The sequence below is a fragment of the Salvelinus sp. IW2-2015 genome, linkage group LG33, assembly GCF_002910315.2.
Source record: "Salvelinus sp. IW2-2015 linkage group LG33, ASM291031v2, whole genome shotgun sequence".
NCBI lineage: Eukaryota > Metazoa > Chordata > Actinopteri > Salmoniformes > Salmonidae > Salvelinus > Salvelinus sp. IW2-2015.
Window position 1 is genome coordinate 8,845,575 of NC_036872.1, and position 124,260 is coordinate 8,969,834.

The 124,260-nt window shown below is 42.8% G+C and overlaps 1 protein-coding gene across 1 annotated transcript; it reads left to right on the top strand.

Annotated features, from left to right (window-relative positions):
- Window positions 1-2,906: 2,906 nt before the first annotated feature.
- LOC111958102 (BDNF/NT-3 growth factors receptor) lies at window positions 2,907-96,022 on the top strand. Its single transcript, XM_070437099.1, has 19 exons — window positions 2,907-3,703; window positions 13,492-13,566; window positions 13,672-13,743; window positions 14,186-14,254; window positions 14,576-14,724; window positions 16,397-16,533; window positions 17,862-17,994; window positions 18,295-18,597; window positions 19,757-19,783; window positions 20,023-20,034; window positions 20,373-20,410; window positions 20,741-20,840; window positions 43,838-44,023; window positions 49,714-49,844; window positions 49,947-49,986; window positions 52,899-53,070; window positions 59,842-60,082; window positions 92,465-92,623; window positions 93,003-96,022. The coding sequence occupies exons 1-19, from the start codon at window positions 3,504-3,506 to the stop codon at window positions 93,186-93,188; spliced, it is 2,430 nt and encodes an 809-aa protein (XP_070293200.1). The 5' UTR covers window positions 2,907-3,503; the 3' UTR covers window positions 93,189-96,022.
- The last annotated feature ends 28,238 nt before the right edge of the window (window positions 96,023-124,260 follow it).

Here is a 124,260-nt window from a genome sequence, read left to right on the forward strand (position 1 = left end):
CATTTCTTGATTTCTTGTTTAATTTTTTTTTTTTTATTGTGTACTGTTTGGCATGTAATGCATTGTTAGGAGCTAGTAACACAAGCATGTCACTGCACCCGCTCCAACATCTGCTAAACTGTGTATGTGACCAATCAACTTGGATTTGATTTGATATGCACACCGTACTATGCTCAACCTCAATTTGGAGACACCCCCATAGACTTGTAGAGACAGATTCACCTCGGTAATTAGGCATATGCTCCTCAATGCAGACATAGACTACATGCTGTGCGTCAGTGCCCACGTCACATCCTATCCTCACATGGGGAGGACGCGCGACTGAGAACTGGTGTGTGTGTGTGTGTGTGCGTGCGTGCGTGCGTGTGTGTGTGTGATGTGGCAACCCACTAAGCACGGACAGACACTGATGTCTTTTGGACGTCTTTTTTTTGTCTATGTTTGGTTCAGATTTTGTCCCGTCCTGTACTGAACTATACTGTACTCGACTGTATTCTACTTAACTGAATTAAACTACTGTGTAGCACTGTACTATAATGTACTCTACTCTACTGAATAAAACTCTACCTTCCTGTAACATACCATCAGTGCATTCAACTAATGTATTGAAACAACAACTTATCACAGTCATTGCAAGAAAAACATATTTAAGTAACCGTTACTGAGAATGTTATTGTAGTTGAAGTGGTCTGTTAGTTTATTCTGTAGGTTGGACCACTTTGAACATCATCACTGACAGTTTTAAAGCTTTTAAAAAAGCTTACATAAGTGCATGTGACAGATGGGAGCAATAATAAATATGCTATGTTGCAATCTTCATTTGGCTCCTCTTTCCTATATTAAATAGATTTAACAATAATTATTTTGATATAATGATTACTTAATTCAAAATGTACAGTGCCTTCAGAAAGCATTCACACCCCTTGACTTTTTCCAAATTTTGCTGTGTTACAGCCTGAATTTAAAATGGATTAAATTGCATATTTTTTTGGTCACTGGCCTACACATAATACCCCATAATGTCAGTGGAACTTTGTTTCTTGAAATTTTTATAAATTAATAGAAAATTAAAAGCTGAAATGTCTTGAGTCATTAAGTTCAACCCCTTTGTTAAGGAAAGCCTAAATAAGTTCAGGAGTACACATTTCCTTAGTCACATAATAAGTTGCATGGACTCACTCTGTGTGCAATAATAGTGTTTAACATGATTTTTGAATGACTACCTCATCTCTGTACCCCACACATACAATTATCTGTAATGTCCCTCAGTCGAGCAGTGAATTTCAAACACAGATTCAACCAAAAATACCAGGGATGTTTTCAATTGCCTCGTAAAGAAGGGCACCCAGATGGGTAAAAATAAATAAAATCAAACATTGAATAACTAATTAACACAGTGAAAATAAAGAATCCTGTACAGAATAAATGTATTCCAAAACATGGATCCTGTTTGCAACAAGGCACTAAAGTAATACTGCAAAAGAAATTGCAAAGCTTTTCACTTTTTGTCCTGAATACAAAGTGTTTTTTGGGTGGCAAATCCAATACAACACATTACTGAGTACCACTCTCCATATTTTCAAACATATTGGTGGCTGCATCAGGTTATGGGTATGCTTGTAATCGTTAAGGACTGGGGAGTTTTCAGGATAAAAATAAATGGAATGGAGCTAAGCACAGGCAAACTCCTAGAGGAAAACGTGGTTCAGTCTGCTTTCCACCAGACACTGGGAGATTAATTCACCTTTCAGCAGGATAATAACCGAAAACACAAGGCCAAATCTACACTGGAGTTGCTTACCAAGAAGACAGTGAATGGCTGAGTTACAATTTGACTTAAATCTAATTGAAAATCTATGGCAAATCCTGAAAATTGTTGTCTAGCAATGGTCAACAACCAATTTGACAGAGCTTGATGAATTTTGAAAAGAATAATAGAAAAATGTTGCACAATCCAGGTGTGGAAAGCTCTTAGAGACTTACCCAGAAAGATTCACAGTTGTAATTGCTGCCAAGAGTGCTTCTACAAAGTGTTGAATCAGGGGTGTGAATACGTATGTAAATGTGATATTTCTGTATTTCATTTTCAATACATTTGCAAAATTTCTAAAATCATGTTTTCACTTCGTCATTATGGGTATTGTGTGTAGATTAGAGAAATAAATATGTAATCCATTTTGAATTCAGGGTGTAACACAACAAAATGTGAACAAAGTCAAGGGGTGAATACTTTCTGAAGGCACTGTGTGTATAGTTGAAATTTGACCATACAGTCAATTACCAAAAATTACATATTTTCAACATCTGTAGGCTAAATGACCTCTTTTCAATTTCATTCAAAGCCGAAAATTAACCAGATTTAAACATCTGGAAAATATGTGTTTTCAACCTCGTTTTCAACGTTTAATTTAGAACCTTAAATTAACTTCTCTTTTAGATGTCTTTTCAATGTCCCTCCACTACAGATGACATGTTATTGATTCACTACATGCCGGCTGAAATATTTATGGTTATGAAATGGAGCATAATGATTTAATAAGGTGATGGAGGCTGGTACACCGCGGCTAAAGAGGGAATGATTGGTGACTGAGAGTAGTGCCCTTATGCCCCGCTGTGCCAGTGGGATAAGTCAAATGTCATTGAAGCAGATGCACACCTGCGCTGTCATTTTGTTTTTTAATTAACACATGATTTTCTATTCGAATACACTCTGGCTGTAAACCAAGCCCCATATTTATCATGCCCGATGTTATGCTATTTGTCCATTATAGCCTACAAGGACACCAACGCATCTCGTCTGACCGAGACACTGCTAAACACAAGACCGCTAGTGAATGACGGGGAGGAGAGCCCTTTAACGCATGGCCATCTGGAACAATCAGCGTGGAATCGGAACTAAAACAATGTCTGGAGGGCGTATTCTTGACGGCGATCTATAACATACTGTATGTTTTGTTGTTGGTTGGCCTACCCGCGCCGCCTCCTCCTCAGTGCACTGCTTGAACAACGCAACAATAAACGGTGCGCGCTTTCGGCTCCGTCGTCTCTGTTCATTATTTATTCATCCACGGCTCTGCCTCTGGCAGACCTGCACAGGACATAGGGTTTTGTGTGGAATTATAAGTGCCAGTGTCATCTGACTGAGAGGAGAGAGAGAAAGAGAGAGAGASAGAGAGAGAGAGAGAGAGAGAGAGAGAGAGRGAKAGAGAGAGAGAGAGAGAGAGAGAGAGAGAGAGAGAGAGAGAGAGAGAGAGAGAGAGAGAGAGAGAGGGAAGGAAGGAATCCTTGGCATACACACACGTCGGTGTCTCAATGTGAATTTGAGTGACTGGCTGGATTCTTGTGGAGACGAACGCAACGGATAAACCCATTTTCAGCATCTCACCCATTTGCGCGGAGAGCGGCTGGTGCCTGCTCGTCTGGGTTGAGCATTTTACAGCGTCTCTTTCTGCTGGAGCTTGGCTGATCCGAGCTGTCCTGGGTCGGGCGTGGAGGGAGCCGAGATGAGCGCCTTTCGGAGGGGTACTGGGGTGTTTCTGTTCGGGTTGTGTTGCGTACTAATGGGACTGTGGCGGCTCGGGGCCGCCTGCCCCGCGTCCTGCTCCTGCAGCGGGACCAGGATCGCCTGTGTGGACCAGGAGCGGGGTATCATGGCTTTTCCAGTGTTGCAGTCGGAGCTGGAGATGGACAACATTACCGACATGTGAGTCACTGTCCATGATCCATCACCGGACCCAACATACAGGCCTCGGCCTATGACAGATGTGTCTTCCATGAAATGAGTGCCTTTTGAGTCACTTTGATATTTCAAGTAGCAATTGTGCACCAATATTGAATTGTAAAAGCCTATCATATTAATTAAATTGGCCTTTAATATAGACCACATGAGAATTCAATACATCTGAATTGTGACATGTCCTTCCATGCACTCTCTATGACTTCTAGCAAGATTTGTATCCACATAACCCCAACATTTCTAAAACATGTCATCATCATTGTAAAGCTCTAGTTATGTTGTTGCTTTGACAGTAATTTCTGAAGGTGATTATTTATTTCATGTGATTAGTGATTCATTTACACATGTAAAATGAGGTAAGGTAAGGTAAACCATATTAAATGAACTGAACTCTCATTTTAATGTCGTGAAACTATTCCTTTCTTACATCCAAGAGTCAAACCATAGTGTAAAAGCAGTGAGCTAGTTCTACTCTTTTTTGCCCATGTTCTGGTGTTTTGTGAACATGTGCTTTTTATGACGGAATGTTAAAATGAGGTGAAATCTTACGTTTAAAAAAAAAACAAGTTACACTACTCAAAAGGCACACAATTGGTGGAATGACCAGACATAACCTTCCTAATCGGCACACAATAAAGAGGTGAAAAAAGCCTATGCGTTTTAGGCTATCAAGGAGCAGAATTGAAGGTTCAATCGAATGGCCAATTCTCAGTCAAAAGTTGGGCTATTTGAATTGGCTAATAAAACTTATTTTATAGTTTTGCAGCAGTGATGTTAGGAAAATAAGTCTGTGTGTGTGTGTGTGTGTGTGTGTGTACACGCGCTCGCGTGTTTATGTCAGTGTGAGAGAGATGGGGACACCTGAACGGTGAGAGACTGTTGTGGTGCTATCGGTACCGATCGACGCTCCACGGTGGCTCGGGGAAGAGGTGTAGTCTTACTCGCGCAAATATTTGCAAGGACAATGGGCCCGAAAGCCTACAATTATATATTCAGATTTGTTTTGCATCTATTTTGAAAAAAAAATGAATTGGCCTAGACTAAATTAATTTCCACACACGTTTCAGAGCTGAAGACAAACAGAGAATCAAAAGTACAGCATTTAGAATGCGGAGGACATGATGTGAGCATCTCTTTGTCAAGACCATAGCAGACCCTTCGATGCATAGCCTCTATTTCAAAAAGTTTTATATTTTAACTTTATTTAACTAGGCAAGTCAGTTAAGAACAAAGTTTTATTTACAATGACGGCCTACCGGGGAACAGTGTGTTATATGGCTTGTTCAGGGGCAGAAAGACAGATTTTTACCTTGTCAGCTCAACCTTTCGGTTACTGGCCCAACTGTCTAACCACTAGGCTACCCCCCGCTCTATTGTAAGGTTACAGTGTAAACATATACAAAAAACATATATACACTTTAAAAAAATGTTTTGTTGATAAAATATTGAATACATCTATTTGTATGGAATAGTCGACTGTTAAAAATTACAAGAAGTTGACGACTGGAGTTAGGGCCTATCCTATATGTTGACAATCATCAGTCTATTTGTGAAATTTGTATTTTCAAACGACCTTGACAAAAGTCTTCAACAAAAACTCCCATCACGGAAAAACACCTAAACATTCACTGCTTGAAAGGGGCCTTACAGATAATTACATGTGTGGTGGGTGGGGTACAGAGATGAGGTAGTCATTCAAAAAAACTCTAAAAGTCTAAGCTTTTAGGGGTGGTTGGGGGGTGTCTACTAACCTGACATATGGAATTGTTTTAAGATGGTCATACCATGGATCATTTAGCTATTTGATTTGGAATTTTAGGACCCCTGTAGGTGAGAAACAAAAGAAGAAACCCGCACACTGCTCTTGCTAGTATCACTGTTCTTTAATAAGCTTTACAATCGGCCGTTACCCCTATAGGTAAAAAAAATAATCAGAAGGAATAAGGTTTTGAAGTGTCTGTCCTACATCTAGGAGATATAACAAAGATCAGGAAATATATATATTTTTTGGACATACAGTGCATTCGGAAAGTATTCAGACCCCTTGACCTTTTCCACATTTTCTTACATTACAGCCTAATTCTAAAATGAATTAAATATTTTTTTCCCCTCATCAATCTAATGACAAAGCATAAACAGTTTTTTAGAAATTTTGCAAATGTTTTAAACATTTAGAACTGAAATATCACATTTACATAAGTATTCAGACCCTTTATTTAGTACTTAGCGATTACAGCCTCGAGGCTTCTTGGGTATGACGCTACAAGCTTGGCACACATGTATTTGGCAAGTTTCTCCCATTCTTCTCTGCAGATCCTCTCAAGCTCAGTCAGGTTGGATGGGGAAAGTTGCTGCACAGATATTTTCAGGTCTCCAGAGATGTTAGATCGGGTTCAAATCCGAGTGGCTGATTATTTATTTAATCAGTTTTAGAATGAGGCTGTAACGTAAAAAAAACATGCTATCGTACACATCAATCCAGAGCATCCCACACATGCTCAATGGGTGACGTGTCTGGTTAGTATGCAAGCCAAGAACTGGGACATTTTCAGATTCCAGGAATTGTGTACAGATCCATGTGACACGCGGCCAGTGCATTATCATGCTGAAACATGAGGTGATGGCGGCGGATGAATGGCACAACAATGGGACTCAGGATTTCATCACGGCATCTCTGTCCATTCAAATTGCCATTGATAAAATGTAATTTTGTTGGTTGTCTGTAGCTTATGCCTGCCCATACCATAACCCCATTGCCACCATGTGGCACTCTGTTCACAACTTTGACATCAGCAAACCCCAGTTAAAACCGGGATTCATCCATGAAGAGCACACTTCTCCAGCGTGTCACTGGCCATTGAAGGTGAGCATTTGAAGTCGGTTACGACCCCGAACTGCAGTCAGGTCAAGACCCTGGTGAGGATGACGAGCATGCAGATGAGCTTCCCTGAGACAGTTTCTGACAGTTTATGTAGAAATTCTTTGGTTGTGCAAAACCACAGTTGTCCGGGTGGCTAGTCTCAGAGGATCCCGCAGGTGAATAAGCCGGGTGTCCTGGGCTAGCATGGTTACACATGGTCTGCGGTTGTGAGGCCGGTTGGACGTACTGCCCAAAAGACATTGGAGGCGGCTTATGGTAGAGAAATGAACATTACATTTTCTGTCAACAGCTCTGGTGGACATTCCTGCAGTCAGCATGGCAATTTCACACTCCCTCACAACTTGAGACATGTGTTGCATTGTGTTGTGTGAAAAATCTGCACATTTTAGCATGGTCTTTTGATGTCCCCAGCACAAGTTTCACCTGTTCAATCATCATGCTGTTTAATCAGCTTCTTGATATGCCACACCTGTTAAGTGGATGGATTGTCTTGACAAGGAGAAATGCCACTAACAAGGATGTAAACAAATTTGTGCAAAAAATCTGAGAGAAATAAGCTTTTTGTGCATATGGAACATTTCTGGGATCTTTTATTTTTATTAACCTTTACATGTTACGTTTATATTTACATTTAATGTATATACAGTACCAGTCAATAGTTTGGACACACCTACTCATTCCATGATTTTTCTTAATTTTTACTATATTCTACTGTACATTGTAGAATAATAGCCAATACATCAAAACTAGGAATTAACACATATGGAATAATGTATTTAAAAAAGTGTTATACAAGTCAAAATATATTTCATATTTGAGATTCTTCAAAGTAGCCACCCTTTGCCTTGATGACAGCTTTGCACACTCTTGGCATTCTCTCAAACAGCTTCATGATGTAGTCATCTGGAATGCATTTCAATTAATAGGTGTGCCTTGTTAAACGTTCATCTGTGGAATTTCTTTCCTTCTTAATGCGTTTGAGCCAATCAGTTGTGTTGTGACAAGGTAGGGGTGCTAAACAGAAGATAGCCCTATTTGGTAAAAGACCAAGTCCATATTATGGCAAGAACTGCTCAAATAAGCAAAGAGAAACAACAGTCCACCATTACTTTAAGTCATGAAGGTCAGTCAATGCGGATAATGTGTGCAGTCGCAACAACTATCAAGCGCTATGATGAAACTGGCTCTCATGAGGACTGCCACGGGAAAGGAAGACCCAGAGTTACCTCTGCTGCAGAGGATAAGTTCATTAGAGTTAACTGCACCTCAGATTGCAGCCCAAATAAATGCTTCACAAAGTTCAAGTAACAGACACATCTCAACATCAACTATTCAGAGGAGACTGCATGAATCAGGCCTTCGTGGGCAAATTGCTCCAAAGAAACCACTAATAAAGGACACTAATAAGAAGAAGAGACTTGCTTGGGCCAAGAAACACAAGCAATGAACATTAGACCGGTGGAAATCTGTCCTTTGGTCTGATGAGTCCAAATTTGAGATTTTTGGTTTCCAACTGCTGTGTCTTTGTGAGACGCATAGTAGGTGAATGGATGATTTCTGCATGTGTGGTTCCCACCGTGAAGCATTGAGGAGCAGGTGTGATGGTGTGGGTGTGCTTTTCTGGTGACACTGTCGGTGACTTATTTAGAATTCAAGGGACACTTAACCAGCATGGCTACCCCAGCATTCTGCAGCGATCCGCCATCCCATCTGGTTTGTGCTTAGTGGGACTATCATTTGTTTGACCAAGAAGCAGAGTGATGGAGCGCTGCATCAGATGACCTGGCCCCACAATCACCCGACCTCAACCCAATTGAGATGGTTTGGGATGAGTTGGATGACAGAGTGAAGGAAAAGCAGCCAAAAAGTGCTCAGCATATGTGGGACCTCCTTCAAGACTGTTAGAAAAGCATTCCAGGTGAAGCTGGTTGAGATAATCTCAAGAGTGTGCAAAGCTGTCACCAAGGCAAAGGGTGGCTACTTTGAAGAATCTAAAATCTAAAATCTGTTTTGATTTGTTTAACACTTTTTTGTTACTACATGATCCCATATGTGTTATTTCATCAATCAATCAATCAATCAATCAATCAAATGTATTTATAAAGCCATTTTTTCATCAGCAGAATTCCAGCCTAAAACCCCAAACAGCAAGCAATGCAGATGTAGAATCACAGCGGATAGGAAAAACTCCTTAGAAAGGCAGGAACCTAGGAAGAAACCTAGGGAGGAACCACACTCTGACGAGTGGCCAGTCCTCTTCTGGCTGTGCCGGGTGGAGATTATAAGAGTACATGGCCATTTAAAGCCAGATTGTTCTTCAAGATTTTCAAACGTTCATAGATGACCAGCATGGTCAAATAATAATCACAGTGGTTGTAGAGCGTGCAACAGGTCATTACCTCAAGAGTAAATATCAGTTGGTTTTTCATAGACGAGCATTCAGAGGTCGAGACAGCAGGTGCGGTAGAGAGAGGGAGAGAGAGTCGAAAACAGCAGGTCCGGGACAAGGTAATGTAGCACGGCAGAACAGGAGCAGCAGCACGACCAGGTGGACTGGGGACAGCCAGGAGTCATCAGGCCAGGTAGTCCTGAGGGATGATCCTAGGGCTCATGTCCTCCGGGAGGGAGAGAGGGAGAGAGAGAGAATTAGAGGGAGCCTACTTAAATTCACACAGGACACCAGATAAGACAGGAGAATTACACCAGATATAACAGACTGACCCTAGCCCCCGGCACATAGACTATTGCAGCATAGATACTGGAGACTGGAGACTGAGACGGGTGGGTCGGGGAACACTGTGGTCCCGACCGACAATACCCCCGGACAGGGCCAACCAGGCAGGATATAACCCCATCCACTCTGCCAAAGCACCAACTTACTACCCTGAGACAACTTACTACCCACAAAGATCTCCTCCACCGCACGTGCCCGAGGGGGGCGCAAAACCGGACAGCAAGATCACGTCTGTGACTCAACCCACTCAAGTGACGCACCCCTACTAGGGACGGCATGGACGAGCACTAGTAAGCCAGTGACTCAGCCCCCGTAATAGGGTCAGAGGCAGAGAATCCCAGTGGAGAGAGGGGAGCCGGCCAGTCAGAGACAGCAAGGGCAGTTCGTCGCTCCAGTGCCTTGCAGTTCACCTTCCCACCCCTGGGCCAGACTACACTCAATCATAGGACCTACTGAAGAGATGAGTCTTCAGTAATGACTTCAAGGTCGAGACCAAGTCTGCGTCTCTCACAGGGATAGGCAGACCATTCCATAAAAACGGAGCTCTATAAGAGAAAGCCCTGCCTCCAACTGTTTGCTTAGAAATTCTAGGGACAATAAGGAGGCCTGTGTCTTGTGACCGTAGCGTACATGTAGGTATGTACGGCAGGACCAAATCGGAGAGATAGGTAGGAGCATGCCCATTTAATGCTTTGTAGGTTAGCAGTAAAACCTAGAAATCAGCCCTACCCTTAACAGGAAGACAATGTAGAGAGGCTAGCATTGGAGTAATATAATCAACTTTATTGGTTCCAGTCAGGATTCTAGCAGCCGTGTTTAGCACTAACTGAAGTTTATTTAGTACTTTATCCAGGTAGAGAGTAGAGCATTGCAGTAGTCTAAAGGTGCGTACTCCGGCCGCAAAACCTGACTCTAAAGGGGAGAGTCCGGGTGGACCTCCTTTACGGCGGCGGCTCTGGTGCGGTACGTAGACCCCCCTCCGCCTCTGGCTCCCCCCACTTTGGTGGCGCCTCTGGTGCGGGGACCCTCGCCGCCGGCCCCGGACTGGGGACCCTTGTAGCGGGCCCCGGACTGGGCACCCTCGTTGCGGGCCCCGGACTGGGCACCCTCGTTGCGGGCCCCGGACTGGGCACCCTCGCTGGAGACTCCGGACTGGAGACCGTCGTTGCTGGAGGCTCCTGACTAGAGACCGTCGCTGGAGGCTCCGGACTGGAGAACGTCGCTGGAGGCTCCGGCCTGGAGAACGTCGCTGGAGGCTCCGGACTGGAGGACGTCGCTGGAGGCTCCGGGCTGGAGGACGTCGCTGGAGGCTCCGGACTGGAGACCGTCGCTGGAGGCTCCGGACTGGAGACCGTCGCTGGAGGCTCCGGACTGGAGGCCTTCGTTGGAGGCTTCGTGCCATGTCTCACCACTGGAGGCTTCTTGCCATGTATCATAACTGGAGGCTTCTTGCCATGGATCATCACTGGAGGCTTCGTGCCATGGATCATCACTGGAGGCTTCGTGCCATGGATCATCACTGGAGGATTTTTGCCCTGGATCATCACTGGAGGGAGGAGACGTATGGGCAGTCTGGTACGTTGAGCTGCCACAGGGCTCACCAGGCTGGGGAGACATACGGAAGAGTTAGTTCTAGGCACAGGCACAGGACTCACCAGGCTGGAGAGACATACAAGAGGCCCTGTACTAGGCAGAGGCACCGGATACACTGGGCCGTGGAGGCGCACTGGGGGTCTCGAGCTAGGAGCCTGCACAACCCGTCCTGGCTGGATGGTGACTATGGCCCGGCACGTGCGGGCGCAGGCACAGGACGCACTGGGCTGTGCAGACGCACTGGAGACACAGTGCGCAGAGCCGGCGCAGGATATCCTGGGCCGTAGAGACGTCCTGGAGGTCTGGAGAGCAGGGCTGGCACACTCCGTCCTGGCTGGATGCTCACCCTAGCCCGGCAGATGCGGGGAGCTGGGATGTAGCGCACCGGGCTAAGAACGCGTGCTGGAGACACCGTGCGCTCCACCGCATAACACGGTGCCTGACCAGTACGACGCCCACCATGGTAAGCACGGGGAGTTGGCTCAGGTCTCCAATCTGACTCTGCCACACTCCCCGTGTTCCTCCCCCAAAACATTTGGGGCTGCCTCTCGGGCTTCCTTGCCAGCCGTGTTCGTCTCGCCGACTCCATCCTCCGGTATCCCTCTTCGCACTGCTCCATAGAATCCCAGGCAGGTTCTGGCACTCTCCCTGGGTCGACCGACCTCCTCTCTACCTCCTCCCAGGTTGTCTCATACCCCTGGCCACGCTGCTCCTCCTTACCACGCTGCTCCTCCTTACCACGCTGCTTGGTCCTTTGGTGATGGGAAGTTCTGTCACGGCTGTTGAAAGAAGAGGACCAAGGTGCAGCGTGGTGAGCGTACATTTTCTTTTATTAAATCAAAATGACGCCGAACAAAAACAATAAACACTACAAAAACAAACCGTGACGCTCAAAGGCAAAGTGCCCTAAACAAAGTCAACTTCCCACACCCACAGGTGGAAAAAAGAGCTACCTAAGTATGGTTCTCAATCAGAGACAACGATAGACAGCTGCCTCTGATTGACAACCACACCCGGCCAAACACAAAGAAAACGAAAACATAGAAATAAAGAAACTAGAATGCCCACCCAGGGCATGACAAATCTAGAAGTGACAAGCATGGATTAGCTTTTCTGCATAATTTTTGGGCAAAAAGTTTCAGATTTTTGCAATGTTACGAAGATGTAAAAAAGCCGTCCTTGAAATATTATTGAAATGTTTGTCAAAAGAGAAATCAGGGTCCAGAGTAACGCCAAGGTCCTTCGCAATTTTATTTGAGACAACTGTGCAACCATCAAGATTACTTGTCAGATCCAACAGCAGATCTCTTTGTTTCTTGGGACCTAGAACTAGCATCTCTGTTTTGTCCGAGTTTAAAAGTAAAACATTTGCCAAAATCCACTTCCTTATGTCTGAAACACAGGCTTCCAGAGTAGGCAATTTTGGGGCTTCACCATGTTTCATCGAAATGTACAGCTGTTTGTCGTCCGCATAGCTGTGAAAGTTGACATTGTGTTTCTGAATGACATCACCAAGAGGTAGAATATATAGTGAAATCAATAGTGGTCCAAAAACGGGACCTTGAGGAACGCCGAAACTTACAATTGATTTGTCAGAGGACAAACCATCCACAGTGACTTACTGATATCTTTCCGACGGATAAGATCTAAACCAGGCAAGAACTAGTCCGTGTAAACCAATTAGGGTTTCTAATCTCTCCAAAAGAACGTGGTGATCGATGGTGTCAAAAGCAGCACTAAGGTCTAGGAGCATGAGGACAGATGCAGAGCCTTGGTTTGACACCATTAAAAGGTTATTTACCACCTTCACGAGTGCAGTCTCAGAAATAGGATGGAGTCTAAACCCAGACTGAAGCATTTTGTATACATTATTTGTCTTCAGGAAGAGACAGTGAGTTCATAGTGTTGATGTCTTCACTATTATTCTACAATGTAGAAAATAGTAAAAATAAAGAAAAACCCTTGAATGAGTAGGTGTGTCCAAACGTTTGACTGCTACTGTATATTTTATTTCACCCCGTTTCTGGGCTCACAAACCTACTTCCATACTTCCATAACATTTTGAAACTGGTACCGGGTTACCTTCAGAGAGACCTGTGACACTTGTGGCGGTCATAGAACAATACGAGTCTCCCCTTTCCATAGTCGGGTCATATTATTTTGTTGCCCAAACTGTTCGGATGCTGCAGACAGATGTTGGCACATTGACAGTACTGACTTCAGACGAGTCCTGTGGGGCTTGTGGGGGTCGTATTAGTTTGTAGGCCAAACCGTTTCGGACGCTACAGTGTAGCTCTGCCACTTTCCACAGTAGATGTGGAAGGCTGACATAGGCTGATGCAGTGGATTGAGATGCAACCCATACGAACCCCCCCCCCCCCCCCCCCCCCTGATATCTCTAGTTTTTTAAATGATGTTAATTACGTTGGCGCACGGGCGCGTCAATCGACTCTTAAGGATGAATATCTGTTGAAATGTGTACCGGTTGTTCAGTGGGCCTGCTACTTCTGTTAACTAACCTATTTTTCCCAATTTCATTTTTGACAGATATATTGCAAACCAAAGTAGCTTCTCTTCCATCAATGACAAAGACCTGCATTATTACCGGAACCTCACGAATCTGTGAGTCTTTTATGTTATGTGATATCTTATACTTGTGGTCATGGTGGGGCCCAGATTGTCAACTAGTGCAGTATGATCATGTTTTTGTGTGTATTTGCTTTGCAGAACTGTGACTAACAGCCGGCTTACCTATGTGTCTCGACTGGCCTTCCAGAACAACCTCAAGCTTCAGTATCTGTGAGTGGCTTCCATAGGCCTAAGGCAACATTTATCTCAATGTGAAGGCCAAATTAGAGTTCTTACAAAAATAATTGTTTACTGTAAGACAGACAACCCATTGGGCAAAAACTGGTTGAATCAACATCGTTTCCATGTCATTTCAATTAAAAAATTACATGTGATAACATTGAATCAACGTGGAAAACTGATTGGGTTTGAAAAAAGTCATGAAAGTAAGGGAGTTTCATGTTTTTTTCACCCAACTTTGAACCTAAATCCAATGACATGGTGACATGTTTGGTTGATTTCACGTTGAATTCACGTTGAACCAAATGCAAATCAAAACTAGATGTTGAACTGACATCTGTGCCCCGAGGCAGTTGTTGGAATGGTTGTACAGGTTAGCATTTCTTTTGGATATTTTTTTTGCATTGTCAATAATGTTAATTCTGATTGACAGGAATTTGAAAGACAACAACCTGTCATCTCTGTCTTGGAGGATATTTCGACATTTAAACATATCAAATCTGTGAGTTGCTTTTCAAATCAACTGTATTCTGTCTTATACTCGTCTGTCTCTCTGTCTCTGTCTCTGTCTTTCTCTCTCTTTCTCTCTCTCTCTCCCTACCTCTCTCTCCCTTTTTAACTTTCCCCCTCTTTCAGCAGTGTTTTATGTACCCCCGATTGACAATGTGTCATCATGGATCCCAAAAAACATTAGAGTGTGTGTGCGCGTATGTGCTCATCTGTTTGTGCTTATACATGCGTTTATGTGTGCATGTGTGTGCGTGTTTGTGTCAGTGTCCGTGTGTGTGAATCGACACTCAACGCTGTGTTTCTGTCTGTGTAGGATTCTTTCTGGGAACCCGCTGCACTGTTCCTGTGAGAACATATGGATGAAGCTATGGCTGGGAGAGGAGGTCGATGCTCAGGACCTCCAATGTACAGCGGAGGGTGGTGGGAGGAAACCCCTGACCAGGCTCAAACTCCCTCACTGCAGTAATGGCCCCACTTGATTTATTTTTATTGAAAATGTATCCTTCCCATCCTGATAATGCCCCCCCCCCCCCCTCTCATCCCCCTCCCGTCCCCCTCTTATGTCAGAGCGGGCTTACTGTCAGAGACAGAGAGATAATGGTCATAATGGAGAGTGAGCAACGCTGGACTTGGGAGATCCAGTTTCAGCAGAGAGAACTTATGTCACGGACAGTCATTCTTTAAAGTGGCTCGTTTTTTCAACAACATGCCCTCGTTATTCATACCCAGAGAGTCAACTCCCTTCCAACTCAATAGTTTTCGGGCATTGTTTATTTTACAGGCTTTCCGTAGAGCTCATATTAAAATTCTAAGACGTAACTCGTCTTGAGGTAAGAAAACAGTTAAGGTTGGGGGAAAATGTCAGAAAACTATCCCTTTACTGGCTTTGCGGAATAAAGGAAACTGTCCTTAGATTCACATGCTGTGTCCTAATGTGAAATTTGCACATTATGAGTACCCACAAACCAAAGCTGGTCTAGGATCAGTTTCCCCCTTCCACTCAGTAACACTCACCAGTGTGTATTAACACAGAGGAACCTGGGCCTGTACTAGTGTGCTCTGGGGTACAGAGGAGGCTATATAGTGACATTGATAACACTTATTGATCCGGCTGTCCAGCCTCCACTCCATTAGGATGCTATTTTCACCTTCGCCACGGTTACGTGCGGGCCCCTGGAAAGACGGCAGGGGGACCCCGTGTATGAAGACGACGCACGGGAGAGGCCCCACATGTGTACGATGCCCCATGGCTGCCAGCCAGCCAGAAACACTGAGTACCCTGCAGCCCCCCTTTCTCTCAGTCATTCTCTCTGTCGTTCCCTCTCACTCTCTCTGACCATCTCTCTTCCAGGGAATCTCTCTGTCGTTTTCAGTGAATCTCTCTGTTCATCTCTCCCTCTCTCTCTCTCTCTCTCTATCATCCTGCACTTTATGAGCTCCACTGTTCAGTGCTGTAGTTTTCATGTGTTGGATGCAGAGGTTATCTGAGGCCAAGATATAGTCTTCACTGCTGCCTGTCAGTATTTATATTGGAGATGTTGATGCTGAAAGCTTTACTGGTGTCTAAAACTGGTTTCAACCAGTATACAACCATTGCAACCAGTTTAGCCCACGGGGTGTGTTGTTAAAGATGGACACATTGTAAAGGTATACTGTGCCAGCTGGCAGTGCTTGTAAGAGAGTTGTAAGAGAGATGGTAAGGGCTGATATTGCGCTCTGAGTGCTGAAATTAATAGTTTTCTGGGTTTTAGAATGATTGAGAGGGTTGCCATGCTGTTAAGAGTCTTGGCGACGTCCCTGAGTGGAGATAAGAGATCTGTCCATTTCATCAGCCAGGACTTTCGACAGACATTGGCCCTTCTTCGCCAGACGCTCCCATGCCATTGACCACGGCTAAGAGGCAGCCAAGCTTCTGATTGGACACATAGTCAGGTCACAGTCAGGTCACAGTCCCCTCCCCACCAACGTCTGTTGTGTTGTTGTCTCCCTTTAGAGAGGCTCCAGACAGTGTCCAATCGATTTTATTGGAGTTGCGAGACACATGGAGTTGTAATCTGTGTGTAACCACTGCCGTGTGTGTGCAGTGATTTTTAACTAAGATGGCATTGAATCTCTCCTTCGTTGTCGTTGGCAGTGGTTCCCATGGCGACTCTGAGCCCGTCCAAGGTGATGGTGCAGGAGGGTGCTGATGTGGTGCTGACATGCAACACCTCCGGAGAGCCCTCTCCTGAGCTCATCTGGAAAATGACCCCACTCATCTCCTACTATGAGGTCAGTCACCACGCCGCCCCCCCCACCAGAAAGCCCATGGCCCCGGCTCAAATTGGTCTCGGGTCAAAATTTGTGCGCTATATAGGGAATAGGGTACCATTTTAGACACGGCCATGAGTAGGGCCAGGAGTTTTACTGACCACACAGATTTGTTCATGGTCAAGTAAAACTCCTGGCCCTACCCATCAGCAGGTGCAAAAATAAGTGTTTCGTGGTCAAGTAAAACTTCTGGCCCCACCCATCAGCAGGTGCAAAAATAAGTGTTTCGTGGGCAAGTAAAACTCCTGGCCCCACCCATCAGCAGGTGCAAAAATAAGTGTTTCGTGGTCAAGTAAAACTCCTGGCCCCACCCATCAGCAGGTGCAAANACTCCTGGCCCCACCCATCAGCAGGTGCAAAAATAAGTGTTTCGTGGTCAAGTAAAACTCCTGGCCCCACCCATCAGCAGGTGCAAAAATAAGTGGCATTTATTTCAAGCTGGAATCTTTAATGGTAAACTGCCACGTCTGTTTACGACATTACAACAAAAAATAAGTTACTGCAAACAATGAACACTGTTGTTTACCCTCTGACATCATTGCAAACGCGTTAGAACAACAGAAATGTACTGCCATTTTTTTTTACCACGTTGTGCAACGCTCCTCACCTCCGCTTCATCAACAAAAGAGAAACAACAACGGCAGTGGTGCTGCTTGCCCTACTGCAGATTCCATCTTTAACAGTAAAGTTGATGAGAAGACTGGATCCAAAATATACAAATGCAGAAAAATGCAGAAAATGTTTTCACAAAAATAATTAACTTGAAAAACACACTTACTTGGCCAATAGCAAAATTACCTCAAGTTGAGGAGGACTAAGGCAAAACGTCTCAAACTCAGGGCAAAACGGCTATAAACTCACACGTGAGTATATGGCAGAGCTATAGCAACAGCGTGTTACCTAGACAAGCAGCTGAATGAGGTGAACAGGGATCCTAAAAGGACCAACCTCATCTGGCATATTGCAGATCTTTTAACACCAAGGATTATATCACCAATTATTCACTAGTATTGGTCTATAATGGTACTTGCTAATCTAGTTGTGTAACACCATTTGTTTAGCATAGGTTATCATACAGAAGAGACAGCACGATGTCAAAGAATCAACAACTACTAGGGAAGGATATCTGTTTAGAAATGGTAAAGCATGATCTTATAATATCACTAACAACCAGCAACAGGTATTGTGTTTGCAAAAGATTTTCAAAATAACTGTTGATGTGTTAAAGCATTGGTCATGTGGATGAGATGGGTACCTGACTCACTGTGTCTCTGTGTGTTCTTCTGCAGATTGAGACCTCAGGCCAAGTGTCTGAGCTCCATCTCTATAACCTCTCCTCCCTGGACAACAACTGTAAGATCACCTGCAGTGCTGGGAACATTGTGGGCGAGAATGAGTCCACAGTCCTCCTCAACATCCTCTGTGAGTTCCAAACATGACTCACATCTCTAGACAAAAGGGGGAAAGAATGAGAATAACACCTGCCTTAACTCGTTCCCCCTTCTTTTCTCCCCTCTATGGCTTCTCCTTCTATCTGTCTCACTCATTCACTCACCTGCTCACTCACTCCCTCACCCGCTAACTCACTGGCCCGTTCACTCCCTCCCTCTCTCCCTCCCTCTCTCTCTGTCTCTCTCTCTCTTCTCTCTCTTCTCTCTCTCATCTCGTCTCTCTTCTCTCTCTCTCTCTCTCTCGCTCTCTCTCTCTCTCTCTCTCTCTCAGTTCCCCCTAACATCAGTAAGCTGAGTGATGCCTACCAGGACCACCACTGGTGCATCCCATTCAGTATTTCTGGGAACCCAAAGCCCGAGCTCCGCTGGCTGTTAAACGGGGAGCCGGTCATTGAGGGACCCTACATCATGACCATGATCCATGACTTCTCTGAGAGGGAGTACCACGGCTGCCTGCAGCTGGATAGCCCCACACACATCAACAACGGACCGTACACCCTGCTGGCCAGCAACAAGTACGGACAGGACCGCAAGACAGTCGATGCCCACTTCATGCGCAACCCCTTTGAGGGAGGTATGTGTTGTGTAGTGTAACCACTCTCTGAATCTCAATTAAACCCCTATCCCACTTGTTTTATTCTGAGAGGATTGGATAGTCTGCAATATGGCAACAACTCCACCTGGCCTATCAAATGGTAAGATGGAGCTACAGTATTACCATATCGTTTACATCTATCTCCAATCCTCTCAGATCTACTCAAGTTATTAGGGGGAGGGGCTAGGGGTCAAATTGCACATAGGACGGGTGTCAAACTGAATTCCTAGAGAGCCGTGTGTCTGCACATTTTTTAAACTGTAATTATATCTTAAAAATGTAAACGCAACAAAATAAAAGATCCCAGAAATGTAACATATGCACAAAAAGCATATTTCTCTCAAATGTTGTGCACAAATTTGTTTATATCCATGTCAGTGAACATTTCTTCGCCAAGATAATCCATCAAGCTGACATGTGTGGCATATCAAGAAGCTGATTAAACAGCATAATAATTACACAGGTGCACCTTGTGCTAGGGACAATAAAAGGCCACTCTAAAATGTGCAGTTTTGTCACACAACAGAGTGCCACAGATGTCTCAAGTTTGAAGGCGTGTTCAATTGGCATGCTGATTGAAGGAAAGTCCACCAGAGCTGTTGCCAGAGAATGTAATGTTCATTTCTCTACCATAAGCCGCCTCCAACGTCGTTGTAGATCATTTTGCAGTATGCCCAACCGGCCTCACAACCGCAGACCATGTGTAACCATGCCAGCCCAGGACCTCCACATCTGGCTTCTTCACCTGCGGGATCGTCTGAGACCAGCCAACTGGACAGCTGATGAAACTGAGGAGTATTTCGTCTGTAATAAAGCCCTTTTGTGGTGAAAAACGAATTCTGATTGGCTGGGCCTGGCTCCCGAGTGTGTGGGCCTATGCCTTCCCAGGCCCACCCATGGCTGCGACCCTGCCCAGCCACGTGAAATCCATAGATTAGGGCCCAAGGAATTTATTTCATTTGACTGATTTCCTTATATGATCTGTAACTCAGTACAATCGTTGAAATTGTTGCATGTTGCGTTTATATTTTTGTTCAGTGTATTTTCAATTGGTGTCCAATTAAGACCTACAGTAGACAAGCAGGTGAGCGGAGTTCTTATCTCATCTATTACCTTATTACCGTATTTTACCCAACAGGAACAGTGACAGAACCTCTTTACTATGGTGAGTTGCTGTTCAAATATTTACATGGAACATTGACTGTCTAAATTACTGATTGAACTGTTTAGCAATAAACAATGTGCTTTCCTTTTGTGAATAAAAGATGTCCTGACACCTGAGGATTGTTGACTTGTGAAATGCTTTGGAAACTGATTCCTGAGCTTTGCTTTTTGTCTCATAAAGTGTTAGTACTTTCTTTTCTCTTTCCTCTCCTCGTGTCACACCGTCTCTGGGCACCACAGACCCAACTACAGGTATGGTCACTGTCCCTTCACGTTACCTATTCACACAGCGGAGCTTTCAAAGCACATAGGCCCATGTCACTCTGACACACTCAATAGAGGGAACACTTTACTTGAAAGGGTACCTTCATAAGGACTTCATAACCCAAACCATATATACTGCATTCGTGAACAGCAATGTTTATGCCAACAACCGCAAGATATAATACAAATATTCTTATTAAGTCCTTATGTAGGCACCCCTTCAACTAACGTGTTACCCACACGGACAGACATATTTGATCAACTACATTTGAAATGCGGGATACTTTAGCATCTGCTGTCTTCTCTTCTCTTCTCTTTGAAAACAGACGACACACCTCTAGATCCACCGGAAGACAGAGTTGCTGTAAGTCACACTCTAAGACACCTCCTTGTGCACTTGTTTTGTGTTTGTGTGAGCCTTAAACTGTTCTGGGAGCAGTCCTGTTGTGGGAGCGAAACGTTTGTGTTTATATTCTATGGTTTAATGTAGTATGTTTTACCAGGACTATTATTATTAATAGTACTATATAGTGTGTTTATAGTTGACAGTATGTTTAAGTTTTATACATTTATATGTCATGTTTTTATATGGTTGGTGTCATGTGTCTTGGTGGTAGTAGGCTACACGCTGCGACACAATGTGTTTCAGAGTGGTAGTGGTGGTCCTAGCTCAACAGCTATGTCATTCTCTCAGGTGTACGTGGTCGTAGGGATTGCAGCAGTAGCCTTCACAGGTTTCCTCTTGATGCTGGTCATCCTAAAATTCGGGGGAAACTCAAAGTTTGGAATCAAAGGTACAGTAAGTCCCTTTACACAGTAAACTACCGTAACCTATGTCAATCGTTAGCATAGCAAGACAGGGGCTTTCTCTCAAATCTGAAATGGCACCCTATTCCCTGAATAGTGCACTTCTTTTGGCACTGCATAGGATGTAGGGTGCCATTTGGGATAAAAGTGTAGAGTGGGGTCTGAATGGTGGTAAAGAGGTACTCAGATGTTGCTGGTGAATAACATGCATGTGGATCTCAGTGATCCGTCTCAATGTCTCATTGTGTCTTGTTCCACACTAATCATCCCGCAGACCTTTATTGTGCATCCCAATACAAAGATAACCGTGCACTGTAGCCCATCTCTGTCTTTACTGATGCTGTTGTCGTCTAACACAAGTTGTTGTCTAACTTACTGAAGAGGATTTCGATACTAACCGACATGAGCAGAAACTGTGGAGGGGTCAACTCACTCTCACTCAAATCTCTTAGTTTGTACTAATTCTGAACCACACTGGAAAATGATATGTGACTGTGGCTTCTAAAAGCACTTTTGAAAGCGCTATCCTGAAATCCTCTCTCTGCAATGGATTGAATCCTGACCTGAGTGTGTATGAGTGTGTGTATTTCTGATAAGATTGTCTATGTAGGAGTCTGGGAAGACCACAGCTGCCTCAGTATAGCCTGTTATTTTGATACTGATTGGTTTATTGCCCCTCTGAGGGTGACAGGTGTGAAAGGAAGCGGTAGAGGGGGAGTAGTGGTGTCTCCTTTCTTCTGCGGAAGTGGAGGATGAGGTTCCACTGGAGGCGTCGATTGCTCTCCTCCCTCTCAGCGCCTTCCCTCGCAGTGCATACGTGTACAATATGTGTGCGTAAATGTCTGTGTGCGCGCATGCGCGTCTTAGTGGGAAGTTAGCTGGAGTTTCAGCATTGCCCACACAAATATTCACCTCGAGTCTCTCGCTCCTCGACATGGAAGTGACACTACTGTCACTCAAACGCACGATCCCCACTAAAAGCAAACACTTTCACTTTTAGACACACACACACACACACACAGGACAGTATGGATGTACAAGTGTGTGCGATACAAAAGGTTTGAAGAGAACGTAGTGAGCCCTGTTCTTTAGACTCCTCAGTACACACACACACACACACCACAACACACACACACACACACACACACACACACACACACACACACACACACACACACACCACACACACACACACACACACACACACACACACACACACACACACACACCACACACACACACACACACACACACACACACACACACACAAAGGTGTACAATGTTGCATGCATCTTTCATATCATCCTGCAACTGCTCTTCTGTTATAAATAAGACATGGCGTACAGTAAGGATCAGAGATACTGTCTCTTACTCTATACTGTCTATGTGTGTGTAGATTTAGGTTGTCATTGTCTTTTACAGTTTGTGAGAGTCAATATGAATGTGTGCGTGTCCAGAGTGTTAAGGAGTAAGATTTCTGTGTTACCAACTCAGAAAATGTTGTCTGTAAAGATGTAAAAATCTGTGACGTCAGAGAAAAGCGATTGTCAGGTATTGGTCAAATATCCTTTCTAAATCTGTTTGTTTGCCAAAATACATATTAAATTAGAATATCTGTCTGAACACTTGGAATTGGTCTTTACAAATATGTCGTTTCATGACAAAACAGACCTAAACCTGTTTGAACATCCTCTGGAATGGAAAAAAAGAGAGAAGAGCAGCGGAGAAAGACAGACAGAGAGCGAGATATCAGGGACGAGAGAGTGAGAGAGGGAGAGAGCACTTCTGTATACTTATCAATGATTCAGGAGGGCAGGTATCAGTTTTCTCTGTGTTTTGGAAGAGTGCCGGACAATCAATAGGAACAGTGCCGGACGATCAGTACATTTCTCTCAAGGTCAGAAGTATCTCTGATCGGACTCCATAGAGCATGCTCACTCTATGTGTTCTCCTCCTCACGTAGAGCACACTTGGGCCCCGTCCAATTATCAAACGCCTGCCCTCATGGGCCTCCCTCACACCTTGCACTACCCCTGTGGGGAATTGGATTTGTACAGAATGGGGCCCATTCTGGGTTCCAGATGTCTTCAGAGGACCACAAGCACATGTAGTGGAGGAACTTCACAGGCACAACGGCAATGAGTAACCTTGCCAAAGACCAGAAGCTTTAGCTTAATGGGCAATCAATCTTGATGACCCAGATGACCTGGGTATTTGGTATTTTATTAGAATCCCCATTAGCTGTTGCGAAAGCAGCAGCTACTCTTCCAGTGGTCCACACAAGTTGTGAAACATGATATAATAAAGAACATTAATAGACAAGAACAGCTCAAGGACAGAACTACATCAATTTAAAAATGGCACACATAGCCTACATATCAATGCATACACACAAACTATCTAGGTCAAATAGGGGAGAGGCGTTGTGCCGTGAGGTGTTGCTTAATCTGTTTTTTGAAACCAGGTTTGCTGTTTATTTGAGCAATATGAGATGGAAGGGAGTTCCATACAATAATGGCTCGATACCTGGTAGGATGCAAGCATAATGCAGGCACACACACGCACGCACGCACGCACACACACAACACACACACACACACACCACACACACACACACACACACACACACACACACACACACCCACACACACACACACACACCACACACACACACACACACACACACACACACACACACACCACACACGCACGCTGCAGACACATCACAACTGCTGATACCATACTCTTATTATATTGTTAAACACTGCGCAATTTAAACACTTGGCACCCAATCTCCCTTCCCCAAAACACTTGTAAATATTGTACTATGAATTGTGCCTTCCGTATTATGCTTATATGTTTATTCTATTTTATTGAGCCATTTACTTTATGTTCATATCCTTGTCTTTTATTGTTTCTTATTGTTGTTGCATTGTCGAGAAGGAACCTGCAAGTCAGCATTTCCTTAGACGGTGTATACCATGTGTATCCCGTACATACGACTAATGAAACTTGAAAACTTGAATATTGATAAATTGGAATCAGCACTATACCAGATAGAGATTATTGATCGACCTGATCGCAGGCCTGTCTGTCGCAAGCAGATTCCTCTCTCATGCCTATCGAATCTTATCCCTTTCCATCACACTGTTTCGCTAAGGTCAGCAGACTTGTTCAGGCGCTCAGTGTGGTGTGTATGTGTGTGTGTCTGTGTGTGTTGTGTGTGTGTCGTGTGTGTGTGTCTGTGTGTGTTGTGTGTTGTTGTGTGTGTGTGTGTGTGTGTGTGTGTGTGTGTGTGTTGTGTGGTGTGTGTGTGTGTTGTGTGTGTGTGTGTGTGTCTGTGTGTGTCTGTATGTGTGTGTGTGTATGTGTGTGTGGTGTGTGTGTGTGTGTGTGTGTGTGTGTGTGTGTGTGTGTGTGTGGTGTGTGTGGTGTGTGGTGTTGGTGTGGTGTGTGTGTGTGTGTGTGTGTGTGTGTGTGTGTGTGTGTGTGTGTGCGTGCGTGCGTGCGTGTCACACATGCTCCTGAGTTACAGGGCTCAGCAGATCATTGCTCCTCTATGTGCAGGAGGCCTAAAGCAGGACTGCGGGGAATGGCTGACTATTGAGTTTTCAGTAGCGGGGAGAGATCAGCTGCAGTTAGTAGCATTTAGGGAAGGTAGTGCTGAATATTAAGTAGTAGACCTGGGACAGATGTCTATCAATTGAGTGTACTAAAATACACTACATGACCAAAAGTATGTGGACATGCTCGTCGAACATCTCATTCCAAAACCATGGGCATTGATATGGAGTTGGTCTCCCCTTTGCTGCTATAACATCCTCCACTTTTCTGGGAAGGCTTCCCACTAGATGTTGGAACATTGCTGCGGGGACTTGCTTCCATTCAGTCACAAGAGCATAAGTGAGGTCGGGCACTGATGTTGGGCGATTAGGCCTGGCTCTCAGTCGGCATTCCAATTCATCCCAAAGGTGTTCAATGGGGTTGAGGTCAGAGGTCTGTGCAGGCCAGTCAAGTTCTTCCACACTGATCTCGACACACCATTTCTGTATGGGCATAACTTTGTGCACGGGGGCATTGTCATGCTGAAACAGGAAAAGGCTTTCCCCAAACCGTTGCCACAAAGTTGGAAGCACAGCATCGTCTAGAATGTCATTGTATGCTGTAGCGTTAAGATTTCCCTTCACTGGACCTAAGGGGCCAAGCTCGAACCATGAAAAACAGCCCCAGACAAATATTCCTCCTCCACCTTTACATCTGACACTATGCATTGGGGCAGGTAGCATTCTCCTGGCATACACCAAACCCAGATTTGTCCGTCGGACTGCCAGATGGTGAAACGTGATTCATCACTCCAGAGAACGCGTTTCCACTGCTCCAGAGTCCAATAGCGGTGAGCTTTACAACACTCCAGCTGATGCTCGGCATTGCGCATGGTGATCTTAGGCTTGTGTGCGGCTGCTTGGCCATGGAAACCCATTTCATGAAGCTTCCGACTAATAATTATTGTGCTGACGTTGCTTCCAGAGGCAGTTTGGAACTCGGTAGTGAGTGTTGCAGATGATTTTTACGCGCTATGCGCTTCAGCACTCGGCCGTCCTGTTCTGTGCGTTTGTGTGGCCTACCACTTCGCGGCTGAGCCGTTGTTGCTCCTAAATGTTTCCACATCACAACAAGAGCACTTACAGTTGACCGGGGCAGCTCTAGCAAGGTAGAAAATTGATAAACTGACTTGTTGGAAAGTATGACTGTGCCACATTAAAAGTCACTGAGCTCTTCAGTAAGGACATTCTACTGCCAATGTTTGTCTCTGGAGATTGTATGGCTGTGTGCTCAATTTTATACACCTGTCAGCAACGGGTGTGGCTGAAATAGCTGAATCCACTAATTTGAAGGGTTGTCCACATAGTTTTGTATATGTAGTGTTCTAATCTTTGTTGCGTGAGTATCACAGTATTCAGTGTCGTTGTGCTGATCAGGGTCTGGTGTTTCTAAATTGTGTGGCAGGGGTACAGTAGTGTTGAGTTCTATTGAATGTAGTGAGTGGTGTTGAACAGTGTTGAGTGGGATTGTAGTTTTCAGGTGGACTGCAATAAGACACAGAGGGGGGTGGCCCCAGAAGCTCACTGCATGCTGTTGCCACGGATACGCATGGCATAACCAGCCCTGCTCCAAATATGAATCATTATCGCCGGCCAAGCTCAAAGAGTGAATCACCATCACACACACACACTCGCACTCACCCGCCGGACTATCTGCATTGACCCTCTTAGTTTGCACTAACTCCTTTAACTCCTTTCCAACTCCTTTCATACGCTGCTGCTATTGATTATTTATATTTTGGGGTAAAACTTTTGTCATTCTATTGCTTATGAGCTTTGTTATTATTTTCTTGTCACAATTTATTAAACTTACGGGTCGGTAATCAGCTGGGGACTCTCCAGATTGTATTGGTTTTAATATAACTGAAATGACTGTTTGATACATGGAACTAGGAAGCACTGAATTTAGAGTCAAAGAAGGCTGTCGGATCAGACCCGCTGTTGTTTAATTCACATTCATATCGATTTTCATCGTAGCTTTTAAAATTGCCATTAATCGCATTGTTTCTAATTCATGTGAAAATTATAATTGGTTTGGCGTGTATTTGCTTTTTGAGGGCTGAAATATTTTTACCAGGTTTATTTGCCATTAAGTTGTGTGCTTTATTTGAGTTTAACCTGTAGTTGTTGTCTCTCTTGAAAGTAAAAGATCATATTCCTGCTTAAGTAAAAATATATTTTTTCTTCTTTACCTTGTAATGATTTTTATTGGCTTTTTCCAAGAGACTGATTCATTTTTCTTTACTTTTAATTTCTAACTCAGATAGAATTTTTGCCATGTATGAGATTATCATTCCCCTAATGTACGCCTTAAAAGCATCCCAAATTATATCTGGTGTTGGCTTTTCTCTGTCCCCTATGTCTACATTTATAATGTTAAAGGTTTAAAAAAAAATCCATTTACGTATTTAATAAATTTGGGGTCTTGAAGATGCGCTCTTTTCATTCTCTATATTCTGTCACATGACATAGTGAATTTTCTGTTGGTGTAATTAAGCATGATACCGGAGAATGATTCGATGTCACTACGTCATAGATTTTTAAACCCAGTAAATTGTTGTGTGCATTTAAAAATAGTAATCTCCAGGTGTCCTGTAAATTATTTGTAAATTTGACATTTTTCATCATCTTTGGAGGCTCCTTGAGACGACTTTTTAATTGCTTCTTCTGACAATCTTATCGAATATATGATTTAGGTCTTCTGCTAAAATAATAGTTATTGTCTGGATTTGATCTAATATAGCTTGAATTCTATCTAAAAACACCAGATTTGCCCCTGTGGGATACACAGTGCATTCGGAAAGTATTCAGACCCATTGACTTTCCCCACATTTTGTTACGTTACAGCCTTAATCTGAAATGGATGAAATATATATATTTTTCTCATCAATACCCCATAATGACAAAGCGAAAACAGGTTTTTAGAATCTGCTTGCAAATTTATAATAAAAAATATTTAAAAATACCTGTTCAGAGCCTTTGCTATGAGAAATTGAGCTCAGGTGCATCCTGTTTCCATTGATCATCCTTGAGATGTTTCTACAACTTTATTGGAGTTCACATGTGGTAAATTCAATTGATTGGACATGATTTGGAAAGGCACACAACTGTCTATATAAGGTCCCACAGTTGACAGTGCATGTCCGATCAAAAACCAAGCCATGAGGTCAAGGGAATTCTACGTAGAGCTCCAAGACAGGATTGTGTCGAGGTACAGATCTGGGGAAGGGTACCAAAACAATTCTGCAGCATTGAAGGTTCCCAAAAACACAGTAGCCTCCATCATTCATAAATGGAAGAAGTTTGGAACCACCAAGACTCTTCCTAAAGCTGGTTGCCCGGCTAAACTGAGCAATCGGGGGAGAAGGGCCTTGGTCAGGGAGGTGACCAAGAACCCGATGTTCACTCTGACAGAGCTCCAGAGTCTGTGGAGATGGGGGGAACCTTCCAGAAGGATAACCATCTCTGCAACACTCCACCAATCAGGCCTTTATTGTAGAGTGGCCAGACAAAATCCACTCCTCTGTAAAGGGCACATGACAGCCCGCTGGGAGTTTGCCAAAAGGCACCTAAAGACTCTCAGATCATGAGAAACAAGATTCTCTTGTCTGATGAAACAAAGATTGAATTCTTTGGCCTGAATGCCAAGCGTCACGTCTGGAGGAAACCTGGCACCATTCCTACGGTGAAGCATGGTGGTGGCAGCATCATGCTGTGGGGATGCATTTCAGCGACAGGGACTGGGAGATTAGCCAGGATCGAGGGAAAGATTAACAGAGAAAAGTGTGAGACAAGTGTGCCAAGCTTGTAGCATCATACCCAAGAAGACTCAAGGCTGTAACCACTGCCAAAGGTGCTTCAACAAAGTACTGAGTAAAGGGTCTGAATTTCTAAAAAGCTGTGGTTGTTTTGTCATTATGAGGTATTGTGTGTCGTTTGATGACGGGGGAAAAAATGATTTAACAAATTTTTGAGTAATTGTAACGTAACAAAATGTGGAAAAAGTCAAGGGGTCTGAATACTTTCCGAATGCACTGTACAATTATATCAATGTGTATTTTTTAACATGTCAGGTACAATTCAACATTATAAAATGGGAGATTCATAGTATGAACACATAGTTATTGTATACATTACGTATATAGAGCGTGTGAGCATGTGGGCTGAGTGGACATTTAACAGAGAACACACAAAAAAACATAAAGCAAAGTACTTCTTTGTACTTTGAGGAACTGTGTGCCTTTTTAGGGCTTTTAAGCTTCTACTCCTCTCCTATTGTACCAACAGTCTGTGGATTATGTCATTGGAGAAATTGCCACTTAAGTACTGTGGTCCGTTTGTATTACCTTGTAAATTAAAAGGGAGAGTGGGTCCACCAAGAGACTGACATGAGATGAGTGGAGGCCCCACACATACTTCTGAGAAGTGTCTGATGCCCTCCCAGTCACCCTGTCCCAATCCCTCGGATAGAGCCCCTCTCCACTCTCACCAATAATGCCATTGAATCTTAGCTATAATGACAAACAGAATAATAATGACTCAACATCCTCTCCTAATCTGTCCAGAACACTTATTCATTTTAAAGTAGGTTTTGCAAGTCAGATGACATTGTAGTATAGTTAAATCCGTCTCTCTCTCTCTCCCAAGCCAAACCCATCCCTCTCCACCTCACCCTCCCAGATTGCACCCCCTTTACACCACCCAAGCCAAATTTGCCCCAACCTCCCATCCTTACCCACCCATACCCATCCAAGCCAAGCTTGTAGCTTGGCTTGGGACAATCCTCTGCGCTCCCCTCCACACCCACAGCACTGCCGGGAAGCTGAGGTGAGACTTGATCCTCTTTTCCTCCACTGACTGTCTAATCGGAATGTAGCAGACAGGTCCTAGACTAATTGAATGGACCGGCCGTCCTTCCTCCCTGTCCCTCAGAAAGTTTATTTTGGTCTGATAGTTCCACATCTCTCCTCCTAGAAACTTTTCCCTTCGCTTGTGGACTTCAGTGCACAACACATCAGCTATCTGTGACCAGGCTAAAAAACCTTTTCAAGCCAAACCTTCACATCATAACCGCTAACCGCTACACACAGCCTACATCGTTAATGTCACCAAATTAGCTTACGTCATAGCTAGCAACATAGCTACTAGAACTAACACGTAAGTAAACCCGCTACAATCATGCAGTACAGTGTACAGTCAGCAGGCAGTTTAGCAGTAACACCGGCTCTAGTACTTCATTTTTAAAGAAATTAATTATTTGTTCAAAACTGTTCAACTGTTGTCTTTCTCTTTGAGCCAACTACTCACCACATTCTATACACTGCAGTGCTAGCTAGCTGTAGCTTATTCTTTCAGTACTAGATTCATTCTCTGATCCTTTGATAGGGTGGACGAAATGTCAATTCATGCTGCAAGAACACTGATAGGTTGGAGGATGTCCTCCAGGAGGTTGTTATAATTACTGTGTAAGTCTATGGAAGGGGTTGAGAACCATGAGCCTCCTAGGTTTTGTATTGAAGTCAATGTACCCGGAAGAGGACGGAAACTAGCTGTCCTCCGGCTACACCATGGTGCTACCCTACAAAGTGCTGTTGAGGCTACTGTAGATCTTTATTGCAAAACAGTGTGTTTTAATCAATTATTTAGTGGCGTGAATATATTTAGTATAGTTTTATCCAAAAAGGATAACTTTTTTAATGTTTCACATTTATTTAAAAATATAATTCACTGAGGATGGTCCTCCCCTTCCAACTCTGAGGAACCTCCACTGTCGTGTATATAGCCAAGTTATCATTACTCATTGTGTATTTATTCCTCTTGTTATTCTTTTTTCTATCTTTTTCTCTTTGCAATGTTGGGAAGGAACCAAGTAAGCATTTCACTGTTAATCTACACCTGTTGTTTACAAAGCATGTGGCATATCAAATTTGATTTGACGCAAACTATCGTGCACGCACACACACACCTCCGTGTTCCCACTCACACCACACATTCATACGCGCATACAATCACATGCAAACACACATATGATCAGTGGAGTTAGATACAGGTGAGGCAAGTTGGCAAGGAAGGGCCATGGCTAGAAAAGGAATACCAGGATATGTGATTTAGACACCTAGGTTGTGTAACATCTTTGTGTGAGGTGTGGAGCAGCTGCTGTTCTCTCCCATGGCGTGTCTGTCCAAGACAGTTCATGGTTTCAACACCAGGAACAAAACACATTCCGATCCCTCCTTACTGTTCCAGTTATCAACCTGATGGCGATTAGCGTATTGTTTTTGTCTCGATACTCGCCCTCCACTCCGCCACTCCTCCATTCCCAGGCAGATGGAACATTCTAATAACAATCTGTGTCAGCTCCTGTTCTGCCACTCTGATTCATTTCCAATAACAAACCAGAGGACAACTGTTGTGTGACTCCCATAAAAGTCTGAGATGATAAAACTTTTTTTTAGGGGTTGTGATGACACACTGTCTCTTTATCTATTGTGGTTAAAGGAAAATTCCACTCAAAAACTATCTTTTGGTATTTGTTCCAGTAGTCCATTGTTGATATAGTCCTAAAATGTGTTGCACGTCAGCAATCAAGTTTTAAAGATGTATAACTTTCAAAATATTGAAATATTTTGCATCGTATGATGCTCCCTCTTGGTGAGAGGGAAAACGGTTAAAGTTGAATTTGGAAGTTGAAATGAATTCGTTTTTGTTACTTGCACCATGCTAGTAGTATTGTTTAGCCTGTCGCTGTTAAATAGGATGAATCTTTTAACAAACTCATCCATTCACATCCTAACTGTACAGTCGTGGCCAAAAGTTTTGAGAATGACACAAATATTAATTTCCACAAAGTTTGCTGCTTCAGTGTCTTTAGATATTTTTGTCAGATGTTACTATGGAATACTGAAGTATAATTACAAGCATTTCATACGTGTCAAAGGCTTCTATTTACAATTACATGAAGTTGATGCAAAGAGTCAACATTTGCAGTGTTGACCCTTCTTTTTCAAGACCTCTGCAATCCCCCCTGCCATGCTGTCAATTAACTTCTGGGCCACATCCTGACTGATGGCAGCCCATTCTTGCATAATCAATGCTTGGAGTTTGTCAGAATTTGTGGGGTTTTGTTTGTCTCTTGAGGATTGACCACAAGTTCTCAATGGGATTAAGGTCTGGGGAGTTTCCTTGCCATGGACCCAAAATATCGATGTTTTGTTCCCCGAGCCACTTAGTTATCACTTTTGCCTTATGGCAATTTCCAGCTCCATCATGCTGGAAAAGGCATTGTTCGTCACCAAACTGTTCCTGGATGGTTGGGAGAAGTTGCTCTCGGAGGATGTGTTGGTACCATTCTTTATTCATGGCTGTGTTCTTAGGCAAAATTGTGAGTGAGCCCACTCCCTTGGCTGAGATGCAACCCCACACATGAATGGTCTCAGGATGCTTTACTGTTGGCATGACACAGGACTGATGGTAGCGCTCACCTTGTTTTCTCCGGACAAGGTTTTCTCCGGATGCCCCAAACAATCGGAAAGGGGATTCATCAGAGAAAATGACTTTACCCCAGTCCTCAGCAGTCCAATCCCTGTACCTTTTGCAGAATATCAGTCTGTCCCTGATGTTTTTCCTGGAGAGAAGTGGCTTCTTTGCTGCCCTTCTTGACTCCAGGCCATCGTCCAAAAGTCTTCGCCTCACTGTGCGTACAGATGCACTCACACCTGCCTGCTGCCATTCCTGACCAGGCTTTGTACTGGTGGTGCCCCGATTCCCGCAGCTGAATCAACTTTAGGAGACGGGTCCTGGTGCTTGCTGGACTTTCTTGGGCGCCCTGAAGCCTTCTTCACAACAATTGAACCGCTCTCCTTGAAGTTCTTGATGATCCGATAAATGGTTGATTTAGGTGCAATCTTACTTGCAGCAATATCCTTGCCTGTGAAGCCCTTTTTGTGCAAATCAATGATGACGGCACGTGTTTCCTTGCAGGTAACCACGGTTGACAGAGGAAGAACACCCTCCACCCTCCTTTTGAAGCTTCCAGTCTGTTATTCGAACTCAATCAGCATGACAGAGCGATCTCCAGCCTTGTCCTCGTCAACACTCACACCTGTGTTAACGAGAGAATCACTGACATGATGTCAGCTGGTCCTTTTGTGGCAGGGCTGAAATGCAGTGGAAATGTTTTTGGGGGATTCAGTTAATTTGCATGGCAAAGAGGGACTTTGCAATTAATTGCAACTCATCTGATCACTCTTCATAACATTCTGGAGTATATGCAAATTGCCATCATACAAACTGAGGCAGCAGACGGTGAAAATTAATATTTGTGTCATTCTCAAAACTTTTGGCCACGACAGTATATACACTGAGTGTATATACACTGACTGTACAAAACATTAAGACCACCTTCCTAATATTGCGTTGCACCCCCTCCCCTTTTGCCCTCAGAACAGCCTCAATTCGTCAGGGCATGTAGTCTACAAGGTGTCGAAAGCGTTCCACAGGGATGCTGGCCCATGTTGACTCCAATGCTTCCCAGAGTTGTGTCAAGTTGGCTGGATGTGCTTTGGGTGGTGGACCATTCTTGGTACACATGGGAAACTGTTGAGCCTGAAAAAACCCAGCAGCGTTGCAGTTCTTGACACAAACTGGTGCGCCTGACACCTACTACCACACCCCTTTCAAAGGCACTTAAATATTTTGTCTTGCCCATTCACCCTCTGAATGGCACACATGCACATCCATGTCTCCAATTGTCTCAGGGCTTAAAATCCTTCTTTAATCTGTCTCCTCCCCTTCATCTACATTGATTGAAGGGGATATAGCTTTTACCTGGATTCACCTGGTCAGTCTATGTCATGGGAAAGAGCTGGTGTTAATGTTTTGTACACCTGCCCTTGCACTGTAGGACTAATTCACTAATCAACCTTAACCTGCCACTTAATGCTGTTGATCCCACTAACTATGCTAAGCACCACTGTCTTACCAGCAACTGGGACCTACTTTCTACTTTTGGGGGATGTTTTACATGTAGATATGATTTGAATATATCATTTCTAATCATATATGCTTTATATATCATTTGTTTTATTCTGATTTCACCATTGTCCTTTATGTTGCTGCTCATTTTATTTATTTGATCTGTGTTTTTCTTCAGGCTTTGTGTTATTTCATAATGTTCCAGTGGAGGTGGTTGGGCGCTAGGAGAGACGGACTCACAAACACAGACAGACAATCAGACAGACAAAAACAACAAGTGGAACAGACAACTAGCAGGATGGTGTCATGTAAATACAGTGTGGTGGTTGAGGTGTACACTGCACAGTGAAGGTGAGCTATAGGCCCAGTAGAGGAGCCGGCCATCCAATCAGCAGGAGGTCTGGTGGTGAGACCCTGAAAGCCTCTCTGTAGATGAATAATGCAGAGCAGAGGGGCCGAGATAAGACGGCCATTAACCTACATCTGCCCCCCGCCCCACACACACACATGCACAAACGAACAAACACACACACGCACAATTAATCCAGAACACTGTCCACCCCCAACACACACACCAACAAATCCAGACTCTATACTAGATAACACTAGGCTCTCTCCTCCAGCACCACTTTCATCACCATCTACAGAGGAGTCTGTCCAAGGAATTTAGAGTGGGTTACTGGAGTAGGTGTTCAGGTAAGGCCATAGTGAGGTATATGTTAGTGCCCAGACACACTCAACCTAACTCTGTCTCAGCACTCTGCGCTGAGATCTCATGTATTAAACACACACCTCTGGAAGGCTGTGTTAAATTAATCATCACAGTGTAATTCCCCCAGCACTCCAACTCTGCGTCAGACAGACATATACACACAACACACACATACATACACACACATACTTTGTACATGCAGATACTACTTAACACATTTACAAACATAGAAAAAATGCACAATCACACATGCATCTCCACATGCTAACACGTGAACTTACACAATACTTTCAATTTACACAAATAGGTCAAATGCACGCAATACACACACAAACACACGCACGCGCGCACACACACACACACACACTCATTAAAGCGGCAGTTCAAATGTAGGTCAGGTTTGATGTATTCAATTGATGATCTTACACAGGGTCACTGTTGAGACACATTTATCAGACAGCTTCCATGAGATACAGATACACACGGTTACACTTCCATAGGAAAATAAAACACAGGTTTTCATAAACCATTAGCCTTCTGTTACCAGGACATATAGTATATCAACATGTTTTGCACATATTTGTACTTATTTCAGTGCTATATATTTTTTAAGAGGAAATAAATACTGTATTAACATTTATTAAACTGGAAGTGCATCTTAAAGGTCTAATGCAGATGTTTTTATCTCGATATCTCGATTTTGGGTAACAATTAAGTACCTTACTATGATTGTTTTCAATTAAAATGTTCAAAAATGTTCAAAAATATCTTTCTCAAGCAAGAATTTTGCTAGGACTGTCTGGGGGTGATCTGAGTGGGGAGGGGAAAACTGAAAACTAGCTGTTTGTCACGATTGTCTTGCGGTGAGAGAGAGGACCAAAACGCAGCGTGTGAAAAATACATTCTCTTTATTTAGAGAAGAGAAAAACACGAACGAACACTATAACAAAAATAAACAAAACAACAAACGACCGTGAAGCTACAAACGTAAGTGCAATACAAAAGCTACAAACGTTCTACATAGACAATTACTCACAAACACATAATGCCTATGGCTGCCTTAAATATGGCTCCCAATCAGAGACAAATGAAAGACAGCTGTCTCTGATTGAGAACCACTCAGGCAACCATAGACTTACCTAGACACATTCACTAACCACAACCCCATACACAAAACCCAACACCCCCTTTACCATATAACCACCCAAGACGAGACAAAACACAAACATTCCCCATGTCACACCCTGACCTAACTAAAATAATAAAGAAAACAAAGAATACTAAGGCCAGGGCGTGACAGTACCCCCCCCAAAGGTGCGGACTCCGGCCGCACAACCTAACACAGAAGGGGAGGGTCCGGGGTGGGCCTTCCTATGGCGGCGGCTCGGGTGCGGGACGTGACCCCCACTCCACCATTGTCAATACCAGCTTTGGTGTCTCTGGTAGATCCTGGCTGACCGGCGGCTCTGGCAGATCCTGGCTGACCGGCGGCTTTGGCAGATCCTGGCTGGCTGGCGGTAGGATCTGGCTGCTCATGGCTGGCTGGCGACTCCTGGCTGCTCATGGCTGGCTGGCGACTCTGGCTGGTCATGGCTGGCTGACGGCTCTGGCTGGTCATGGCTGGCTGCGGCTCTGGCTGGTCATGGCTGGCTGACGGCTCTGGCTGGTCATGGCTGGCTGCGGGCTCTGGCTGGTCATGGCTGGCTGGCGGCTCTGGCTGGTCATGGCTGGCTGGCGGCTCTGGCTGGTCATGGCTGGCGGACGGCTCTGGCTGCTCATGTCTGGCGGACGGCTCTGGCTGCTCATGTCGGGCGGACGGCTCTGGCTGCTCCGTTCTGCCGGCGGCTCTGGCTGCTCCCTGTCTGGCGGGGCTCTGGCTGCTCCTGTCTGGAGGGCGGCTCTGGCTGCTCCTGTCTGGCGGGCGGCTCTGGTGCTCCTGCCTGGCGGACGGCTCTAGCGGCTCCTGTTTGGCGGACGGCTCTAGCGGCTCCTTGACTGACGGCGGCTCTAGCGGGCTCAGGACAGACGGGCGGCTTTTGAAGGCTCAGGACAGACGGGCGCTTTGAAGGCTCAGGACAGACGGGCAGTTCAGGCGGCTCTGGCAGACGGGCAGCGGCAGGCGGCGCTTGGCAGACGGACAGCTCAGACGGGTTGGGCAGGCGGGCAGTGCAGGCGACGCTGGGCAGACGGAAAGCGCAGACGGCTCTGGGCAGGCAGGCAGCTCAGATAGCGCTGGGCAGACGGCAGACTCTGGCCGGCTGAGGCGCACAGTAGGCCTGGTGCGTGGTACCGGAACTGGGGTACCGGGCTAAGGACACGCACCTTAAGGCTAGTGCGGGGAGCAGCAACAGGACGCACAGGACTCTGGAGACGCACAGGAGGCTTGGTGCGTGGTTTGGCACTGGTGGTACTGGGCTGGGGCGGGAGGTGGCGCCGGATATACCTGACCGTGCAGGCGTACTGGCTCCCTTGAGCACTGAGCCTGCCCAACCTTACCTGGTTGTATGCTCCCCGTAGCCCGACCAGTGCGGGAGGGTGGAATAAACCCGCACTGGGCTGTGATGGCGAACCGGGGACACCATGCGTAAGGCTGGTGCCATGTATGCCGGCCCGAGGAGACGCACTGGAGACCAGACGCGTTGCCGGCTTCATGGCACCTGGCTCAATGCTCAATCTAGCCCTGCCAGTGCGGGGAGGTGGAATAACCCGCACCGTGCTAAGCACACGTACAGGAGACACCGTGCGCTTTACCGCATAACACGGTGTCTGCCCGTACTCTCGCTCTCCACGGTAAGATCGGGAAGTTGGCGCAGGTCTCCAAACTGACTTCGCCACACTACCCTTTAGCCCCCCCCAATAAATTTTTGGGCTTGACTCACAGGCTTCCAGCCTCGCCTCCGGCTGCCTCCTCATACCCCGCCTCTCGGCTTTAGCTGCCTCCAGCTCTTCACGAGGGCGGCGATATTCTCCAGGTTGTGCCCAGGGTCCTTACCGTCCAGTTTTCTCCATGTCCAGAAATCCTGCGATCGCTGCTGCTGCTTTTTCCCACGCTGCTTGGTCCTTTGTTGGTGGGTGATTCTGTAACGTTTGTTCTCCTCCTCATCTGAGGAGGAGCATGGATCGGACCAAAACGCAGATTGTGTGGAATACATGATGAATTTATTTAGACAAGACGAACACGAAGCACACTTGAAAAATTACAAAACAATAAACGACGTAGACCGACCTGAACATGAGAACTTACAGAACACGAAGAACGCACGAACAGGAACAGACTAAACAAACGAAACAGTCCCGTGTGGTACATACACTGACACGGAAGAAATTCACCCACAAACAAACGGTGTGAACAGCCTACCTTAATATGGTTCTCAATCAGAGGAAACGTAAAAACCTGCCCCTAATTGAGAACCATATCAGGCTAATTAACAATGAACCCAACATAGAAACATATAACATAGAAAGCCCACCCCAACTCACGCCCTGATCATACTAAATAAATACAAAACAAGGGAAAACAGGTCAGGAACGTGACAATGTGGCTGGGGGTAATAGCGTTTCTTTCACATGACCCATCAATTTAGACAAGTGTGTCTGGGTAAGCATCATCTAATATTTATACAATATTTTTATCGGGACATGTTCTATTTTAGATATTTCTACTATGCAAATATGTAAGTTACCATTTAACTGTACCATTTACACCTTCTGTATCCTGTGCATGTGACAAATAAACTTAGATTTGATTTGATATATTGTGTGTTTACCGGAGACGGTAATGTGAAGAACAACATGACCTGCACCAACGTCAGATTAGGATATAGGCCAAGGACTAGATAAAGTGTATTTTTACTACTACTTTTTGCTACTACTTTCACCACTTTTAGTCTTGAAGTCTTTGGTTGTTTACTACACTACCTTACTCACTCTGTTTAGCACATGGCCTCACATGTGAATCCTTAAAGAGATGGGTGGGGCTAAGGCTTAAGAGGTTGTGAATGATGCTGAATGGGTGTAGACAAAGAAATACATTCAAGGGCCATTTTCTCAAAAGTGAGGTTACAAGTTGATCAACTTTCAAAGCAGAATTACTTTCCCATTCTTCCTTAACTGCAGTGTATGATATACCATTATGTAGTCTGTAATTTTATCCAATAAAAAAATAAAATAAAAAACTATTTTTTTTGTTGCTACATAACACTTTATGGATCACATTTATAAAACGCAGGAAAATCACATTTTTGATTGCACTGGGCCTTTAAAGTTTTTTTCTATTGGAATATATGTGTACACTCCGATATGCAATATAAAATATGTTTTTATAGGCTACTTGCTGAAATATCCAGAGCCAAGAGCCTCTTGTGAGTGTATTATGTGGTTGTTGTGCTATACATGATGGATTGATTGCTGTAGTGTTTTTACGTCATATCCAAGAGGCATATAGTTACAGTAAACTATGATATAGGCCCTCATGTGAACCATTTCAATTTTTGAGCCTGTTTCTCATGCTGAGGTCTATAAAGCACTAAAGGCAATGGAGACTAAAAAGTCTGCAGGTCCAGACAACCTAGATCCCCTACCTCTTAAAGATAGCAGCTGATATTATTACTGAACCTGTGGCTCACATTTTCAACTGAGTCTCTTGACCAATTCCATACCCAGCATTTGGAAATCAGCTTATGTCCTCCCACTGCTGAAGGGTGGAGATCCCTCAGATGCCAATAACTATCGTCCTATCTCTAAACTCCCTATCCTGGCCAAAGTCTATGAATCCCTAGTGAACTCACAGAACTCACAGTTAAAAAAACGTCTTAGTTGAACAGAACATACTGAGCGTGGTTCAGTCTGGCTTTGGATCTGGGCACAGCACCACAACTGCAGCTACGGCAGTGGCAAACAACATCATTAATGCACTAGATAAAAAGCAACGTTGTGCTGCTCTGTTTGTTGAGTGTAAGTGCTTGTTTTATGCTGGATCATGTTGTTGTATTGTATTGTTGTATGTTTTAATTCTGTAATTTATTGATTGTTGCTGCCTTCTTGGCCAGGGGTCTCCCTCGAAAAAGGGGCTCTGGGTGTCAATGGCCTTTTCCTGGTTAAATAACGTTGTTTTTTTTTTAAATACAAAACTATTGAGGTTCACTCGTTGACAATAAACACAAATGGAACTGTATATTGGTAGTCACTAAAGTGAATGCATTTTTCTCATGTCCACCCTCTCTGTCCTTCCTCCCCCTCTCTAGAGTGTGTGTTTGGGTTTTGTAGAAGCCCATCCACACACTCTGTCCACACACAGGCCATGAGCGCTGCATGGACATAACACACACACACACACACACACACACACACACACACACACACACACACACACACACACACACACACACACACACACACCACACACACACACCACACACACACACACACACACACACACACACACACACACACACACACACAACACACACACACACACACACACACACACACACACACACACACACACACACACACACACACACACATACACACACACACACAGTGGCTGAAAGAGTGCAATTCAAAGCCCTCAATGACACTCAGACTGGATTGTCAAAATGTCATCAATCCACGCCTATGTGTGTATTAATGTGGCCATTCAACATTAAACACATCAGGGAACCTACAGTGTGCACCACCACACTTACAGCCATTAATTTACAAGACAAACAATGGATGGCAAACAGTATTGGGAGGAAACTTGTGTTTTTTGCCTGTCTCTCTTTCTCTTCCCTTTTCATTATTCTTCCTCCCTCCACTCTACTCCATTTTCCTTCCTTTTCCTTCTCTCTCGTCACCTTTGCTTGTATTGAGTGGGAAGCTGGTTTCCTAGTGGCATATGAGAAGGTGAATGTGGTTTTTTATTAAAAATAGAAAAGCACTGACAGAGAAAGAGAGAGAGAGAAATCTCTATTTTTAAATGGAGGGGGCGTTTTGTTAGGAATCTGATATGCTGTTGACTGCAGCTAGGTCCTGTTCTGTCAGGTACAGAGAGGGCTGGATTCAGAGCCTGTCATTTCATTGCAGTGTAAATGAAATTGTATCCTACCTTCTATCTCCATTAGTCTTCATCCCTTCATCCTTCTCTCTCTCCCCCTATTCAATTCATTCATTTGTCCACCAACCCCCTCCTCATCTCCTTTCTCTATCTCTCCCCCTCTCCCCCTCTCCTCTCATTCCTACGTACGCTTTTTTGTCTCCTCCTCCTATCCCTCCGCCCTTAATTTCCTTAGTGTACATGAGATCGATAGATCACTTCCTGTGTTCAGCGGGGTTAGAGGTGGATTTAGAGAGCAACATGCTCGGGTTACCCTGCTGGAGGGCCCCGGGGTGGCTGATTTGGGGGGGGGGGGTCAGGGGACCAGAGGGGTGACAGTGACAGGACACTTTACTGGTCACTCTACATCACTGCCGGTTAGCACTGAACATGTCTGAAGTGGACGTGGAACTCAAGTTCCTTACTGGGTTCAATCTCAGCATCTCCCCTCATTTTGACAACACTGATAGACATGATGCCATTTTAAACCGTTTAGTACACTCCACATGTCCATAACCCCAACAGCCCTTAAACCCCATGTCCAATAAATGTTCTGCTGCTGTCAGTCTGTCTGTCTAAGGAAGAGCGCCCAGCAAGCCAGAGGAGATCAATATAGTTAGCTAGGTCACCGGTGATAGAAGTCAGTATTCAACGTCCATCCATGTCTGAGAATGTCAGGAAATGATGTGGAAACCGGCCACTAGGAGCATCAGTGAGCAGTGTTACCTTCAAATAGGTTTCGGAAGCATCTGCCTCTGATTCCAAAGGTCGCAAGTTCAAATCCAGCAATCGAAAGTTGTTTTTGAGATTTTTGTTTAAAGCCTATCCCAAACCTTAACCCTTACCTTAACCAATTAGCGTTAATTCCTAACCTTAAAAATGTGGAGTTGGTGTCTAAACTTAACCTTAAACACTTAGAAATTTGACATTTGGAACAACTTCGAAATTTGACTTTTGAGAAACATGGAGTCACCCCCTTAGTCCAGCCAGCCCACCACAGCAGCGGAGCAGCTCTCTGTCTGTTTAATGGTGTTAGGTCAGGACCTGACCCCACTTAAGCTTTTACCTACACCCCCCAGCCCCAAACGACTCCCCGCGGCCCACCGACCTGCTCTGTGCCTCCCTCCCTTCTCCAGGCTAAATAGCATTTATAATGATCTGACCCTGGACCTCACGTTAAAAGTGAGCATACCCCCAGCCCCCCCCCAGCACATGCCCACTCTAATCTCATGGCTGAAAACCATAATTCGCTAATTACTGTAGTATCTGGTGTTTGATTGAGATACAGAACGAGGAAAAGTTCATTACTCTCAGATTTTGTCAGGCCTAGAGTGTGTTTCTGCGGGGTTCAGAGAGGTGTGTATGTGGGCCGCCTGACGTCACTGTCTCTGGTAAGTCATGTACATCCCCTAACTGCCTGTCGTCTACCAGGCTGTTTGCACTGCAGGTCAACCTGATTAGACCAGCCGTGCTCGGAGGATCACTTCTCTCAGTCAGAGAAAATCCATACATAAGTCTCTTTTTACACTGCCCAGAACATTGGGGTCCAATCAGATCCAAGATGGACGCCTCTCCAGTCTCAACAATGCATTGAAGTGCAGCCACTACTGTACAATGCGTCACGGCTCTTCCTGAGGACGGCGGTGGAGAGGGAGGCATAATGGTGGCACATCATTTGAGCACCCACAGGGGAGAGAGAAGCCTGTTTGCGGAGAAACCACTCAACACATTAGCGGTGGAGAATGAAAGAGCTCCTCTGTAGAGCGCTATAGTGTCCTCGCTCCGCTTGAACCTCAAGTAGCAGAGAGAAGCCACGGCAGCCCAGTAAAGAAAGGCTGGACGAAAGAGATCCGGTGTTATGAGATTGTAAAGTTTAGTTGGAATTCTCAAACCACCAGGAGGCAAGGCTCACCTTTAGTCATAAACTAAGACCCCTATAGAGGTTTTCCTGGTCAGATGTCGTGGTGAGGAACAACTCCTGGCCCTAGTCAATATGAATTAGGGTAAATCATCCCACTACGAGATAGTTAACTTGCTAACCACTGCTCCACTAGGCTTAACCTTCGTGAGGGAGATCATAACTACCTCGTTATTACCTTGGTAAGGGTCGCTACAATACTTTTCATGAGTGCTGCTGTCATGTGCCAGGGGTTATGTTGTTTCCTTCCAACACAATGCATCTACTATTTTCGACGGACATGTGCTTTGACTTGCAGGAACATACCAGTCATGTTTCACCACAATCCGATGATCAGGGTGCACGCATGGAAGCATACACCCACACTATCACACACACACACACACATACTAGCACGCAGACATACAAACACACACACACACACAACCTTATAAGTCTGCTGAGAGACAATCCCTCTTTGTTTCTCTGTCCTTTTCCACAGCCTCCTCCTTCTTAGGAATGCACCACTGCCATGTCTCTACTGCTCCAAAAACAACACTGTGGTGTGTGTGTGTGTGCGTGTGCATGAGTGTAGGTGCGTGTGTGTGTGTGTGTGCATGTGTTCGTGTTCAGAGATTGAGACTGTGTGTATGAGAATAAGAGCTTCATTGTTTATTTTGGGATGGAAGTGGAAACCAGAGAAGAAACAGAGTTTGGTCCACAGAGAAGTGATGGACAACAAAGGAATTGTTGAGGCTCAGCGTCAGACCATCGTTCTCTCTCCCCATTCGCAAAGCACTCTATCGACGCACCTTCTCTCACCATGGCCTGAACTACTGTTGTACGTTCATTGCCCCTGAGGGGATACACACATGCAATTTGAATACATTTTTTGAAGATAGGTTTGGTCCTCAACTTCCACTATTTTTAAGAGGTCATTCGCAATTGCCAAATCCATTTATAGACTTTCAAATTCATGATATATAGCCATTGATCTTGAGGAATTTGCCTGTAAATGCCGCATGAGCTTAGTTCAACTGTCTGATCTGGCTTCCATAGCTGTCTATGCATTTCTCCAGCCCCATCCCTTAGATGTTTACGGGAGGGGGGAAATTGCCTTGCAATGAAGAGTGTTGGGCCAGTAACTGAGAGGTTGCTGGTTCGAATACCCGAGTGGACTAGGTGAATAATCTGTCTGTGCCATTGAGCAAGGCACTTAACCCTAATGGCTCCTATAAATCCCTCTGGATAAGCGCGTCAGCTGAATGTAAAACGTTAAAATGTTTACTGAAACAGTGGCGGGGTGTACGTTTTGTTGTTGTTTGAAACACAGATTTCCCTTTTAAAGACCCTTTTTCTGTTGGTGGATCAGAGGAGACCGATGAAATCCTAGACAGTAACAATACAAAATCCACTCAAAATGTACTATTTAACAATATTTGAATATTACCTGTTGTAAAATTGCATATAAAATGTGTTATACCCATATTGCGTGCTTTGGATATGGGCTTTGACAATGAACAAGGACGGGTGTGGTGATTGGTATGTAATTAAGCTTTGTGCTTTTTGCTAAGACAAAAACATGCCTCCCCTTCCATTTGTTTCTTTCCTTCTTCCACATTCATTTTCCTCAAACACCTCTTCTCTTCTCTTCATCTCTCTCCTCTCTTTTACCTTTTCTCTCACACTGAATTCCACTCCCCTCGCTTTCTCCCCTCTCTCAGGTGCATCGTCTGTGATCAGCAACGATGACGACTCAGCCTCTCCTCTCCACCACGTGTCCAATGGCAGTAACACTCCGTCCTCCTCTGAGATGGGCCTAGACGCGGTCATCATCGGCATGACCAAGATCCCCGTCATCGAGAACCCTCAGTACTTCCGCAGCAACAGCATGCTCAAATCAGACACCTGTGAGTAGAACAACAAGACCATGGCTTACACACACACACACACACACACGCACAGCGACAAGTATGCAATACACATATGAATGGCTTTCTTTTGCCACCAGTTCATTTTAACTGGTAACAACATGTTCTGAGCTGACATAGCCTACTATGCTGCAGCGAAGAAGAGTAACGTGCGGACTAGGAGATCTCAGGGGATCTGAGTGCTGACGTCCCCATGAATCTGTTACACCAACACATATTGTAGACGCCATCTAAGAACCCATACCTGAATGTGCGTATGCATAGGTTGCCATAGCAACAACCTCTCCGCTGCTATGGAACCGGCCTTGGAGCTGCTGATAAAATGTGTTGAGTGGGACAGGATGCGTTCTCTCTGTGTGTGTGTGTGTGTGTGTGTGTGTGTGTGTGTGTGTGTGTGTGTGTGTGTGTGTGTGTGTGTGTGTGTCGTGTCGTGCTTGCGTTTGCGTTCTGCGTGCGTCTGTTGCGCCTGCGCGCGTGCGTGCGTGCGTGCGTGCGTGCGTGCGTGCGTGCGTGCGTGCGTGCGTGCGTGCGTGTACAGTACCAGTCAAAAGTTTGGACACACCTAGTAACCAAAAAGGTGTTATGTTATATTTTACATTCTTCAAAGTAGCAACCCTTTGCCTTGATGACAGTTTTGCACACTCTTGGCATTCTCACAACCAGCTTCACCTGGAATGATTTTCCAACAGTGTTGAAGGAGTTTCCACATATGCTGATTACTTGTTGGCTGTTTTTCCTTCACTCTGTGGTTCAAATCTCAAATCATCTCAATTGAGTTGAGGTTGGGTGATTGTGGAGGCCAGGTCATCTGATGCAGCTCTCCATCACTCTCCTTCTTGGTCAAATAGCCCTTACACAGCCTGGAAGTGTGTTGGGTCATTGTCCTGTTGAAAAACAAATTATAGTCCCAATAAGCACAAACCAGATGGGATGGCGTATGGCTGCAGAATGCTGTGGTAGCCATGCTGGTTAAGTGTGCCTTGAATTCTAAATAAATCACAGACAGTGTCACACGCAAAGGACCCCCACACCATCACACCTCCTCCTACATGCTTCACAGTGGGAACCACACATGCAGAGATCATCCGTTCAACTACTCTGCATCTCACAAAGACACAGCAGTTGGAACCAAAATTCTCGAATTTGGACTCATCAGACCAAAGGACAGATTTCCACCAGTCTAATGTCCATTGCTCATGTTTCTTGGCCCAAGCAAGTCTCTTCTTCTTATTGGTGTCCTTTAGTAGTGGTTTCTTTGCAGCAATTCGACCATGAAGGCCTGATTCACACAGTCTCCTCTGAACAGTTGATGTTGAGATGTGTCTGTTACTTGAACTCTGTGAAGCATTTATTTGGTCTGAAATTTCTGAGGCTGGTAACTTTAATGAACTTATCCTCTGCAGCAGAGGTAACTCTGGGTCTTACATTCCTGTGGCGGTCCTCATGAGAGCCAGTTTCATCATAGCGCTTGATAGTTTTAGCTACTGCACTTGAAGAAACTTTCTTGACATTTTCAGCATTGACTGACCTTCATGTCTTAAATGAATGATGGACTGTCATCTCTCTATGCTTATTTGGGCTGATCTTGCCGTCATAGGGACTTGGTATTTAGGGCTATCTTCTAAATAGGGCTATCATCTGTCTATCACCCCTACCTTGTCACAACACAACTAATTGGCTCAAACACATTAAGAAGGAAAGAAATTCTACAAATTAACTTTTTACATGGCACACCTGTTAATTAAAATGCATTCCATGTGACTATCTCATAAAGCTGATTGAGAGGATACCGAGAGTGTGCAAAGCTGTCATCAAGGCAAAGGGGGGTTACTTTGAAGAATCTCAAATATAATATATATTGTGATTTGTTTTTGGTTACTACATGATTCTATATGTGTAATTTCATAGTTTTGATGTCTTCACTATTATTCTACGATGTAGAAAATATTACGAATAAAGAAAAACCCTTGAATGAGTAGGTGTTCTAAAACCTTTGACTGGTATTGTATGTGCATATCTGTCTCCGGCTTCTTCTCCTGTCTGGGCCAATGGAGAGAAGGTTGTGATCTGACTGGTCTCTGCAGCCCAAAAAAATGGATTCGTAAAATGTCAGTCAATGATGCTCAATACTGTACAACTCAGTGTTTGTGTGTGTGCGTGTACGGGAGCATGTGTGTGTATAAATGTAGTATTCACTTTGATGAGGAAGAGATTAACAGTGTAGGTCAGGTATTCTGTCAGGGGAGTGGGTGTGACTCTAATATCTTAGAAAAAGATCAATGGCCTCCATTAGTTTTGTCCACTCCATTAGAGTAGTCAGAGCTCATTAAGAACATGAGACACACACACACACACCCCAGCTGATAGACACACTCACAGATGCACTGTCAACTTGCATGTCTTGCAACTGAAGTACTAAAGGCCGACACAACAGAGGTTTCCTCCTTTCTTAGTGCAGTCTACTCTTCTTTCAACCCCTGTTTCTTCCTTTTGTTCTCTCCATCCTGGTCTCTGGGTTTAGAAGGATTAACATTGTACTGGAAAATTTGATTCACAAATGTATTTTTACCAGGATGTTTACTTGCAGAAGGGCTCTCCTCCTGTGGAAATGATCCCGTTCACCCATGACATCAGAACACAGGGACTAAAGTCTAAAGCCAACCACTATTCTACCCTCCAGAAGTGAGGCTTCGGAAATGAACAGCTACTTAGCTGAAACTAGAGAGGATGACAGACAGTGGAAGGGGGGTGGACTTGGATAGGGAACATGTCTCTTCTTGACATGTATATTTTACGTACTTACAAAGAATGATAAAAGAGTACATGTGTAGAGTTAGGTTGTGTAAATGAAGACTTACTGTACATGAATTGGCGGTAATGGTGGAATTGTATGGTTGTAATGGTAAAAATATCTGAGTTTTAACTTGGAAGTATTTGTGTAACCATGCTATTATTGTTGCGAAAGAAGAGAATTAGTGAGCAATGGTAACGAGTTGTGGCTTTTGTGGATAAATGTTCTGGGAACTGTGGGAACTTACATGTAATTAATTCCCTGAGCTGTTGTTTTGGCAGATGTGATGTCATCAGGTTCACATGTTTTGTCAGATGTGATGTCATCAGGTTCACACACACACAAAGCTGCGCTCAGGTCTTCAGTCTGTATGTGCTAGTCTAATGGCCTAGGCTCTCTGTCTCCCTCTCTCTGTCTTTTTACATAATATTGGGTTATGCCTCTCAGTAAGTTAGTGCAGATCGATGCAGCTTCAAAGTCTAGCCCGCTGTAATGCAATAGCTCGAGTGGTGAGCTTTTCTTCAAATGCATTTCTTAATCAGATCAGAAATAAATCTTGATGGTTTGTGTCCGGGTCCACGGTTTCTCTCTCTGAAGACAGTAACCTGCTGATGAATATGTTTTGGTGTTCTCCACTGTCCTCGTGCTGTAGATGGAGGCCTGGGTTGAGTTAAGTGGGCGCAGAGCATCTACAGTATCTGGCTGCATGAAAACCGCTCTGGGAGAAAGCACTGGGAAAAGCCTGCTATGTTATTACCACCAGACTGATCTCAGTGTTAGTTCAGTCAAAAATCGTTGTTTCAAATAGACCTTCAAACATCAATTTCTGACGATTCCCACCTGACAGCTATTACACATGCTGAGAGACAGAGCTGAGCTAACACTGTACAACGCAATGATACAAATTGCTATCATCACAATAAAAAGACAGAATACAAAACGAATAGTAAAACTCCCTTTCAATTGAAAATTAGACAAAACACCTCACCACAATGTACAGTACCAGTCAAAAGTTTGGACACACCTACTCATTCAAGGGTTTTTCTATTTTGACTATTTTCTACATTGTAGAATAATAGTGAAGACATAAAAACTATGAAATAACACATATGGAATTGTGTAGTAACCAAAAAAGTGTTAAACAGATCAAAATATATTTTAGATTTTTATTCTTCAAAGTAGCCACCCTTTGCCTTGATGACAGCTTTGCACACTCAATCACTGACAGTGTCTCCAGCAAAGCACCCCCACACCATCACACCTCCTCCTCCATGCTTCATGGTGGGATCCACACATGCGGAGATCATCCGTTCAACTACTCTGCGTCTCACAAAGACACAGCGGTTGGAACCAAAAATCTCAAATTTTGACTCATCAGAACAAAGGACAGATTTCCACCGGTCTAATGTCCATTGCTCGTGTTTCTTGGCTCAAGCAAGTCTCTTCTTCTTATTGGTGTCCTTTAGTAGTGGTTTCTTTGCAGCAATTCAACCATGAAGGCTTTTTTCACACAGTCTCTGAACAGTTGATGTTGAGATGTCTGTTACTTGAACTCTGTGAAGCATTTATTTGGGCTGCCATTTCTGAGGCTGGTAACTCTAATGAACGTATCCTCTGCAGCAAAGCTAACTCTGGGTCTTTCATTCCTGTGGCGGTCCTCCTGAGAGCCAGTTTCATCATAGCGCTTGATGGTTTTTCAAAGTTCTTGAAATGTTCCATATTGACTGACCTTCATGTCTTAAAGTAATTATGGACTGTCATTTCTCTTTGCTTATTTGAGCTGTTAATGCCATTATATGGACTTGGTCTTTTGCCAAATAGGGCTATCTTCTGTATACCACCACTACCTTGTCACAACACAACTGATTGGCTCAAATGCATTAAGAAGGAAAGAAATTCCACAAATTAACTTTTAACAAGGCCCAGCTGTTAATTAAAATGCATCCCAGGTGACTACCTCATGAAGCTGGTTGAGAGAATGCCAAGAGTGTGCAAAGCTGTCATCAAGGCAAAGGGTGGCTACTTTGAAGAATCTCAAGTAGATAATATATATGTCAGGACCCGGTGCGAGAAACAGTCACTAAATAATCGTCAGAACCCAGAAGATGAGGCAGACACAGCAGTACTAAAGATGGTGGTTTAATTAAAGAACAAAATCTTCAGGCAAAGAAACTAAATCCACAATGTCCAAAAATAAAGCCAAGAGGCACAAAATGGAAATCCTCCAAAATACAAAAGAAACTCCACAAAGAGGTAAAAAACAGCAGGGAAAAAACAAACCTCAAAAGACTACTCAAAATATACACAAGAACTAAACCAGAGAACCTCTGGAAAATCCAATAAAATAAATATCTGTAAAGAACAAGGCTTGGGCTGAGGCTGGGTGCTAACTTACAAACACTGAGCAAGGAACAGAGGAACACACAGGGTTTAAATACTAACAAGGGAATGACCTACAGGTGCAAACAATAATTAGAGCAAGAAAAACAAAAGGTACAAAAAAGGTGCAATGGGGACATCTAGTGACCAAAACCCAAACAGTCTTGGCCAAAACCTGACAATATATTCATTTGTTCAACACTTTTTTGGTTACTACATGATTCCATATGTGTTATTTCATAGTTTTGATGTCTTCACTATTTTTCTAAATTGTAAAAATAAAGGAAAACCCTTGAAGGACAACCCGTGTGGGTGGGTCCAAACTTTTGAGTGGTACTGTATATAAATAAAATAAAATAGTAGCTAGATCATTCGGTGCAACAAATGATGGCTCCCAGACCCCTTATCCAACCATAAGCCATCTCTTGTCATCTATGATACATCCAGTTTAGGAAGTCACACTGATATCTGTAATAACTAGGTTCTGTCTGTCTTGCAGTTGTCCAGCACATCAAGAGGCACAATATAGTTCTGAAGAGGGAGTTGGGAGAAGGGGCGTTTGGCAAGGTTTTCCTGGCCGAGTGCTATAACCTGTCTCCTGAGCTCGACAAGATCCTGGTGGCTGTCAAGGTAACGCTGCTCTTTACTGTCTATCACAACCTACTGTAGACTACATTGTTTGACCAATTTCCAAATGGACTCCTAACCCCCAACCCCCTAACACTCTTATAGGAAAATCTGCCTGCTTCCACCAAGAATTCCAGCAGTCTAAGTCTGTGGTTAAATGTTTTCTTTTTGGATTGTTTTTATAAAAAAATACATTTCTTGTGGGGAAGCCCCCCCCCCCCCCCCTGACCTCCTGTCCTTTCTGTGTCACAGAAATGTGCTAGCAACCTGCAACCAAGTCACATCTAAGATGATAGATGTGACTTGGCACTTTCCAAGTTGCCGTCTCTACGGTCTAACATACTCATATCCACTAATGGTAGTGGTTTTACAAGAACGTATTGGACAGGCATGCGGCCATATAGGCTAGGCTACCATGTTTATGGAAAAATACGCAAAGGAGCCATTGATCAAGATACTGAACAGTGATATTAGTGATATTAGCTAACGCGTTGGCAGTCTCAAGAAAAGATGCTCGAAGTCACACAGGCGATCAAAGGCACCAATGTCCTGGTCGGTCGTACAATATCATAGGTAAATCACGTTCAGGGGTGAGTTTCCTGAAAGCTATGTGTGAACAAACGTCTTCTGTACGTGTGAATAATCTTCAGAATTCGTCGAAAGAAGCACTTCAATGTTGGGTTGTTAGTGCATGGACGTGCAGTTGCCCAACACTGCCTTGCAGCTCTCAGGGACTGCCATGCAGAGCGCAGTAGAACTATCAGCCCACGGAGAGAAGCGGGAGATTGAACTTCACACAACTTTCTAGAGTTTTCCGTGTTAGTTGACACCACCAACGTTTCCCTTTAGTGTGGCAATTGTGATCAAATCAACACAATATTAGCAACTTTCAATACAACACACCCGCAACTAAACAAACTATGCACAAGATTTTGTTGTGGACAGAACGCATCGGAGTAAGATTCTATTGTGCAAGACTCAGCTTGTACTCTACACAGACCGGTGCGGCATAATAATGGCCGTAACGGATCAAATGGAATGGCATCAAACAGATGGAAACCATGTTTGATCTATTTGATACCATTCCACTGATACCGCTCCAGTCATTCCCACGAGCCCGTTCTCCCCAACTAAGGTGCCACCAACCTCCTGGGATGGATCTGTGCTATTTACTTTGAACTGGACTGTGTTTACAGCTGTGGCCGTGAGTAGATGCACTTATCTTGAGATCAAAGCAAGAGCTGCATGTAGCCACGTGTGCACGTTCTGTTCATATCCTTTGCTAGATAGTGAGTTATTAGCCCAGTTATAGATCATTTGTAGTCAGCAATAGGGGAGTCATTGATTCCCACAAGAGCACAAAACGTGTACATTTCTAGCCATCTTTGAAAAGAGAGTCAGGTAAAGAGCTTTTTTTTCTTAAAGGGTCAGTGATGTATTTTGAGAAGGCTTGAATAAGCTAAGTAGCCAATAGGCAGAGGGTAGCATAATTTGTCTGATTCTCTGTAATAATGGTATGGGAATAATAATGCATTTGATTTTGTAAAGTGGTTTCTTGCATCAAACAACACAAAACATTTTCCGTCACCTCCTTGTCTGAAGGACAAGTGCATTAACAGGTTAATTACAAGCCCTGCATGTTTTTTTTCTTCTCAAACGTCTCATGGAATGTAGGCCTGAATTGAACAGCACACATTGGCAGCTACTGCAGGCTGAATGGTAGAACAGCTATTTCCATGTTAAAATGTTATGGGATACATTTTCTCCATTGTTTTTGATGGTAGGTCACTCTGGTAGGCCTACATTATTATACAATTGCCAGAGTAACCTACTTGGCCACTGTTAAAACTGCAACTTAAAGCGGATACAGCCTCAGTGTTCACAGTAAAGTTTGCGCTCAACAGACTTAGTGACAATGTTTTGGTTGCCCAAGTCCATTTCTGTTCTGATCATAATGATGAGTCCTGTTTCCTGGAATGCATTTTGTTAAAGATGGGGGTGGATGAACCTCTTTTGTCTGGCATCTCAGTATTCTAGCTGGGGGTCAGAACAGAGGGTCAGCCCTTGGCTTCCTTAGCGCTCTCCTGTTCCTATTTGTAAATGGACACTTCAGGTCTCTGTAAGCACAAAACACCCTATGTACTCATATACCCACTTTTTGTAGGACCAAATCAATTATTCATACAGAATCATTTCTATATATTTCTGTAGATATGAATTTAGGCCCATATCGCTTACATTTCATTAAACTCTCTCTCTTCATCCCTCTCTCTCTCTATCTCTCTTGTTCCTTCTCTCTCTCTGTCTCTGTCTCTGTCTCTGTCTCTGTCTCTGTCTCTGTCTCTCTTCTCTCTCTCCTCTCTTCTTCTCTCTCTCTCTCTCTCTCTCTCTCTCTCTCTCTCTCTCTCTCTCTCTCTCTCTCTCTCTCTCTCTCTCTCTCTCTCTCTCTCTCTCTCGTATTTGCCTCTGCACTAAAATCGCATGACAGATTTCATGAAAATAGCAAAGATCAGAACACGAGAACCAATAACACTACTTCTGTAAACAATGACACAGTAATCACTTACAGTATAAAAGTAAACACCATCTCTGCTTGGTCATTGCCAATAAGCTAACATTGTGGGCTATGGTTTTGTTTCTATAACTAATTTTTACTTTAAGAGCCACTTAAGTCTGCACTTGGTGGACTTGAGCCAAAAACATCTTGTGCAGAATAGTACCCTGTCAGTAAACATCTCTCAAACTCAGTGTGCATGTAGTGAGTTCTTGAGGAAACGTAGGTAGTAACCTTGTGTGTGTGTGTGTGTGTGTGTGTGTGTGTGTGTGTGTGTGTGGTGTGTGTGTGTGTGTGTGTGTGTGTGGTGTGTTGTGTGTGTTGTGTGTGTGTGTGTGGTGTGTGTGTGTGTGTGTGTGTGTGTGTGTGTGTGTGTGTGTTGTGTGTTGTGTGTGTGTGTGTGTGTGTTGTGTGTGTGGTGTGTGTGTGTGTGTGTGTGTGTGTGTGTGTGTGTGTGTTGTGGTGTGTGTGTGTGTGTGGTTGTGTGTTGTGTGTGTGTTCAGACCTGAAAGAGGCCAGTGAGAATGCGAGGAAGGACTTCCATCGAGAGCCGACGTTGCTGACCAACCTGCAGCACGAGCATATCGTCACCTTCTACGGTGTGTGTGTGGAGAGCGACCCCCTCATCATGGTGTTTGAGTACATGAAGCACGGGGACCTCAACAAGTTCCTCAGGTAAACCATTCTTTGGGCATGTTCAAATTAGGCATATACTGCATAAAAGCCCACTATATTTTTTCAATAAGATTTTTAATAACACTGCTAGCTTATTTTGGGTTAACTTTTTTTGAACTCCATGTACAGATAGGACAGATGGAAATGTATTTCCTTAGGCATTAATCACGCAAACACATATATTTTTTATTCTGACACGGCATCAGTGAGATCCAAACCTATAATCTTCTGTTCTCTATCGATGGAATTAGTCCACTGCGACACCAGGAGGAAGCTCGCTTGCCATGTTTTTTACGCATGCCAAGCTGTTCATTTTAGTCTATTCAAACAGCCCCCATTTCAAAGTAAACAAGCACTCAGTTAGTGGGCGGCGGGCGCGGCCAACACACCTGAACACGCTTAACAAGATAGAGGATAATAAGAGTTTTGTTGATGCTGGGAACAGAATGTATATATTCTCTCGTTCTCTGAACATGACTAAAGTTTTTATGGAAAGTTTTCTTAACGTTCTGAGAATGGAATGTGTATGTTTTTAAATAACATTCTTAGAATGTTTTCTGAACGTTACTAAAGTTCCTTGTGGTTGTTATGGAAAGTTTTCTTAATGTTCTCAAGAACAATTTGGAAAATGTCTTTAAATAGAACAATGAGGAAACCTTTATGAAACGTTATGCTGAAGTGCTGAAAGTCCCACAGAAGAACGTTGTTTCTTAACGTTCTATGAACTATTTAAAACATTCCCAATGTCAAACCAGATGGAGAATGCTTCTAGAACATTACCATCATTGAAATATGAATGTAACCATGACTGGACTTTTAGGAAACGTTCGGTTCAAATAATGAAATACCAAGAATATTGTTTATTGTCAAGTTCCTTAATTACTGTAGTGGGCTAAATCAGGGTCACACACACTGTACAGTAGTGATTCTCCTCGACTCATCCCAAACCATCTCAATTGGGTTGAGGTCAGGTGATTGTGGAGGCCAGGTCATCTGATGCAGAACTCCATCACTCTCCTTCTTGGTCAAATAGCCCTTACACAGCCTGGAAGTGTGTTGGGTCATTGTCCTGTTGAAAAACAAATTATAGTCTCACCAGATTGGATGGCGTATGGCTGCAGAATGCTGTGGTAGCCTTGCTGGTTATGTGAGCTTTGAATTCTAAATAAATCACATACAGTGTCACCAGCAAAACACCCCCACAGCATCTCACCTTCTCCTCCATGCTTCATGGTGGGAACTACATATGCGGAGACCATCCGTTCACCTACTCTGCATCTCACAAAGACACAGCAGTTGGAACCAGAAATTTATAATTTGGACTCATCAGACCAAAGGACAGATTTCTACCGGTCTAATGTCCATTGCTTGTGTTTCTTGGCACCAAGCAAGTCTCTCCTTCTTATTGGTGTCCTTTAGTAGTGGTTTCGTTGCAGCAATTCGACCATGAAGGCCTGATTCACACAGTCTCCTCTGAACAGTTGGTGTTGAGATGTGTCACTTGAACTCTGTGAAGCATTTATTTGGGCTGCAATTTCTGAGGCTGGTAACTCTAATGAACTTATCCTCTGCAGCAGAGGTAGCGCTGGGTCTTACTGTGGCAGTCCTCATGAGAGCCAGTTTCATCATACCGCTTGGTTTGGTTTTTGCGGCTGCACTTGAAAAAACGTTCAAAGTTCTTGAAATGTTCCGCATTGACTGACCTTCATGTCTTAAATTAATGATGGACTGTCTCATCTCTTTGCTTATTTGAGCTGTTCTTGCCATAACATGGACTTGGTATTTTACCAAAAAGGATTATCTTCACCTCCCCACCTTTGTCACAACACAATTGATTGGTTCAAACACATTAAGAAGGAAATAAATTCCACAAATTAACTTTTATCAAAGCACACCTGTTAATTGAAATGCATTCCAAGTGACTACCTCATGCAGCTGGTTGAGAGAATGCCAAGAGAGTGCAAAGCTTTCATCAAGGCAAAGGGTGGCTTATTTGAAGAATCTCAAATATAAAATATATTTTGATTTGTTTAAAACTTGTTGGGTTACTACATGATTCTTCCATATGTGTTATTTCATAGTTTTGATGCCTTCACTATAATTCTACAATGTAGAAAATAGTAAAAAATAATGAAAAACCCTTGAATTAGTAGGTGTGTCCAAAATGTTGACTGGTACTGTATATACAGTATATAGACAAATAAATACCTTATTTACATAAATATTCAGTCCCTTTGCAATGAGACTTGAAATTGAGCTGAGGTGCATCTGGTTTCCATTGATCATCATTGAGATGTTTCCACAACTTGATTGGAGTCGACCTGTGGTAAATTCAATTGATTGGACATGTTTTGGAAAGGCACACATCTGTCTATATAAGGTCCCACAGTTGACAGTGCATGTCAGAGCTAAACCCAAGCCATGAGGTCAAAGGAATTGTTCATTGAGCTCCGAGACAGAATTATGTCGAGGCAGGGATATGGGGAACGGTACCAATGAATGCAGCATTGAAGAACACATTGGCCTCTATCATTCTTAAATGGAAGAAGTTTGGAACCTTCAAGACCCTTCCTAGAACTGGCCGCCCGGCCAAGCTGAGCAATCGTGGGAGAAGGTCCTTGGTCAGGGAGGTGACCAAGAACTCGATGGTCACTCTGACAGAGCTCCACAGTTCCTCTGTGGAGATTGGAGAACCTTCCAGAAGGACATCGATCTCTCCAGCACTGCACCAATAAGGTCTTTATGGTAGAGTGGCCAGAAGGAAACTACTCCTCAGTAAAAGGCACATGACAGCCCACTTGGAGTTTGCCAAAAGGCACCTAAAGACTCTCAGACCGCGAGAAACAAGATTCTCTGGTCTGATGAAACCAAGATTGAACTCTTTGGCCTGAATGCCAAGAATCACGCTTGAAGGAAACCTGGCACCATCCCTACGGTGAAGCAAGGTGAGGATGTTTTTCAGTGGCAGGGACTGGGAGACTAGTCAGGATCGAGGCAAAGATGAATGGAGCAAAGCACAGAGCGATCCTTAATGAAAATCTACTCCAGAGCGCTCAGGACCTCAGACTGGGGTGAAGATTCATCTTCATACAGGACAACGACCCTAAGCACACAGCCAAGACAACGCAGGAGTGGCTTCGGGACAAGTCTCTTAATGTCCTTGAGTGGCCCAGCCAGAGCCTGGACTTGAACCTGATCGAACATCTCTGGAGAGACCTGAAAATAGCTATGCAGCAACGCTCCCCATCCAACCTGACAGAGCTTGAGAGGATCTGCAGAGAAGGATGGGACAAACTCCCCAACTACAGGTGTGCCAAGCTTGTAGCGTCATACCAAAGACAACTCAAGGCTATAATCACTGCCAAAGGTGCTTTAACACAGTACTGAGTAAAGGGTCTGAATGCTTATGTAAATGTGACATTTCAGTTTTTGCATTGTGTGCCGATTGATGAGGGGAAAAAATCTATCTATGTAGTACTGTACACCTCACATAGTCTGTTCTGGACTTGGGGATTGTGAAGAGACCTCTGATGGCATGTCTTGTGGGGTATGCATGGTTGTCCGAACTGTGTGCTAGTAGTTTAAACAGACAGCTCGGTACATTCAGCTTGTCAACACTTCTTACAAAAACAAGTAGTGAAGAGGTCAATCTCTCTTCTACTTTGAGCCATGAGAGATTGACATGCATTTCAATAATGTTAGCTCCCCGTGTACTTTCAAGGGCCAGCCTTGCTGCCCTGTTCTGAGCCAATTGCAATTTTCCCAAGTCCCTCTTTGTGGCACCTGACCACACTACTGAACAGTACTCCAGGTGCGACAAAACAAGGGCCTGTAGGACATGCCTTGTTGATAATGTTGTTAAGAAGGTAGAGCAGCGCTTTATTATAGACAGACTGTTCCCCATCTTAGCTAATGTATCAATATGTTTTGACCATGACAGTTTACAATCCAGGCTTACTCTAAGCAGTTTAGTCATGTTGTTAGTAAAGATTTTTTTTTAATTAGAGGGCCTAAACAGCTGCCCTGGGGAAATACTGATTCTACCTGGATTATGTTGGAGAGGCTTCCATTAAAGAACACTATCTGTATTCTGTTAGACAAGTAACTCTTTATCCACAATATAGAATATATATGACTTTTCCTTCCCTTCCAGATCTGAGGGCACACACTTTCTCGTAGGCTTAAATTGAAGATATGTCAAATAGGAGAGGCAATATCGTCCACTATTATCCTCAGTTATTTTCCATCCAGAATGTCAGACCGCAGTGGCTTGTCATTGTTGATAGACAACAATAATTTCTTTCACCTCTTCCACACTCACTTACCGGAATTCCATAAGTACAGTGCTTGCCTTTTGTACTTTGGTCAGATATACTTGGATGTGTAGTGTCAGAGTTTGTTGCGGACAAGTTTGCTAATCTTGCCAATGAAAAAATCATTAAAGTAGTTGGCAATATCAGTGGGTTTTGTGATGAATGAGCCATCTGATTCAATGAATGATGGAGCTAAGTTTGCCTTTTTTCCCAAAATTCCATTTAAGGTGCTCCAAAGCTTTTTTCTCTCATTCTTTACATCATTTATTTTTGTTTCACTGTATAGTTTATTTTTATTTAGTTTAGTTTAGTGACACTATTTCTCAATTTGCAGTACGTTTGCCAATCGGTTGGGCTGCCAGACTTATTTGCCATACCTTTTGCCTCATCCCTCTCAACTGTAACATTTTTCAATTCCTCTTCAATCCAAGAGGATTTAACAGTTTTTACAGTCATTTAATGGGTGCGTGCTTATTAGTAACTGGAATAAGTAGTTTCATAAATGCGTCAAGTGCAGCGTCTGGTTGCTCCTCATTACACACTACAGACCAGCAAATATTCTTTACATCATCAACATAAGAATCACTACAAAACTTATTGTATGACCTCCTATAAACTATATCAGGCCCAGCCTTTGGAACTTTGCTTTTCCTAGATATGGCTACTATGTTGTGATCAATACATCCAATGGATTTGGATCCTGCTTTAAAGCAGATTTTTGCAGCATTAGTAAAGATGTGATCAATACATGTTGATTATTTCATTCCTGTGCTGTTTGTAACTACCCTGGTAGGTTGACTGACAACCTAAACCAGGTTGCAGTCACTGCTCACAGTTTGATGTTTTTTCTGGAGTGGGCAGCTTGATGAAAGCCTGTCACATTGGTATGAATGATTTGGGAGACAGGCGCAGGAATGCGTAATTAAAAAAAAAATTCTACCCAAATTACGGCGTGCCGTGTAAAGGCACGGGGACGAAGACCAAACAAACACTATACAAAACACAGGGTACAAACCCAAACAAAAGAGCGAGGAGTACCTCGAATAAATAACACATGCGTACAATGATTAACACACGGGACGAGACCCGTAATCATCTGTGCAATCCACAATGGCACAAAAGACAAAACACACAGCGCAGGTACTCACACGCACCAACGGACAAAGTAACAAAAATCGACAATGGAAACCAAAGGGCACACTTATACAAGTACTAATCAGTCAGAATAAGGGACAGGTGTGCGCAATGAAAGTTCCGGAGGGATCCGTGACATCAATATTTAAATCACCCAGAAAATATAATTCTCTGTTGATATCACATACATTATCAAGCATTTCACACGTATTATCCAGATACTGACTTTTATCACTTGGTGGTCTATAGCAGTTCCCACCAGAATGGGCTTTAGGTGAGGCAGATGAAGACATGTTACTGTAGACATAATACTTCAACAGTATTTAACATGGGATTTTCTCTAAGCTTTACAGGGATGTGGTTTTGAATATAGACCGCAACACTTCACCCATTGACATTTCTATCTTTTCGGTAAAAGGCATAGCCATGTATTGCTACCACTGTATCATCAAAGGTATTATCTAAGTGGGCTTCAGAGATTGTTCAAATATGAACGTCATCTGTTAAAAGCAAGTGATTGACTTCAGGAACCTTGTTTCTTAGTCTACATATGTTAATATGGGCTATTTTTTAGCACTTTTCTGGGTTGCTTGATTGTTTTTAATGCTTTACTGGGAAGCTTGTCAAAAGTAGACTTGCTCATGTTATTTACGTTGGAGCTGATCGTGCACAGTGAGCTGCACACAGTGGACTTCCTACTAAGGCACTCCGCCTCAGTGCTGACAGTGTAACTGGTTCATAGGCACATGATTACTGCATACAATAGCTGTAGGATCAACAGAGGTATTCAGGGCAGTTAGGGGGACATAAACTAAGTTACTTCCATTGTGTCTGCCAACGCCCCTGGGATAATGCACATTTGATGCAGCATTATGACAATTTAGTGTCACAATGGTAGGGATTAACTGAGTTGATCTTGTGTCATTGATAATTAATTGTCTCAACGGAGCCTTGACATGCTTGGACAGAGTCCAGGAGCCAAGACGATTTGGATGGACTCCAGCATTCCTGTAGAGTATCTTCTGTTTCCAGAATGTGTCAAAGTTAACTGTAAAAGTGATTCAAACAGAGCTACAGTAATATTTTAGCCAGGTGTGTAATGACAGTAGCCATTGACTGGAGGAGAGGACTACATGTGCTAAGAATGTTCCAAAGCCAAGCAACTATCCTGCACCATTCCTAGAAAGTTGTGGGAAAGTAGTATGCAAAATAACAATAGGACAACCACGCTCTCACTAAGTTCTAAGAAAGATATGGGATGTCACATTTCTGGTAGTGATTTGGAATTTCAATAGATTTTTTCTCCCCTCCTCTCCTTCTGTAGGGCTCACGGTCCCGACTCTGTGATGATGGGTGATGGTCTGACAAACCGGCCCGTGGAGCTGACCCAGTCCCAGATGCTGCACATCGCCCAGCAGATCGCTGCAGGCATGGTCTACCTGGCCTCCCAGCACTTTGTCCACCGAGACCTGGCCACACGCAACTGTCTGGTGGGAGAGAACCTGCTGGTGAAGATCGGTGACTTCGGCATGTCCCGAGACGTGTACAGTACGGACTACTACAGGGTAAGTGTATGTGTCGCCCTCTTTTTTCTTGGCCTTGTACTACCTCCCTTTGCATGGGTCTCCCTCTCTCTCCCTGCATGGGCATGATCAGCAGGCTATAGAGTCTTCGTCCTCTTCAGAACTGTTACAATAAAAACGAGTATTATCGAGCACTTTCAAGTTTCAAGTTTTTTATGTCATATGCGCAAGTACAGTTAACTACCTTTTTTGCAAACTCAAAACCCAACAATGCAATAATCAATAGCAATGTAATACTAGAAAAAACACACAAGAAATTAGAAGAAATATGAAGAAAACAATAAGTGAGTAAGTAAGTAAGCATACTATATATAGGGTCAGTTCCAATACCATATTTACAATGTGCAGGGATACTGGAGTGATGGAGGTAGATATGTATACGGGTAAGGTGATTAGGCAACAGGATTTAAGATCAACAGAGAAGCAGCAGCTTGTATGTGAATGGGTGTGTAGTCAATATAAATGTACAGTGTGTGCATATTATGTGTGAGTGAGAAGATGATGGAGTGAGTGTGTGTGAGTGTGTAGCGCCCTGAGAGTGTGCATAGTGACAAACAATGTAAATAAAAAGGTCAATGAGGATACAAGGTTAATTCAGATTTTGTTAGCTATTTATCAGTCGTATTGTTTGGGAATAGAAGCTGTTCAAGAGCCTGTTGGTGTCAGACTTGATGCACCGGTACCGCTTGCCATGCGGAAGCAGAGAGAATAGTCTATGGCTTAGGTGGTTGGAGTCTTTAACAATTTTCCGGGCCTTCCTTCCACACCACCTGATATAGATGCCCTGGATGGCAGGGAGCATGGCCCCAGTGATATACGGTGCTATTGCCATACCAGGCAGTGATGCAGCCAGTCAAGATGCTATCAATGGTACAGCTGTAGAACTTTTTGAGGATTTGAGGGCCCATACCAAACTTACTGACATTGAGGGAGAGGCTGTTGCTCTGGCACCACATTGCCAGGTCACAGACTTCCTCCCTGTAGGCTGATTAATCGTCACCGGTGTTCAGGCCTACCACCGTCGTGTCATCAGCAAACTTGATGATGGTGTTGGAGTCGTGCTTGGCACGCAATCATCGGTGAACAGGGAGTACAAGAGGGGACTAAAAACATACCCCTGTGGGGCCCCTGTGTTGCGGGTCAGTGTGACGGAGGTATATTGCCTACCCTTACCAACTGGGGTTGGCCGGTCAGGAAGTCCAGGATCCAGGTGCAGAGGGAGGTGTTCAGACCCAGAGTCCTAAGCTTGGACACAAGCTTGGAGGTGACAATGGTGTTGAACCCTGAGCTGTAGTCAATGAACTGCATTCTCATATACTGTAGGTATTCCTCTTATCTAGGTGGATGAGGGCAGTGCAATTGAGATTGTGTCATCTATGGATCTGTAGGGGCGGTATGAATGTGTGCCATAACCAGCCTCTCAAAGCACTTCATGATTACAGAAGTGAGTGCTACAGGGCGGTAGTCATTGTTGGATGAAGCCTTAGAGTTCTTGGTGACAGAAATGATGGTAGTCATCTTAAAACATGTGGGGATTACAGACTGGGACAAGAAGTGGTTGAAAATGACTTTGAATATGCCTGCCAGCTGTTCTGCGCATGCTCTGAGAACGCACCCTGGAAACCCGTCTCACGTTGGCCTCACAGAGCGAGATCACCCAATCCTCTGGGTCGGTGACGGCCCTCACACCCGGCCCGGTGTTATTGTTGTCAAAGCGTGTATTGGGTTCGTCTGGTAGAGAGGCATTATGGGGCAGATCACAGTTGGGTCTTCCTTTGTAATCCGTAATCGACTGTAGACCATACCACATACGGCGAGCGGCGGAGCCTGTGAGTCCACCTTATTCCTATATTGTCCTTTTGCTCGTTTGATGACTCTGCGGAGGTCATAGCGGAACTTCTTGTACATATTCCTGTCCTCGGCTGTATCCTCGGGGTTGTCTACGATCGCTCTGTGTGCGGAAGCCCTGTCCTTTAGTTTAGCGCCAGCCTCGGTGTTAATCCAGGGCTTTTGATTGGGGAAGCAGTGAACCCTCACCGTGGGGAAAACGTCGCTGATGCATTTTCGAATGAAGCCGGTGACAGGGGGTTAACTCGTCAATGTTATTGGCGGAGTGTTGAAACATATTCCAATCAGTGCCAGCTAAGCAGTCCTGTAGCATAATCTCTCATTCTGGTGACCATTTCTCAAATCACGGGTACTTCCTGTTTGAGTTTCTGCTTGTAAACTGGAAACAGGAGTACGGATTTGCCGAATGGCGGACGAGGGATGGCCTTGTATCCTTGCTTGTGGGTAGAATAACAGTGGTCAAGGACTTTATCGCCCCTAGTGGCGTGGGGGACGTGTTGATAGAAGTTGGGCATCAGGTGTCTTAGTGATGGGGAATTAAAATCGCCGGCAACCAGAAAAGCAGCCTCTGGATGTAGTTCTTCTTGCTTGCAGTGAACTAACTAATTATGTATCTAACTAACTGATGAATCGATCAGTCAGCAGCAACATCCTGTATGGACTGTGTATGGACTGGGTTGAGCAACACTGTAGAGGACTTATTCATAGGTGTCAGTGTATAAATGTCAGCAGTATAGTGGTTACTATGCAACCCGGCCTAAGGTCAATTCGTAGGATTTGGGATGTAAATTTGTTCGCATTTAGTAGGATATTTTACATTACCAATGGAATAGGAATTGGAGGATGTATAGTACCATGTGTCTTACCCTGCCGTACAATATCACATTAATTGGATGATGTAATTTATCAAACATCTTGGAGGATGTATAGTATAGTACGTCTTGCCCTGAGGCCAGACTGCTTGTTGCATGTAAGCGTTTGTGGCTAACGTTAGCGGCTAATGCAGCAGGTTAGGATACTAACGCAGCAGGTTAGGAGATCTAACATAGCAGGTTAGGAGAAATTACGTAGCAGGTTAGGAGGAATTTCGTAGCAGGTTAGAAGAAATTACGTAGCCGGTTAGGATAATTAAGTTAAAGTTAGGGAAAGGGTCAAGGGAAGAGTTAGCTAAAATGCTACAGTTGTCCCCAACACGAGTCAAACACGCTGGACGGTCACATTATAAGGCCACCCATCCTCCCCGACCAACCTATCTACTTTCGTTTCTATGTTAAGTAACCAGACCATGAATCCATTTGTAACGTAACACATAATACTAAATGGAGGTACACAAATGTATGTAACATATCCCTGACAGACAGACGGATGGACAGCTGAGAGCTGTGTCTCTCTGTCTGTGCTCTGCCATGGATTAATATGATTGACAGGAGCTTAAAAGGGCCCTAAACGACACCCACCCTTGGCTCAAATAGTGTCTCTGTGTTTGGATCTCTCTTAATCCATCTCTTCATTCCTCTATCTCTCTCACCGCATCTCTGTCTGTCTGTCTGTACTATTATTCCCCTCCCCACACACCCCAGAAACACACACACACACACACACACACACACACACACACACACACACACACACACACACTCACACACACACACACACACACACACACCACACACACACCACCACACACACCACACACACACACAGACAAAAACAACACACCTCCACTTAGTACAATTAACCACTGGAGTTTCGCCATAGCAATGTGCAAAGGCAGCACAGCTTAAGTTATATCAGACAGTCCCTATGAAAAAAAGTAATTAAAGAACTCTATTAGTATGCAGCTCCGATACTACAGAGAGCGAGAGCGGGGCAGAAAAGGAGGGAAAGAGAAAGAGAGAGGGACAGAGAGAGGGAGAGAGAGATGAGGAGAGAGGGGGGAGGCGCAATGGAGAGTGAGTCAAAGAAATCCACACAAATAAAGATGCAAGAGAGGAGGGGTACGGGAGAAAAGAGAAGAGAGGCTTCAGAGTGAAGAGGTTGAGAGAAGGGGCCGAGTGTGGAGAGAAAGAAATGAGAAAAGAGAAAGGAGCCAATGATAGAGAGATGCTGAGAAATAGACTGAGAGCTGCTCTCTCCCCCTATAGATGGGTGAAAGAATGATGAACAATGATGTCATAGGAGGGATCAGAAGGTGGACCAGCACAAGTGGCTTCCTGTCTAGAGATTATGCCTGACAGTGGCTGCATCTGAAGTGGTACCCTATTCACTACTCAGAAAAAAAGGAACCGAATTGTACATAAAGATCAGCCTCTTTTCTCATTTCTCTTTAATCCGCATGACCACACAAATCTGTATGCTTTTTAATTACAGGCCGACAGGCAAGGCTCGCTATACTCACTCCTGGGGATAAGAAACACAGTGGTTCCCAGTGGAATGACAATCTCCGTAGAAACACAAGGCAACGCAATTCAGTCTACTGGAAAAAGGAGGGGGAGTTTTGGTCACAGGTCCAGCAATGGCTGAAGAATTGCAACATTTACCTGGAGCTAACTCTGCAGATAGCACTACAGGGTGATCTGAAAAGTCATAGTCAATCGATCAATAACATACTAATACTTTAAGCAAAAACATTTATTTTTAATTTACAATCTGTTGAAATGACGAGAATAGAAAGGTTCAGAACTTCTGTGAAACATCACAGCACAGTTGAACAATATATAAATCCAATATGGATGGTGTGACGAGATAGATGGGAGGAGTTGAATGGAGCTGAAGGTTGGGAATAATAACAACTAATAACAAGATAACTCATGTAAAATATACTGTGTCCGTAAAACGTATATAGGTTCAGAACTTTTGTGAAAGAAATAGATGGGAGAGGTTGAGGTTAGAGGAAGGACAGGAGTAAAAACAAACAAAATATAACTATTGTAAAATACATTGTGTCTGTAAAATGCATATAATATGTATAAGCTGGAAGTAGAAACCTAAGGGTTGTTCACTAGTTTACTCCAATTAGGAGGAGGGTGGTAGGGTTAGAAGGTAATAAAGGAAAATATATATATTTTTAAATGTGTTAATATATGTATGTATATATGTTGTGGTGGTTCATTTCTTTACTATCAAATGAGGAGAGACAAACTTATCACACAAGTCAGAGTTACACTTAAATTAGATCTTTAATAACTTATTAATAAGGGAGCAGGTCAATACAACACACACATATAAAGTGAATCGATTGAGTGCTCTACGATAATGATGGCTGGTCATGGCTGGTTGACGATTCACGCTCAGATGATTCGTTGAGAGCCCCGAGACAAAAGTACAAAGGTATTTTATAGCCAAGATACACCCCTTTCAACCTACATGATGAACAACAGATATATAGAATGGGTCACAAAGTTAAGATTGGTATGAAAGATACCTATAATACATAGCAGACAGTATCTGCTGTGTCAACAGTTTTCATTGTGTAGAGACCAGTGTCTGGCACCGTATAGATCAGAAACATTAACTCATGCTCTGGAATGCTCTTTAGATTTAATCACCCAAAAGACATCGTAAATCTCCTATTCCGTTGCACAAAACAACCATTTGATGCAATAAAAGTATTATAACATAATCTTGCAATTTTCCACTATAATCCCCCATTTTGAGAATCCTCTCAATTTAAAAGAAAATTACAAGATTTAAGAACATTCATTCACATGTAGAAAATACATACATTCTACATAAACCAAGAAGCATTAAAGCAATAACTCATTGCATGGGTTCCTGCACGTGACCGGCTGCCATAGCACTGGCTCAGCTTCCTCCCAAGAAACTCAGCACTGTCTCCCATTTCAACCTCCAACACATTTTCTAAGCACTCTAGCAATTTGTCTGGATGGGGTTATGATACACAGTCACCTGCACGAACCCATGAAGAAAAACAAAAGATGCATATAGTTTATGAGATTCAAAGCTATATCTCCGTAGACAGTGAAAAACACATATTTAATGCATAAATGCAGTGCATGCAGCAATGGAGTTTAATAAAATAAGCTTTAGTTATCCATCACACTCCAATGGATCAGAATGGTGGAAATAACTATTTCCATCCCAGAAACTAAAATTAGCATATCTTGTTGGACAAATCCAGGTAGTGACACCTAGTTAAAGTAAAATGTATTCCATTGGTGCCTAATGAACATGACCCAAGACAAACATCATGATTCCACTATTTATAAGGCAATGCCTATAGATCAGATAGATCAGGATCAGTTTCACTCTCCGGGTCAGAGTTCACCCTCTCCATTCACCATGGCACGCTGAGAATAGTGTCAACATCTTTTGTACACAACAACAATCAAAACAATCAATTCTTAATACATTAATTGCTTCACTCATATAGTTATTAACATCCTAAACTCAAATAAATCCTTCAGTTTTAAAAATCATTCAGTTTCCAAATCATAATTAAAAACCCAATTAATTATCCAACCCAAATTTAGAATGACATTGCTCAGTGATTCAAATTGGTCCTATCACTCAAAGTCAAAACCCCTCAATATAACACATATCAACATTGGCAGAATGTACATTAATATTAACATCCAGTATAATTATCCTATAATTCTACTATTAACTAATTTATCACGATTATAATACAGATCAGTATCTCAATTAATCTAAATTACTATAATTTTATGAATTGTGTGTAGACCTCTACAATCAACCTGATACCCCAAAGTCTAAAACTATTTTGGGCACAGTTGACCAACCCCTTCAGGCACTGATTCTTCTGGCGTCCTTTTTGTCTTCTTCAGATAGCTTTACAGTTAAAAGTGGATGGCCATGAAAATGTCCCAATTTCAATGTTTCACCTGAGCCGCCATCACCTTTACCACCCATTATTTGTTGTCCATTCGTCAACCAGTATACCAGCAACATAAGAGAAGTTTAGAACAGATTTCTCCCCATGCTCACTCCACGTGGACTCCTCTCACACTCATGAGAAAAGCATGAGAGAAAAGCAGTTGATAGCTTAGGTCGGATGCTGTACACCGGTTGCTGGCTCGGACTCATTTCTCTCAGTAGAAGTGGTGCGGACAGGGCTGTATTGAACGCCTTTGTTGCTATTCTTCAGCCAGTTAGAGGGGGGTTTGAGGTACACACACTGTTCGGTCCAATTATCTCTTCCATGCATTATGATACCGTCTGATGTCACTTTTCATGATAACCTCAAGAGGACAGATCAGAACAACAGTTTAGTTCAGTTCATTAACTATATGATCAATTATTACTTTTACCAATTATTCTTAATACAAATGTCTAAACATATGTCAAAGAGAATAACAACACATTCTATTGAAACTGTTCTTTCAAATTGGCTTATACTCCCCATCACACCATTAACTCTATCGCAGAGCCACAGGATCAGGAAGTTAGACCTATGACCCATCGGGAATAGAACAGAACAAACTACACAACAATACACTCCTTCACATATCACTCCATACACATCACTAAAGATATGTAAATTTTAATCCAAACCCTCAGAGGACTGTTACCTCCCCCATTTTGACACATAATTCCCTATGTGAGTAACGTGTAAAAAAAACACTACTGGTCAAAAAATAAAACAACATTTCAAAAAACAAAATCAAAATCACTACTCGTAAGAACTCCATAAAGAAAAATAATTGTATCCATACGGTCGTAGGAAAATAGACTTAAGGCAGCCTACCTTTAGTCAAAGGCAACGACCTCTCTTTTTTCACATTGATCCAAATCACAAATATGGCTAAGAACTATAAACTTCATCATAATTATCAATATTTCAAATGACCTTTAAATCAGTATTACAAATGACCTTAAATTCATTAACCAAATGGCTTTCCAATGAGGGTGATCAAACCACAATGGAAAGTCATTTACAGAGGTCATAGGTCATGCAAACCCTTCAAAGAAGTGTTTCTTACTATATTAGACAAATTAATTAAAAACAGTCAAACATTACATACATGTCGTATCCCAGGTTTCCAGTACATTCCTTTCCCAAAATAATTAATGAGTTTAATTAAAACTCAGAAAATAAAAACTTCCGAAAATTCAGTGTGTGTGCATGCCCCTTTAAGATACCTTGGCACTAAGACAAATGGAAAACTCACTAAACCCAAAGGAAACATTTGATTACCTGTTCAGGAGTCTTATGGCTTGGGGGTAATAACTGTTGAGAAGCCTTTTTGTCCTAGACTTGGCACTCCGGTACTGCTTGCCATGCGGTAGTAGAGAGCACAGTCTATGACTGGGGTGGCTGGGGTCTCTGACAATTTTCTGGGCCTTCCTCTGACACCGCCTGGTGTAGAGGTCCTGGGTGGCAGGCAGCTTAGCCCCGGTGATGTACTGGGCCATAAGCACTACCTTCTGTAGTGCCTTGCGGTCAGAGGCCGAGCAATTGCCATACCAGGCGGTGATGCAACCAGTCAGGACGCTCTCGATGTTGCAGCTGTAGAACCTTTTGAGGATCTCAGGACCCATGACAAATCTTTTTAGTTTCCTGAGGGGGATTAGGCTTTGTCGTGCCCTCTTCGCGACTGTCTTGATGTGTTTGGACCATTCTAGTTTGTTGGTGATGTGGACACCAAGGAACTTGAAGCTCTCAACCTGCTCCACTACAGCCCCGTCAATGAGAATGGGGGCGTGCTCCTTTTCCTGTAGTCCACAATCATCTCCTTAGTCTTGGTTACGTTGAGGGATAGGTTGTTATTCTGGCACCACCCGGCCAGGTCTCTGACCTCCTCCCTATAGGCTGTCTCGTCGTTGTCGGTGATCAGGCCTACCACTGTTGTGTCATCTGCAAACTTAATGATGGTGCCGGAGTCGTGCCTGGCCATGCAGTCGTGGGTGAACAGGGAGTACAGGAGGGGGCTGAGCATGCACCCCTGGGGAGCTCCAGTGTTGAGGATCAGCATGGCAGATGTGTTGCTACCTACCCTCACCACCTGGGGGTGGCCCTTCAGGAAGTCCAGGATCCAGTTGCAGAGGGAGGTGTTTAGTCCCAGGATGCGTAGCTTAGTGATGAGCTTTGAGGGTGTAACGGATGTGAAATGGCTAGCTAGTTAGCGGGTACGCGCTACTAGCGTTTCAATCAGTTACGTCACTTGCTCTGAAACCTAGAAGTAGTGTTGCCCCTTGCTCTGCAAGGGCCGCGGCTTTTGTGGAGCGATGGGTAACGACGCTTCGTGGGTGACTGTTGTTGATGTGTGCAGAGGGTCCCTGGTTCGCGCCCGGGTCGGGGCGAGGGGACGGTTTTAAGTTATACTGTTACAAGGGCACCATGGTCTTGAAGGCTGAGCTGTAGTCAATGAATAGCATTCTCACATAAGTGTTCCTTTTGTCCAGGTGGGAAAGTGCATTGTGGAGTGCAATAGAGATTGCATCATCTGTGGATCTGTTTGGGCGGTATGCAAATTGTAGTGGGTCTTGGGTTTCTGGGATAATGGTGTTGATGTGAGCCATTACCAACCTTTCAAAGCACTTCATGGCTACGGACGTGAGTGCTACGGGTCTGTAGTCATTTAGGCAGGTTGTTTTTGTGTTCTTGGGCACAKGGACTATGGTGGTCTGCTTGAAACATGTTGGTATTACAGACTCAATCAGGGACATGTTGAAAATGTCAGTGAAGMCACCTGCCAGTTGGTCAGCACATGCCCGGAGCACACGTCCTGGTAATCCGTCTGGCTCCGCAGCCTTGTATATGTTGACCTGTTTAAAGGTCTTACTCACGTCGGCTACGGAGAGCGTGATCACACAGTCCTCCGGAACAGCTGATGTTCTCATGCATGCCTCAGTGTTACTTGCCTCGAAGCGAGCATAGAAGTGGTTTAGCTTGTCTGGTAGGCTCGTGTCACTGGGCAGCTCGCGGCTGTGCTTCCCTTTGTAGTCTGTAATAGTTTGCAAGCCCTGCCACATAAGACGAGCGTCAGAGCCGGTGTAGTAGGATTAAATCTTAGCCCTGTATTGAAGCTTTGCCTGTTTGATGGTTCGTTGCAGGGCATAGCAGGATTTCTTGTAAGCTTCCGGGTTAGAGTCCCGCACCTTGAAAGCGGCAGCCCTTTAGCTCAGTGCGGATGTTGCCTGTAATCCATTGCTTCTGGTTGGGGTATGTACGTACAGTCACTGTGGGAACGACATCCTCGAAGCACTTGTTGATAAAGCCAGTGACTGATGTGGTGTACTCCTCAATGCCATCGGAAGAATCCCGGAACATGTTCCAGTCTGTGATAGCAAAACAGTCCTGTAGTTTAGCATCTGCTTCATCTGACCACTTTTTTATAGACCAAGTTACTGGTGCTTCCTGCTTTAATTTTCTTGTAAGCAGAATCAGGAGGATAGAGTTGTGGTCGATTTACCAAATGGAGGCGAGGGCGAGCTTTGTACGCGTCTCTGTGTGTGGTTTACAGGTGATCTAGAATTTTATTTCCCTCTGGCTGCACATTTAACATGTTGATAGAAAAATTGGTAGAACTGATTTAAGTTGCCCTGCATTAACCTTTTCTCAATACAGGGGGTGCTGTTTCCACTTTGGAAAATATCGTCTCCAAATTAAACTGCCTCATACTCAATTCTTGCTCGTACAATATGCATATTATTATTACTATTGGATAGAAAACAATCTCTAGTTTCTAAAACCGTTTTGAATTATGTCTGTGGGTGAACCAGAACTCTTTCTACAGCGAAAAATCATGACAGGACATGCGAAGTCTGTGAAACATAGCTCTGATCTCGGATCAGTTTAAAGTCTGTGTGTGTGCCCTATGGATCGAAATGAACTGCACCCGCCTTCCCCTGGATTCAGTAACCAATGAGAAGTGGAATGTTTTCTACGTATTTCTCAGAGCTTATAAAAGGGCAAGGAACGAGGTGCGCTCTCTTTTCGACTTCCGCCATTACGCAACGCAAGACCTCAGGATAGCATTTTGAAACGCTCAGTTATCGGGCCTTAGATATGTCCGTCTGTAATTTAATTCGGTATAGGTGTTAGAAACATCATAACGAAATTATTTGAAACCGATTTATATCAGTTTATGCGAGTATATTGCTATTTTCGGAATTTTCGTAGTATTGCGTTTGAGGATTTGACATGACTGTTGTGCCACGTAGCTACTGTTAGCTGCTAGTTCCGAAGTTGAAGTGACGTTTTACAACACAAGCAACAATTCTTTGGACAAAAAAGACACCTTGCCAAGATTCTGATGAAGCTCGTCCAAAAGTAAGAGCTATTTATGATTTATTTCCGTATTTATGTGGAAAAATTTAAACGCATTTTTCGGCCATTATTGCGGCACTAGTCTGGCTGCAACGCACACTGTATGTGCTAGTAATGTTAATTTAAAAAATCTAAATCAGCGGTTGCATTAATAACCAATGCATCTTTCATTAGCTGTCCAACCTGTATTTTTTTAGTCAATCTAATCGATAAATAATCGTAAACTAGGTGCCCTTCCAAGATGGCGCCGGCCAGAATGCATGCCATGTTTTGACTGATTACATAGCATAACCACGATTTTGATGCTAAATATGCACATTTTCGAACAAACTCTATATGCATTGTGTAATATGATGTTACAGGACTGTCATCTGAAGAAATCCTGAGAAGGTTAGTGAAAAAATTAATATATTTTGGTGGTGATAACGTTATCGCGCTTTTGCCTTGAATCAATGCGGGGTGATGTTAGCTATGCTAATATAACGATATATTGTGTTTTCACTGTAAAACACTTAGAAAATCTGAAATATTGTCTGGATTCACAAGATGTTGGCTTTCATTTGCTGTAGGCTGTGTATTTTTCAGAAATGTTTAAAATGAGTAATTAGGTAATACACGTTGCTCTCTGTAGTTATTCTAGTCGCTTTGGGTGAGTTTGTGATAGTGGCTGCAATGGTAAACTGTGATTTATACCTGAAAAATGCACATTTTTCTAAAAAAAACATATGCATACCATAAATATGTTATCAGACTGTCATCTTATGAAGTTGTTTCTTGTTAGTGGCTATATATATCTTTATTTAGTCGAAATTGTGATAGCTGCCCATGCAGGAAAAAAATGTGGAGAAAAAAAAGTTGTGTCTTTTGCTATCGTGGTTAGCTAATAGATTTACATATTGTTCTTCCCTGTAAAACATTTTAAAAATCAGAAGAAATGATGGCTGATTCACAAGATCTGTATCTTTCATCTGGTGTCTTGGACTTGTGATTTAATGATATTTAGATGCTAGTATTTACTGTGACGCTATGCTAGGCTATGCTAGTCAGCTTTTTTACTGTGGGGTGCTCCCGGATCCGGATGAGTACCAAGTAAAAGTTAAAGTCTCCGGACACTAGGAGCGCCGGCTCTGGGTAGTGTTTTCCTGTTTGCTTATTTTCTTATACAGCTGACTGAGTCGTCTTAGTGCCAGCATCTGTCTGTGGTGGTAAATAAACAGCCACGAAAAGTATAGCTGGAAACTCTCTAAGCAAGTAGTGTGCCTCAATTATCACAAAATACTCTACTTCAGGCGAGCAAAATATAGAGGCTTCCTTAGATTTCGTGCACCAGCTGTTGTTTTACAAATATGCACAGACCCCCCCCCACCAACTCAATCATTACCGGAGTGTGCTGTTCTATCTTGCCGGTGCAGCGTATATCCCGCTAGCTGAATATCCATGTCGTCATTCAGCCAAACATAGGATATTACAGTTTTCGATGTCCCGTTGGTAGGATATTTGTGATCGTACCTCGTCTAATTTATTGTCCAATGATTGCACGTTGGCGAGTAGTATTGACGGTAACAGCAGCTTTCCCACTCGCCTTCTCCGGGTCCTGACAAGGCATCCGGCTCTTTGTCCTCTGTACCTGCGTCGCTTACTCTTGCAAATAACAGGGCTTTCGGCCCTGTGGGGTGTTTGGAGAATCTCCTCTGCATCCTCCCACTCAAACAACGTTCTGCGCTTACCTCTATCATAAGATTTAAAAACAAACTTGACAACTTTCTCTTCTCTTTCACCTTCACATTTATGAAATGTCCAAGACTTTAAAAATAACATGTAATGCGCCAAATGTATAAAATACATCAGTCAATCCATAAGAATTTAAAAAAATTACATTTATGTGGGCACAACTCTATCGCAATTACCTATCCACTATTATTAGAATTCATTCGATTTAGGTAACTGTCTCTTCTTTGATTCAGTTATTTAAATACGACTCCATTCTCAAAATGTTATTCCAGCAGACCATTTAGGCAACAGACAACGTATTACATCGAAATCACCTCGCTATTTATGTTCAATGAATTAGTCTTTCAATTTGAACTAAGCAAGCTGTTAAAACGTTCAGTTTATAACTTAAGCAAACACTGGTGGACGTATCTTTCCAGGCAAAACATACCAATAGTTGAATTACAATACAATGCTATTGAAATTTTATGTTTACCTTTATTTAACTAAGCAAGTCAGTTAAGAACAAATTCTTATTTTCAATGATGGCCTAGGCACTGTGGGTTAACTGCCTTGTTCAGGGGCAGAACAACATATTTTTACCTTGTCAGCTCGGGGATTCGATCTTGCAACCTTTCGGTTACTAGTCTAACAGCTCTAACCACTAGGCTACCTGCCGCCACAAATCCAGAACCTTTACATTTTCTAGAAATGACGAAGAAATGACGAAGATTTCTAGAAATGACGAAAAAAAAACGCAAATAACCCAATTTACAATTGTCTGTAGTCGTAACATCAGGCACATAATAACGACACAATTCCCAGAAAATAGCCTTAATTAAAGGTCCAAGCGTTTCTCCGGCGAGATTCTCACATGCCAAAGGAATAGATTAGCAAAGAGTTAAATTGACATTCATTGACGAGGAAACAAATCTTGCGCTTTTTGATAAAAGTAGATTATGTTTTCTCATGCAACGTATTTCAATTACTTTACTACATCACATTAATCACGCAATGATAATTTGTTTGATGCATACCCTAGGCTTTGTACGACATTATAAATTCCGTCGAGATTCCATCTTAATTCACTCTAACTTTATGGAAAAGGTTTATTCAATAAACCCAGCAACTTCTCTCATACTAGGTAGAAAAAATTAAACACATTTTCAGGCCTTAAGGGCAGTTGTATTTCAAATGTAGCACCCGGACGTAGAAAATCCAATAAGCGTTTTATAGTTACATCGTTAGGGTAAGTTAACCAAAAGTGGACACACCAATCAGTTTCTGAGACAATTGCCAATACATTGTAGACCGTTTAATAATGCTAAAACCTAATCTTTATCAAATTATCCATTAAAGATACCAACTCAAAACCTACGTACGTCTACCATATGGGTGGTTTAAATTGTTTATAATTATATTCCCAGTATTACTTTATCAAATCTCTAGTAATCGATTATACACACATACAATTGATCATATTTTCATATATTCACAGAATCCATATAAAACGTAAGAAAATCTTAGGTACTCACGACAACCATTCCATTTGCTTTTTCAAGGACTCTCCACAGCTACGAAGCAGCTCTCCAAACATACTCTCAGCAGAACCAAAAAAAATTAACTTTTGTTTCCCGGACAACGACCAGCCCGTCATGGGATCCTCAACGGTTCTCTAACCTCCCAGAGACCACGGCAAAATCAAGCCTCTCAGGAACTATAGACCTTCCGCTGCTTTCTAAAATATCATCCCGTTCTCAATACCACCCCGTGATATTCTATGAAGGGCAGTGAAGGAACAGAACCCCAAGATAAAGTTATACCAATGTCTATTATCCAAATTTCAATCATCTGATTAAGCATATTTCTATATGTTACTATCCAAACGTCAGATTAAGACTTATTTCCATATTCACACAACTCTCATATCACAGTCACACAATGCTATTCTCAAACATACCTAATCAATTCATTGTTTTTCAACAATATTTTAACCTGCAGGAATATTTTCTCATTTCTATCTCATGATTAGTTCCTAGGATAATGCAACTCATACATTTACATCTTTCAATACTTCTAAAATGGTGTACAGGCTTAAAACAATTACAGGTGCAACTTACTTTATTAAACTATGTCATGAATGGTCTTAACTAGTTCACACAGATTCCAGATGTTTAATATTAAATGGCCAAAACTAGTTCACACAGATTCTAGATATTTAACGCTAAATTACCAAACCCAGGGCATACCTGGCTAGCACATTTAAAATAATTGGAATTCACCACTTCTGAGGATCACTTAGAAGGTCACACAGACACTTTTCAGAATGAGGTCCTTCTTCCAATAGGGTTTCACCAGGTACCGTGCTTCAACACAGAACCCACAGTCACCCTGGCCCCTCACCGCTACAGACCGCACCAATTCAGTGTCAGGACGGCTCTAGGTTGCCCACAACCGACCAGTGGCAGAGTATCTTTGAGTCCACAAACTCTCAGATTACTCTACTCTGACTCTGATTTTGCATGTTTTGCTCACCTCTTTATTATTTTTTAAAACTAAGTTCGAGATGTGGTATCCACTCGGCTCGCTGCCTCTCAGATCAAAGGTGGGTCCATCTGCTTTGTTCCCGAAGTGTGGTCTCCTGAGATCCCAGTTTGAGGGATCCTCGTGCATGATTTACCCAGGTTGTCAGGAGCGGTCACCAAGTGAAGATTAACATCCCATCCTCGTCGCCAAATGTGGGTGTTAATTTCTTTACTATCAAATGAGGAGAGACAACTTATCACACAAGTCGAGTTACACTTAAACAAAATCTTTTAATCACTTATTAACCTGTTTGGGGTGCAGCCCGACACCGGTACACTTATGACAACATCCAGCTCAAGTGCAGGGGCGCGCAATTCAAAAGCTATTTTTTTAAAATATTTAACTTTCACACATTAACAAGTCCAATACAGCATATGAAGGTAGACATCTTGTGAATCAAGCCAACATGTCCGATTTTTAAAATGTTTTACAGGGAAGACAAAATATGTAAATCTATTAGCTAACCACGTTAGCAAAAGACACCACTTTCTAACACCATCAGTTTTTACCTCCATCACCAGCTATCACTAATTCGACCAAATAAAGATATATATAGCCACTAACCAAGAAACAACTTCATAAGATGACAGTCTGATAACATATTTATTGTATAGCATATGTTTTTTTTGAAAAATGTGCATATTTATGGTATAAATCATAAATTACATTTCAGCTACAATCAGAAATTGCACCGAAGCAGCCATAACATTTACAGACACCAACATCAAATACCTAATTACTCCTCATAAAACATATCTGAGAAATACATACTGTGCAGCAATTGAAAAACAGGATTCTTGTGATTCCAGACAATATTTCCGATTTATTAATGTTTTACAGCGAAACAAAATGTAGCGCTATTTAGCATAGCCACATTGCCAGACACACTTGGGCGCGCACGACCAGTTGACATGCACGACAGATATATGAAATAACATTATAAATTGGGTCTTACTTTTGCTGATCTTTCATCAGAATGTTGATCAATGTGTCCTTTGTCCAGATGAGTCGTTGTTTGGATTCATAATGGCAACTTTCCACCTTAATTTAGCATGGGTACCGGTCCACTGGCACGGATCTGTCCAACATAAATAAATTCAGAGACGGAACACGGCAAAACTCCCGAAAAATTCAAATAATCTGATTAAACTATATTGAAAAAACATACATTACGATGATATGGTCTCATTTATCAACTAAAACCGAGCCGGAGATTGTTCCCGTCCAAAACGGCAGCAAAACAGAACCCAATGTCACTCCCAAGTCGCGCGTTTCAGACTTCCGGAATTGGTCGGTCACGCCAAAGAAATAGCTATTATTCAACCTCTAAACAAGATGAACACAAAATTCCTCTCTCACACCCTCTTGACACCCAGAGGAAGGCGTCTAAAGTGTCCGTAGGGTCCTACGTCAAATGACCAGTATTAGGCATAACGTTGAAGAGAGCAGAGATTTCTGACATTCTACTTCCTGGTCAGGGAAAGTGCTGCCAAATGACTTCTGTTCCACTCAGAGAAAAATTTTAAACGGTTTTAGAAACTAGAGACTGTTTTCCATCCAATAGTATTAATAATATGCATATTGTAAGAGCAAAAATTGATTAAGAGGCCGTTTGAAAATTGGCACATATTTTCCAGTTTTTCCAATACGCCCCCTGCAGCCATAACAGGTTTTAATAAGGGAGCAAGTCAATACAATGCACACATATAAAGTGAATCGATTGAGTGCTCTACGATAATAATGGCTGGTCATGGCTGATGACGATTCACGCTCAGATGATTCGTTGAGAGCCCCGAGACAAAAATACAAAGGTATTTTATAGCCAAGATACACCCCTTTCAACCTACATGACGAACAACGATATAGATGGGTCACAAGGTTAAGATTGGTATGAAAGATACCTATAATACAATGCAGACAGTATCTGCTGTGTCAACTGTTTTCATTGTGTAGAGACCAGTGTCTGGCACCGTATAGAACAGAAACACTAACTCATGCTCTGGAATGCTGTTTAGAATTATCACCCAAAAGACATCGTATTCTCCTGTCAATGTTATCTCCCAGAGGCCCATCCTCAGTAGAACACACTACAATAGTTAAGAATACTCTATTCTGTTGCATAAAACAACCATTTGATGCAATAAAAGTATTATAACATAATCTTGCAATTTTCCACCATAATATGTATGTATGTATTTTTCTGTGTATGTATGTTTATGTATGTAATATAGAGTTGAAGTCGGAAGTTTAAATACACCTTAGCCAAATACATTTAAACTCAGTTTTTCACAATTCCTGACATTTAATCCTAGTAAAAATCCCCTGTTTTAGGTCAGTTAGGATCACCACTTATTTTAAGAATGTGAAATGTCAGAATAATAGTAGAGAGAATGATTTATTTCAGCTTTTATTTCTTTCATCACATTCCCAGTGGGTCAGAAGTTTACATACACTCAATTAGTATTTGGTAGCATTGCCTTTAGTTAGCCTTCCACAAGCTCCCCACAATAAGTTTGGTGAATTTTGGCCCATTCCTCCTGACAAGCGCTGGTGTAACTGAGTCAGGTTTTGTAGCCTCCTTGCTTGCACGTGCTTTTTCAGTTCTGCCCACAACTTTTCTACAGGATTGAGGTCAGGGCTTTGTGATGGCCATCCAATACCTTGACTTTGTTGTCCTGAAGCCATTTTTCCACAACTTTGGAAGTATGCTTTGGGTCATTGTCCATTTGGAAGACCCATTTGCGACCAAGCTTTAACTTCCTGACTGATGTCTTGAGATGTTGCTTCAATATATCCACATAATTGTCCTCCTCATGATGCCATCTATTTTGTGAAGTTCACCAGTCCCTCCTGCAGCAAAGCACCCCCACAACATGACCTACCACCCCCGTGCTTCACGGTTGGTATGGTGTTCTTCGGCTTGCAGCTTCCCCCTTTTCCTCCAAACGTGACGATGGTCATTATGGCCAAACAGTTCTATTTTTGTTTCATCAGACCAGAGGACATTTCTCCAAAAAGTACGATATTTGTCCATGTGGCAGTTGCAAATCGTAGTCTGGCTTTTTTTATGGCGGTTTTGGAGCAGTGGCTTCTTCCTTGCTGAGCGGCCTTTCAGATTATGTCGATATAAGACTTGTTTTACTGTGGATATCGATACTTTAGCACCCGTTTCCTCCAGCATCTTCACAAGGTCCTTTGCTGTTGTTCTGGGATTGATTTGCACTTTTCACACCAAAGTACATTCATCTCTAGGAGACAAAACGCGTCTTCTTCCTGATCGGTATGACAGCTGTGTGGTCTCATGGTGTTTATACTTGCGTACTATTGTTTGTACAGATGAACATGGTACCTTCAGGCATTTGGAAATTGCTCCCAATGATGAACCAGACTTGTGGAGGTCTACCATTTTTTTCTGCGGTTTTGGCTGATTTCTTGTGATTTTCCCATGATGTCAAGCAAAGAGGCACTGAGTTTGAAGGTAGGCCTTGAAATACATCGACAGGTACACCTCCAATTGACTAAAATGATGTCAATTAGCCTTTCAGAAGCTTCTAAAGCCATGACATAATTCTCTAGCATTTTCCAAGCTATTTAAAGGCACAGTCAACTTAGTGTATGTAAACTTCTGACCCTCTGGAATTGTGATACAGTGAATTATAAGTGAAATAATCTGTCTGTAAACAATTGTTGGAAAAATTACTTGTGTCATGCACAAAGTAGATGTCCTAACCGATTTGCCAAAACTATAGTTTGTTAACAAGATATTTGTGGGGTGGTTGAAAAATTTGCTTTTGTACAGCAATCTAAAGCCTCTTTGGGCTAGGCGTGCCGCTAGCAACCCACCTCGACAACATCCGGTGAAATTGCAGAGCGCGAAATTCAAAATACATAAATCGTACCATTAAATATTCATGAAAATACAAGTGTCTTACATCATTTAAAAGCTTAACTTCTTGTTAATCCAACCGCTTTGTCAGATTTCAAAAAGGCTTTACGGCGAAAGCATACCATGCGATTATCTGAGGACAGCGCCCACACACATCAGCATTAAAAACATTTTCCAAACCAGCAGAGGTGTCACAAAAATCTGAAATAGCGATAAAATAAATCACTTATCTTTGAAGATCTTCCTCTGTTTGCAATCCCAAGGGTCCCAGCTACACAACAAATGGTCGTTTTGTTCGATAAAGTCCTTCTTTATATCCCAAAAAAGTCAGTTTAGTTGGCGCGTTTGATTCAGTAATCCACCCGTTCAACATGCAGACAAAGGAATCCCAAAAGTTACCAATAAACTTCTTCCAAGCAAGTCAAACAACGTTTCTAATCAATCTTCAGGTACCCTAATATGTAAATAAATTATACAATTTAAGACGGAATGTAGTATGTTCAATACCGGAGATAAATAATGAAGTGTGCACCCTCATCCACAAGAATACAGTCAAAATGAGAGCCACTTTGAAAAACTACAACTACTAACTCATTGGAAACCCTTTCTAAAGCCTGTTGACATCTAGTGGAAGCCATAGGAACTGCAATCTGGGAGGAATTTCATTGAAAATCCCATAGACAAGCATTGGAAAACACAATGACCTCAACAACAAAAAATTCCCTGGATGGATTGTGCTCGGGGTTTCGCCTGCCAAAGCAGTTCTGTTATACTCACAGACATTATTCTAACAGTTTTAGAAACGTCAGAGTGTTTTCTATCCAAATCTACTAATTATATGCATATCCTAGCTTCCGGGCGTGAGTAACATGCCGTTTACTTTGGGCACACTTTTCATCTGGACGGGAAAATACTGCCCTCTACCCAAGAGAGGTTTAACTAATGATGTGACTTCTGAAGGTAATTGGTTGCACCAGATCTTATTTAGGGGCTTCATAGCAAAGGGGGTCAATACATATGCACGCACCACTTTTCTGTATAAATTTTTTATTTTTTATTTTTTAAACAAGTTCTTTTTTAATTTCACTTCACCAATTTGGCCTATTTTGTATATGTCCATTACATGATATCAAAATAAAAATGTATTTAAATTGCAGGTTGTAATGCAACAAAATAGGAAAAATGCCAAAGGGGATGAATACTTTTGCAAGGCACTGTATACAGTACCAGTCAAAGGTTTGGAAAAACCTACTCATTCAAGGGTTTTTCTTTATTTTTACTATTTTCTACATTGTCGAATAATAGTGAAGATATCAAAACTATGAAATAACACATATGGAATCATGTCGTAACCAAACAAAATGTTAAACAAATCAAAATATATGATGACAGGTTTGCACACTCTTGGCATTCTCTCACCCAGCTTCATGAGATAGTCACCTGGAATGCTTTTCAATTAACAGGTGTGCCTTGTTCAAAGTTAATTGTTGAATTTCTTTCCTTCTTAATGTGTTTGAGCCAATCAGTTGTGTTGTGATAAGGTAGGGGTGGTATACAGAAGATAGCCCTATTTGGTAAAAGACAATATTATGGCAAGAACAGCTCAAATAAGCAAAGAGAAATTACAGTCCATCAGTCCAGGCATTTAGGTCAGTCATTCCGGAAAATGTCAAGAACTTTGAAAGTTCCTTCAAGTGCAGTCGCAAAAACCATAACCATCAACCACAGTAAAGGAAGACCCAGAATTACCTCTGCTGCAGGGGATACGTTCACTGGAGTTACCAGCCTCAGAAATTGCAGCCCAAATAAATGTTTCACATAGTTCAAGTAACAGACACATCTCAACATCAATTGTTCAGAGGAGACTGCGTGAATCACACCTTCATGGTCGAATTGCTGCAAAGAAACCACTACTAAAGGACACCAATAAGAAGGAGAGAAATCTGTCCTTTGGTCTGAGTCCAAATGTGCAATTTTTGGTTCCAACCGCCGTGTCTTTGTGAGACGCAGAGTAGGTGAACGGGTGATCTCTCCATTTGTGGTTCCCACCGTGAAGCATGGAGGTGGTGTGATGGTGTGAGGGTGCTTTGCTGGTGACACTGTCAGTGATTCATTTAGATTTCAAGGCCCACTTAACCAGCATGGCTACCACAGCATTTTGCAGCCATACGCCATACCATTTGGTTTGTGCTTAGTGGGACTATCATTTGTTTTTCAGCAGGACAGTGACCCAACACACCTACAGGCTGTGTAAGGGCTATTTGACCAAGAAGTAGAGTGATGGAGTGCTGCATCAGATGACCTAGCCTCCACAATCCACCGACCTCAACCCAATTGAGATGGTTTGGGATGAGTTGGACCACAGAGTGAAGAAAAAGCAGCCAACAAGTGCTCAGCATATGCAGGAACTCCTTCAATACTGTTGGAAACACTTGTTTGGTTAATATATGTTATTTCATAGTTTTGATGTCTTCATTATTATTCTACAATTCAGAAAATAGTACAAATAAAGAAAAACCCTTGAATGAGTAGGTGTGTCCAAACTTTTGACTGGTAGTGTATATATTTGAAAAAATATATATGGGGTATTGTAAGTGATGCAGACAATTACATTGATGGAAGTTACAATCTATCTGCAATATTAAAGCTGATGTACCCCCTTAAAAAAGGAGGGGAAGGAGTCTCATAGTGAAGCCCCTCCCACACAGCCAGCCTAAAGCCTCCCATAAGCGCTCTTTCAAACCCTCCTCGTTGCCATGGATACCACGGCCTCTGAGGTCACTACAGTAAACTCACAATTCGTAATTTCTTCTTCTTCTTTGAGGTCTTCTTGCCCAGACTAGCAGTGGGTTAGTTATGTATGAATATTTATGAGAGAGAGAGAGAGAGAGAGGGAGAGAGAGAGAGAGAGGGTGACAGAAAGTATTTTCTCAACTCAGAATATTGAGCTATAAAAACCATTGGGCCCTCTGACTGAACATGCCAGTAAAACTGCTTCTCTTAATATTTGATGAACCCAGGATGTTAAGAACAATTAATCAAGGGCTTCCTCACAATGAAACACTCAAACGCACACACAGACATAAACACAAACAAGCACTCACACACACACTCATGTACGTACTGAGGACGCATTTCGTTCTGAACCAAACCAATATTTTTTCGTTACATTCCACTGTTCTGACCAGCAAAATATAGTTCTTAACCGATTTGAACTCCAAAAAAGAAACGGTTTATATCATTCCTTTCTGTTCCTTTTTAAACCTCTGAAATAAATCTACATTGTTTTACATTTAGCTCGACATGAAATTAATTCACCAATCAGTGAGGATAGAGCAGTTGCTATGGAGCGGGCAAGCTATTTACATACATTGGACAGACAAGTGTAGGGTGCAAGATCTGACCAAAATTTTGCAGGTGGGGAGAGGTTGTAGGAGGGTGTAGGAGGAGGCTTGGCTTGAAGTACTGGGCGTCTTGTTTTGTTTTGTGACATGCATTATCTTAATTAGGCCCACAGAATTATACCTACAGAGGAGCGGCTTCTATGAAGGAACTTTGAATATCTTTGAACTTCGGAAAGTTGGCTCTACATTGGACCAGAGCTAGCTAGCTAACAAGTTTGGGTGTGCAGAGCGGCAGCAGAATTGAAATCTAAACCTGTCTTACCTTTTTTTAGTTAATAAATTTGATGTGAAACGTGATAACTATAGTATCCTTAAAACTTCTTATGGCTGCATCCCGCTAACGGGATCGATATGACAACAGCCAGTGAAAGTGCAGGGCGCCAAATTCAAACAACAGAAATCTCATAATTAAAATTCCTCAAACATACATGTGTCTTATATCATTTTAAAGGTAATCTTGTTGTTAATCCCACCACAGTGTCCGATTTCAAATATGCTTTTCAGCGAAAGCACTACAAACGATTATGTTAGGTCACCACCAAACCACAATAAGCACAGCCATTTTTCCAGCGAAATATAGCAGTCACAAAAAGCAGAAATAGAGATAAAATGAATCACTAACCTTTGATGATCTTCATCAGATGACACTCATAGGACTTCATGTTACACAATACATGCATGTTTTGTTTGATAAAGTTCATATTTATATAAAAAAATCTGAGTTTACATTGGCGCGTTACATTCACTAGTTCCAAAAACATCAAGTGATTTTGCATAGCCACATCGTTTCAACAGAAATACTCATCATAAATGTAGATGATAATACAAGTTATACACATGGAATTATAGATATACCTCTCCTTAATGCAACAGCTGTGTCAGATTTTTTAAAAACTTTACGGAAAAAGCAAATCAATCACGGCGCTCAGAACAATAGCCAAATTAGCCGCCATGTTGGAGTCAATGAAACCAGAAAATACATGATAAATGTTTCCTTACCTTTGATGAACTTCATCAGAATGCAGTCCTAGGAATCCCAGGTCCAAAATAAATGCTTGATTTGTTCGATAATGTCCGTTATTTATGTTAGCTACTTTGGTTAGCGCGTTTGGTAAACAATTCCAAAGTCACAAAGCGCGTCCACTATAACGTGACGAAATGTCCTAAAGTTCCATTACAGTCAGTAGAAACATGTCAAACGATGTATTGAATCAATCTTTAGAATGTTGTTAACATACATCTTGAATAACGTTCCAACCGGAGAATTAGATTGACTTCAGTTGAGCGATGGAACGGAGCTGCCTATCACGTGAATGCGCGTGGTCAAAGCATGGTCAGCTCGTGGCAGTGGTGACTAATTCCTGTCTCCTTCGGCCCCCTTTCACATTAGAGTCATCAGACAAAGTTCTATTGACTGTTGACATCTAGTGGAAGCCGTAGGAAGTGAAAACCCATCAATATCTCACTGTAATTTCAATGAGAGCTTGGTTGAATATCTGCCACCTCAGAAAAAATCCAAACAGGAAGTGGAACTTCTCAGGTTTTTGCCTGCCATATGAGTTCTGTTATACCCACAGACATAATTCAAAAAGTTTTAGAAACTACAGAGTGTTTTCTATCCAATACTAATATGCAAATATTAGCAACTATGACTGAGGAGCAGGCCGTTTACTCTGGGCACCTCTGTGCACCTTTCATCCAAGCTACTCAATACTGCCCCTGCAGCCATAAGAAGTTAACTAGCATTGAAAAGGTTAATCGATTCTTCTCTAATTAAAAATCTCTCTCCCTAATTTCTGAATTACACTTGTAACGTCAGTAGGCTTTGCTTCGGTGGGGGAGGGGCACGTAGTCTACACACGGTTTTCAGCTGGCAGGCAGACACTGGATTAAGTTTCTGACTGACAGACTGAGGGCTTTGTATAGGTGCTTTGTTACGTTTTTTTTGTGGGACTGGAATAAAAAGGCCAGGAATGTAAAATAACATTATTAAAACCACTTCCCATGCTTTTAAAATAACTTTTCTGTTCTAGAACATTATACATCACTTTCGTTCCCGGTTCTGATTCTGTTCCTCAATTTTTTGTAAAAATATTTTCCAGTTTTCGGTTCTGTTTCCTGAACCTGTTCCAACCCCTGAAACACACACAAACACACTCAAACACACAGTGCTGCTAGGTAACTGTAAAAAAGTTGCAGTCACTAAGATCAGGAGCACAGCATTAATATTTCAAACCACTCCACGTTTTACAATGTGATAAAACAAACAACAATAAATAAATACACTCACTGAATGTTGGCTTCGCCCTCAACCCCACACTGTTCTTGACCATGAATCCATCGCAACATACATACTGTACTTGGAAACTCAAGTGGGGTTTTAGTTATGTGAAAACACTTACAGTGAGTTATGTGGTGAGGAGGCGTCAGGAGCCTTTGAGAAGGCGGACTAGAGATGGAGCCAGATTGGTTTACACAAACAAACACACATACCGGTGATGACTATCTCTTGGCTTTAATGGACTGATAAAGTAAAGGCTACTCTGACGGATAGGAGAGAAGAAGAGACCACGCAGGGCTGAGTGGGCAGCAGACAGCAGTGGCCAACAACAGCTTCCTGTATTGTGCAGTGTCTGGGACGATATGAATGTACTGTAGCTACAGTCCTAAGCATTAATAAGTCCACCTGTACTGAAGCACAGTGGGAGTAACTGCACACGAGGGACAGGGACATACAGTCCATTCAGAAAGTATTCAGACCCCTTCACTTGTTGTTCACTTCTTGTTACTTTAGTCTTATTCTAAAATAGATTAAATTAAATGTTTTCCTCATCAATCTACAAACAATACCCCATAATGACAGTGCAAAAACAGGTTTTTAGATATTTTTATTATGGTATAAAAAACAGAAATACCTTATTTACATAGGAATTCAAACCCTTTGCATGAGACTTGTAATTGAGCTCTGGTGCGTCCTGTTCTATATCGTGGAGCTCCGCCCCATATGGGAGCTCTGCTCCTAGTGGTTTACCCTTCTGCCTAGGCAGCGAATAGCCTGAGAGAAAATTATGCACACACCTGCAGCCAGTGGGAGTACAGGTGTCCCTATGGAAGGGGATGCTTCCCCTCAATCACCCTCCCATTATCTTCAGTGACTTGGACTGGACTGAAGAAGCCGAGAAGAGAAGAGAAGAGAGAGAAGAGAAGAGTAAGATTCAGGACGAACCCGCCGTCGAATTCCAAGTCTCAACATCGTCTATCTCAATGAGCACACCGGTGTTTCTCTTTTAAGAGCTCAGTGTCGCTGCTTCTCTATGACAGCTATGGACTCACACAACTTTTGTTTCGTGTGCTTAGGATCACAGCACACCAGGGGCCTCACCAATCCCCGTCAATGCCTGTGCTGCGCCCTCCTTTCTTGAAAGGAGAGGAAGCAGCGGTGGGCATTTTTTAGGGAGGATTTTCCTCTAGAGGACGCAATGTCAATCTTAGCCTCAGCTTCTGAGGCATTATATGACGGCGCCGCCTCTGGAGATGATGAGGATGTTGGGAAGTGCATGGCTATTTCTCCGGAACACTCCATTACACTGACCGAAACTGATAAAACCCCCCTCCCTCTGGAGACTGCAAGGTTTTTCTCATCCTTGGGCGAGGACAAGACGGGCTCTGACTATTCAGCGGCCCCCTCCTACATCACAGCCTCTCTACGCATTGACTTTCCAGGGCTCGTTGAGAGGGCTGCGAGCCGGTTGGAGATCCAGCTGCCCCCCATTCCCCCCTATCCGGAGGTGGATATGATGGAGGGCGGCCCCTATTCTCGGCCAAGAAGGGCGGCGGAGCCACTGGCTCCTGCCATGCGCTCGCTCGGAAAGTATGTGGAGGGCTCATGGGAGTCACCTTTGACGGCGCGATCTACTTCCCAGGGGATCCCCATGCTTGAGCGCGCCAATGGCTGCGTATCTCGTCCCGGGTTCGAGCTCCTGGCCCTCGTCCAAGAAGGCCACTCTACCCACATCAAAGGACCGACTCACAGCGCAGCTGGTTGAGAAGTCCTTTGTACTAGGGGCCCAGGCTGTAGCAGCAGCGAATAATATTGCCCTACTAGCAGCCTCTCTGTCCCGTCTCACCACGGGTAAGACTGTGCTGTCAGAGGAAGAGATAGAGGAAGCGTTGAGAATTTTCGGCGCCATTCTCAATCTCACTCAAGCGTCGGCTGTGTGTGCGTGGAGGACCACGGCCACTTCGGTAGACGTGGAGTGACACCTTTGGCTGTATTTGACAGCCATGAAGGAGACCGACAAAGCCGTGCTGTTGAACGCCCCCCATCTCTGACGACTGTCTCTTCGGAGTCGCCGTCAAAGAAGCGACAGAGTGTTTTGGGAAGCTGGACGAGGATAGAACGCAATTACACATTCCAGGCTATCACAACGTCAGAGCAGATCTCATGTATTGAGGGGGTCCCCAAGACGAGGAGTGGCATCTGCACCCTGACATTGTTCTCCAAATATGGGAACGGTTCAGGAGAGCCGAGGTGGATATTTTCGCATCACGCATGAACGTGCATTGCCCCCTCTGGTTTTCTCTTCGAGCCCGGGACGAACACGTTTGTGCACGAGCCGTGGCCGAATGTTCTCCGGTACGCATTTCCACCATTGTCCTGCATTCTCCCACTGTTATCCCGAGTGAGAACAGGCAGGCTGTCAATCATATTGATAGCCCCCGATCGCCCAGGGGCTCCTTGGTTCACAGAGATGACTCAGATGCTGCTTTCGCCACCTTGGCCCATTCCACATCGATGGGATGCGATGTCTCAGGCGGGAGGCATGATAGGACAATTGCCCATAATCGGCCAATCACTGATGGTCTGGCATCTGAGAGGGACAGGTTAGAGCGTCGTGGGTTATCTGATTCAGTAATCAGAACCATACAGGGCTCACGTGCTAGTTCCACATCCAGAACTTATGCCAGCAGATGGAACGTGTTTTCACAATGCGGCGCGACAGAAAATGTCGCCATGGCATGCACTGGGCACAAGCGATGGGCACAAGCCTCTCCTCTCTCCGCTCCGCATGACACGCTTAGCCGTAGTCAAAGCGAGCAACAGTGCCGTCTTCAGAGAACATCTTGAGGGGGATTTGATTCAAGAGTTTGAATGGCGGGAGAGCCAGCGCTCACCCGCCACAATTAAGGTGTTCGCAATGGCGATTTCAGCTTGTCATTAGGGGTTTGGCAGAGACACTGTTTTTAGCCACCCTCTAGTGAAACGGTTCCTTTTGGGAACGCGGCGGCTTAGGCGAATGCCTAGAGCCATGCTTCCTCAGTGGGATTTGGCTCTGCGAGACGCCATTCAAACCATTGAATCAAATCCCCCTCAAGATGTTCTCTGAAGACGGCACTGACTACGGCTAAGCGTGTCATGCGGAGCGGAGAGAGGAGAGGCTTGTGCCCATCGCATGTGCCCAGTGCATGCCTTGGCGAACTACGCGGAGCGCACAGCGGCGATTAAGTCATCGCCTCAGCTGTTTGTGTATCATGGTGCAGGTACACTTGGTAGACCACTTTCTAAACAACAAAATTGGCTTTGTGAAGGCATTAAGACGGCTTATGAGGTGGTAGGGCAGCCTTTGCCTCAGTGTATAAGAGCCAACTCCACTCGTGGAGTAGCGACGTCTACTGCTCTTTTCAGAGGAACAGGAGTAGAGGATATTTGTGCAGCGGCGTCATGGTCGTCACCGTCTCCTTTTATCCGTTTCTACCTGTTAGATATGTCTTCTAACTCTCTGGCTCAGTCTGTACTCAGCGTGCCTGATGGAAGGACTTGAGCTAGGAGGAAAAGATGAAGGGCTGTTGGGCATGGTTCCCATTAGGCCTGCTCTTTTCCATTAAGAGAGAGACACATGTCACATGTCTCCAGACTGATATTCAGTGCAGTAGAGAACATGTGTTTTTTGACTCGCCTATCAATGTATCACCGTGTTGGGGCGGAAGGATGAGGGAAATAGTGCTGTAATTGCTAATACACTACTATTGGACCGGTCATTGATTATTGACAGGATATCGAGGTATCATATATCTGCTAGTCAGAGTAGTATGGCCCGTGTTCTGTTTATTTGTATCATAGGCTTTGGTCTTTAGATTGAGTGTGGCAGATTTACTGACAAATCAGTATAATGTGTCCTCTAACCATGGTTCAGTCTGTACTCAGCATAGCTGATGGGAGGACTTGAACTAAGTGGAAAGGATACAGGACCGATGGACTAGTTTCCTTCAGGTCCGCTTTTTCCTGTTAGAGTGACTATGTGACATGACTCTTGACTGAGGGATCAGTACAGTAGAGTCATGCATTCTAACCTGCCCACAAGTCTAGGACTATGTTGGGGCGGAAGGATGAGGGAACTACTATTACAGTGCTATTAGACCAATCGTTGAATATTGACAGAATATTGAAGCATCTACCTGCTAGTTCAGATTAGTATGGCTCATATTCTGTTATCTGCCCACTAGCCATTGACCGTGTCTCCAGACTGAGTAGGGCGGATTGTACTGAGGACGCAGTATATTGTGACACATTGTTTTACGGTACTGTGGGACTTGGTCGCCTCCATTGCCGGGCCAGACCTTTTCATTAGGTGGGAAGTGTTAGGCTCAGGGAGTACATTTTGGAGCGTTTTGGAGCGCCTTAAACCACTAGGTGCAGAGCTACCCTATGGGGGCGGAGCTCCACGATATAGAACGATAATTACCGGAGCTGTAACTCCAGTTCTATGAGTGGAGCAGAGCCCCATAGGACTTAAGGCAATGCCAACCCCCAGTCTCACTGAAGATATTTTTTTCCCTTATATAGGGACACCTGTACTCCCATTGGCTACAGGTGTGTGCATCATTTTCTCTCAGGTTATTCGCTGCCTAGGCAGCGGGGTAAACGACTAGGAGCAGAGCTCCCCTATGGGACTCCGCTTCATTCAGAACTGGAGTTACAACTCAGGTAACTATCGTTTCCATTGATCATTCTTGATGTTTCTACAACTTGATTGGAGTCCCCCTGTGGTAAATTCAATTGATTGGACATGATTTGAAAAGGCATACACCTGTCTATATAAGGTCCCACAGTTGCCGGTCCATGTCAGAGCAAAAACCAAGCCTTGAGGTCGAAGGAATTGTTCATTGAGCTCCGAGACAGGATTGCATTGAGGCACAGATCTGGGGAAGGGTACCAAACAATTTCTGCAGCATTGAAGGTCCCCAAGAACACAGTGGCCTCCATCTTTCTTAAATGGAAGAAGTTTGGAACCACCAAGACTCTTCCTAGAGCTGGCCACACGGCCAAACTGAGCAATCGGGGGAGAAGGGCCTTGGTCAGGGAGGTGACCAAGAACCCGATGGTCACTTTGGCAGAGCTCCATAGGTCCTCTTTGGAGATGGGAAACCTTCCAGAATGACAACCATCTCTGCAGCACTCCACCAAACAGGCATTTATGGTAGGGTGGCCAGACAGAAGCCACTCCTCAGTAAAAGGCAAATGACAGCCTGCTTAGAGTTTGCCAAAAGCCACCTAAAGGACTCTCAGACCATGAGAAACAAGATTCTCTGGTCTGATGAAACCAAGATTGAACTCTTTGGCGTGAATGCCAAGCATCACGTCTGGAAGTAACCAGGCACGTCTCATCACCTGACCAATACCATACCTACGGTGAAGCATGGTGGTGGCAGCTGTTGTTTTTCAGCGGCATTGACTGAGAGACTAGTCAGGATCGGGGGTAAAGTTGAACAGAGCAAAGTACAGAGAGATCCTTGATGAAAACTGCTCCAGAGCGCTCAGGACTTCAGCCTGGGGCGAAGGTTCACCTTCCAACAGGACAACAATGCTAAGCACACAGCCAAGACAACGCAGGCGTGTCTTCGGGACAAGTCTCTGAATGTCCTTGGGTGGCCCAGCTAGAGCGCGGACTTGAACACGATTGACCATCTCTGGAGAGACCTGAACGACCTGAAAATAGCTGTTCGGCGACACTCCCCATCCAACCTGGCAGAGCTTGAGAGGATCTGCGGAGAAGAATGGGAGAAATTGCCCAAATACAGGTGTGTCACGTTTGTAGTGTCATACCCAAGAAGATTTGAGGCTGTAATCGCTGCTAAACGTGCTTCAACAAAGTATTGAGTAAAGGGCCAGAATACTTATGTAAATGAGGTATTGTGTGTAGATTGATGAGGGGGGGAAATGATTTAATCTATTATAGAATAAGGCTGTAACGTAAGTGAAGGGGTCTGAATAATTTCCGAATGCACTGCATTTCAGAAATGTATTTTATTACATGGATTATTGTTAGATGATTACCTGTTTGTCACATTAACCATGTGCCTTGCTACAGCAAGACATTAAACAAACTAGACTTAACCTTTTAGTGCTCAGAACTACAGTATATATAGTGAGCTCCAAAAGTATTGGGACATTGCTTCCTGTAGTTGTTGATTATTCTCTCACGTCGCTGGGGAGGGATCAGCGACATTTGTGAGTTTTCAAGCATGAAATTCTTGTTTCATGTCCTGCCACAACATCTCAATTGGGATTAGGTCTGGACATTGACTAGGCCATTTCGAAACTTCAGATTTGTTGCTTTTTAGCCATTTTCATGTAGACTTGCTACAGTGATTACGGATAATGTTATTAAACCAGTCAGTGTGACCACCATTTGGCTCATGCTGCGTGACACATCTCCTTCGCATAGAGTTGATCAGGCTATTGATTGTGGGCTGCGGAATGTTGTTCCACTCTTCTTCAATAGCTGTGTAAAGTTGCTGGATATTGTCGGGAACTGGAATACGCTGTCGTACACATCGATTCAGAGCATCCCAAACATGCTCAATGGGTGACATGTTTGTTGAGTATGGAGGCCAAAGAACTGGGACAAATTTTTGCTTCCAGGAATTGTGTACAGATCCTTGCGACATGGGGCCGTGCATTATCATGCTGAAACATGAGGTGATGGCAGTGGATGAATGGCACGACAATGGGCCTCAGGATCTCATCGCGGTATCTCTGTGCATTCAAATTGCCATTGATAAAATGCAATTGTGGTCGTTGTCCGTAGCTTATGCCTGCCCATACGATAACCCTACCGCCACCATGGTGCACTCTGTTCACAATGTTGACATCATTAGAGTGGCCTTTTATTGTCCCCAGCACAAGGTGCACCTGTGTAATGATCATGCTGTTTAATAAGCTTCTTGATATGCCACACCTGTGAATTATCTTGCAAAATAGAAATGCTCACTAACAGGTATGTTAAACATTTGTGGCCAACATTTGAGAGAAATAAGCTTTTTGTGCATATGGAACATTTCTGGGAACTTTTTTTTTCTCCAACTCATGAATAATGGGACCAACACTTTACATGTTGCGTTTATATTTTTGTTCAGTGTACTTTAAAGAATTCATCACAACTGGTGACTTGGTACCAAATGAAGCCTAGTTGCACTTGATTCAATGAATTCCAAGGAAATAAACAAGTAATTTGCAGGTCATAAATGTTTAATGACCATTTTACCATTTAATTTGACCAATTATTTAATGACCATTTAAGTAGTTTCACAGCAAATAACTTCACATTTCTGTACCATTCAAATAAAAGGTGTGTACAGCAGAACAGTGTCCAGGCTGACTGTTTGTGTTGGTGTAGGTGGGCGGTCATRCCATGCTGCCCATCCGCTGGATGCCTCCAGAGAGCATCATGTACAGGAAGTTCACCACAGAGAGTGACGTGTGGAGTCTGGGCGTAGTCCTCTGGGAGATCTTCACCTACGGCAAACAGCCCTGGTACCAGCTCTCCAACAATGAGGTCAGTCTCACCTCTCACCTAACCTTAACCCTAACCCTTTGACCATACTCTACCTCCATCCTAGCCTAGGTGCCAGTCTGATTCTGCTCTCTAGCCACCTCCTTATAACAATTCCATGAAGAGGTGGCAAGAAAGCAGAACAGACTACCAGGCTAGGTCCAACCTAACTCCCTAACTGGAATTTTATTCTAAACCCTTACATCCTCTACTTTGGTAAAGCTTTCCAAAGCTTTAGCATAAGCCTATAGCCCCAAGGCACATGCGTAGGTCTGAGAGGATTGGAGAGTAAGAAACGCAAAGACAATTAAATCTGGCATATCGGCTGGCATTCTGACACTAACCCTGTTTATCTGCCCCCCCCCCCCCAACACACACACAGGTGATTGAGTGCATTACACAGGGGCGTGTCCTGCAGCGGCCTCGCTCCTGTCCCAAAGAGGTGTACGACCTGATGCTGGGGTGCTGGCAGAGAGAGCCCCACATGAGACACCACATCAAGGAGATCCACAGCCTACTGCTAAACCTAGCCAAAGCCTCTCCTGTCTACCTGGACATCCTGGGCTGAGCGTGTGTGTGTGTGTGTCATGGCGTGTGTGCGTATGCGTACATGCACGTGGCTGTACAATACAAGAGGGAATGAGTGTGTGCCTGTACGTGTGTGTCTATTGATGCACCTGTCCTTGAGTGTGTTTTAAGCTACGATCAAACTCTTTAAGGCAATCAGAAGATTCCCCAACTGTTCCCTTGTGCCCTCCCCTCTCGCTCTCTCTCTCTTACTTTCTCCCTACTTCTACTCTTTCATGCATCTCTTTACCTACCACCTTCTTCCTGCTCAAGATACTTTAAGAATGGATTGCAGTGGGAAGGCTTCTCCCATCGGCACAAAGGATTTTAAACTGGGGCTAAGTAGTCTACAGTAAATGGCTGAGGGCTCTATACGAGCAGGCAGTGCCATTTTTTTCCAATTGGTTTCTGAAAAACTCCGTCCTTCTGTAAATAAAACCCCTGAGGATGAGAAGAGGCGCCTCCACTGCAGATAGGCTGTTTCTTCTCTGTACATAGAGGACATACATCTACCAGACATCGGACCCCCGCAATGTCCTGCAAAGGGTTGAGATGCGTTGCTCTATGGAAGGAGACATGGAAGCAACCAGACTGTTATTTTCCCCTCATGTCATCAAGTCATGACATAACAAGACATGACAAGATATAGTATTTCCCCTCATGCTGATGAGCAGCAACAAATTACATGCTATTGTATAACTGAAGCAATGGTGAAAGTAAACTTAAAAGGGAGATTTGGGGCTGTTCACCAATGGGTGCTCTTCAGCTCAGTCTGTCTGTTGTCGTTGTCTGTGACTATGTACACGAAAGAGGGTATTTGATACATTTTGGGGGATGAAGATGTTTTAATTCCCATGTCAAGTGCTGATGTCATGTCATTTATCGATTTATGTGTCCAACATACTCGGACAATCCTGAGACAGAGAGTATGAGCAGGATCTGTGTCAGTTGCCCTTTCATGGTCAGTGGTGAGGATCTCCGTTTAGGCGTGGTTGGGTCAACTGTGGTAGAATCCTGGCACACACACATATCCCCTACCCCCTACTACCACACACACTCAAAAGGCTTCTGCAGGAAATTGAATTCTGCATGTTTTATTATTTTAGCCCCACAGTGCTTTAGCGACGGAGCCCCAGCCCTCGTCAGTAATGGTGTAATGTATATTTCATTAAGGAGCTAATGTTGGCCATTAGCACAGTCTCCCCCTCAGACATTTAAGACGTATTGTTTTATGGGAGAGAGGGAAAGGAGATGGGGAAGTGGAGAAGAGGAGAGAAAGACGGCGAGATAGAGAGGAGTGGAGAGAGAGAGAGGGAGGGAGGAGGTCTGAATGTCTGCAGGGAAATAGTGAGATAACATCCATCATAGTGCGGTCGTGTCGGTTTTAGAACCCACAGCTGTTTACTTCACACACCTCGCATTCCTATGGCGGGTTCCTCAACCACACACACACAGACAGACACAGACACCACCCACAAAACCTTCTCTTACACATTCAATATCAACTGTAGGCTCACCTACAGACTTTCAAGATCAAACGCCTACATTATCAAAGACACACAATAAACAGACTTATTGAGATGTAATAACTTCATACTTCAGACTGTTTGAGTATCATGATATTGTCATATGTTTCTGTAACTGATTGCATGTGACTGGTTTGGTCATATCCTCAGTCCTTGATGCTATTGATATTTGTGTTCTTCTTATTTATTAAAAAATTATACATTTTTTATGAGACAAAGTTTCTGAGGTCTAAGTAAATTATTTGGTCTGAATCGGGGCCTGACTCAAATTTAAAGTGATCTAATTTATTATGCTGACAGTATTATGTGCGTGTGCCTCCGAAATAGTGCAATACTTGGGCTGTGGTCAAAAGTAGTGCACTATACAGGGAATAGGGTGTAATTTCAGACGTAGACTGTGTGTGTTTGTTTGGGTCCTTGCACATGCTCTTTGTTACATTTTCCTGCCTGCCTCTTGAAATATACATTAGATCCAATAAGTACCATCCGTTCCACAAAGAGAATGGATGTCTTTCTGTGCGAGAGCAAGTAGAAAATGCTTTACAGGTATTCAATATTGGTTACACAATAATGTTGTGCAATACAAATCAAAATCGTGTGCAACAACCTTCAGTGTGAGAGTAGTTGGCAGTGAAATAACTGCCAGTGTGAGAAAGAGCACTATGCGTCCATCGAACTAAGAAACCACTCTTAAAGCACTTATAGCCTACATGAATTGGCTAAAGTGGGACATGGCAGTGGTGGCGAGTCAGTGAATTGTCTATCAGAGGACTGCACTGGAAGACATTTCTATGTGGCTCTCTTCCATCACTATGGACCCAGTCTGAGTTTCCTCTACATCCTGGTCAAGTTACTGTGACTAATTATGGAGCCTTCCCAGAATCCTTTCTGTTGGAGGTTCAACATTTCCGCCTACCGATAGGCTCTAGGCAATGGGCGGCACCAATCGCAATGCTATCGATCTCTTTGCTAAGAAAATGGACACCTCAAAAAGGACTGACAATCACAACCCTTAACAAGTGAACTGCTGTATAGTTACAAACCGCTCCTCTCTCGAATGTATCTTCACTTTCTTTCTTTCTCTCTTTCTTGTTCTCTCCCAGCTATTACACTGTCCAACTGTGACATCCCTGATGGGTCAGTGAGAGGCGTGTGTATACGACCCATGTGGCTCTGATGGCTTTAGTCTCAGTGCTGTGACTGGAGTTTCTCATAACGTGTGTAATACTAATGTGATCAGCTTCTCTCGATGAACGGACCATTCTGTTGTGATACGGTATCATTAATAAAAGTGTTATGTCTTACGTCATCCTGAGCAGATCTGGTGTCTCTATGTGAATAAGGGAGTGTTAGAGCGATGAGTGTGCGTTGGAGTGATTACGTACAGTAGCCTATAGATCACACTTTAAAAGAGCTATAACTTATGTCTATAAATTAGTGGCCTTTACAAGGCCTACATAAATGCTTCACAAATCAGTTGTAATGTCACAGTAAATGTGATATAACAGGTTCTCACATCTAGAGCGTGATGCATATGCATAAGTTTATAAGCTGTGGCATAGGCTTTATATAACCCTTTATACTGTGACATTTGCTTACAAATGATTTGAGAAGTATGTACAGCACATATCATAAGCATTCACCCCTCTTAGATTTCTTCACTTTTTTATTGTGTTACAAAGTGGGATTAGAATGGATTTAATTGTCATTTTTGTGTCAACAGTCTACACAAAATACTCTAATGTCAAAGTGGAAGTTTAAAGATAAAAAATAAAGCACTAATATACCTTGATTAGATAAGCATTCACCCCTGAGTCAACGCATGTTAGAAACCCCTTTGGAGCAATTACAGCTGTGTACATTTCTAAAGGGCCGATTCAGACTTAGGAATTTACACCTTTCCTACTCACTTCTCAGTATTTGGTATTCAAATGTACCTTATTCAGTCACCTAACACTCTCTGCAGTTGTGGCTACCGTGCTCGCTATGAATAAATATAATTCAGCCACTGACAGCCCTCCCACTTGCTGTCCAACAGTATTTCTCCTGGAGTTTTCATTCAATAGGGTTTTCTGTACATGTATCTTAAGCCATCCCTTTAAATACGGTGTACCTTTAAGTTTGAATTTTGTCGACAGACTCACTAGAATATATCAAGAGAACGGGTTCAGAATATTAGGGATCAATAAAAAAAAAGCCATCTAAATACATATATGCATATTCGTCTCCATTTCAGCACCAATTGGTAGATTTTAAAATATTCTGATCTTGTAGATTATTTATGGTTTAGGGAAGTATTTATGAATCATAAAAACAGGTTTGGAGAGCCTTTACGCACAAAAGAAAGCGGTGGTTTGATTCAAAGTAGACACTTTTTCCACTTGGAACCGGTAGATTCCCTAGACCTTATTCAGGGTTTCCTGGTGAGTACAGGTGGTGTAATTATTAGGGAATTAAGTCAAGATCAGAATTTGTAGACAGACCTCCACCACACCTTAATTTATTCGATCTCCACCCCAAATGAATAGCGGGGTGAACAGCATGATATTCTCATGCTTAAGTTCAAGGTCAGAATACGCATAAAGAGAAAAGTGCATAAAAAGGGTATTACGTTCCATTTACACATGCTTAACTCGGGTTGGAATTTCCTCCCTTAGAGCTTTGCACACCTGGATTGGGCAATATTTACCCATTATTCTTTTCAAAATTCTTCAGGCTGTCAAGGTGTTGGAGGTCATGGCTAGACAACAATTTTCAAGCAGATTTAAGTCCAAACTGTAACACTAACTGTCATCTTGGTAAACATAAGGCTTTGCATTGAGGACAAAAAGTGTATTCCTTTGCTGTGTTTTTTTTGTTGCAGTATTACTTCAGTGCCTTGTTGTATACAGGATGCATGTTTCGGAATATTTGTATTCTGTATATTTTTATTATAATTTTCACCCATTTAGGTCATTATTGTCGAGTCACTACAATATTGTTGATCCACCTTCAATTTTCTCCCATCACAGCCATTGAACTCGCAAATGGCCCCGTGGTGACACCCCTGAGTGGTTTCCTTCCTGTCCTGCAGGTCAGTTCAGAACGACAACACTATATTTGAAGTTTCTGGGTGGTTTAATACATAATCTACAGCATAATTATTAACTTGACCATGCTCAATAAAGAGATATTCAATGTCTGATTTGTTATTGTTACACATCTACCAATCACTGCCCTTCTTTATGAGGCTTTCGAACAGCTCCCTGATCTTTGTAGCATGAAATTCAATACTTGACTGAGGGACCTTACAGATGTCTGTATGAGGTCCAGAGGAAGGGGTAGTCACACAGAGTGAGTCCATGTAACATAGTGTGATTTGTTGTGCCACGTTTTACTCCTGAACTAATTTAGGCTTTCCTAAGCAAAGGGGGTGAATACCTGTGCAATAACTATGTTTGAGTTATTTCATTTGTAAAATTGTGTCAAATGTTCTTTTGACTATGACATTATGGAGTAAGTTGTGTAGAGCAATGACAAAATATCACAATGAAATCTATTTCAATCTCACTTTGTAATGCAACAAAATGTTGTTTTTTTAACTAAGAGGGTTAATACTTATGATACCCACTGTATATTGGCCTTATAAAGGGCTAATGAAGGCTTTGGCTATAGCTTGTTATTAACGTGTGACCAGCCTCTAGATCCTGTGCTCTCACATACACATGAGCCAACCCAATTACAGTAATCACAATGGGGTTCTGACCATGTGCGGATGAAGTTGAGACAGTTTCTAAATCCCTCACGCAATTAAGAAACAGCTGAGCTAATCCACTTCCTTTAAAAAAAAAAATAAGTAGCTCTATCGTGTTTTTTTTTTACATTGAACAAAACCTTTGACGAAAATGAAATGAGAAAACGTATAAAGGGTCAACTCTCTCCATGTGCCGGTGTGTGTGCTGCACGCGTGCTTGTGTGCGCGTAGGTGCGGACGCGTCCATGTGCTGTGTGTAAGGGCAAGAGTGAGGGATAGTATAATTCTCTATGATGTGCAAAGCACTGGATCTCTGGACTCAGCACTCTGCCCTCATAAAGAAGACCTTTAATCAGTGCACAGTGTAGTGAGGCAGAGGGAGAGGCCATAAACGCAAATCAATGTCACAGAGAGACACAGAGGAAAAGCGGTCTGTGTATACAGGACATAACTCAAACAAGTAAATAGTCAGCACACACTGTCCCCATACTGATATATCTCTATGGCAAATCCTCCACACCCAAATAATTATTCACCATAATAGATCTACACACTTATTCAGACATACTTCACCTGACTCCCATTCAGCAGTGTACAGTATCTGCTGTACTCTGGCTGAATAAGGCTAGAGAACTAGGATGGTCCTTTGAGGGGGTTTCTATCCACTGTACAAAAGTTGTGAAGTTGAGTCAACTTAAAAAATCAAGGCTACCAGCTGCAACACAATTTCTAGTTTACTTAATTTTGGGGCAGGAAAGTTCTGCTAACATACAGTAAATGTGTCGCCAATGCATACTTCAACATTTAAGTTTACGCAACATTTTTTCCCAACTCACAATAAGCAGAAAGCATTGGATTAGAGCAGCGGTTCCAAAGCTTTTCATTTCCAGGGACCACCATATCCCTGTCAAGAGCTCTTGAGGACCCCCATTCGCAGAGTCACAGAATTGTGTAATATAACATATCTTTGTGATCAAATGTAGAATTTTACCAGCGAATGTAACAGATGAAAGCCTATTATTACAGATGGATGTTTGTTAAACAATTTGCATTGAGAAATCGGACCACTGCAGATTGAAAACCATTAGAATTGGCATGAAACAAGTCGACTGGCATGAAAGGAGAATTTCATGCCAGTCAAATTGGATATTTAAGCTACATGGACCTTTTCAAGTTGCATTTTTTTTTTTTTACAGTGTAGGTGGAGTGGAAAGAAAGAGGAAGGACAAAGTGGAGGGAGAGGAGGAAAAGTGGGAAGTTGAGGACCTCTTGTCCCCATACGACCTCTCTTCTACAGAGCACCCCTGTGCCTGTCCATTGAGTTGATGTGCGTAGTGTGTACGTTTGTCTGTACGTGTGCGAGTGTGCTCGCGGGCGCTCGTGTATGTGTGTCCTAGCAGATGTGGTGCCTCCAATGCTAATGAAGGCAGTTTGACTGGAGCTCAAGAGAGATGGCTTAATGAATGTTCACAGCATCACCATGGAAACATTTGTTTGATGCTTTTTAGACTAGAGAAGTGTTTGTGTGTGTGCGCGCGCACACGTACTTGTGTTGGGAGAAGGCACTAGAACAAAAAGCTCCTTTTGTGTTGAGAGGAAGTTAGAGACGCCATCTGTTGGTTGAAGTGAAAAGTCCTCAGTGCTGTGAAATTGTTCCTCTATTTTTAACTATCATTCATGGAATTATGGTTCCCTTTCTCATACGAGTAAGTGTGACCAATTCACCACTCATCCATATGTAGTCAAATATTTCACTTTTTCATTTGCCATCAAATCTTAGTTTGTGCTTATCCCAAATTAAAGTAACCTTACAGTGAAATTCAGAGATACTTGAGATATCTCAAAGACATCCTGGAAGAAGCAGATGCAGTTGCATAAAAAAACGAGAATATTAAAAGTTGTAAATATCCTGGAGGAAATGTGTCATTACGGATAACAGGCATAAACACGACGAAACAATTTCAACCTAGATCATAGTCAGAGAAGAAACCGATAATGATGTGCTCTAATTGTTGGTATTAACGCAATGATACCTCTATTTACGCCCTAATCCCCCTAAAGCTGCACCTGGAACATGACATCATTCCCAACGCTGTGCGCGTGTGTGTGTGTGTACATGTGTACGTGCGTGTGTTGCAGACTGCGCTTCATCCCACATTGTACAGAGAAAGCCAAGAATACTTCAACAGCAAGCAGAAAGAGCATGTTTGTGGAGAGGGGGATCGAAATGTGAATAGGTGACCGCAAAAATGGTCCTTCTTTCCAGCCAGTCATCGTGCGTGGATGCACACATGGATATTGCACCCGCCCAGAGTGTTTATGTGATTCCAAGAAGAACACGCAAGTTTTGACTGACGAACAAGTTGAATGTTTACTCTAGGAACATTGTGCGGGCATCCAAGAATAAACTAAAGTCAATTCCTGAGTAACTGGAGAGTGTGTGGGGATTAATACTATGTGTGGTGATGATGATGAGTAAAAGTCCTGGACTGAGAAGCATCCATACTGTTCTTGCCGGACAGCCTGTAGCAAGTCAGAACCTTTAGAGCATCCAAAGCCAACTCAGATGAGCTCCAGCTAGCCATTTTTTCATAGTCCTACAAGGATGAATTATGTCCTGCTATAGTTATGATGTTGAGTCACCACCCACCTCAGAACCACACTGCCACACAAAGCCATATACATGAGATTCTTCAAAGTAGCCACCCTTTGCCTTGATGACAGCTTTGCACATTCTTGGCATTAACTCAAACAGCTTCATGATGTAGTCACCTGGAATGCATTTCAATCAACAGCTGGGCCTTGTTAAAAGTTAAATAGTGGAATTTATTTCCTTCTTAATGTTTTGAGCAAATCCGTTGTGTTGTGACAAGATAGGGCTATCTTCTGTATACCAACCCTATTTGGTCAAAGTTCATATTATGGCAAGAATAGCTCAAATAAGTAAAGAGAAACGACAATCCATCATTACTTTCAGACGTGAAGGTCAGTCAACCCGGAAAAGTTCAATAAAGTTTCTTCAAGTGCAGTCGCAAAAACATCAAGCGCCAAAGGACAGATTTCCACTGGTCTAAAGGACACCGATGAGAAGAAGAGACTTGCTTGGGCCAAAAACACGAGCAATGGACATTAGACCGGTGGAAATCTGTCCTTTGGTCTGATTAGTCCAAATGTGAGATTTTTGGTTCCAACAACTAACTATGTCTTTGTGAGACGCAGAGTAGGTGAACGAATGATCTCCACATGTGTGGTTCCTACCGTGAAGCATGGAGGAGGAGGTGTGATGGTGTGGGGGTGCTTTGCTGGTGACACTGTCTGTGATTTATTTAGAATTCAAGGCACATTTAACCAGCATGACTACCACAGCATTCTGCAGCGATACACAATCCCATCTGGTTTACGCTTAGTGGGATTATCATTTGTTTTTCAACAGGACCATGACACAACACACCTCCAGGCTGTGTAAGGGCTATTTGACCAAGAAGGAGAGTGATGGATGGCTGCATCAGATGACCTGTCCTCCACAATCACCCGACCTCAACCCAATTGAGATGGTTTGAGATGAGTTGGACCGCAGAGTGAAGGAAAATCAACCAACAAGTGCTGAGCATATGTGGGAACTCCTTCAAGAATGTTGGAAAAGCATTCCAGGTGAGGCTGATTGAGAGAATGCAACGAGTGTGCAAAGTAATCAAGGCAAAGGGTGGCTACTTTAATGAATCTAAAATCTAAAATATATTTTGATTTGTATAACACTTTTTTGGTTACAACATGATTCCATGTGTTATTTCATAGTTTTGATGTCTTCACTATTATTCTACAATGTAGAATATAGTAAAACACAAAGAAAAACCCTCGAATGAGTAGGTGTATCCAAAATGTTGACTGGTACTGTACCTGAGGAAGATGAGCTGTGAGAACTTACACACCACTCTCATCTAAGAGACTACAAGCCCTAATCCAGGCCTCCTGTTTGGAGCTGCAGAGGGAATACGAGGACCTACATCATGAGCAGGAAGAAATCGGGAGGGCGTACTCTAGGCCCTCCTGGCCTGAGTCACGGCCATGGGAGCACCATTACTGCCGCTACTCTCCTGACCGTCACCACCATAGGCCTCCGCGGCTAGAGCCTTCGTCACCTGGGGAGCCACCTGACCTCGTCTCTGCGGCCCAGCCGGCCGCTGCCTTCGAATCCCTGATGAGCCTCGCCCAGTGGTCACAACTTGCTCCACCATGGAAGCCATCATCTTCCATGTGAGAGTCACAAACCTCAGTCCCAGCCAGTGAGCTTCCAACAACAGTTGTGGCCGGCATGCCACGTCCTTCAGCTTAGAGGATCCTCCGCCACCCCCGTGGACTTCCATGGGGCCGCCCAAGACGGCTTGGCATCTCTGTGCACCCTTCTCACGGGGCGGCCCCTAAGCCCATTACATGCACCAGAGCTGGCACCCTCCTGGCCCCCATGGTCCTCTAAAGTGACACTGGCTATCAGCTGCCCCGTTAGTTTGGCCAGACGCACACAAGGACTGGACTTGATCCTGTCTGGTCCCTTCTCTTAAAGACTAAGGCCCCCGTTGAGGTATTTCTATTTGTATTTATTATAGATCCCCATTAGCTCTGCCAAGGAAAATTAAGGCAGTTATACAATTTTAAAAACATTACAATACATTCATAACAGATTTCACAACACAGTTTTCAGGTGTGGATTTCCACAAGAAATCCAGGGGCGGGTTTAAAAAATGGCTATTCCTTCCAGCCAATAAGCATGCTTGGCTGCACACATGGACATTGTACCCACCCACTCTAGCTCAGAATGTTTATGTCTTTCCAAGATGAAGACGCAAGTTTTGGCTGACGACCAAGTTTACTGTTTCCTCTAGTAACATTGTGCATGGATCCAAGAGAAAACACAAGTTGATTCCTGAGTAACTGAAGCGTGTGTGTGTTAATACTATGTGTGGTGGTGATGTAGAAAAATAAAAGTCCTGGACTGAGAAGCATGTACTGTTCTTGCCAGACAGCCTGTTGCGAAGTCTGAACCTTTGGTAATCAGCATTGATATGGACAGATGTCAACACTGCCTCTGTCAAAAGATGGAAGGTGACAGGTTCTAGGTCTAGGTTGAGCAAGCAGGGATATATAAAAAAAAAAAAATGAAGACATGGTTCCCATATTTCTATTTCAAACACATTCCATTTTCTCATTTCCATTCAATTGCTTTGTTTCCAGAAATATAATTTACTTAACTTTTTACATTTACATTTACATTTAAGTCATTTAGCAGACGCTCTTATCCAGAGCGACTTACAAATTGGAAAGTTCATACATATTCAACCATGCTAGTTAAAATGATCATACAAACCAAAACAAAGAAATCAAGAGAAAACAAAGGGGCACAGGAAGTGGTGCAGCCCAAGAGGCTGTGTCCATCTTCTCAAGACTTCCATTTCCTCTTTAACAACCTCCATTGGCCATGTGCTCACCAAACGAAGCCCTACATGCACTAGCAAAACCTGGAATCCACCATGCCGCCGCACTGCATTCACTTCCTGTGGGCAGCCGCCTAGAACACAAAAATAGGGAGGATTAAATCCACTGAATCCAAATCACATGACTCATCAATTATCCTGTGACACCTCCACATGTACCCTCTCATTTTATCGTACAGATATAGACTAGTTGCCATGGTGATCTTTAATTATATTGTAGTAAGGCTTCATTGTTCTGGAAAAATCAAGTATGTACAATTGATATCAACAAGGAAATATATCTACTGTTACTACTGATTTCAATACAAATACACATTGTGTAGGCTATCACATGCTCATGCACACATGTACACACGTACACACACACAAAACTAGAATGCAATTCTTAATCATAACTGTAAAGTAAAAAACCGCAGACACCTGGTTTAAGTGGTGTTGGTCAGTGCAGTTTAAGAGAAGAGATCAAATCAAGGTCCACTACTCTCCCACCGAGCAAAAACCTGACATCAACATCAAATCAACATCCAATTATTTGATTGATATTTAATTTAGTTGTCAACTAACACATCATATTCCATTACTTTAAAAAACTACAAATCTTACAGAACGTGGCTTTAAAATGAGACAAATACCATCCCCAAGTCCCTAGACAGGACTCTTTAATAATAATTACTATATCAGGACTCTCGATCAGAGAAACCCTGTGGCTCATGGAGGCTCGTCACAACATCAGCTCTCTGAGAAAACTGGTATCAAACATGTTAAGGCTCCTAGGAGGGGGTTTATACTGATAATCTATTACTGAGAAAATCTATTTATTGGATTCACCATTTATCCACCATGTCTCCTAATGGTCTGAACCAAGAGTTTGATATCAGACCCTTTCTTTTACGAACACACAACGTTGATTTGTCTTGCCATCCAGTTTTTTTTTTGCTTTTTCAAATGCAATTTTCTTGTAAAGATGACTTTTTCACAATGCCTGCTCCCAAGCGTTCTCACTACATAGAAAAACATAATGTTGTAGGGCTTCCCTCATGCCCCTTTTCATAATGGCACTAACGTTAGCAACGTGAGTGAGTGCACGCTAGCTACCAACCAGAACACTATGCTAGCCGAGACCAACAGCTCAAACAAACGGACTAAAAGCTACAAGTAATGAGTGGAGTTAAAAATGGACTATACTAAACAAGGTAAATGTCTTACCTGTGATTCACATACACACTGTAGCTATGTGTAGCCTACTTGGACTCCGGCTCCCAACATTTTCCCGCTCCCCCACACTGAATAGCCTGTAGCCTCAGGGCTCTTTTCGCAGGCTCTATTTCCCTACGTGGGAGCATTGCGAACCGTAGGTCTGGATTTTTTACCTGTTTACATGTACATTGAACAACACAGTAGCTTTTCGTCATTTTGCTGTTATTTCGGTATAACAAAAGATCGACATTGAAGTTGGCTTTTTTACAATTGGGGTCAATGGGAAAGAATGTTTGTTTTCCCCAATTTGTGGGCGTGGTCAAGGATAGTTGGCTATTTATAATGAGGGACACCTGGAGAAAATTGTACCTCTCTAAAATGAAAATAGATGGCTCTCCCTTCAGTAAAATATATTTTTACCGGACTGTCCCGGAACTCTTAAAGACAAAACAAGTGACCCTCCCCTAAACCCAAAATAATAATTAAAGTGGATAGCATAGAACATGCCTACCGTTTAACCTTACTCCTAGGACAGAGACACTCCTCGGACAGAGACGCGCCTTAGATGCAGTTTTAGAAAATGTTTGTTTTGTAAGCATTACATGGCAAAGTAGCCAGAAGGTTGTGGATTCGCAGACCACCGCGGATAAAGTTAGCAATGAAAAGACATCCATTATAGTAAAAACACTGCATGAATCTAGCATCTTATTTGCTGTCTGAGAAAAAATACTGTAGCCTTTTATAAATGCATTTCATGCAATTCTACGTCATTTTACATGGCTGAAGACAAGTAGAATCTTTTTTTAATACCACAATAGAGCATGGCAAAGTATGAGCGCATGCTTTAGCACCAGCAACATTTTGATTTCTATACAGGCTATTGTTAAAAAAGAGGATAGTCTAGGTTTGGAACAGTGCTAAAGTTGTCTATCAACTGTAAAACTGTAGGTCAACAGAACCAGTTACAACTGAAGTATCTGACCATCAATGAAATCGAGAAAAAGCCATTCATTTTTTAACAGAAGCTGCATATCATCAGGTAGGCCGATATGCACTTTTTTTCATTTGGGAAACTATTTTCTCTTTTATTCTATTTTATTCCTTACAGTTTGTTGTTAAAAAATAGATTTGTGTTGACTGTGATTAGGGCATGGGAATATAAGAGCAACTGCTAGGCTAAATGAACAAACTAGGCACACATAGCTCACCACATGATCCTCAAACCAAAGACTGGCCAAACTTGTGTTTCTAAAAGTGAATTCAAAGGCATTGTAGAATGACTGTATAGGCATTTTTCGTTTCCTTATTATTTAATTCGGAGTAATAATGTTTTAAATTTCATTTTATTTCAGGCTAAATGTGAAATTTACAGACATGTAGTTGAAGTGTTGTTGTTGTTGTGTTGTTAAAATGTGGAGCACTCCTGCCAGCCTGTAGCGTGTCACAAATGGTTCACAATTGATTTCTTAAATGGCAGATGATAGCCTTGAAATAATACATATATGGCCTAAATAATTCATTTTCCGTTCTTTCTTAGGCTACCTGGCTTGCTCCTGACTGATTTAGAGTTAGTATGTTGTTTAATAGCATGCTGAAATGTTGAATGTCAATTGATAGTGATAGAATCACACATTACATCCCAAGTAAAGTCAATGTTTTACGTCCTCGGCTATAGAAGGATGTAGCGCAGCCTCTGAATGTCATAGAGACACACCAAAGATATCCCATATGCATTGGAGTGACGTCTTTCCCCGGCATTTTACAGCTTGTTTATAACGTTGCGGACTAAAGCGTCATTATAGATCACTTTATATTGTTGGATTCTAGCTTGAAATATACATATTCATGTTACCAGACTAGAACTTATAGATTACTGTACATGTTTAATGAATGTATATGTTGGTGTCAGTGGAGGGATAACAACTAGGTGTATGGAAAGTTACTGAGTGAAGAAGCGGGAGTGCAGAGAGATTACATTCTGTTAAAACATGATATTGTTAAATCTCATGTTTCCTATGGAGAGAGGAGAAGGGTAACCGTCTGGTTTCAGTCACTGATAAGGTAGGTCGGGTCAGATGAAAGTGAGAAGGAACAGTCACCACTTAAGTTCCTGCCTAGCAACAGAGATGTATTGGCTGTCTAAAGGTGAAAGAAGTGGACTCCACCTAGTAGGAGGGTATAAATATATGTGCTTGTGTTAACATGTCTTTGTCTTTGCAGCTGTTTGACCCAGTAGGGGAATAAACTTGGTTTGAGCTTTATTAGTTGTCTGTGAGTTTTACTCTGTTTATTCATAACCCAACAGTTGGCGTTGTCGACCGGATTCACTACGATTTACAGTTGAACTAGAGAGTCCAAATCAGTGAAACAGGAACCGCAACTAAAAACAAGGTAGACACAGTTCCTACACCTGTTACCACTCATTCTGACAACTTGGGGAGATGAGTGTCACGTTCGTCGTAATGAGCGGACCAAGGCGCAGCGTGATTGAAGTTCCACATCTTTATTTCGGTGAAACTTATAACAATAAACCAATAACGAAACGTGAAGAAGTGATGCACAAACACAAAACAATATCCCACAAGCACAGGTGGGAAAAATGGCTACTTAAATATGATCCCCAATCAGAGGCAACGATACCAGCTGCCTCTAATTGGGAACCATACAAAACACCAACATAGAACATTTTTACTAGAACACCCCCTAGTCACGCCCTAACCTACTACACCATAGAGAAACAAGGGCTCTCTATGGTCAGGGCGTGACCATGAGTCGTAGGCTGAAACAATTATAGGATACGGACTTAGAAAGCCTGAGTTTATTCAGTAGTCCCATTGTGATACGACCGGTCATAAATATATGGTGTAGGATAGGTTCCGTAAGAATAGGTTCCGAGATCCATAGGTAAATCTATGGTGTAGGGTTGGTTCCATAAGGATAGGTTCCGAGATCCATAAATGCATCTATGGTGTAGGGTTGGTTCCATAAGGATAGGTCCCAAGATCCATAGGGAGATCTATGGTGCAGGGTAGGTTCCGTTAGGATAGCTCCCTAGTGGGGGTGTTCCCCTGCGAGATCCGTAAGAGGGATGAAAGTCCCAGCCGCGGTGGACATGAGGCAGTAGAGTGTGTGTGTATGGATAAATTGCATGCTTGTGTACTAGTACGAAAGGTAATGTAGAGAAGTAGTCCATGTAGGGGGACAAAGAAAGGAAGTGCATACGGTGGACAATAGGAGATATCTGAGAATATCTGTGCTTAAAGATCAAACATTGTCAGTGAGTGGGAATGTGGATGGGGATAAAAGGTTGCCTACAAGTTCTGGAGGAGATCCTCATCCTTGGATAGAAAAGCAAAAAGATATCCAAACATTGTTTGAACATGATTTGAGTGTATTAGCAGTAGCAATAAGGAGAGAGGTTGGTTTGACTGTCCTGTGAGGATCACAATGGGTCAGATCAGCTTGGCAATGATTGACAGTAACCAGACCTTCTCTCACCCACAGAAAAGGGGAGGAGGGAACTGGGCCGGTTTGGCAGTTCACACCCTGTTGTAAATGACATGAGAAGAGGGGATTCTTTCTCACGGTCAAAAGTGGATAATGGAACAATAATTATAACATAAGAATGTGGGGAAAGGTCAGTGGGGAGCTATGGAAAAAAAATGTAATATTGCTTTTCATTTTGTGATGTCATTAAAAATTGTATAGATGAAATATTGTAACTTGGAAAGTATATATCCTTTATCTGTCAAGTTTTCATCTAATATGTTGTGCATATAATATGAAAAATGATGTAAGCATTTTTGTTATGATGTGAATGTGATTTTAGGAGGGTTAAGAGAATCTATCTCCTCTCGCCTACAATTAATTGAATTTACCACAAGTGGACTCCAAACACGGATCAATCAATCAGCTCAATCAAATGTATTTATGAAGCTCTTTTTACATCAGCCGATGTCCCAAAGTGCTATACAGAATCCAAGCCAAAAACCCCAAACAGCAAGCAATACAGATGTAGAAGCACGGTGGCTAGGAAAAACTCCCTGGAAAGGCAGGAACCTAGGAAGAAAGGATGATCAATGGAAACAGGATGCACCTGAGCTCAATTTCATGTCGCTTAGCAAAGGGTCTGAATACTTATGTAAGGTATTTCTGATTTTTATTTTTAATACATTTGCAAACATTTCTAAAAACCTGTTTTCGCTTCGTCATTATGGGGTATTGTGTGTAGATTGTTGAGGGGAAAAAATGTAATTTCATCCATTTTAGAATAAGGCTGTAATGTAACAACATTTTGAAAAAGTCAAGGGGTCTGAATACTTTCCGAATGCACTGTAAGTAGTACATACTGTGTATTTTCCCCTGTCTGTAAATGTACATTCTGCCAGTGTCGGTGTGTGCTAAATTGAGGGTCTTGAATTCAAGTGATAGACTCTACGTGAAGTGCTAAGGACTGTCATTCTAAATTTGGGTTGGATAATGTATCAATAGTTCTAATGATGATTCGGAAAGGCAAGAAGGAGAGAGAGAGCACACAGTGAGGGGAGGGTGCACTGCTCATCCTCCAGGTGGTTTCTGAATCTAATAAAAAAATGTGTAAGATTCCATTGAGTCTAGGGAGGGTTTCCTCCCAGGAAACCTTATCTTTTAGTGTCCTCCGAGAGGGAGGTATTAGAGAACCCACTAGACTAGATGATAGCTTGGGTTAACCGTGATGGGGACATTGATAGTAGGGATTTTGTTTTACCATGTCTCAGAATCCCAATGTTAAAGCTCATCAATGCATATAGCTTTCTGGATGATACAGTGCAATGAATTACTGACAGGGCTCGTATTCTGCGTCTTGCTTTGACACCCGAGGATGAGGATGAAGGAGACTGGCATGAAGACTAGCATCCCATTGGCATAGAACAGAACGAATGGACAGTCCTTGACCCAATGTCATTTTTCATGAAGGGTGATGTGAAATTATGAAACATGTAATCTCTCTCTTCCCTGTTCAAGTCAATGTGTTTTCTAGGCGGCGTGGAACATGAGTGATCACTGTTCCAGATGAGGGATTGTTGGAAACGGACGTACGTTTTAAAACGCACGTTTTAGTATGTCTTTAACAATATAAGTGGACTAGCAGTAGTGACTAACTACTGATTCTGGCAGGGAATTGGGAAATCAGAATTAAATATGACTGGGGCGGAGATTTGTGAGGCTCATAGATTAAGGAAGTGGGAAATATATAGTCTCTGGGGAACGATACCACTCCTCTGTGTATAGTGATACAGGGGATAGCTCGTAGTAGAAGGACAGCTAACTGAACAATAGAGACTAATATGAAGTCAAGTTGAACGTCACACATACCCAGATCACGGTGGGAGTAGCAGAGATAGTGTTGTCATTTCAGACGCTATTGTCAACGTTCAGAGAGGGGTTCGTCGAAGAAGGTACAACGCTTGAAAGAATAGCCACAGATCCCTGTATACAGGAGGCCACCTCACACGGGAGGTTCACTGTAATAATAGCATCACATCTGTGTGATTATTATATATTTTTTTACACAATCGCTAGGACCCATTAATCAATGCTTTTTCAAAATGCTTCACACAGTTCTAACCAACTTTCAGCTTGGCACAGCAGCTAATTTCACATCCAAAATGCACTAAAACTACCAAAACACTTCATACATGTTTCAAATCAACTCATGTTTCATTTTTCCATAACACTAGCAAAGGTTGTCACCCAACAAGCACACTTTGTCACTCATAAAACAGTGACCTAAAAAAGAACACTAACAACAGGTAGGATTATACAATGTTTTCTTTTGTAACATTTCTTTACAAAACAAGAATGACACCTCTCTACTGTTTAGAATACGCTGCAGTATATGTTACAGGAATGAATCAGACATGATGCAATATGCTTCAATATGTTTTATGTCATTTTTTGGCATTGAGTGATTCAAAAATACAAGAATTTGTATATACACCATCTACCGATACAGCTACAGTAGCAATGCTAGTCAACCCTGTCTTCTGTATTTGGCCACAGGTTCTCATCCACATCACATCTTATGTCATCTTGGGCAATACACCTAGGAAAAAATAGTGTGAGGAAAGTGATTCCATCCTGGGATGGGCTGCAAACCACTATGACTGCACGGGAGTGGTGAAATGCCACATTGCCCCATACAATTACAAACGTTGGCCGATTTCGCCTCACTGCAACTCTTTCCTCACCTGGCACATCCCTTCCATAGAGGTCATCCAGGAATTAAATGAGACATTGTGATGTTGGCACCCCTCTGGCCCGGGACATCCACTGTGGCTCTTTTCCCAATCACATTCCTTCCTCACAGTCGTGTTTTGGTCAAGTTGAAACCAGCCTCATCCACAAAGATGAATATGTGGGGTGTTTGCCTGGCTTCTATCTCCATGACTCTCTAAAATAAATCCACAAGGCAACATAAGAGTTAGTCTATTACAGTAGTTTACATTATACCTAAAAACATGCCATGGTGTGCCTCTGCCCTGTTTGGTTTTGTTCAAAACCAGTTCTGTATTTTATAGTCATCTTACCTGAACATATTGGTTCCTGAGTTGCTTGACTCGTTCAGAGTTTCTCTCAAAGGGGACAGTGTACAACAGCTTCATTCTGACTTGTAATGTAATGTTGTCTGCCAACACTCTGTCCCGAATCTCTGTGAGTTTTATGCCATTGTTTCTGATGACCATATCAATGATTGCAGTTTCCTGCACAGCAGTGAAAATCGTACCTGTCCCGCCTGTGGGAGGTAACCGTTGGGTCCTAAGCAGAAATACAAAAACAATTACACACAAGTGGGTTTGGAGGCTTTGCTCAATTTACATCTGTAATGTTCAGTCAGATGCCCTTGCAGAATTGCACATCTTACCTGTTGTTTTGCCGGAAATTTCTCACAACAGATGCCACTGTTGAGCGTTGCAGATTTGGCTGCACTCTCAGACCAGCCTCTCTCATTGATAGACCATGATTTATTACATGATCAATTATAGCAGCCCTAATCTCATCTGAGACTACAGCTTTTGATCTTCCTCTCAGTCTTCTTCCAACACACATACAGTGGGGAGAACAAGTATTTGATACACTGCCGATTTTGCAGGTTTTCCTACTTACAACGCATGTAGAGGTCTGTAATTTTTATCATAGGTACACTTCAACTATGAGAGACGGAATCTAAAACAAAAATCCAGAAAATCACATTGTATAATTTTTAAGTAATTAATTAGCATTTTATTTACTTACTCCTCTTTATTTACTTACTCCTCTCCCTCTCCCAGCCACTCTTCTTCCTCTGTCAGCCACTTCTCTATCTCTGGCTGGGTCCATGTTTACATTGCAGTACAGCATTATTCCTAAGATGTCCCCTTTTGTATAGATGGTAATGAAATTGAAAGACTAACACCTGGGTAGGTGTTCAGCTACAATGGGAATCAGATGTGGTTGGTCTAATTGTTTTGATAGTATTTCATGTTTTAGATTTGGAATATGTTTCAATATGGTATTACTGTAGAAATTTAGCAAATTGCTGTCTTATTCAATTTTATGTTAGGTTTTGAACTTAAATTTAACAGTTTTGAAAAGAGTATGTTAACATGTGCAAATTGGCCTGTAGGTACATAGAGTTTTGGTGGTGGTTGTGTCTGAGTGAGAAAATAATTCATGAAATTTGAATGATGTAGTCATTGAATGCATTTTGTGCCAAAGCAATGAAAAACGATCCACAGTTTAGCCCACATAGACTGCTGTTGTGTTCACTGTGTGAAGAGTTTTGAAAAAGTGACCTAAGTATTGAGAAATGGGTCCTAGCGATTGTAAAAAAAATTTAAGAAACATGTGACTCAAGAGTTTTGTAAGTTTGGATACCCTTCCAAAGCCACTAACCTCTCCGTCATTCCTAACCTCCAGCAGTGGGACCGAGTGACGGTAACAGGGAAGTGTCAGAAGGTTGCTCCTTTGTTCACAAAGGGGTAGATCGGCCTTGGCATGAGATATGCCAAGATACCGACTGTAGCAGGCATCAGAAGATCAGGAGCAGGAGACAGATGCAATGCAATAGCTATTCTCACGGCAGTCGCTGTAGGGTCAGTAACTGAAGGAGTAGTACTGTAGTAGTGATGAAGGATGCTATAGTAACAGCATGGAACTGGACTATGGCGCAAATGAGGGGTATTTTGAAGTATGCATCATGGGCAGTGTTAATGGTAGCAAGGGTTATCTTGTTAGCATTGCTGGGAAGGCATTGATGTTGAAACGGGTATACAGTGCTGATTTGCCTCAAGATGAGGTAAAGTGATTAAGGCCACCGCACATGTATATCGGGTGGCCATGGAGGAGGAAGGAGATGGGGGGGCGAAGTGAAAATTATATGGCGTTAGAACAATTTTTGTAACCTGTGGCCTAACAGGGAAGACTGGGTGAACGCGGGAGGAGGTTTCGTAGGGCCTTCATTTTTGTGGACCCCAGCAGAACAGTATACTGAAGGTATAGAGTCAGGCTAAGATTGGGAATCGTCATGTTATCAAACTTCGGTTTTTCTTCACATATCTAATTATGTATAGCTTAACGCATTATTAAAACTTCTTGTGTTTTGTGTTTCATTTTGTTTTTCCAAGTCTTGTGCTATCACTCTCTTAGGAACCCGGAAGCTGAAATGGAGAAGGCCATTCGTATTGCCTTTGTAGTGTATTATATTGTATTCTTGTTTTAATAAAACAGAATAATAATAATAAAAATAAATACTATGTATCAATATCTGCACTGTAAAGATTAAATCCCTTTTACTGCATTGATTTGCTAAAAAGATAATAGAAGAGGAGAACATGAAATCACCACAGCGAGAACGAGAAGAGGAAAGGAGAGGATAATAATATAGACCGACATTGGACACACAGTGAAAATGAGTAATACTAGACAGACAAAGAAGGAAAGACACTGGTTATGACTGCCCCGTGCCAGGAACATAATGAGTCAACTGATCAATAACCTGGTCGATAGAGACGTTTTGACATTGTACATTAAGCAGTAACTAATTGCCAGATTGCTAAATGCTTCACAAAAACATATCCAGGACAATCAATGATGCAATTACAAAAACTCATAGACACACACACACACGCATGCACGCATGCACACACACAAGAGCGAACGCACACACACACATACTTAAAGGTTCAATGCAGCCATTTTTTTAAAATCTCAATATCAAATCATTTCTAGGTAACAATTAAGTACCTTACTGTTATTGTTTTCAATTCAAATGGTCAAAAAGAAACAAAAGTAGCTTCTTAGCTACATGCAATTTCTCAAGCAAGAATTGTGCTAGGACTGTCTGGGAGAGGTCTGAGAGAGGGGCCTAATTGGAGGAGCCGAATGGGAGGCACATGTAACCTGAAAACTAGCTGTTATTGTCAGAGAGAAGGGCAAACTATCTTTGTTATTGGTCTATTAACTTATACTGCCTGGTGATGTCACCAGGCGGATCAAAAACCCCACCCAGCCAAACAAGCTGAAATTTCAGGTGGTCTTTTCAAACAGCTCTTACATTAATAGTGCATTATCATAATTTTCACAATTTCACACTATTATTCCAACCGCATAGTATGGATATATATATATACACTGAGTGTACAAAACATTAGGAACAACTTCCTAATGTTGAGTAGCACCCCCCTTTTCCCTCAGAACAGCCTCAATTCGTCGGGGCATGGACTCTACAAGGTGCCCGAAAGCATTCCACAGGAATGCTGGCCCATGTTGACTCCAATGCTTCCCAGAGTTGTGTCAAGTTGGCTAGATGTCCGTTGGGTGGTGAACCATTCTTGACACACCTACTATCATACACTGTTCAAAGGCACTTAAATATTTTTTCTTGGCCATTCATCCTCGGATTTACTGTTACAGGTGACATCAATAAGAGATCATAGCTTTCACCTGGATTCCCCTGGTTAGTCTATGTCATGGAAAGAGTAGGTGTTCCTAATGGTTTGTACACTCAGTGTATATAAAACACAGGAAAATCCAGTTTTTGATTGCACTGCCCCTTTAATACTGCCAGGGAGAGGCAAGGAGAGAGGGGTTGATGTGGTCCATGACCAGTGGAGTTGTGGTTTAGGACGAACTGTGATTTTGTTTGGGTGGTTTCATTCCCAGTGGAATTGTTGATTTGGTTCACAGCTTGGGTTGACCGCCATCCATTTAAAGCACTCAATGGAAGTGAAAGGTGGTTTAACGTTAAATGTGTTTAATGTACATAGTGTGTATGTGTGTAACAGGGTCAGGTACATCGTGAATGAGAGCCCACGAAAAAGAGGAATTAAAAAATAATTTAGTTGAATTTTTCAGCAGATTAGTGCTTCAGTTGCTCGAGGACTCTCCCTCTGAGTATTCATCCATTTTTAACACAACAGTTCAGCTATAGAGGATGTTATGGTCACACTTTATTTGGATAGGATTTTCCATACTATCAACTATTTGTTGATAAACAACTGCTTGCTAAGGTTACGGTTAGGGTTAGGTTTAGAATAAGGGATAGGGTAAAGGTAAAGGTTAGGGTTAGAGTTAGTAGATAGTTAGTTGAAATGTTACTGTCTGTAGACAGTCTGTAGAGCATCTACAGATGGACTATACAAATGAAGTGTTACTGTTGTTGTTGTTTTTGCTGTTGTTTAGAGGAGTACATAAACTAGCCTGTAAATGATGTGCAGAGAAGCTAGATTCACTAGTTGATGACAGGGCTGGGGTCAATTGTTGTCAATTTATTTAATAGAAATGTACTTCCTGAATGGAAAATTGCCCGTTGTTTTATATAAAGCTTGATTGAATTGAAAATCGAATTTACTCCACCTTGCTTCGTAGTGTGGCTGACATTTTCCAACAAGTGAAAATAGTGTAACGTCCTTCAACCTCTGTTGCCGTGTCAGCATTGTCTGATTAGTCCAACAAGCGATGAAGCCCCTCAGATCACAAGCCACCCGTCTGTAACCCTCTTCACTGTTATTTTACGGTTGAATTCCATCATCTGAAATTGGATCTTGTGGTCAACTGAACCTCTGTGAAGAAGCAAACAGAAGATGGATGCCAAGCTAAAGAAGGCTGCACAATGGAAAACCACCTAACCACTGCTGCCCTGGGAGAAAGAAGCTTAATTAAAACCCACACACTTAACACTGATCCACGGTCAGGTACAAGAGGATCTCAGTTGTGTGATCAAAAGATAACCACACCTTTAGTGCTGACTTGGGGTCAGATATCAAATGAATCCCTCGTGTTAATTCATAAACAAGCACACAACACTGATTTGGCTCCATAAGAGGCCTAACAACCTCCGAATTCTGTCCCGTTATCGCATAGAGATGTATAGAGATCGCAACGCTGTGTCTGTCGCCTTATATTTGCTGTCTGTGAGCGCACAGGCAGTGCCATTGAGACAAATACAACGTTGTGATCTCTATACATCTCTATGAGACAATGGGACAGAATGAGGAAGTGGCTAGAATCTCATTTCTTATGATTATCAGTCAAATTTATGAATTTATAAAATATTGATTACTATGTAACAATCTACTCAAGTAATTTTTATAATGATTGGTTGAAATATCTTAAATTTGCCTATATGGCCTAGGAACCACTAAAATATGTAATAATTACTGAACATTTAATCACCGGAAACAAATTGAACAAATGTGACCGACCGGCTCGATTTGGTCTGATGTAGCAAAATTGAATTTAAAATAAATTTAAAAATGAATTAAAAAAACTAGGAACCATAATCCCAACTCATAACATTACTACTCTGCATGAATCTGCAGGTAGCTAACTAACCATGTTCAATGTTACCTAGATAGCGAACAGACTATAACTAGCAATGCAAATGGCTCTGAGATACGAATAATATTACACAGATCATACACATAACATTAGCTAGCGAGCCAGCCAGCCAGCTAATGTTAGCTAGCTAAATAACAGTACGGTATAACTTGAAATGAAAATGACTTTCTGACAAAATTAGAAACATATATCTGAAAATGTAGCTCGCTATACTATCTTGCCCGTATACATGGATGGACGCTTCTCCCTCTCTGTCACGGATACCATGATTGCCCTTAGTTTGAAGATGTAATCCGTAGACAGGTGTTTTATACAACAGCTTACTGTGTGTTCTCTTTTCGACTCCCTCTGCATATTTGCAATCATACTGAACAGCTCATGTTACAGACAGAAGCCTACATGGCAGAACAATCCGAACTCATCTCTCGGCATGTCCAGTGCATCCATTATCTCAGCCAATCATGGCTAGCGGGAAGCTTCCTGTCTTTCTCCGTGGCTAAACCAAGTAGGCTGGTAATTGAATAATTTTCTTTGTATTTACAGATGGCATACAAGTTTGTTATTAGGGCACATGAAAGTTCACATCTTCCAGAAGGCATTTCTGCCAAAAAAATGCTATTTGATAAATTGCCTCTCCTGTGAAGTAGTGACGTGCGACCTATGCCTAGTTTCCTGAAACAAGTCACAAATTCTCAGTTGAATAGTGGTTATGTTAGGTATCTCGGTATTTACAGAAGCTATTTCGATCATATTTGGCACAAATAAGCAAGGCCATTGGACCGACTCAAAATATGTAAAGCAATATGTCCTTGGCAGAAGGTCAAGGTCACAGTGACCAGAAATGTATTTGAGGTCATGACCTTGATTTATTATACAGTGCCCTCAGAAAGTATTCACACCCCTTGACATTTTTCAAATTTTTATGTGTTACAGCCTGAATTGAAAGTTTATTAAATGTATATTTTGTGTCACTGACCTACACACAATACTCCATATAGTCAAATGTTTTTTTGTTTTGTATCAAATTAGTTCAAATTGAAAAGCTGAAATGTGTTGAGTCAATAAGTATACATCCCTAAATAAATTCAGGAGTAAACATCTGCTTAACAAGTCACATTATAAGTTGCATTGACTATAATAGTATTTAACATGATTTTTGAATGACTACCTCATCTCTGTACCCCACACATACAATTATATGTAAGGCCCCCAGTTGAGCAGTTTCAACCACAAAGACCAGGGAGGTTTTCCAATACCTCGCAAAGAAGGGCACCTATTGGTAGATGGGTAAAAAAAGAAAAGCAGACATTGAATATTCCTTTGAGCATGGTGAAGTTATTAATTACACTTTGAATGGTGTATAAATACACAGTCACTACAAAGATACAGGCATCCTTCCTAACTCAGTTGTCGGAGAGGAAGGAAACCATGAGAGGATTTCACCATGAGGCCAATGGTGACTTTAAAACAGTTACTGAGTTTAATGGCTGTGATAGGAGAAAACTGAGGATGGATCCACAACATTGTAGTTACTCCACAATACTAACCAAAATGACAAAGTGAAAAGAAGGAAGTCTGTACAGAATACACACACAAAGTACACACAAAGTAAAACTGCAAAAAATGTGGCAAAGAAATTAACTTTATGGCCTGAATACAAAGCATTATGTTTGGAGCAAATCCAACACATCACTGAGTACCACTGTTCATATTTTCAAGCATGGTGGAGCTGCATCATGTTATGGGTATGCTTGTCATCGGGAAGGACTATGGAGTTTTTTAGGATAAAAAATTGGAATAAAGGCAAATCAGTCTGTTTTCCAACAGATACTGGGATACAAATTCACCTTTCAGAAGAACAATAACCCAAAACAAAAGGCCAAATACACACTGGAGTTGCTTACCAAGACAACATTGAATGTTCCTGAGTGGCCTAGTTACAGTTTTGACTTAAATCGGCTTGAAAATCTATGGCAAGACTTGAAAATGGCTGTCTATTAATGATCAACAGCCAACTTGACAGAGCTTGAAGAATTTAAAAAAGAATAATGTGCATTTATTGTACAATTTACCCAGAAAGACTCACAGCTGTAATCACTGCCAAAGTGATACTAACATGTTTTGACTCAGGTGTGTGAATACTTATGTAAATGAGATATTTCTGTATTTTATTTTCAATACATTTGCAAAAAAGTCTAAAAACATGTTTTCACTTTGTCATTATGGGGTACTGTGTGTAGATGAGTGTGAGAACAAAATCTAGTTCATCCATTTTGAATTCAGGCTGTAACATAACAAAATGTGGAATAAGTCAAGGGGTATGAATACTTTCTGAAGGCACTGTATATGGCCTGACCAGGTTTATTGTATTTTTTGTAAACAACAGCAGAGACTGCAGTATTTGTCAAACATAAAAATAAATCTCTCTCAGGTAAACACGCCTGTGTATCCCTCAACACTTTGACTTTTAAAATTCCAAACCCAATATTGTGATATCTAACAGTGAGGACACCACACTTGGATACCCTCAAGGGGAGCAGAGGCTTGTGGGAGATTAGTGATGTTATGACAGGTCCCTCCGGGGCTTCCTGTCACAACTCAATGTCTGGAAGCCCTATGAAATATTAGCACCAATAACAACGCCTCTATTAGGACCCGCTCACTCAGCTCACAGTAAAAACAAACAAGTCGTCTCATTGGCTCTAGCTGGCTTAATCGTGGGGCGTGTCTGCGCAAGGTTGCAATTCATGGAGTGAATCGTTTTTTTTGCCGGAAAATGTGTGTACGGGCCTCAGTCCCTGATCCCTCAAAACCAGAACCTAAATTACCTCCTAGCTGGCAGGACCTTTCAGACAAGAATGTTAAGCTCAAACAAGGGCGCTGATTGTTGTGACTTGTGATTGAAGTAAGTAGCTGTTTGATTGACAGCTCCGTTAACCTGTAATTCCTTACTAGACATATGTCTATCACCTGTCACTCTTCCAACAGCTATGCTCTTCTTACCTCACCTGTTATTCACTGGTCAGATGTTCCAAGTTATGATATCTACCAGTAAATGGTAAGGCAAGAATGGGTAAGCACACCAGGTATTTAAAAAGCTCAAAGTCTTGGTTGAATATTTGCAATGCGCAATTCAGTCATCATGGAATAGCCTACCTTGAAAATCAGACCATTTCCTCTAGGATCGTTGTTCCTTGTAAAGTCATTGAAGTTATGTTAGCCGATTTACAAGTTCTTCTGCTCCAATATAATTATCTGTGATTTCATTTCTGATCAGTTTTTATGAGATGTAAGCGCTTTCGTTTGCTTCCCGTCGCCTCTGTTGCGTTAGTCTGTTGTGTTTGTTGTGGTAAAACCATGTGAGGTTATTATGAACGTTGGCTTCAACTTGGTTTTCCATTCAAAGCATTCCATTACAAATGAACCCGTTTTTTGGTCGCTTTCTCGTTTTAAAACATGATACAGTAACCCCTCAATAACTCTTCAACATCTAGTCAGGCAATGCCCACATTATTCGGAAATATTTTAGAATGTAAAAAATACTGTGATTGGTAATGCATAATGCTATTTAAATAAGTATTATTCTTAAAGTGGTAATGCATACTTTGTAGGGGGGGTCTATAGCTATTACAACAATTAGCCTAAATATTAAATGTAGGTATCATTTTGGTATAAAGTATCTTCTTTTTTCAAATTCTGCTTTCTACAGGATTTCGCAGGATAGAACACATGGCACTTTGAAATTTGCAAAAAATACATTGAGCACTTTATTTTACGTCTCTTTTCTTTGCTGTCACAGTAAATCTCTCCAAATCAATGTAAGAACACAAAGCGATGCCAATTTAAAAGATGGCTAGTCATTATTAGACAGGTTCTGTATGGAATGCAGGCCAGGTCATTATCAATTATAAAAAAATATGTGCGACCAAATCATTTGCTGGTGCCACCAACTGACAAAGTTGATAGCACCAGTGCCACCAGTGAAAAAAGGAGTGTAGAAACCTGGAGTGAGTGAGAGAGCTGATCTCTGTTACTCTCAGTCTACCAGTCCTACTTTAACCTGAAGGTTATTGCTTTTAACTCAGATGGCGTCTATCGACATCCCAGTCGACCTGGCCAGGAACCGCTGACACAGGACTAGCCGGTCAGTCGTCAGATAATGTCTACCACTGACTCTCCCACCACAAACATCCATGTTGCCTTTCCTCTCACTCTGTGGCACGCTCAAGGTTTTCTTTGTACTAGTATGTGAGTTTAGGTATCCTAGACACTGGAAAGACTGCACAATAAATAACCAGCCCCTGGGTAATATGTTGTCTCGAGTTTTAAACTATGGCAGAAAAATACTGCAATATGTCAGTGTGTGCGTGTTATTGTTCTTTACCGTCCCATCTATCATCAGGCTGGTAAGGCCACTGGCTATAGGAGAATAGAATGTAGAATAGATCCGGAGAAAATAATGTACGAAAAAAGTATGAAAATGTATGCACTTACTACTGTAAGTCACTCTGGATAAGAGCATCTGCTAAATGACTAAAATGTAAAATGTAGATGGAGGGGAAAAAAAGAAACATTTGAGGAGGCTGAATGAATAACACGACGGCTGGGGGAAAAGTGCTGTTTCAAGAAAATAAGTCTAGTTACCATGGCAACATGAGGTGGAAGTCAGCGCCGCTTTCCAAATAACCGATTATGCCCATGTGAGTATGTCTGGGTTTTTTAATAGCTTTAGTTGACTTAGCTGAGGAACCATTCACCAGGCCACCGTATTTCTAGATGGAGAAAAATAGGAAAGTAGAGCAGAGGGGACACTTATGTTAATTACCAATGCAAAGTAAGGGCCTCAGTTTAGTCTAATCAGAGATCGTGTGAGACAAAGTCGTGCATGGCGCCTGAGTGATTTGTGTGTGTGTGTGTGTGTGTGGCTTACGCTGGTTGTGGCGTCTAATTAGGGTCTATGATAAACATTGTGATCTTCGGGAGCAGCTGAATGCCCCCCCCCCCCTTTCCTCAGATTAAGAGAGGAGCAGGAACGGTAATAGGTTTGGGGCGGAGAATATATTTGAGTCTTTTGTTCGCTGCACTTCCAAGTGTGTGAGTGACACAGGAGAGGGCAGTCAGAGACAGGAAGTGAGGCGTGGGGCTGAAAAGGGAAAGAGGCTTGTTTGACGCTCTGCATCTCTGATTCTCCCACACTACCCCTTCTCCTACCACAACAAGGCTCTCTGTGTCCTGCAGCTTCCCTCTTCTCCTCCGCTGTCACTCTGCCCATCAACGGCATAGTGAGCCAAGGAGATGACAGAAAGCGAGTGAATGCATGTCCTTCAGACATAGATTTCCCTCTGTCCAATGTCATGGTGCCTGTGGGGTGTTGGTTTGGAGACGCTAACCCCTCTACAGGTGTCGACTGATGAACTTTGACCGCCTCCAAAAGGATTTGTCGGACCTCAGATTGGCACATACAGTGCATTCGGAAAGTATTCAGACTCCTTCCCTTGTTCCACGTTTTGTTACGTTACAGCCTTATTGTAAAATTGATTAAATATAAACATTTCCTCATCAATCTACACACAATACCACATAATGACAAAGCAAAAACAGGTTTAGACATTTTTGCAAATGTTTTAAGAATAAAAAACTGAAACAACTTATTTACATGACTATTCAAAACCTTTGCTATGAGATTCGAAATTGAGCTCAGGTGCATCCTGTTTCCATTGATCATCATTGAGATGTTTCTACAACTTGATTGGAGTCCACCTGTGGTAAATTCAATTGATTGGACATGATTTGGAAAGGCACACACCTGTCTATATAAGGTCCCACAATTGACAGTGCACGTCAGAGCAGAAACCAAGCCATGAGGTCCAAGGAATTGTCTGCAGAGCTCCGAGACAGGATTGTGTCGAGGCACAGATCTGAGGAAGGGTACCCCAAAAAATGTCTGCAGCGTTGAAGGTCTCCAAGAACACAATGGCCTCCATCATTCTTAAATGGGAGGAGTTTGGAACCACCAAGACTCTTCCTAGAGCTGGCCGCCCGGCAAAACTGAGCAATCAGGGGAGAAGGGCCTTGGTCAGGGAGGTGACCAAGAACCCGATGGTCACTCTGGAGCTCTGTCAGAGTTCCTCTGTGGAGATGGGAGAACCTCCCAGAAGGATAACCATCTCTGCAGCACTCCACCAATCAGGCCTTTATGATAGAGTGGCCAGACGGAAGCCACTCCTCAGTAGAAGGCACATGACAGCCCGCTTGGAGTTTTCAAATAGGCACCTAAAGGACTCTCAGACCATGAGAAACAATATTCTCTGGTCTGTTGAAACCAAGATTGAACTATTTAGCCTGAATGCCAAGCGTTAAGTCGGGAGGAAACCTGGCACCATCTCTATGGTGAAGCATGGTGGTGGTAGCATCATGCTGTGGAGATGTTTTTCAGTGGCAGGGACTGGGAGACTAGTCAGGATCGAGGGAAAGATGAATGGCGCAAAGTACAGAGCACTTAGGACCTCAGACGTCCAACAGGACAACAACCCTAAGTACACAGCCAAGACATCGCAGGAGTGGCTTCGGGACAAGTCTCTGAATGTCCTTGAGTGGCCCAGCCAGAGCCCAGACTTGAACCCGATCGAACATCTCTGAAGAGACCTGAAAATAGCTGTGCAGCGACGCTCCCCATACAACCTGACAGAGCTTGAGAGGATCTGCAGAGAATAGTGGGAGAAACTCCCCAAATACAGGTGTGCCAAGCTTGTAGCGCCATACCCAAGAAGACTAGATGCTGTAATCACTGCCAAAAGTGCTTCAAAAAAGTACTGAGTAAACGGTCTGAATACTTATGTAAATGTTATATTTCAGTTCTTTATTTTTAATACATTTGCAAAAATGTCTAAAAACCTGTTTTTGCTTCATCATTATGATGTATTGTGTGTAGATTGGGGGGGGGGGACAATTTAATCAATTTTAGAATAAGCCTGTAACATAAAATGTGGAACAAGTGAAAGCGTCTGAATACTTTCTGAATGCACTGTATATCCAGAGGGGCATTAGGAGGGCACACGCATCACTTGCACTCAAACAGAATAAACAAACACCTCTAAAAACACATTCAAAACACATCCCAAATACTCAAACCACATACACCAACCCCACACACATCCTTCAAAACAATATCCCCAGACCACAGAAAAACTGAGATTGACTAAACGGATAATAATACACAGCCAAATGATCCACAGACATTTTCACATTCACGTTTATTTCCCATGATTT